Source organism: Medicago sativa, chromosome 1 (genome assembly GCF_051527215.1).
Source record: "Medicago sativa cultivar Bolivia chromosome 1, Bolivia_mono, whole genome shotgun sequence".
Classification (NCBI taxonomy): Eukaryota; Viridiplantae; Streptophyta; class Magnoliopsida; order Fabales; family Fabaceae; genus Medicago; species Medicago sativa.
Window position 1 is genome coordinate 68,436,845 of NC_140749.1, and position 144,179 is coordinate 68,581,023.

At 34.2% G+C, this 144,179-nt stretch overlaps 11 protein-coding genes, 4 long non-coding RNA genes and 6 pseudogenes across 24 annotated transcripts; 13 read left to right on the plus strand and 8 right to left on the minus strand.

Moving 5' to 3' along the window:
• Positions 1-699: 699 nt before the first annotated feature.
• On the minus strand, positions 700-6,258 carry LOC146956716 (uncharacterized). The gene is made up of 3 exons (XM_085731116.1): positions 5,638-6,258; positions 1,932-2,481; positions 700-1,145 (listed from the first exon to the last, which is right to left on the minus strand). Exons 2-3 carry the CDS (start codon positions 2,217-2,219, stop codon positions 720-722), a joined length of 714 nt encoding a protein of 237 aa, XP_085587242.1. The 5' UTR covers positions 2,220-2,481; positions 5,638-6,258; the 3' UTR covers positions 700-719.
• On the plus strand, positions 5,932-7,722 carry LOC146956717 (protein FAR-RED IMPAIRED RESPONSE 1-like; annotated as a pseudogene).
• A 1,626-nt stretch (positions 7,723-9,348) lies between these two features.
• Positions 9,349-11,004, minus strand: LOC146956718 (uncharacterized). The gene is made up of 2 exons (XR_015020718.1): positions 10,727-11,004; positions 9,349-9,836 (listed from the first exon to the last, which is right to left on the minus strand). It is a non-coding gene; the product is annotated as an uncharacterized LOC146956718 (long non-coding RNA).
• Positions 11,005-11,400: 396 nt separating this feature from the next.
• LOC146956719 (multiple organellar RNA editing factor 2, chloroplastic-like) lies at positions 11,401-18,094 on the plus strand. The gene is made up of 4 exons (XM_085731133.1): positions 11,401-11,859; positions 14,868-14,965; positions 15,057-15,122; positions 17,697-18,094. Exons 1-4 carry the CDS (start codon positions 11,474-11,476, stop codon positions 17,837-17,839), a joined length of 693 nt encoding a protein of 230 aa, XP_085587259.1. The 5' UTR covers positions 11,401-11,473; the 3' UTR covers positions 17,840-18,094.
• A 1,260-nt stretch (positions 18,095-19,354) lies between these two features.
• Positions 19,355-20,159, plus strand: LOC146956720 (22.7 kDa class IV heat shock protein-like). The gene has a single exon (XM_085731197.1). The coding sequence runs from the start codon at positions 19,421-19,423 to the stop codon at positions 20,012-20,014; it is 594 nt and encodes a 197-aa protein (XP_085587323.1). The 5' UTR covers positions 19,355-19,420; the 3' UTR covers positions 20,015-20,159.
• Positions 20,160-20,354: 195 nt separating this feature from the next.
• LOC146956721 (protein NPGR2-like) lies at positions 20,355-24,799 on the minus strand. 5 transcript variants are annotated; one of them, XM_085731180.1, is made up of 6 exons: positions 24,602-24,799; positions 23,582-23,851; positions 23,145-23,400; positions 21,697-22,904; positions 21,409-21,562; positions 20,355-20,788 (listed from the first exon to the last, which is right to left on the minus strand). In XM_085731180.1, exons 2-6 carry the CDS (start codon positions 23,840-23,842, stop codon positions 20,466-20,468), a joined length of 2,202 nt encoding a protein of 733 aa, XP_085587306.1. In that variant the 5' UTR covers positions 23,843-23,851; positions 24,602-24,799; the 3' UTR covers positions 20,355-20,465. The 5 variants fall into 5 exon arrangements, with proteins under 5 accessions (XP_085587306.1, XP_085587298.1, XP_085587288.1 ...); XM_085731172.1 differs by lacking the exon at positions 24,602-24,799 and adding an exon at positions 24,326-24,580; XM_085731162.1 differs by lacking the exon at positions 24,602-24,799 and adding an exon at positions 24,262-24,327.
• A 7,033-nt stretch (positions 24,800-31,832) lies between these two features.
• LOC146956722 (uncharacterized) lies at positions 31,833-33,774 on the minus strand. Of its 4 annotated transcripts, XM_085730728.1 has the most exons (3): positions 32,552-33,719; positions 32,366-32,503; positions 31,833-32,335 (listed from the first exon to the last, which is right to left on the minus strand). In XM_085730728.1, the coding sequence occupies exons 1-3, from the start codon at positions 33,417-33,419 to the stop codon at positions 32,007-32,009; spliced, it is 1,335 nt and encodes a 444-aa protein (XP_085586854.1). In that variant the 5' UTR covers positions 33,420-33,719; the 3' UTR covers positions 31,833-32,006. The 4 variants fall into 4 exon arrangements, with proteins under 4 accessions (XP_085586854.1, XP_085586834.1, XP_085586841.1 ...); XM_085730708.1 differs by adding an exon at positions 33,758-33,774 and having other exon boundaries at positions 31,833-33,643; XM_085730715.1 differs by having other exon boundaries at positions 32,366-33,717.
• Positions 33,775-39,366: 5,592 nt separating this feature from the next.
• On the plus strand, positions 39,367-39,848 carry LOC146956723 (uncharacterized). Its single transcript, XR_015020729.1, has 2 exons — positions 39,367-39,472; positions 39,548-39,848. It is a non-coding gene; the product is annotated as an uncharacterized LOC146956723 (long non-coding RNA).
• A 5,860-nt stretch (positions 39,849-45,708) lies between these two features.
• LOC146956724 (uncharacterized) lies at positions 45,709-47,949 on the minus strand. The gene is made up of 3 exons (XM_085749631.1): positions 47,190-47,949; positions 46,367-47,082; positions 45,709-45,870 (listed from the first exon to the last, which is right to left on the minus strand). The coding sequence occupies exons 1-3, from the start codon at positions 47,947-47,949 to the stop codon at positions 45,709-45,711; spliced, it is 1,638 nt and encodes a 545-aa protein (XP_085605757.1).
• Positions 47,950-48,922: 973 nt separating this feature from the next.
• Positions 48,923-55,572, minus strand: LOC146956725 (uncharacterized). Its single transcript, XR_015020641.1, has 2 exons — positions 54,818-55,572; positions 48,923-49,294 (listed from the first exon to the last, which is right to left on the minus strand). It is a non-coding gene; the product is annotated as an uncharacterized LOC146956725 (long non-coding RNA).
• Positions 55,573-55,905: 333 nt separating this feature from the next.
• On the plus strand, positions 55,906-56,463 carry LOC146956726 (uncharacterized). Its single transcript, XR_015020642.1, has 2 exons — positions 55,906-56,043; positions 56,157-56,463. It is a non-coding gene; the product is annotated as an uncharacterized LOC146956726 (long non-coding RNA).
• Positions 56,464-57,798: 1,335 nt separating this feature from the next.
• On the plus strand, positions 57,799-60,299 carry LOC146956727 (uncharacterized; annotated as a pseudogene).
• Positions 60,300-67,244: 6,945 nt separating this feature from the next.
• LOC146956728 (aconitate hydratase, cytoplasmic-like) lies at positions 67,245-73,135 on the plus strand (annotated as a pseudogene). The gene is made up of 20 exons (XR_015020643.1): positions 67,245-67,391; positions 67,507-67,611; positions 67,857-68,017; positions 68,126-68,218; positions 68,675-68,860; positions 68,943-69,104; positions 69,367-69,511; positions 69,609-69,751; positions 69,850-69,906; positions 69,992-70,071; positions 70,172-70,247; positions 70,346-70,531; positions 70,666-70,733; positions 70,827-70,945; positions 71,031-71,152; positions 71,521-71,619; positions 71,738-72,218; positions 72,341-72,439; positions 72,521-72,763; positions 72,858-73,135. The product of XR_015020643.1 is annotated as an aconitate hydratase, cytoplasmic-like (transcript).
• A 3,128-nt stretch (positions 73,136-76,263) lies between these two features.
• Positions 76,264-77,101, plus strand: LOC146956729 (uncharacterized). Its single transcript, XM_085731208.1, has one exon. The coding sequence runs from the start codon at positions 76,473-76,475 to the stop codon at positions 76,899-76,901; it is 429 nt and encodes a 142-aa protein (XP_085587334.1). The 5' UTR covers positions 76,264-76,472; the 3' UTR covers positions 76,902-77,101.
• Positions 77,102-81,697: 4,596 nt separating this feature from the next.
• Positions 81,698-88,628, minus strand: LOC146956730 (peroxisomal membrane protein PMP22-like; annotated as a pseudogene). The gene is made up of 7 exons (XR_015020748.1): positions 88,498-88,628; positions 88,307-88,405; positions 87,866-87,967; positions 84,943-85,018; positions 83,857-83,927; positions 83,674-83,758; positions 81,698-82,010 (listed from the first exon to the last, which is right to left on the minus strand). The product of XR_015020748.1 is annotated as a peroxisomal membrane protein PMP22-like (transcript).
• Positions 85,390-86,193, plus strand: LOC146956731 (uncharacterized). The gene has a single exon (XM_085731209.1). It carries the CDS (start codon positions 85,390-85,392, stop codon positions 86,191-86,193), a length of 804 nt encoding a protein of 267 aa, XP_085587335.1.
• On the plus strand, positions 86,334-87,721 carry LOC146956732 (uncharacterized). The gene has a single exon (XM_085731207.1). The coding sequence runs from the start codon at positions 86,586-86,588 to the stop codon at positions 87,387-87,389; it is 804 nt and encodes a 267-aa protein (XP_085587333.1). The 5' UTR covers positions 86,334-86,585; the 3' UTR covers positions 87,390-87,721.
• Positions 88,629-100,993: 12,365 nt separating the features above from the next.
• Positions 100,994-101,993, minus strand: LOC146956733 (cell number regulator 9-like). The gene is made up of 3 exons (XM_085721326.1): positions 101,918-101,993; positions 101,484-101,555; positions 100,994-101,352 (listed from the first exon to the last, which is right to left on the minus strand). The coding sequence occupies exons 1-3, from the start codon at positions 101,991-101,993 to the stop codon at positions 101,087-101,089; spliced, it is 414 nt and encodes a 137-aa protein (XP_085577452.1). The 3' UTR covers positions 100,994-101,086.
• Positions 101,994-110,790: 8,797 nt separating this feature from the next.
• LOC146956734 (agamous-like MADS-box protein AGL62) lies at positions 110,791-111,499 on the plus strand (annotated as a pseudogene).
• Positions 111,500-128,346: 16,847 nt separating this feature from the next.
• Positions 128,347-129,305, plus strand: LOC146956735 (agamous-like MADS-box protein AGL62 pseudogene; annotated as a pseudogene).
• A 9,383-nt stretch (positions 129,306-138,688) lies between these two features.
• On the plus strand, positions 138,689-140,614 carry LOC146956736 (cell division control protein 2 homolog D). The gene is made up of 7 exons (XM_085731210.1): positions 138,689-138,998; positions 139,088-139,229; positions 139,330-139,391; positions 139,483-139,594; positions 139,942-140,035; positions 140,143-140,351; positions 140,447-140,614. Exons 1-7 carry the CDS (start codon positions 138,760-138,762, stop codon positions 140,537-140,539), a joined length of 951 nt encoding a protein of 316 aa, XP_085587336.1. The 5' UTR covers positions 138,689-138,759; the 3' UTR covers positions 140,540-140,614.
• Positions 140,615-144,179: the final 3,565 nt, after the last annotated feature.

Genomic DNA, 144,179 nt, shown 5'->3' on the forward strand with positions numbered 1-144,179 from the left:
CTTTTTACGCTCAATTAAGTTGAGGGCTTGATGCCCTGGAATTGGTACCACATGCATTTGCATTATTGAGATGGTTTAAGATGATAAGAGTTGCATAGTCGAGTTGAAGTTGCATAGTCGAGTCAAAGTTGTCAAGTTGATTAAGTTGATTTATGAAGTTGATGTTGAAGAATGATTATAAAGTTGTTTATGATGATGCTATAATGCTACATGATTATTATTATGATATGTTGATGATGTTTATGATGATGCTATGATGTTACAGGATTATTATGATATTTCGATGATGTTTATGTTGTTAAATGTGATTGATGAATTATATGCTTAATATTGTTGTTTGTGAAATCTCACCCCTTCTGCTTGAAAATGTTGCTCTTCGTATGGGTAACTTGCAGGTAACCAAGATTAGTTGCGGTCGTGAGTGAACTCCTCACAAGTGTGTCTTAGGTGCTCTGATACGTAACGGGATGGGAATTTGTTATTGTTTTCTGTTCCTTACGTATTATTTAAGAAGTTTTCATGAATTATTATCGAACTAAGTTGCTTTGAGATTTTATGTTGAGACCCTTGTGCCAAAGACTATTTTAGATGATGAATAATTCCGCTGCAAATTATTAATTAATTGTTGATTGAATTTTGAAGGATAAATTATTATTTATTCCATTTATGATTTTTAAGAAGTGTAGCATTCCGTTTAAGTTGTTAAACTCTGATTTTTATTAAGAAATTTTTATGTTAGGAAAACGGGGTGTTACAAATTCATTCCTAACCTCAGCCCTAGCATCAGCATCTGACATGCCCAACAACCTGGTCATCAAATCAATCGAACGACCCCGATCCATTGCCTCGTCGTGGTCCAGCATGCGGTCGTGAATAGGAATGTGTAGGAGATTATGCACATCGTCCAAAGTGATCGTCATCTCCTCCACAGGTAGATAAAAACTACTGGTCACCGTGTGCCACCTCTCGCACATAGCGCGTATCATGGCATGGATCACAGTCGAATACTCGGTGTATATCAAATCATGTAGGCCAGACCCCTCCACAGGCTCCCAAAACCACCTCAAACCCGCCTCCGGTTTATCAAGCTCTTTCTTCCTTTTCCCTGCATTTATACTCTTGTAATCCGCTTCATCATACCACATCTGAAATTTAAATTAATTAAGACATTGTCACTATTTTAAATAATTAAAACACTTACGTTACATAATATTAAATAATTAAAACATTTACGCTACATAATATTAAATTATTAAATCACTTACGCTACATAATAATAAATAATTAAAACATTTACGCTACATTCTTTTAAATAATTAAAACAGTTACGCTAGATAATATTAAATAATTAAATCACTTACGCTACATAATATTAAATAATTAAAATATTTACACTACATTCTTTTAAATAATTAAAACAGTTACACTACATAATATTAAATAATTAAATCACTTACGCTATATAATATTAAATAATTAAAATATTACACTACATAATATTAAATAATTAAATCACTTACGCTACATAATATTAATTAATTAAAACATTTACGCTATATTCTTTTAAATAATTAAAACATTTACGCTACATAATATTAAATAATTAAATCACTTACGCTACATAATATTAAATAATTAAAACACTTACGCTACCTTCTTTTAAATAATTAAAACAGTTACGCTACATTCTTTTAAATAATCATTTTATAATATTAAATAATTAAAACACTTACGCTACCTTCTTTTAAATAATTAAAACAGTTACGCTACATTCTTTTAAATAATCATTTTAAAGTGTCTACGTGAGCTTAGCTCAAATGGTAAGGACAATGCATAATATATGCAAAGGTCCGGGGTTCGAATCCCGGACACCACCAAAAAAAAAATCATTTTAAAGCATTTAAAGAATTTTAAAAAATTTAAACACTTACATTATGATGGTTCACCCAAAGAGGGTTCGCCACGTGCTTCGCGTAGTCGGACAACAGTGACATGGTCTCAAGTCCTCCAGGAAAGGGAGGCCCTCCAACAGGATATGACGGTATCAACGGAACACGACGACATCGTCGCTGAGTCTGAGGCTCGAGCTCATCCTCAGGAACAACATTCTCTACCTCCAAATAATCCGTCACAACATCCTCTGGCACCCCCTCATCATCTGCCACCTCCTCATCCTCTGCCTCGTCCTGCGGCTGATAAAACATAGCATCCTCCTCCATCCGATCATACCAGCAAAACCCTCATCCGCATACCCGGCATAATCATGAGCTGGTGTCAGATCAACCACCTGGGTGGAGTAATCCGTCTGTGCATGTGAGCACTCTCCAACTATCCTCGGGTCCCTACGCTTCCGAGTCTTAGGGACATACGAGTTTTAGTCCTCCTTTTCTCTCCGAGCGCTAGCGGTACTCGCCGCTTTACCATTGTGCATCATATCCTCTCTAATAACCCGCTGCCGCTCATCCTCATCCCTAATCATATCTGTACAAAAGACATTTAAAAAAACATAAATACGTGGAACAATGGTTCTAATCTAATCTAACTTATGCATTCATCAAACCTAATCTAACTACATTATCACATTATGGTTATTCTACATTATGGTTATCATTATGCCAAATGTATGGAACAATGGTTCTAACCCTTACATTATCACAAATTAAACTTAAGCATATGACAAATTAAACTTAAGCACATTATGTCATTCATCAAACTTGCCAAAAAAGCAACAAAAAAAAAAAATACAAACAAACTTATAAACACCATAACATATATACATTACATAATTTAACATTTTTGCAAAAAAAAATACACAAAAAAACAAGATTCTCTCACTTAGGCATTTCATCAAACACCTTAAGTGCAATTCAAAATACTAGCACAATTAGTGTTATTTCAACATCAAATTCAACTACATTGTACCTACACTTACTCTAAACATCAATTCCAGCATCAACAATCCATCAAAGCATCTAAATCATGCATAATTTGCAATTTTCTAACCTAACCTAACCTAAAACTACCTAAAACTAACATTTTGCTCAAAATTATGAAAACCAACACCTTAAACAAACTACATTGCATGTAAATTCGAGCAAATTGAAGTTTGGGTGATTTTTGGTTATATTTTGAATGAAAGTTTGCATGTATGTAATGAGAAACTGGAGGTTTATGCGTTCTGTTAAGATACAGAATGCAACAGTAGTTAACTACCGCTGGCACCAACGGCAGCTAGCTGCCGGCGCTTTAACCAACGATTGTTAACTGCCGCTGGGGGTTATTTCGTCATTTACTTGTGTCAATAGGAAGTATTCAATGTCAAAAAAACAATTTTCTTATTTCAACCACTAAAATACCATTTAGGAAGACATTTACACCTCTAAAATTTACGAGTAAAAAAATAAAAAAGCTTTAATTTTGAATTACGTCCAACAAATAAGTCTTTATGTTAATTTGTTAATACTGAGTGAGGAAGATGTTATATCTCATCTCTTTTATATATATAATATTTTATTCATTTATAGATGATGTGGATTTAACCACACTCATACTTTTTTTTTTACTAAAAATAAATAATATTCATTCATGATTCATTCAAATTGATAGAGTATTGATACAATATAAATTCACTAAAAATAAAAATGATGAATGTTTTAATAAATTCACAACATTCGTCTACGTGAGCTTAGCTCAATTGATTTGAACAATGCATAATATATGCAAAGTCCGGGGTTCAAACCCTGACCACCAAAAAAAAAAAACTCACGACATTCATGTTAATATCATAATACAACAAAGTACAAAAGCATACAAATATGATTATGTTCAAGCCTTTGAAATAGTCATGTCTACGGATATGCAACGTTGACGATGTCAAAGTCATTGATTGGATATGCACTGGTTGAAGTTGGTCTACAATCTGAACCAAACAAACACTTCAAGAAGACAAAAAAAAACAATGTCGCACTAAGAAGACAAAATCACAAAAGAAAAAAACTAAATAGATGTGAAAATCATTTATTTAAATAAAAGGGAAAGAGAAAACCGATTAAGAGATGTGGTTTTAGGTAAAAAAAAAAAATTGACTCTAAATTACCTCTCTTTGATAGATGAAAGAGAAAAACTATGATTTTAACTAACGGCTCACAAGAGAGATAGACACGTTGTCCATCATAATAAATTTAAAATTCAAAACTTTAAAATAATCTAATATATTTTTTTATTACTATTTATAATATGAATAAAAAATTTTGGTGTGCCTGTTTTATATCGATAACAAAATATAAAGTAGATACATTTTTAGGTTGAATTTTTCTTTTCTTCCTTCAAAAAAAGGTTGAATTTTTCTTCTATTTTAACCCTTCATTTAAACTATTTTATCTTTTTATAATAATATTTAAATTATCAATTAAAAAACTAGTTAAATCTCATTAAAATATGAACAATCCACAACAATAGAAACAATATTAAACATTATAAAAAACTTATTTTAACCTATAATATAAAAAAATTGTATTATGGTGTAACATTTTTCTTTCAATGATAACCTAATTTAATTTTATTTCTCATTTAATTTTATCGTTCCTTGCCAATACCTCCTAAAATGTTCCGTGTAAATAAGGATACCAAAACTTTTACTTGGTTGTTCAAAACGTGGTTAGAATGTATGCATGGATGTGCTCCAAATGCAATAATCACCGATCAAGACAGAGCAATGAAAAAGGCAATTGAAATTGTCTTTCCGAATGCTCGTCACCGATGGTGCTTATGGCATTTAAAGAAAAAGATTCCTGAAAAGTTTGGTCGACACTCTTCGTATGAGTCTATCAAAATACTTTTGCATGATATTGTTTATGATTCTTTTACCAAAACTGATTTTATTACGTGGTGGGAAAATATGATTGAGTGTTACTGACAGGGCCGCAAGTGCACGGCTGTTTCGTTTTAGTATAAAAAGGGATGTCGTATCCACAGAGACCAATTTAACAAGTACCGAAGTTCGTTGTTACTGTGTTTATCTAAGGTGAAATCAAAATATTTAGGAATTTGCGCGGAATAAAATGAGTTTTAATTAATTAATAAATGAGTAGAGGCCAAAACGACGGTTACCGTCAACTTCCGTCACTCAAGCAAATTGTTGCGCCAATTAAATGGTAACGAGAGAATTAAAACTTCTTGTAGAATTTATCGAACAAGAGACAACGTTTGCTTTCGCAACACATTGTCGGAATTTTTAGACGCATAAAACACCTACTTTCGTAGCGTATAATCACAGGCCTAAAAATTCCTTTTTCTAAATTCAATAAACTCTTAATTAAAAGAAAAGAAATGCTTTCGCTTTAACCTTTTCGATTAAAAACTTGATATTTTTCTATGTCAGATATCGTTTTCGCTCTTTCGATGCGTAAACGATATCTCTGTGTCTCTACTTTCGTAGTAGACTTTTAACAATTGCAAAACAGAATTTTTCAAAACAATTTATTTAAATTCTCGTTGCACTAGAAGAAGCGCGAAATTTACATGAGTTTTGTCGGTACGACGGAACCTCGTTTCGGACTCAAATGAGACTACTCGCGCATAATTATATTAAGCATACAAACTATTAATTGATTCATGCTAAAAGGAAATGAATTATACCTGTAAAAATCTGGCCACTTTAATTGAGTATAAATTCCCTCGAACAATTCGATGCAGACTGTAAATGTAGAAACCGTGCTGCAAAACAATGGACTAAACAAACAAACAAATAATAACTGTAATAAGTTGGAAACTTTGTTAAAGAGACAGCCACGGCAGTAGCAATTCAAAGCGATTGGAATTGAAAGAGAAGAGCCACGCAGCAACAATATTTATATATATGGAATACAGTACACAATAAACTAGCTGAATTGGAAATCAATAATAGTAATAAAAGCAGCAGCTAATGAAACTATGGGACAAGGTCTAACTAGCCTCGCAGCAATATAGAAAATAAAGGAATGAAAATAACACTGCAATGAAAACTAACAAGAATTGGAATTGATCAAAAAAATTGTAAAAAGAGTTCTCAAGGTTGTGTGCTAGCGTGAATTCCAAACAAATAATTGAAGCAAATTGAAATCGAAAATCAATAACAAATCTGCACATCTAATTCTTATTCGAAACTGAATTTAAAAACAAGAGAAAACTAAATTAAGCTAAAGTGCAAAAGCTGTTTTTCTTCTTCTGAAATTGTAAAACTAAAAGCTTAAAACGTGATGCTGAAAACGTCCCCCCCTGCTTCTGATCAGCAGAGCCTCTTTTATAGCCTTGAATTTAAAACGTGATGATGTCATTAGCCATGGTAATGGGTTGGCCGTACTAGCCGAAATTGCTCTTTTCACCTCCTTTTTTAATTCTTTTATTTTTGACACCTTCGGTACCTGAAACACAAACATAATACCAGCAGTAACAGTGCAAAATACAAAATAATTGACCCTAAAATAAATAAAAATCAAACTATTTAGTAGTGTATTTTGCGTGTTATCAGTTACAAACTACAAGATAGTGAATGATTGAAAGGTATATTTGACGAACGACATTGTTGGGTTCCTGTATATGTTGAGAGACACATTTTGGGCTGGAATGTCAACCACACAACGAAGTGAAAGTATGAATTCATTTTTTGATGGATATGTAACCTCAAAACAACATTGAAGCAATTTGCTGAGCAATATGATAATGCATTGAAAGATAAAATTGAAAAGGAGAGCGTGGCTGATTTTGGTTGATTTAATACAGTTATTGCTTGTATAAGTCACTTTGGCTTTGAGTTCCAATTCCAAAAAGCATTTACCAACGCAAAATTCAAAGAATTCCAATTAGAAATTGCTTCTATGATGTATTGTCATGCATGTTTCAACAAATTGGAGGGTTTGGAATTAGTTTTTTCTGTTACAGAAAATAAGAAAGTATATGACAAGATGAAAGACATTGTGTTCATGGTGTTTTGCAATGAAGAAGACTTCAGGTTAAAATGCACGTGCTGCTTGTTTGAATTTAAAGGCATTTTATGTAGGCACATTCTTTGTGTGCTTAAGCTTAGAGGTAAAACAGATTCAGTCCCATCCAAATATATTTTGGCACGGTGGAGGAAGGATGTAAGGCGGAGACATACATATATTAAATGTGGTTTTGATAATTTGGCTGCAAAAACAGCGATGCAACGTGTTGATAAAGCTTGTGACGCCTTTTACGAAGTTGCTTCAACATGGATAAATAGTGAAGATGATTTATCAACAGTGATGAAAAGGATTAAAGACTTGAAAATTGAGTTAGTGTGTAAAGGCTCATCTCCTCGAATTATAGAAGAAGACACTCCAGCTCAAAACAAGGCAACTATTCTTGATCCTAAAATAACTCGAAGTAAAGGGCGTCCTTCTTCAAAAAGGAAGACTTCTATAGTTGATCAAATTGTGAAGAAGAGGCTTGCAAAAAAGGAAACTAAAAAATGCAACCAAAAAAGTAAAAAAATTCAAGGTCAAGAAGAGGTGATTATGAGATTTATAATATTTATTGATATTATAGATGTAAAAGTTGACATGTCTAATTTAAGATTTCTAATGGCAGGGCACATGCACATCAGTTCAAGAAATTGAATAGGAAGCATTTTACGGATCTCAAGTTGATGATGGAATTGGCACGCAAGAGAGCATTCAAGTAAATAAAGAACATACCAGTCACGCAAATCAGGTGCAAATATAAGATTCATTTTAAATGAATAATATTACACTGCATACTAAGAATCATGTTTTGGCTGTAAATATTTAAGTATGGACATTCATGAATGGCTGAATGGTTATATACTAGCATTTCTCTATTTAAATATAGTAGTATATATGTCTCATTTTAGTTTTTTTCATGGCAGGGGCTAAGACTGCCTGTAATTCAGAAAACTACAAATAAAGAGTTTCTTAGATATCAAATTAATGTGTGTTCTGGATCTCAAGTGTGAGATTAAACTTGGCATCAACTTCATAACTTGATTCAGCATGTAATTTTTAGGAAGTTCCCAAGTCATTTGAACCAAGCAATCAATTTGATCAATTGAAGTAGCCTGCGGACCTTGAAAGGAGAAGCTTCAAAGTTCCAATTCAAAAGTCAAAGTTTATTATGTTCAAACATGTGCGCATTAGCATCAAGAGATTTAAATTAAATTATTGCAAGGCATTTGTGTTTAGGAAGTTATACCTGTACCCCGACACATGTACTTTCACCCCTACAAATTTTTAAAAATTCCAATTTTACCCCTTTTATTATTTAATCTTTTATACATAAATTTTTCACCCTTAATTTCAACATCTCTTAATTCAGAATGAGTGCACCCCCACATGATATTTTTCCATGTATTTCCATTTTTTTCTTCACTATAAAAACGTTTCCGAAAATATTTTGGAACACTGGTATATACTTTTCCGAAAATAATTCGGAAAACTCATATATATATATATATATATATATATATGTTTCCGAAAATAATTCGGAATACTTGTATGCAGCTTTCCATGCTCAATAATTTCAATGTAGAAAATAAAGAACCGGAAACGTGTATCCTAGTTTTCCGGTGCATTTATTTTAATTTTTTTTTATTTCCAACTTGCTTAATACTAGAGCTTATATTCTTGATTCTTTTTTTTTAGACATTAAAGAAAATTCATTAATGAAAGTCTGGCAATAAATCAAAAGCCAAGACTGCAGAAATACAAGGTGGAGTCTCTTCGATCCATATTTGATCTAAATTATGAAGAGCATGTTTAGCTAAATAATGGGCAACCTGGTTGGCTTCACGCCTAACATGCAAAAAATTTAAACTACGAAAACAAACTTTGAAGCTAATGCAATCTCTAATAATACTAGAGCTTATATTCTTGATATTACTTGCCTGTATTACGTGTATACAGGAACACTAAGCACCTACCAAAACCACTCATAGCAAAGCTACAAACAGAAGCTATAAATTATAATATTGGTTGCTGCTAATAAAGGGAAAATACACAGGAGCAGCAACACAAATCCAAACAGCCTAACCAAAAAAGACACCCACTAGTACTAAATAACCCATCCCATCTAACAATGATACTAGCATATTCCAACACAATTCCAACCAGCCGCACACTTGCTTGGGCTAAACAGTTTAACAGCAAGTTTCAAGCTGAAACAGAAACCAACAACCTAAACAACTAGCAGCCTCTGTCAACAACAGCCAACCAAAAGCTTATATAAATATAGGTTCCTGCATATATAAATATTGATCACAGGCTTTGAAGCAACAACACGAGCACTCTATATCATATTACAATATTGCAAAGTCAATACTAGAATGTATAATCATGAACCAAAAGTCGATAATACAACGTTTAAAATAAACCAGAAGTCGATATTACAATGTATAACATAAACCAAAAGTTGATAATACCAAATTTAACATAAAGTAGAAGTCGATAATGCAATATATAATAAATAAACTAAGATAACTAATATAAAGGTCCACCGCGAGTCAGGTCTAATGCTTGATACAAATGCTCAAATTGGGATTCCTCTTTTGTGGCCCCGACCGCATCCAAGTAACCCTGTAGCTTAGAAGCAATCAAAGACATCCTCGGGTCAGAAGGTCCTGCATCATCAGGGACTCTATACGTTGGAACAGGGACTGGTCTATGCGGGTCCTCATTAGGTCATATCAAACGAGGATGTGATACTCTGTAGTACCACTCCATGTATGTAATTGTGACTTCATATGGATGACTCCGGTTGATCACGAACCACCTCACGATGCCGTGGTTCGTTTTGCCCTATACGTATAATCTTGCCACCTCGTCCTATGCACCGAACCAATAAATAAAAAAAGACATAGAATTAATAGAAAGACAAAGAATTAATAGAAAAAGAGACACAAGAATTAATGAAAAAGAGACAAAAGAATTAACACAGAAGCATCAACACAGCCGAACCAAAAAAAAAGCACACAACTAGCACTAAACAACCCACAAAGTTCATAAGTTATATGTTAAGATGAGAAGCACCTACTAAATAACATCTTAAAAAATTATCAGCCCATAAAGTTAGTATTTATGTGTTAAGATGTGAAGAAAGTTAGATAGACCTTACATCTTAGGCATAAGTATAGTTAGAAATGAAGTGGACTGATAAAATCAATGAGGAGGTCAAGAACAATGCTCCTTCATAAGCTAATGACATAGATCAATGGAAGAAACATTCAATTTGTAAAGTACCCTCACAAGTCAGTGTTGAACAAAAAGGCATTGATTTACGGTAACAATGTCATTGATTTATGGGCAGCTTTCATTCATTAAAACAGTTTGAGTCCAAAAAAAAGTAAGAACTTAAAAATGAAAAAAATAAAATTAAAAAATAAGTGCTTGAACCGGAAATCATCATGCAACCATTCCGGAAGAAATTCGAAACGATGACCGGAAAGCTTTGCATGCGTTTTCCGGAAAATCAACCGGAACGCTTCACATGCGTTTTCCAAAAATCAATGATTCGAAAATCGATTCTGGAAACAACTCATAACACGATTCCATGAAGGATTCCGGTAATCCACTACCCCGTAAAACCTTGACAAACCCACAAAACCTAAAACCTCAATCAATAATTCCGTTGAACCATTAAGAGAAAGAACAGAGAAAAAGGAAACGATTATGAGAACAATCAATAATTGATGATGATTTTGGCAAAGAAAGCTTACTGTTGTTTGCTGGGAGTGGAAGTTTACTTTTTTCCAGCCCGTTTTTTCCAGAACAGAAGGGGTGAAGGTGGGGTGAACGTCAAAGGGTGAAATGTGTTTAATTTTATATAAAGGGTAAATTTGGTAGTTTATGTAAAATGTTGGGGTAAAGGTATAATAGTAGGGGTGTGAGGCATAACTTCCTTGTGTTTAACAGGGCTGCAATTCCAAAATCAGCCACATCCATCAAAGCTAACAAAATCTAGCTCCAATGCAAATATCCTAAGCAATTCTATTATATTTTTATTATTATATGGGTCATGTTAACTTGTGCCCTTAGGGCACAAGTTAAGGAACTTAAAATAGAATTAAGTAATAAATTTTATGTTGAAAAGATAACTTTTGAAACTTTCAAGACATTGAATGCTCAATTTCCGAGAAAAAACTTCTACTTTTGGTTACTTAACCCCAAGGGCACAAGTTAACATTTCCCTTATTATATTTATCTAGTTTTTTTAATTCGAAAAATTGCAAAAACTGTAGCGCGTGGAAAATAGGCTTTTACACACCGTGTACGCCAACATGAATCCGTGCTAAATAGCAGTTCTGATATTAAAAATCACATAATATATCTGTACCAAAAAAAAAAAAAAAATCACATAATATATATATAGCCGCAGAGGTTAATCAAGTTTCACACAGTGAAGCACCAAAAACCCTAATCTCTTATAAACCCTAATTCCCATTTCGTTCTCCTTCAGATCCATCATGGCGACGAGAGCAATTGCATCCTCCTTCAAACGCCGCCTTTTCTCAACCACCACCACCTCTACCTACACCACCACCGTTGCCGGATCACTCTCCAAACCTTCATCTCTCACATCCCCTCGATTCATCATCCCAATGTTCCAATCACTCAATCCGGCAGCCCATTTCGGCGGAATTCACCGAGCCGGTTACTGCAACTACTCGCCGCTAGTACCGGGGTCCAACACCTCCTTCAGTGATCGTCCGCCTACTGAGATGGCTCCACTTTTCCCGGGTTGTGATTACAATCACTGGCTTATTATTATGGATAAGCCTGGTGGTGAAGGTGCTACCAAAGAGCAGATGATTGATTGTTACGTCAAAACCCTTGCAGAAATTCTTGGAAGGTATAACATTTTCTTACTGTTTGATTTGTTAAATTCTTAATTTTGTTATCGAAATTTATGAATTTTAATACACTCTTTGGATTTTTGCTTGTTGGGTCCTCTGGGTTGTGATAAAATTCCTTTTTTTGCTTGTTAAATCTTCTGGGTTGTGATAAAAATCCTTTTTTTGATTGTGGGATATTTTTCTGTAATTGAAATGGATGTTTTGAAACCTTAATTTTGTTTTTAGTTTTATGGGTTTTATTTTTTCTAAGTGATTTTTGGCTTTCTATTTTTGTTGTTTGATTCTATGTGATTTGTTTGATTCTATGTGATTCTATGTGATTTGGGAGATAACTTGATTTGATGGGTGTTATTGGTTTTAAGTATATAAGTTGATAAGTTGATTTGATACAAAACTTTTATGGTTTGGTGAGAGTGTTTTGAAGTGTGTTGAAGAATGGGGTGACATTCATTGAACTCATCTTGACTATTCATTCTTTAGGGTCTGTTCTCATGCCATAATGAAGTCTTTTAAGAGTTTAAGTTCTTATATGAAAACATGAATGGTTTTACAATATGTCTAGCTTTGGGAGTGGTGATATTCTGATGTATTATGTTTTTATTTAAAAATAAAATATTTCTTGCCTTATAAAGTATATTTACTTCTGTTGAAACAAATGGCTGTTATAAATTACATTATCTTCGACTATAATTTCAATACATATAAATTAATAGATGTAATTTCAATACAGCAGCTGAGATTAGTCCTTCTAGACTGCTTTCTACTTGTTTTGTTTCTGCCTCGGCTGGGATGGTTTTAGGGCTGTTTTGGGCGTGGCAGCAGGCTACTGTTACTGCAGTTCTGTTTCAGCCTGTTTTTTTTTTTTTTTTTTTGTATATTTGCCTTCCCGTTTAGCACATCTTGTGTCGGGTATGAGTATATATTATGTTGTTTCAAAAAATTAAGAGATGTGGTTGAGATCAAAGCGCGCAGCGATGTTGAAATAACTTTTAGATAATTCTTTTTGCAAAACTAAGAAATTTTAATGGTAACTAAGGTACATCTTGTGTTGTGTGATCTTTTAAACATGACCATACCCATGTATGCTTTATTTGTATGAATGATTGTTGAGTAAATGTGTATGCAAATTTTAAAATGGATACTTGTTGGTTGTTAATGTGCCCTTGTAAAAAAAAAAAAACCGACTTTATTCATAATTCCTTTGATTGGTTTTGATTGTTGACGATGTAAAATTTTACGCTATAAATGAATAATAGGTATTAAACTCTTAACTAAATACCAAACCTGAAGTTTTTGGGACCGTATCCTTGAATTTTGAGCGTAGCACATGCATATCCAAGTTCTACTTCAATTTCGTCCAATATTTCAAAATCTCATTTTAATATATGAATGCTTAGTAAGTAGAAATCAAAGACCCTTTGAACTTTCATGTCTGTCTTTCCTTAGATGAGTTATGTGATTATGTGACTTTGTTGTCTATGCCATTGCACATCATCTTCTACTAATGGAAATGACTGATATATGCACAACGTTAATTTGTATGCTTGTTATGATTCTGAAGTATATAAAAATTTGCTGGCTAAGTGTCCTTTAAAGAATACCTGAGTATTCTCAATTGTTTTAATAGGTGTAAAAAAAAATTATTATCATATATTCCTTGAACCTAGTTGCATTCTGTATTTAATCTAAGGGTATGAGTATTTGGGACCCATTGTTCTTAATGTAGTTGTTTGGAAAATATATTTAATTTAAGATTAGGTCAATTTTGAGGACAAAATTATTTAAGGGGGGGAGGATGTAACACCCCACATTACAATCTCTATAAATAATTTTGATAGGATTAATTCTTATTATTATTGTTTTTATTATTATAGAATGATACATATATGTTATTTACTAGACTTGGTGTTTAGTTGAATTATAGAAATAAGAAGGGGTGTATGAGAGGCTGGAGAGTACATCTAGTAATTAGGTTCATTAGACTCAAGCCCACCATAACTCATACTCACATTTAGATACAAAAATCAGAAAACACACAACACCCATTTCATTATCTTACTAGAAGAAGAAAATAAAAGAAAAGAGAGAGTTAGAGAGAGAGGGAGAGAAAATGAAAGAGAGAAAGTGAAAGGAAGAGGATTCAGAGAAATGGAATATGGTGGAGTGAGGAAAAAGAGAAGATCAATTAGGAGGATATCACAATTAAGAAGAAGAAGAAAGTAAAGAAATAGGAAGAAAAGAGGAGTACGGGAAAGAAGAAAAAATGAAGTTGTGAGACTGAGAGCCATCATCACCATTAATCATCATCATTATCCTCACTACTTCGAATTCAGAAAATCATCAAACTAGAGGTGGGTTTCCCCATCCCTTTCCTTCATGCATGTAGAAATTTCATGAATTGACATTTAGGGTTTTATTTGGGGAAAAAGGAATGTTAGGTTTTTATGAGATTGAGTAATAAGATCAGTGAGAGTAAAATTATATGAACATATATACCTCTTCTGATTCTACTGTGTTATATGATTTTGAAGGGAAATCTCTTGTGTTGATCTTGAATTGGGTGGATGATTTATCACTGATAAATAAGTTTTTAAATTGAAAGTTTAATTCCAAATTAAAATGATAAATGAACATGTAATGGACTGAATGTTGAGATTTGAGTGCAATTGATCATGTTAAGAATAGGAAATTGATGTTATCTCAGCCCCTAAGCTCACCACGGCTGTAGCCGTAGTGACTGCTAGTTAAAAAACTAAAGGAGTTAGCCTAGAGTGGTAAGATATTATGTGGATGTGAAGCAATAATTGGAAGAATTGATGTTTTGAAACCCTAATTTGGGTTTTTATGGGTGTAATTGTTTTTTTCTAAACGATTTGTTTTCTAGGCTGTGATTAAAATTTAATGTTTTTGTTTTGAAACCCTGATTTGGTTTTAGTTTGATATGTCTTATTGTTTTTAAGCGATTTTGATTTTTGTCTTTCTAAATTTGTTGTTTGGTTTTCAGTGAAGAGGAAGCTAAGAAGAAGATTTACAATGTGTCTTGTGAGAGGTACTTTGGATTTGGCTGTGAGCTTGACGAGGAGACTTCTAATAAGTTGGAAGGTATAAAGGATCCATTTCAATGAATTATATATATATTTTTTTATTTTACTGCTGCTTAATGTGTTTTGTATTGTTGTTTCTCTTTGAGTAGGGTTACCTGGAGTTCTGTTTGTCCTTCCTGATTCATATGTTGATCCTGAGTACCAGGACTACGGCGGTGAGGATTTAGTAGTTTTATATTTGAACTGTTTTTTTATCTTGCCTTTTTTAGCTGATAATAATGGTGATCTTTGATACTGATTTTTGTTTCTTGCTTTGAGGCCACCATTTTTGATGCAATGAATTGTGACATTTACCTGTTTATAAGAATAATCCTAGTAACAAGCTCTCTAACACAAACATCCCAACACACTCTTATTGGTTGAAATTCATATGGTTCCCACCAAATTATGTGGGACTCGTATCAATTTTAACAAATAAAAGAGAGTTGTTGGGATGTGTGTGTAGTGTTGGTAGCACTCCTCAACTAAGTAATAGAACATTTATAGAGCACTCTTAATTGTAAGCATAATCAAGGGGCATTGAGTGTGTTCAATGTTTTTACTATAGTTTGCATTGCAAGCACTGTTTCCTTCTTTCTGTTCTGTTTATATCTTCAGTCCATCTCAGCAAAGCTAATACCACTCAATGTCATTTGGGTAACCGCTAGCTTTGAATGCTAATGGACTAAAAAATCTTCTCTTTTCCTGATTTGTTGCTTAACATATCTATGGAGGTTCAGAACCACAGAATGAATTTCTGAAAAATCTTCTCTTAATAACATAGAATGTGTTTCTTGATAGTCCATCTTGGCAATGCTAGTAACTCTCGAAGTAATGTCTAGCGTTGAATGCTAATGGACTGATAGAGAATTCCCCTCCTCTTTATGTTCCTGCACACATTTATGGAGTTGCAGAATCATTGGAGTTGATACATAAATTAGTTAGCATAGAGTGTGTTCACTAGAAGTCCATCTTGGCAATGCTAGTAACTCTCTGAGTAATGTCTAGCTTTGAATGCTAATGGACTGATAGAGATTTCGCCTCCTCATGTTATGTTCCTTCACACGTTTATGGAGCTGCAGAATCATTGGAGTTGATACATAAATTAATTAGCATAGACTGTGTTCAGTGTTCACTAGAAGTCCATCTTGGCAATGCTAGTAACTCTCTTGAGTAATGTCTAGCTTTGAATGCTAATGGACTAATAGAGAATTTCCCCTCCTCTTACTGTTCCATCACACATTTATGGAGTTGCAGAATCTTTGGAGTTGAGACATAAATTAATTAGAGTGTGCTCAGTGTTCACTAGAAGTCCATCTTGGCAATGCTAGTAACTCTCTGAGTAATTTCTAGCTTTGAATGCTAATGGACTCAGAGATTTCGCCTCCTCATGTTCTGTTCCTTCACACGTTTATGGAGTTGCAGAATCATTGAAGTTGATACATAAATTAATTAGCATAGACTGTGTTCAGTGTTCACTAGAAGTCCATCTTGGCAATGCTAGTAACTCTCTGAGTAATGTCTAGCTTTGAATGCTAATGGACTAATAGAGATTTCGCCTCCTCATGTTCTGTTCCTTCATACGTTTACGGAGCTGCAGAATCATTGGAGTTGATACATAAATTAATTATAATAGAGTGTGTTAATAGAAGTCCATCTTGGCAATGCTAGTAACTCTCCGAGTAATGTCTAGCTTTGAATGCTAATGGACTCATAGAGATTTCGCCTCCTCATGTTCTGTTCCTTCACAGTTCACACGTTTATGGAGTTGCAGAATCATTGGAGTTGATACATAAATTAATTAGCATAGAATGTGTTCACTAGAAGTCCATCTTGACAATGCTAATAACTCTCCAAGTAACGTCGATCTTTAAATGCTAACGGACTGATATAGAATTCCCTTCTGTTCTTTTACACGTACGGAGTTGCAGAATCACTGGAGTTTATACAGAAAAAGTTACTTGGCATAGAATGTGTTATTGTTTGTATTCCATCTTAGTAAAGCGAATAACTTGAGTAATGTCTAGCTTTTAATGCTAATGGATTGACAGTGATAGATAATTTCCCTCCTCCTGTGTTTTTTTCAATCATATGGAGTTGCCGAATCATTGGAGTTGATACAAAAGTTACCTATCAGTTTGTTGTCCCAGAGTATTAGTGCATTCTGTTTTGGCGTTAAATCAGTTCTTATTATTTGAATTTAACATTTCAGTATTTGTTATATAACTATAACTATGATGCTATTTAATGACAATCGATGGTGGCTCATGTATTTTCATCTTTTCTATTTGGAACGTTTGGTGCAAAGAAGTCAAGTTTTATACTATTGTTCTTGTCCACCCTCGGTAGATTCCAGTTAATGTCATGATTTTCTGTGAATCCATCTCTCGGTTGTGTCTAGCTTCAAATGTTAGACTGACATGAATATCCCAATTATCAATAATTTACTTGCAGTCACACATTCAATCTTCTTCATGACAGTTTGTTTGTTTCATTTGTTTGTCATTTTAGTCTCTTTTCTTTATTATCTTTCATTTCCATTTGTTTATTAGGGCTGTTTTTGTTCTTTTAATTGTCATATTCATGCTTTTGACTCTCATAGAAGCACACTAAAGTTGATTAAGTTGGTTGTTAACAGAGTGTAAGGTCTAGTTCTAGTTATACAATATAAGGGAATGAATGCTTTTATTCTTGTTTACCCAAGCCCCCTATTTTCTTACAATAATTATCTCTTAATTATGTTGGTGCAGCTGAGCTATTTGTGAATGGAGAGATTGTCCAAAGATCACCTGAGAGACAGAGAAGGGTGGAGCCACAGGCACAAAGGGGAGACAGCAGACCAAGATATAATGATAGAACAAAGTATGTCCGACGCAGGGATAACCAGCGGTAAAGTGCTAGTTTAATAAGGAGAGGGACCTGATGTACATAATGTGGAAGTGGTGCATTATATGCCAACTTCCTTAATTCGTGCCTATGATATTCTGGTGGAGTGTTAACTGAATGTGTTTGTAGTTGGACCTTTATCAGGTTGATTCCTCTTTGTTATTGTTTTTATTCACAAGAATAGAATATTATATTTATCATGGACCTAAATTAATTAATTTAAAATCTAGAACAAAAGAAGAACCTGAGCATGCATGTTAAATGGTTGAAGTTGTCGTATTGTTGGCTATTACAATGCACAATTTGTTCACCGTAGTTGGTTGCCAGGGAGGTGAATGTTGGTTTCACATGAAAAGCTCTTTTCTCCACCAGCTTTCCTACCATCTCCATTGTAACTATTTCCCTCCCTATTCTTAGAATCAAACAGTTTATATGAGCCATTATGGAATAAGCATTACGAAGCATATTGTGTAATGGGGAATGAAAAGATTAATTTAATCCGAATGATTTGCTAGGCTTAACACATAAAATTTGTCCGAACAGAAATCTTTTCTTGTTCATTAGAAAAAAAGACTTACTTGCACTTTTGGTCCTCCAGTTTTACAATCTCGTGAAATTTTGGTCCCCTTTCATCCTAACTACAATTTGATGTAGTAGAAAGAAAAAATTTCAAGAAGCAAATGAACAGAGAAACAAGAGAATCACATCGATAGCAACAATGACATACGTGCCAAACACTATTGATTCTCATTTTTACAGCACATCTCATCTCATTAAGCACCTCTTTGTTCATTGCGTTAACGTTTCATTAAATTAAAAAGGGGCTGCGAATGTGAGATTTTTTTTTGTTTAAAGAGTTGTGTTTTATGCAAAAGAACATTCATATCATATTCATACGTTTTGAGAGAGAAAGAGATAGTGAGTAATTTGAATTATGTGATAGATACAACATGTTAATGATGTGAGGTAAAGAGAGATAGAGAAAATGAGATGTTGAATGAATGTTTGGTAGTTAAGGATCTCTAAATATCAAGAGGTTGGGCAATTTTTGATTCCATGCGGCCATTTTACGACACATTTAACATATCTATATGATGATATTTAGATTGAAGTATATGTAAAAAACCTATGCAGATAGTGCATATAAATCAAATTAAAATTTTATAATGATAATTTCTTGTAACTTACACATTTATTTGTGAACACTTGAAAACACCCAATTTCAGGACATTTTTATTTCAATTTCATGGGTTTTAATTTAACTATAATCTTATTTTCGGTGTTACCTTTTCTTAGTTGTTTTCGTTAGTTCAAATAAATAAATGTGGACCGTGTTAAATTATTTGTTTATTCATGTCTAAGTGAAAATTGGAGAGTACATGAAACTTGTATGTGGTACCAGCAACCAATTCTACTCAGTAATTTTGCATGAATTTCAACTCACATCAATCTTCTCACTCGTCTATCTAGCAGTTGCAACTGCCTATGAACCATTCCACATTACAACCTATCTATATATGCAACAAGACCAATAATTTTATTTCCACCAAATTGAGGAAACAAACACCAGTACATTAATATACTAGAAATGAGGCCACAACAACTCACCATGTTACTAGTAACATTTTTCTTGCTTATTCTTGCTTGTAGTTTTCCTACCAAAGCAAAATGGTCTCCATTATCATCCATGGATTCCCCAAACCCTCTCTTACTTGATCATTTCCCAGACCCATTTTGCGTCATGGAACAAATCTCCTTTGGAGTTGAGAAAGACCAACCAGCCATGACATTGTCACCGGTTAAAGTAGACTGGAAGGAAACTTCAGATGAACATGTTATAACGATGGATGTGCCGGGGTTGAGAAAAGATAAGATAAAGATAGAAGTGGTAGAGAACAGTGTGCTGAGAGTGATTGGAGAAAGGAAGAAAGAAGAGGAGAAACAAGGTGATCGTTGGCATAGAGCTGAAAGATCATATGGTGAAATTTGGAGACAGTTTAGATTGCCTGAAAATGCTGATTTGGATTCGGTTAAGGCCAAGTTGGAAAATGGTGTTCTTACTTTAACACTTCGTAAGTTGTCATATGATAAGATTAAAAGCACTAGACTTGTTAGCATTGAGGAGGAGAATGAGAAATCAAGCAAGTTTACCAATGACGGGGCTAATAACAATGAACTTTGAAATAGTTACTATGTGATTGTGATCAATATAGTTATCATAAAAAAAAAAGTTTTTAATTGTGTGTTTGTTTTGAATAAAGGGATATCACCTAAAGGTCTGTGTTGTTGGGAAGAAATTTTTATTCATAGTGTGCGCTTTATTTTTTGTAGGGGATAAACACCTAAAGGGTTTAGAAATCCCTTATGATAGACACTTTAGTTGGCTTTTGCGTGCTTTATATTTTTAGGTTTGAATTGAATACAAGATTGTTATTGAATATTGATGGTCTTCACTCTTTACGCTTTGAATTATGATATTATTTGTCATTTTGTTTTCATAAAATGATTCTTACAAAAATGAATATGAAACACTTGCCTTAGTACTTTCTCCTTTTACTATTTCATTTATCAAAAAAGGATTTAATATACCAACTTTACAAGCACACCAAAATAAAAGTAAAAATAAAAAGGTGTTATTGTCTAAAGGGTTCAATGGGAGATGATTCTTCAAGAAAAACAGCTGCTTCAAAGCATTCAGCAGCTTCCAATGCTGATGTTCCCAAATCAGCTTTGTAGAGAAGTCCAAGATTGTACCATGCAGATGAGTTTGTTGTGTCAAGCTTTAATGCATCAGTGAGAAGGCTTCTAACAATTGAAGATGATGATTGACCACCAAGTTTTCTCAGAACACAAGCTGTTGATATCAAACTTCCCACATGGTTTGGCTCAATATCTAATGCTTTTCTATATGATTTCAATGCTTCTTGATGAAGACCTCTTGCTTCATAAAGTAAACCTGCATAAACTTAACTTAATGATGAACTTTGCTACATGAAGAACACTGCATCTGAACATGTTAAGCTTCAATAAAATTAAGTTCATGTTTATGTCTGCGGCAACATCGCGACACGAGAAATAGTACATCACCATGCAACCAAACAGGTGCTAAGGTTGCTTTTTTTTTTTTTGCTGTGGTCAATTATGTTTTTTCTAACATTAAAATGCAGATTTTGTTAAGACAATTGCTTTTGGTATAAACTTATACAAAAATGTGGTGAAAGTTGTCTTGAAACACAATAAATGAATTTCATCCGCAGTTCCAATCATAGGGTTAGAGGCAAAATCTCCAAATTTTAGTTTCAAGTCAGAATCAATTCTGGAGTCGAGTTAATTCTACTCGAAAACATCAAAACATGTCAAAATAAATTCTAATACATATGAAATCAATTTCGCCTCCTCCAAAAGTGGAACCAAACCTACGCTACATTGTACACCATCATGTTTGTGATTTGTTTTGAGTATCAAGAACTTAGAGTCTATATACTCAGACAAATGGCAAGAGGAGAACTGAACTTATAAGGGTTGTTATTGAAAGTCAAGCTAGGGAGTAAAAAATTTAAGATAAACAGTATATACCTGTGGAGTGCAATCTAGAAGCGGAATAAGGATCAATAGCTTGAGATTTAGCAAGACAAACTTCGGCATCATGCCACCGTGACAAGGCTGTGTACACATTGGCTAAATCATGCCAAACTTCCATTTCTAGTCTTCTGTCGCGATTTCTCTTACACTGTACAAAAGAGAAATCAGAGAACTAATATAATCATACCTGTATTAAAACATAGATTTAAAATGAAGTTTCTCTAAGTTTCCTTTTCCGTTGGTACTTTGTGTTATTCAAGAATAGCAAGAAAAACTGTGTACCTTCATAACCTTATTTGCAGTTCCTAGATTTTTATTATGGACTTGAAGAATCGCAAGAAAAAAAGTGTATGTCTCAATAGCATTTTTTAATCTTCCTTGTGCAATCTGAATCTTAGCTTTAGTTCGCAACAATTCTCCTTGATCCCATTTTCCGCTTTGATCTAAAGCAGCATCAATAACTATCTCAGCATCTACAAACTTTTTTTGAGCCGATAAAATCCGCGCTAGTAGTTTATATCCGCTAATACTCGACCCACCTTCCAGCTTAATCAGTTTCTTTGCGTGATCATAAGCAACTCTCAACTTTCTATGCTCAGCATATTCAAGACAAAGATTAAGAACAATGTAAGGATCATTTTCCTTCATCAATTTCTCAGAAGCTTTTAAAGCACTAAATGCTTGAGATTGTATCAAAACTTTCTGTGATTCAGAAGTAACTGACTTCGATTTTGCTGACAGTAGAACACCTAGTAAACAATTTGCAATAGCTTCCATTTGATTACATTTTCCATGCATCTGAGAAATTGCCTTGCTTGAAAATTTGATTCCGTCTTCGACACAAACCTTGTTGTCTGCACAAATTTTTGAAGCTATTAACAATTCCTCCATGCAATCTGAGTATACCGAGTTCTCTCTATTTTTCAAAAAGTTCCTCAAAAGATCCAAAGCAACTATATGCTCGCCTTCACCGCAGTAACAAAGAGCGAGAGTGTAATATCTTTCTCTTCTCTCCATTGTTTCTGGAAGTAATTCCTCAACTTGTTGAGCTAGTGTCATGAATTCACCACAAACACTCAGAGCGAAAGAAAGGTGATGAATTATTGAACGATCGTTAGAATTTCTCAGCAGAATCAGAAGTAGAAGAACAGCCTCTTCTATGTTGTTTCTTGGCACAAACGAACCGTTCAACTGAGAGCGAAGTGGAGGAGAGTCCGCTTCGTAGCCGCTGTACAAAAGAAACAAAGCAAATTCCTTTTGTATTCTTGCAGTTGATTCAGTGTCAAGATTCCAATGATAAAGCAAGGCTTTCCTAAATGATAAGATAACATCTTGAGGTGAGCCTGCGAGGTTCCATAACTCCGGAAGCAGTTCTACAGCATTTGTTACTATCTCTTGTAATTTACAATCTGAAACAAAGTTTTCGGGCCAACCTTCTGGTAATGCAGATTCAACTGTGTCTAATATAGTTTTGCAAGATTGAGCAGCTTCTGCAGATTAATAATTTACAGTCACAATAAAAATCATGAAGTGCAAACCTAATTGTGTTGTAAACTATGCATTGTTCGCATCACATGATAGAAGAATCTTCACAGAAACTACAGTTTATGAAGCACTGTTACATGAACACCAGACATGACATTGATACTGACACGTCGACACAAGTAGTAATTAAGATGATGATTTCGTATATAGTTACTTAAGAATTAAGAAACAAGATAGAAAAGCACCTTGAAACCTTCCAAGAGTTTGCAATGATTTAGCCTTGAGAAAAACAGCTTCAAGAAGTAAACTAACAGCATGTATCGACATAGAAGGCACTGAATCGCGTTGTGGACTGCGTTTATTATTGGATTCACATTTGCTAGATATAGACATTTTCATCTTTGGAATGACAGCAGCAATATCTATTCCTTCAAATACATGAAGTGCAGCTTCAATGTTGCCTTTTTGATACTCAAGTCTTCCTAACAAGGCTCTAGCTTCCTATAAGGAAAAGTTCATCTAGCTTCATCTTATAATGAATAAGTTTCAAGTATTCATAAAAACACTTAAAATAGCTAAAAACACTTAATTAAACTGTTCATCCAAACATGGTCTAAGTACATGGGAGTTTCACAGCATAAAAAACATACAATAAAAGATGAAAGAAACATGTTTATCCAACCTCATAGTTCAAATAACCACTTTCACGCAGAGATGATTCTGCTTCTTCAATGTTACTATTATCCAACTTTGTATCATTTTCACCTGGACGAGATGAATAACCACTTGCTGATGCTGAATAGTCCCTAGTTGCAAGGGACTCTGATGAATAATTCAGTTCATCTACACTTAACTTCTCCCTTGAACACACACACTTTATCATCTTCCTTAATTCCCTTCTAATGCTAAACTTTTTCTTACTTATCAAACTCTTAGCTCTCATACTACTTTCCTGAAACATCATCAATAAAGCATGAAAACAAACACTTTAAGTTACATAATCTTGTTACACATACATGAAAACAACTTTAAAAAAACATGGACACTTTTTGTGCATATGCTTGTTTTGAATTACTTAACAAAATTCAAGGTTTAAACTATTTAGTCTATGTTTAGATTTACGGTGAATTAGGAAAAATCACGCTGACACTGATTTTCTGAGGCTCTAAAGTGTAACTTTTATCAAAATTACAGTGACCAACGGTAATTTTGACAATCTTACTATCAATACGAACATAACAAAACCAAATTAACTAACTCATAAAATTTGGCAAAAAATTCATCATTTACATACCAAAATTTCTGATCAACAAATTAAACAAAGAAATAAAAAATAAAAAATAAGAAGCTATAAAACTACACCTATATTATAGATACTGAATTCAATAGAGCCTGCTGTAAAAGGGAAAGAGAATGGTACACAAACCTAGAGTTAAACTTAAATGTTAGAAAACCCTTTTAATAGCAATATAGAAAGAAGAACAATGATTTCATCATAAGTTCATTACAACTCATAGAAGAAGTGGGAAGAAAAAAAGGTAACTTTTCAATCAATAACACTAAAGTATAGGCTGAGCCCACAAGACAAAATGAAATAAGCATGCAACTATCCTATTAAATTCACCCACAAATAAAGTGTAACAATGATTTTTTTCTCTTGTTAAGCAAAGAATCCAAAGCTGAAAATACTTTCTACAACAACCTTTTATTTGTCTGTTTTGGTAATTTTCAATGTTTTCATATGTGTTTGACTGGTTATTATGTTACAAGTTTTCAAACAATTTGTCACTGTAAGTCTGTAACAGTTATGTCATAGTGCATTAAATTATACATATCTAACTCCTGAAATCTGAAGTCTGAGGTTTGAATGTTCAACCAGAAGTGTAGAACACTGAAACATGACTTTGTTCAGAATTTTTGTCCTTTTACTTTTATTTAATTAATAATACTTTTGATAAATTAATAGCACCGTTATAGTCATTAGAAAAAAAATGAATTATTAAATTTAACACTATTATCAATTTTCTTAATTGATGTGAATTTTTCCTTGGATACTGCATATAAAATTAAACTTCGGTTAATTTGACTTTTTTTACTTGTAATTTTTTGTTGTTGTTGTTGTTAACCTTCCCGTTCATACGAGATAACGAGAAGGAGACTATGGTAATTTGAAGTTTGATCGAGAGATGAGTAAAACATACAAAAATTGTTCATCTAAAAATGGAACTCGACTTATTCTGAACAATATCGTTATTTAGTAAACCTCATTAATCAATTGAGCTTAATTGTTTGATTATTACATGCAGATTTGTCTTTTGTGTCTTATTGTCGATATCTATAACTTCAATTTTCTATGGAGCTTAGAGTTTTGAAGCATGTTTCACATGACCGGTCTAATGATTTTCTATATTACCCTTAAAAATATAAAAAAATTTCAATATTTAATGAGACCTAAAGCAAGATTAAGTATATGAGGCATTTTTTTTAAGAAGATATGAGACATTTTTTCTATCTGCATGGGATGTTTTTTGCTTAAAAAAACTAACGACAAATACATTTAGTATAATAATTTGCAATATTTGTAACCAATTTTTTTTTCTTTCAATATTCCCCTTAAAAAAATCAATATTCAATGAGACCTAAAACAAGATTAAATATGACGTATTTTTTTATCTACATGAGGCATTTTTTGCTTAGAAAAACTAATGACAAATATTTTTTTTTGCCGCTGAGCCTAAAATAAGAGCTTTGGTTGCCTTAACCATAAGAGCAATGATATTCTAACAACCAAAAATCAACAACTTTTGTGACAACCACCGATTTTCAAAGGAAAAGTAGATAGTAACACGGAAACCAAAGCAATAGAGAGAGAAAGTAAAAAGATAATGTGAGTATATGAGAGATAAAGTTGTCACATAGGTTGTCACAAAATGGTTGTTAGAATATCATTTCTCTAACCATAAAACAAACATGATGTTTCGAGATTTTTTTTTTAAAGAAAAAGAGTGTTCTGAAATCAATCTATTTAAGCTGTATGTATTCTTCACTATCCTGTTTAATTTTTATTAGAGATACATAGTTTAGTTACAAGGAGTACTAGTCCTATTAGTATATATAGGTGTAACCTCCCCATAAGTGGGTTAACTTTCTCACATTGTAATTTTCATTTTCCATCAATAGAAAGAATTTCATAAGCTTTTCTCTCCTTCATCAATGGATGCCATGTTTCATAACATGGTATCAGAGCAAATTTGGTATCCTCCTTGAAGGATTTTCCGCTGCATTTTTCTCGAGAAAATTATTTTCTCAGCTTTGTTCCATTTTCCTTTTCCGTTCTTCCTTTCTTATTCCTTTTTTCTTTTCCTTTCTTTTCTGAATCAGTTTCCTCTGCGTCCTGTTCTTGCTTTTTCGTTTTTTTTTCTGCTATTCAGTCCTTCATCCTTCAATCTTCAAATTCGGTTACGATTTCTTGATCGAAATCCTGTTCTCATTCAATTTCATAATTGATCTGTGTTCGTTTTCGTCATTTTCCCCCAAATCCTAGGGTTTCGAAATTTCTTGATCAATTTCAACTTCGATTTCACGTGCGATTCGTATGTCTTGTTCGAATTCTCCATCGATTGCAATTTCCTGTTTCTGAATATCGCGATTTCGCAATTTGATTTTTCATGTTCTTGCGATCGCGACTCTGTTTACATCGCATTCCATTACAGTTTGTGGTTTTGCTTCAGTTTGCAATTCGGTCTTGATTTTCGATCCGATCGTCCTTGATTCGATTTGAATCTGCTTTCGCACGTGTATGTATGTTGTTTGAAGGATTTCTTTGAATCTGGATTTGCTTCATGCTTCTGTTATTTCTTGCACAAGCTGTTCAGAAGCTGTTTTTTGTGTTCAGAAGCTGTTTGGTTCAGAAGCTGTTTGGTTCAGAAGCTGTTTGGTTCAGAATCTGTTTGGTTCAGAATCTGTTTGGTTCAGAAGCTGTTTGGTTCAGAATCTGTTTGATTCAGAAGCTGTTTGGTTCAGAAGCTGCTTTGGTTACCTAGTAAGAATCAATTGCACTGTTCATTGTTTTTCAAACTCAAATTGGTAAACTTTCCCACTTTGAGGGGAACTATTAGTACTCATTCATCATCTTTGGATATTGACTTTGAGACTTTCGATATTGTTTTTTGAGATGGTTCTGAGGCTCACTTTTCAAATTCATTGTTTGAGGGCATTAGAGATTCATAAAACAAGATATTCTGATTCTATACAATTCTTGAGCACATTGTTGAATGTTGCTCTTAGTTGTTGTTTGTTGATTGAATATGATTTAGATGCTTGCTTCTGGCTTTCTTCATTAGTAGTTTTGTGGATGCACAATTCTGCTAGTTTTTGGCAGATTGTCTTTACCACTTGGCTCCCTTCCTTTTATGAGCTCTACATGGCACTTTCATGCCATTGGTTTTGTATTTGGTGAGGTTTATGATTTTGGCTCAGTTTTGGATTGTTGGAAGATTCTTGGATTGATTACTTTTCCTCGGTTTCTTTGTCCTGGATCGTTATTTGGAGTGCTTCATTATTGGAAGCATTGGTTTTGGCCTATGGTTTGAATGCATCAACATGGTTTTGTTTTCTATGATTTGAAGACACATCACATGGCTATGCATCTCTATTGGCTTGCTTTTGGTTTTTCTTGTCTCGGCTTGGCATAGGAGGGCATCACTTTTATCTTTGGAAGCTTGGTCTTGTTGCTTCATGGTACTTTTGGTGTGAAGTTTGTTCAACATATGACCTCCTTCCATTGTTGACTATGGCTCTTCCTTGCATTTGGTTTTTCTTGTCTCGGCTCGGCATTGGAAGGGCGTCACTTTTATCTTTGGAACCGTGGTCTTGTATATGACCTCCTTCCATTGTAGACTATGGCTCTTCCTTGCACTTCTTTTTGGATATCATCATTGTTTTTTGGATATCCTTGTATTTCTTGTCTTGTGCTTCTATCTTGAGTGATTGAACACTCTTGATGGTTAAGCGTTGTGCCTTAATTGGCTTTGTTGATATTGGCTTCTACCGGATGGTGGTTAAGCGTTGCTTTGATGCTCCTTCCTTCAATTGGTTCAACCTTGAGTTGTGGTTGGTTCTTGTTGGATGAGTACTTGTTTGATATTTTTCTTAGCCGATGTATTTCCGGCATCTTTCGTTGTATTTTCTCATTTCAAGTTGGATGTGTTTTTGAACACCTTCCAACTTGAGGGGGACTATTAGAGATACATAGTTTAGTTACAAGGAGTACTAGTCCTATTAGTATATATAGGTGTAACCTCCCCATAAGTGGGTTAACTTTCTCACATTGTAATTTTCATTTTCCATCAATAGAAAGAATTTCATAAGCTTTTCTCTCCTTCATCAATGAATGCCATGTTTCATAACAATTTTTGAATATGAAGGGTTTTAGAAATAAATTTTGGGCAAATAAGAGGGACGATTGATAACTCATCTCCTTGAACAAAGATGATTTTTTTATTAAAACTTCTCTACACAAAAAAAAATGGTCAAATCATATATTGTCTGCTAAGATAACGTGGAATGATTTGACTATCAACTGTATCACAATTAGTTGATGCAAAATCGACTAACAAACGAATCAGTAGTCGATTGACGGTTGAGCATGACTACCAAGTCTAAATGAACTTGGAGGCTATTATAGGCTTTATTGGAAGTATTTGATTATCAACTGCATCAAAATAATTGACATTGGAATCAATTGATGTCGAATCGGCTAACAACCGAATCAACTGTTGACTGATGGCTAAACGTGGCTACCAAGTCTAGATAAAAATTTTTTTAGACTCGATTTTTTATCTCAACTTGTTTTGCCTTTGTTAAATCGACTCGTAAACTCTAAGCAAACACTACAGGATAAGACATAACAATACTGGAGAGAGACTATTTTTTATGTTGAAAAATAAAAAAGGGTAGTTTTGATATTTTTATTACTTTGTACTATGGAGAAAAAAGTTATCCCACAGTATAATAAGAGACAAGAATTTTTGTTTTTATTCAATCCATTAGCATCTGTTTTGTCTAATTCCATGATCAAAACTCTAAATCAAACGAAATATAAAAGTTGTCCAATTTAATCATTTACTTTTTGACGAGTGTCTCATATAAAATAGTGAGAGTAGCTTACTAAAAAAGAAACATAGTGTTGGACTAAGTCAAGCATCAAATAAGAACAAAAAATTTAGACCAAGTCAAATTCGCAATGAATAGAAAATAAAATCATTTTCGCACAAATGACTTTTTATAATTCTCACTTAGAAAATTTGAGACACTATATATATGGTAACTTTTAGGGTACACAAATTGTTAAACTTGTGTACCCATACACAAACACTCCTTTAACCTTCAATTTATCATTTGAAAATTTAATGGTTAAGATGTAATGATGGCATTGACAACCTCACTCATAGGAATACTCCTCTTTGGTCTATAAAATTGTTGGCGGTGTATTTTTAGGATCCATTTGTTTTTTTTTTCATTTGTTTATCAAATAAAAAACATATTTAAATATAAATAATATAAAAATAAAATATATACCCAAGAGTTTACATGATATGATAACAACTCTCTAGCAATTTAATCAAATGTCTTGACTTTTAATCGAGTCTTAAAAATGCAGCAGGGGTATTAAATCTCTTGAGGATAATTGATTTTTTTTTTAAAGAACAATAAAATAGTATTTTTTTTGGTTAAGAAAGAACAATCAAATATATAAATATAAATAACGGTTCTTTTTGTGAGTATTTTCTTTTTACTTTTTTTTTTAATTTTTAATATTTTTTTCTCAACCTTTATTGGACATTGTGTGTACGGATAAACCTACGATCTCTCAGATTCAATTTTGTATGATTTTTCTATCACTTTTCTCATATTCAACTTTGCTAATCTAGTTTCTTTTAATGAATGTAAGAAATTTTTATTAAATGATTAACAACAGGTCAAGAAAAGAGTAAAAAGGAAGGAAAAAAAGACAATATACATTTAAAATTATTCGTTACGTTCACGCTCTTAATGATAAAAATGGCCAAATTAGTTGACGAGAAAAGATAGGCCAAATTATTAGTATATTATGTTTTTTTAAAAGAAAGGTTTACATTACAATATAATAATTTTATTAATAAATAAATGCATTCCATTCCCAAAAATACATTTTCTTCAAGACTCATTTTAGAAACACTTTTTGTACATGTAGACCATCACTAGACCATCACTACATCCAAACCATTCAATTTTCAATTGATACATCAAAGGTTAAATGTATGTTTGTGCATGGGTACACAAATTTAACAATTTGTGCACCCTAAAAGTCACCCTATATATATATATATATATATATATATATATATATATATATATATATATATATATATATATATATATATATATATATATATGGGGTTTGCTAGAACACACCCACTAGTTTATATGTGGGAGTGTTTTAGCAAGCTACACCTTAAGGTGTATTTAACTACTTTTTAGTTATAACTTGCTAAAACACACCTTCTAAAAAATAAGTGGGTGTATCCTAGCAAATGCCTATAGGAATTGCTAACATACACCCACTTATTTTTTAGAAGGTGTGTTTTAGCAACATTCACCTTAAGGTGTATTTAGTTATATCTTTAGGATACACATGTGGGTGTATCCCACTTATTTAGTTATATCTTTCCTAAAACACACCTTAATAAAAACTAGTGGGTGTATCCTAGCAAACCCATATATATATATATATATATATATATATATATATATATATATATATATATATATATATATATAAAACTTTTGAAGTATATAATACAAAATTTACAACAGATAACATCAGTAAACCATATCACGTAAAAAGTAAAAACTCACATGTTAGGGACTTTATTTTAAGAGTCAACTTAATTTATGAATGTACTCTATCACTGTATATTTTTTTTTAAGGATCTATCACGTATATTTGTAGACATTGTGAATTTTATGTTTTTAGTGAATGCTATATGAAATTCTTTATGCTTTTAGTGAATGCTACATGAAATTCATGTGTTGAATTTGAAGGATTTTATTTATGCCTTATTATATAGACTTTGAGTGTTCCACTTAGCGAAAAAAAAAGAACATCGTAGACTTCATCAATTTTATCTTAAAAATTAATATTTCTACTTCTTCATTTTATTTTACTACAGTGCTCTTCTTATGTTAAATTTAAATACAAAAAAACTAATTCTTGATAAATAGTGATCTGAAGACATAGTGCTCTTCTTCATTTTATTTTAGCATAAGTTGTCTTGATACATAGTGATTAATGAAGAAACTATTGGAAAAAGAAAGTACCTAATATATTGTAAAGTAATAAAGAATGAATTAAGAGTGACAGAAATAGAGACAATATTTCCTATAAAAAGAAGAAATTAAGACAAATATATGTAATAAACTTTGTTAACAAAATTAGTAAACATATTTTAAATAATAATACTTTTTTTTCTTCAGTCAGCTTATATAATGCAGGACTGATAGACTGGTATGCTTGTCAGTGGTATATTTGGAAATCAAAGTTCAAAAAAAAAAGGATGGACATTTTTAGTGCTTATATCATGTGTTGTTCCCTGAACCTTGTAGTCTTGTACATCTTATGTTGAACCTTGTACATCTTATGTTTAGTTTGATGTTTTAATGATACCTTTTGCCGTTCTAAAGTCACACACATGAGTAGTTGTGATCTCCTGATATTGTCAAACGGTTTACACATTCTCACTATATGAAGATTAAACTTGTATAATTATCAATCAAAGCGATGAAAAAGATTGACGTTAGTTGTAAAGTTTGTAAATGAGTCTTCTGATGTTAATATTCAAGATAATAAAAAAAAGAGTAAATAAATATAACTGATTCTTTCACTCAATATATTAGAGAAAATTTCATATATTAATATGATAAGCAACATTGTTAAATAATAACATTTTTAATTCCGCTCGTACAAACATTTCTTATATATAGCACCGGTTCATAAAAAATGCAAGTTCAGTAGAAATGATAATTATTCTATAAAGTTTAATTTAAGCCAATATTAACGTCGATGCTCAGTGGTGTCCAATTCCACCGCCTCCACCTCCTCCGCCACCGCCACCAAACCCTCCACCAAAACCACCTCCTTCTCCTCCACCAAGACCTCCTCCAAAGCCACCACCTTTGCCGAACCCTCCACCAATACCACCACCAGAACCTCCTCCAGCACCACCACCAAAACCTCCACCTTTGCCAAATCCACCTCCAATGCCGCCACCAGAACCACCACCTCCTCCAACACCACCGCCAAAACCTCCACCTGAACCACCCCCAATACCTCCACCAAAACCTTTTCCGATCCCACCACCAATTCCAGTACCAGAACCGCCTCCAAAACCACCACCTCCACCAGAACCACCTCCAACACCACCACCTCCACCAGAACCTCCTCCAATACCACCACCTAAACCTCCACCTTTACCGATTCCACCTCCAATGCCACCACCTTTTCCAAAGCCTCCACCTTTGCCAATCCCACCTCCAACACCACCACCTTTTCCAAATCCTCCACCTTTTCCAATGCCACCTCCAACACCACCACCTTTTCCAAAGCCTCCGCCACCACCAAGTCCTCCACCTTTTCCAATGCCACCTCCAACACCACCACCTTTTCCAAAGCCTCCGCCACCACCAAGTCCTCCACCTTTGCCAATTCCACCACCAACACCACCACCTTTTCCAAAGCCTCCACCACCACCAAGACCTCCACCTTTTCCGATTCCACCTCCAATGCCACCACCTTTTCCAAAGCCTCCACCACCTCCAAGACCTCCACCTTTGCCAATTCCACCTCCAACACCACCGCCCTTTCCAAAACCTCCACCACCACCTTTACCTATACCACCTCCAAGGCCACCGCCCTTTCCAAAGCCACCACCTGACCCTCCTCCAACACCACCACCTTTGCCAATTCCACCACCACCTCCGAACCCCCCACCTTTGCCAATGCCCCCACCATGACCACCTCCAAGTCCTCCACCCTTTCCGAAGCCGCCACCATGACCACCTCCAAGTCCTCCACCTTTTCCAAATCCACCACCTCCACCAGCCCCCCCACCTTTTCCTATCCCACCACCAAGTCCGCCACCTTTACCAATCCCACCTCCAATCCCATGCCCTCCTCCGGCACCTCCACCGCCACCAAACCCTCCTCCACCTCCAATTCCATGTCCGCCGCCTGCACCACCACCAAACCCTCCTCCACCTCCTGCACCACCACCAAATCCTCCTCCTCCACCAAAACCACCACCGCCGCCACCACCAGCTCCTCCTCCACCACCAAACCCACCTCCAAACCCACCTCCCTTGCCAAACCCGACAAGGTTTTTCTCATCTTCATTCTTTACATTCCTTGCAACCACATTGGCCACGAAAACATGTACACAAAACAATAACAATAAAGCTACTTTCTTATTCCCTAGCAACATCTTTACTATATCCAATCACTCACACTTTCTATTTGATATCTATCCTGGTTGGTGTAGTATGCATAAGCTAACATGAGGCTTTTATAACCCGGAAGAGGATATATGTTATACTACTATGTTGGCCCCTCTATCACTTTAATTGGTTTCAACTACTAACAATAGCAGGTCGTAGCATTTAATGCATGCTCACTGTTTTTCCTCAATAATCACCGTGTTCGTTGCACCTGTTTTTCACACAAAAGGAGAAAAGTTAAACTTCTAATTTCTAAACCTTTGTTTGTACAACTTGATCAAGCTGACACACACTGACACAAAAGTGACAATTTTGTTCTTGGTACCTCTCATCATGTCGAAACTTCTTTTCATTTACCAAACTTGTATCACAAATGTCAAATAGGACATAACTGTTAGAGCAACGTAACTTCAATGACGGTGCAGTTTGTTTTCCATTGATATCATGTGTACTTAATAAGATATACACGACGGTGTTTGAATGAAAAAGCATCCCGTACATGTTTCTTTAATAAGATATACATAATTATACTCCCTCCCGGAATAACCGACCCATTTTCTAAAAAAAATTGTCCCAAAATAACTTATCCATTTCAATTTTCAATACAACTTTCATCATTCCCAATACAATATAACACTAAATAATACTACTTTTATCATTCCCAATACAATATATTCCATTTTCCCCTTTATTTATACATTTTTCTTAATATGTGTGAAAAACAAAATTGTGTCAATTAAATTGGGACGGAGGTAGTATAAGTTATGTGCATATAATTTCATCATTCAAAAAATTATTGTCCGTGTTTTATGATTTAATCAAATATATAAAAGCATCCCGTACATGATTTAATGCATGTTAAGTTTTGTAAATCGCACTATCGATAACTATTATGTAATCAAAGCTAATTATTAATTTGGTTAAGTACTTGTATATTATTCGCAAGTTATATTTATTTTTAGAGTTTAATTTAGATGCTTTATGCCTCTTCAAACAGATTTAGATGCAATATGTGTAAAATAACTTAATACCAACATTAAAAAAATTCAGGATATTGCCACACATATCTAATTTTTATTTTTGTGTTAACACTCGTTATTGTAAAAGAATGAATCCCTGATAATTTTGAGTTTGGTCGAAAGGTGAGTAAAGTATAATCACATATATCTACATTGTAAGGAGGGAATATAATAGAAATAGCTATTATTTTTCTGATTTGTTATGTAATTTAAGTCGTTTTCTTTGTAAAAACTTGATGTACATGGGGTTTGAGTACTCCTTGCTCAATCCGTCTCCCTAAAATGCGTCATTTTATTGAAGAGTAATATTTAATAACTATCAAATAATTATAAGAAAAAATCATTCTTTAGATTCATCCTTATTGTATCTATCTAAAAATATTTTTTTCCTATCACAGTGACTAGAGGGAATATAAATATAACTAGTGTAAAATGAAGGCATTATCATTCGACGTGTAAATCTTTCCAAACAGTTTACTATCACGCTTGTGGGCTTCTTGTTTTCACAATTGAAAAGTGTTTTCAGACAAGATTTTATGGGTACGACGGAATCATTGATGTTGTATTGTATATTTTAGTTTATTTTTGGACAAGATTTTAATATAGATCTGGCATTATGTGGTATAAATTAAAACCGATTTAGGCAATAGTATACAAGAGTAATATCATAGGATAATAGACCCAACTCAGTAATGCCTAAAAATTAAACGTTATAGAGATTCATCAAAGTTTAGAAAGAAAGCTGTCACTTTAATTTGGTGAGCCATTTGCATGTGCTTGGTAGATGAAAATTTAATGTCCTATGAATTTTGTTTTCTTTTCTTTCTTCAAATTCAAATCTGAGGCTGGCATCCAGATCCTATAGCACGTTAAATAACAGGAGAGGATAATGGAAGAGAGGTCCAAATTATTAACCTTGCTTTCAATTTAATTTATTTTATATACACACCCAAGGATATTATGTTAATACTAGCAGAAACACAATAGTTGATTTTTTTTATTGTTCTCAATTGTATATCTATATTATTGAGTTTGGTTATAAATTTTATATCATATATCACACTTAAATAATTTTGATAAATTAGAAATAGAAAATGGTGCCCTCGAAAAAAAAGAATAAAATGGTAAACAAAGTAAGTTTAATTTAAATAAATGGCATAATTGAAAAAAGCATTACACCAAAACTATATGCATCCTCTTTAGATATATGTATAGACTAACTCATCATACTTTTTTCTTTGAATATATATATATATATATATATATATATATATATATATATATATATATATATATATATATATATATATATATATATATATATATAACCTACGAAATTTTATTTCTATGTATACATTAGGATCAATCCAATTTTCGTTGGAGACCATGTGTGTACATCCTTATCAAAAATTAATGCATTAAATTAACATTGTCTAATATGTAAGACCATCCACAATGCAACACCCCGTTTGGGTGTTTAAATGAGTCTCAACTGTACACGTCATTCGTTTTATAATTAATATTTAATAAGCACCTAATCTCTCTAACCCATCACTTCAAAATAATTATTAATTGGGTCCCAGTAATAACTCAATATCATTAAATTTTAACAGTAATTTCTATACTAATTCATAATTATATAATTTTAAAATATTGAAGTAATTTAATTATAAAAAAAGGAAAAAATAAAGTAATTAAATACACGATTTTTTTAGGAGTAATTAAAAACAAAGAATTTTTTTTTGAGGGAGTAATTTAAAATATTGAGGTAATTAAATACAAAAATTATCAACTGCTAATTGTGTAAAATTTCCAACGGCTATATGCTATAAGCAAATTCAAATTCAACTATTATTTGCAACTATTATATAATTTATTTTTTAATATCAAAATAATACAATAATTGAATATAGTGAAAAAATATAATTAATTGAACATGTGGGACCCATGAGTAATAGGGGAGAGAGGGTGCCTATAAAAACATTCATCCTTATAAACACCATATTTATTGATGTCACAATGAGGTGCCTATTTAAAATGATGTTAAATAGGGGAAGGACTTCCTATTGTAGATGGTCTAATATATAATGCCTATTGTCTAGTATCCACCCAATATATGGGTACCATTTAGATTATTATTATTTTTTAAGATTAATTTTGGTCTAGTATGTAATATATCTTCAAACCGTATAAAACAATATCAAGGAGTTATATGCTTTATTTATTTTTGTGACAAAACCTATTTGCTATATGCATAATTGTGCACGCATTTAACTTTTTTTTTCTTCCTATCACTCTCAAATAAAAAATTGGCTTTTTTCTTTTGCCTTTCAATTCAACCTATCTATTAGTATGTGTTTATCTTTCCCATAGGCATGGATATTTTTTTGAAGGACCCATAGGCATTGGATATGAAAAGCAAAAATTAAATGTACAACTTGTTTTCGAAAGCAAATGTAAAACTCATCAATCAACATTAAATGGGCTATTAGCAACAAAAAATAAACATTAAATGGGCAACCCGTAAATGAGTTAATTTTACAGCTTAAATTTCGTTTTCAAATCTCCCAATATATTGATCAAGTTGTTTTGACTTCCAAGCATTGAATCAAACACGAGTTGGCCATTTAGAGTAAACGTTAATTTGTGTTGATACCACATATTACTATATGAAAGCAACCAAAGCTTCTCAAGTCCTAATGATATAATTGGCCAAACGTTTGTGTGGATACTACATAATAATAATTCAAGCTACAAGTTAGAATGATTTCTGAATACAAAATCAATTCTAAAAAAAAAAAAAAAAAATTTAGAATGAATTTAATTTTAAAGTCAATTGTGACTCCTTTCAAAGTAAAACCAAACATACACAAACACTTAAAATTTAGGAAAAAGTGCCTATGCATCACAATTAAAGGATCGTTTAGCATTTTGCATTTGCAGCAATTTTTAATAGTATGATTATTCAAATTGAATATTTGATGGAACTTCATAACCGTGAGCTAGTGATCTTTTCTTAAAACTCAACGAGTTTGTGAAGGAGTTCTAAATTTGTTAAGGAGTACTTAGTCTCAACATGTGATATTACATTTTGCAAATAGAGAAAACTTGAATGTGAGAAGAAAATTCACATTGTGTACGCGGCAAATTTTCTAACAGAAATTAACCACCGTAAAAATATTACTAGAGTAATAATTGGTATAATTCCCTTAAAAAATGGTATAATGAGAAAAAAATATTAGGACAAATGCTACCACACTGCATGATAAATCGAGGTGACCAAGTTTTCTTTTATTTAAGAGGAAAAAAAAGATATATTTTAAACAAAATAATCAAAGCACGTGCTAAGATTGAAAGATATAAAAGTCTAAATAATAATAATAAAAGTACTTAAATATAATGACACCAACAACTCACGGGATTTCTAATATAATCACAACCGGTTGCAATTTGCTCAACGATACAAGCAAAAGATTTACAACGCTCAAACACATAAGTAAGAGACTTCCAAATGTTTTATCACAACTGAAAAGACTTCTAATGTTTACAAATAAACAAATATGTTCTTACACTTGATATATATTTAGAGGTGTAAACAATAAAAAACTGAACATACTCTTAAACTTAGAATTTCTAAAATACAAACTTTGATAAGAAATTAGTTAGTATTTTATGCGCTTTTTTATTTGACAGAGTAAGGACACAATTAAAAATAGCATAGTCTTGCTATTATTCTTCAAGTCTTCAACTCCTTATATAGGCACGGATTAGAGAGACATTGGAGAAGAGTGTCAGCGCATTAAGAGTCGTTGAGAAGCTTCAAATCAAGGTAGTTGGATAATTGCCTGATATGAATAATACCATTGATTAGACATTCGAAATTTCTTTGCTGAAACTGGAATTATCCGTTCATTCTCGTTGTCCCTGAAGTTCTTTGTTTGTTTATACACGTGATCAGAAGAAGACAAACTGTATTATCAGAGTCTTGATAGAGACAACTAAAGAAAAGGACAAATTTGACGTGGCTTCTAGGTCCCTCAGGATTTTCTGTACTTCAGAGTCTGGAGGTCTTCAAAGTCTGATGCAGATCTTCAGCTTCTAAGTGACTTCCTTTCTTCTGATACAAGACGTTGATTTTTTGGTTAACCTTTCATCAGATCTTCTATCAAAGTCTTTTAGCTTCTCTTTGTGCTTCTGATGCTCTTATACACGTTCAAACCTTTTTAAAATTTAATCTATGATCCTCCAAGCTTGAACATATGCTCTTATACACGTTCAAACCTTTTTAAAATTTAATCTATGGTCCTCCACGCTTGAACATATAGTAACATATCCAATTGTTCTTTAATATTTTGTTATCATCAAACAAATCAATTTTGTTCCAACAAAACATATAAAAAAATCACCTAAAATATTGTAAAATGACTCATAAAAAACCATGAGATACTGTTACAACAAGATGTCTCCATACACAGACAAACAAATGAGGTTGTCCATAACTTAACGAAGGGAGCACAATGACAGCTAGTTTCCATATATAGTTGAATATATGTATCAAAAAAAAATTACCATACATTGTCAGCTAGTTTCCACAACTTAAGCAATGAAATGCTGAAATCATTTCTATTAATTTTTTTCCATGGTTCAAAAAGAAAATTTTCCTTTTATTCCCATGAAAGGTTAAAAATTAAAAAGTTAGGAGTAATTAAAGGTTAAAAAAATTCCCTTTACTATCAAGAAATGTTTAAAAAATCCCTTACTATCATGTGACCTCCTTATTAGTTGTGCTTAAAGGACAAACAATAAAAAAAAAGATCTAATAATGATTATTATTTTGAAAATGGCTTTTACAACTTTATGAGTGCTAAGAATTATTTAATTATTTGTATAAAAAGAATGAACTTTGCACACTATAAATATATCAAAGAATATTATAGGTTTTACGTTGAAAAATATGTCTGCAATTATCAAATTTATTTATGCTATGAGTTTAATTCTTTTTATTGCAAATGAACATTATCGTAAGATATTCTTTCATACACAACCATTTATCATGTTTTAGTAATGTTATTTTATTATCTTTGAATTTTAAACAGGTGAACTTATATGTAAAACTGATGACAATTGTCCAAGTAATGGAAGCAACAAATATTTTATTCATAAGTGTATTGATTACAGGTGTCAATGGATTCCTCTTTGATTCTTTGAGTATCACATCTGGGAGAGTACAATAACATACTCGAGACTCGAGAGTTATTATAATTTCAAAGTCCTCAATTTTAATTTTATGTCACATATAGAAATATTATATGTGTGTTCCACGAGTTTCAGATGAATATGTCTTTAGAGTTTTGTTTTTAACCAAACAAATATTTTAATAAACATATTTTTATGTAATTTTATCGATTCATTTTGATTGTATTTCAATATTATGATGATATAAATACATTTAATATTGATTTATATAAGTAAAAAAAAATATACTCCAAGGATAAATATATATTTCATGGATAAATAGAAGATGGTGACAAGAAGATAGTGACAATATAAATATACAATACATGATAAAAATTGTATATTTATTTCGATATGTTTTGTATGATGCTTGATACGATTAGACCTAGGAAGATGATTTGTTGGTTGAGATCCGCTATGAAAAGAGGTTGAGATGGTGTACTTGCATATGCTCCAACAACCAAGTCAATAAGTAAGGGGTTCAAGAGAGAATGCGGGTATATTATGGATAAAAAGCGTCATACCTGACCTAAGGCTAATCATGAGTATATATTGTGTATAAGTAGTGTTTTAGATGACAAGCCCTCACTTGGACAGTTGTCCCATAGAGGGACGGGAGTGATCATCAGTGTGGTCCGTAGCATAGGATCCAGAATGAATGGTCATGATCTATTGGTCTATACCATAATCCAGTGGGATTTTGAGTGTGTCCATTGTATGGTGTCACCTGCTTCTGAGGCTCGGGTTAGACCTGAACCTAGTCGAAATGGGCCTTAGGTCAGTCCGAAACAGTTCCCCCCAGCTATAAGCTGAGTGAGTTAGACTGTAGCTTGATAGAAGTCTCCAAGGGGACCCGTCTTTAAGGACAATGGCACTGTCACACTGTAGATTAAGACTTCAAAGGGTCTCTCAAGAATAAAACCAAATACCTCTTTTGGTCCTTTACGTTTGACAAAATTATCGGATTAGACATTAGTCTTATCGATTTTTAAGCTTTAAAAAGGTCATTTAAGTTAATTTAATAGAACATTACCTTTTTAAGGATCTATTTTTTTTAACGACAAATTTTATTAAACAATCGTATCCTGCTTAAGACGAACTTTGACCGGTGAAATAGAGAATACAAACTAAAGACGCCTTATAAAGGCGGAACACCCAAAATAAACACCCAACCCTAAAAAACACCCTTGAGGACAAACCCACCAAAACACTTCACCACCTAAAACCAACTACTAAACGAAAACAAACACCGTAAAAACGGTATCCACCACCATCCATCGTCACTACTCAACCCCAAAGAACACCCCTCAAAATAAATCTCTCAGTCCTCAAGACCAAAGCTGAGCCACATTTGAAAAGCTCTTAACGGAATGATCATACAGCTACCACCACTTCTCAACCTCCTATCCACCGAAAGAGCATCATAAAAAGCCCAAAAAGCAACTTGAGCCAAAGAACTGACTCCCGATCTCGAATCAAAAGTTATCGGCCCACCAGTCTTTAGGATCAAATCAGCAGGACACCCCTCACCCCCGGTACACCAGAGAAACACCATAACAAGTCAAACAAGATTGCATCTAGACACCGACTTCCGATCTCGAATCAAAAGTAACCGGCTCATCGAAAGACATGATATACGATGGTGCAAGCAACAAACAAATCAAAGGAAAAGGCTCAACACAATGGGACACACACCCTCCAAACACCCAAAACACCTTAAACAACCCAAAAAAACGCAAACAAGAGCTAGTGACGACGAACAAGGACCCGTGTAACAAAGGCTGCTTCCAAAAGAAATCATCCTAACAAACACTGGTCTCTAAACCTAAACAACACCTGCCACCCCCTTAGAAAGCTCCCGTCTGCAAACCGTTCCGACACACCCATCCAAACCTCACCAAGACAGCCCCACGAACCCCCACTCAAAGCCACCAACACCACCTCAAATATCGAACACATAGTGGACCCCGGAGGAGATCTGCCACCAAATCAATCATAATATGAATTTAGTTTTCTTTTCTTTCTTCAAATTCAAATCTGAGGCTGGCATCCAGATCCTATAACACGTTAAGTTAAATAACAGGAGAGGATAATGGAAGAGAGGTCCAAATTGTTAACCTCACTTTCAATTTAATTTATTTTATATACACACCCAAGGATATTATGTTAATACTAGCAGAAAGTCAATAGTTTGATTTTTTTATTAGCAGAAAGACAATAGTTTGATTTTTTTATTGTTCTTAATTGTATATCTATATTATTGTATATTTGGTCATAAATTTTATATCATATATCGCACTTAAATAATTTTGAAAAATTAGAAAGATAAAATGGTCTCCTAAAAAAAAGAATAAAAAGGTAAGCGCAATAAGTTTAAATGAATGACATAATTGAAAAAAGTATTACACACAAACCATATGCATCCTATTTTTTATTTTTTTTGGTACAAAAGAGGGCCAAAGGCCCACTATATGCATCCTCTTTAGATATATGTATAGACTAACTCATCATACTTTTTTCTTTGAAAATATACGTATCGTACAAAATTTTGTGAAGAAGCCAAAAAGACAATTAAATAAATTCTAGAGAAAAAAGCGGCCTAGTTAAGTACAAGATGTGCCTAACTAGGAGACAATACAAAGTATCAAAAGACAAAAAGCAAAACAAAAAAACTACTGCAGCCAAATTAATGCATTACAAGGTGGAGACGGAGAAAAAAACGACCAAGTTAAGTACAAGATGTGCCTAATCAGGAGACAGTACAAAGTATCAAAAGACAAAAAGTAAAACAAAAAAACTACTGCAGCCAAATTAATGCATTACAAGGTGGAGACGGAGAAAAAAGCGACCAAGTTAAGTACAAGATGTGCCTAATCAGGAGACAGTACAAAGTATCAAAAGACAAAAAGTAAAACAAAAAAACTACTGCAGCCTAATTACTGCATTACAAGGTGGAGTAACCAAGACAAACTAATGGTTTAGTCCACCATGTATGAAATTCGACAAAATTAAAGTATGAGGCTTATAAATCTTAAGCCACCACCATGAAAGAAATTTCATCCTAACAAATACAATTTCTCGCCAACCAAATAGTTTGAAGCATAGGTGCAGATGTCCTTTCGAAAAAGATGGTTGCCACCAAACCATGAAACATGCATGGTAATTTCAGATGGAAGCGCAGTGAAAATCCCTAGCCACCTTAAAATATTTTATTTCTATGTACACAAGGGTCAATCCATTTTTTGTCGGAGACCATGTGTGTACATCCTTATAAAAATTATTCACCTATACTATAATTAACTCAACTTTCTAGTAAATTGTGCATTTATTTATTAGATTTTTTTTTAAGGAAGATTAATTTTGGTCTTGTGTGTAATAATATATATCTTCAAACCGTATAAAACAATATCAAGTAGCTATATGCATAATGGCTTTTTGCTATATGCATAATTGTGCACGCATTTAACTTATTTTTCTTCATATCACTCTCAAATAAAAAATTGGCTTTTCTCTTTTGCCTTTCAATTCAACCTATCTTTAGCGGTATAGTATGTGTTTATCATTCCCGTAGGCATGGATATTTTTTTGAAGGACCCATAGGCATTGGATATGAAAAGCAAAAATTAAATGTACAACTTGTTTTCGAAAGCAAATGTAAAACTCATCAATCAACATTAAATGGGATATCAGCAACAAAAAATAAACATTAAATGGGCAACCCGTAAATGAGTTAATTTTACAGCATAAATTTCGTTTTCAAATTTCCCTATACTGATCAAGTTGTTTTGACTTCCAAGCATTGAATCAAACACGACTACACGAGTGTTAGAACAATCACTATGTTCTTTGCGCAGCAAAAGTGCTTATGAAGAATAAGCTGTTTTATGTGCAAGATGAAACTAACAGAATTATTTGTAAAACTGAAAGAGAGAAAACTAATGGAAATTTTTTATTGATTCACACACATTCTCTAATATTTACAACATATGAGTGAGTATATATACAACTAGACGTTGTAACAAACTCCTCTAACAAACTAACTCCCTTGGTTAACAAGCTAACCAAAGTTTGTTACTAGACCCAGCTTCTGAACACATCAGAAGCTACACATCAGAAGCTAAACATCAGAAGCTAGCTGATGTTCAGAGGCTGCACTTCAGAAGCTGCTGTTCAGAAGCTACACTTCAGAAACTGAACAACAGTTATTGATTAATATCCTAATACTCCCCCATAATCATAACTGCTGAATATTAAAAACACCTAATTTCTTCCTCAAGAATTCAAATCTGTCAAGCTTCACTGCTTTTGTAAAACCATCAACAATTTGCAGTTCTGTGGGGCAGTAGTGCAGCTCAATCATTCCATTAGTCACCTGCTCCCTAATGAAATGGAATCTGGTCTCAATGTGTTTACTCCTGCCATGTGAGATTGGATTCTTAGCAAGACTTATAGCTGATTTGTTATCAATCTTTAGTGTTAAAGGCTTCATCACTTCACACTTAAGTTCCTTCATCACTGAATCCAGCCAAAGTGCTTGACAAGTAGCAAAGGTTCCAGCTATGTACTCTGCTTCACATGATGAGAGTGCAGTGACTGGTTGCTTCTTGGTGCACCATGAGATTGCAGCACCATTGAATTTGAACACATAGCCTGAAGTGCTCCTCCTATCAGTCAGATCCCCACACCAATCACTATCAGAGTATCCTATGAGCTCATTCACTTTGCTTTGAGCTTCATAAGGAAATAACAGACCAAAATCTATGGTGCCCTTTATGTATCTGAGAATCCTCTTTGCTGCTATCAGATGAGATTTCCTTGGATCATGCATGAACCTGCTGATCACACTCACTGAGTAGCATATGTCTGGCCTGCTATTACACAGATACCTCAGAGATCCCACAATTTGCCTGAACATTGTGGAATTTACTTTCTCTTCTTCAATGCATTCATCAAGCTTTGAGTTTGTTTCTGATGGATTTGAAACTGTATTGCAATCTTTCATTTCAAATTTATCAAGCAATTCACCAATGTATTTTTTTTTGATACATCACTATCCCAGTTTTCAATTTCACAAATTCCATTCCTAAAAAGAATAAAAGTTCACCCAGATCAGTGATTTCAAACTCCTGCTTCAGTCTCTTCTTAACCTTATCAATCTCTGATGTTGAGCTACCGGTGATGAGTAAGTCATCAACATACAGACAAATTATAACAGTTCCTCCATCAGAAAGTTTCTGAACATAAACACCAAACTCAACTAAACACTTTTCAAAGCCTATCTGGGTTAAAACGTGGTCAATCTTCTTGTTTCATGCTCTAGGAGCCTGTTTTAATCCATATAGTGCTTTGTGCAGTTTATACACCATATTTTCTTTCCCAGCAATTTCAAAACCTGGTGGTTGTGATACATACACTATCTCTTCCAGTGGGCCATTTAGAAATGCTGACTTTACATCTAAATGTTAGAGTGACCACTCATTCTTACAAGCAATAACAGTGACTAACCTCACAGTTTCAATTCTAGCAACTGGAGCAAACACTTCATTATAGTCTATGCCTTGCTTCTGAAGAAAACCTCTAGCCACCAATCTTGCTTTGTGCTTAGAGACTTGTCCATCAGGGTTCAACTTCACTTTGAATACCCATTTGACATCAATTTTCTTTTTCTTGTCTGGCAAGTCAACTAGCTCCCAGGTTTGATTCTTCTCAATTGACTGCAGTTCTTCGACCATAACTCTTTTCCATAAGTCTTCAAAGCTTCTTTATAATTAACTGGTTCAACATCTGCTAATAATGCAAAGTGAATGAAATCACCTTCACCATTCACTGCATTATTAGAGGTTACTTCACAATCAGTCAATCTAGCAGGTGGATTTCTGTTCCTTTGAGGTCTTGCTGGTGCTATGATTTCCTCTTGATCATCTGCAGTCACTTCATGATCATCTTCACCTTCTGATTCATCACTTGAATCAGGGTATATGTAGCTTTGTTGGATTTCACTGTTGTACTCAGGTTCATTTTCTCATTTCCACTTCTCAGCTTCATTCACTATCACATCTCTGCTGAAATAGACCTTCTGATTCACAGGATTGTACAGTTTGTATGCACCAGTAGGATGATACCCTATGAGTATCATAATTTCACTTTTATCTTCTAGCTTGCTTCTTCTAGCATCTGGTACATGCTTATAACACAAGGAACCAAACACTTTTAAGTGTTTAACACTGGGCTTCCTTCCACACCAAGCTTCTTCTGGCACCTTCAGATTTAACTTCTTAGTGGGACACTTGTTTAGAATGTAAGCAGCAGTAGTTACTGCTTCACCCCAAAACTTGTGTGGCAAATTCTTCTACTTAAGCATGCTTCTGGTCATGTTTAGCAGAGTCCTGTTTCGTCTTTCTGCCAGTCCATTATGCTGAGGAGTATATGGAGCAGTTACTTCATGAACAATTCCTTAACTTGTGCAGAAAGCTTCAAAATCCTTTGAGGTATACTCACCTCCACCATCTGTCCTCAAAATCTTAATAGATTTATCACTTTCCTTTTCTACTAAGACTTTGAATTTTTTGAATGTTTCCAAAGCTTCACTCTTAAGCTTGCTTAATAGTAAGCAGCCAAATCATTCTTGTGAATTCATCAATAAAGGTAATGAAATACTTACTACCACCAAGAGTAGGTACCTCAAATGGGCCACAGATATCTGAATGAACAACTTGCAGTGCTTCACTTGCTCTTTTAGGTGCATCAGATACAAAGGGTAATCTACTTTGCTTGCTCTTTACACATATTTCACATATGGATTTCTTGGCATTGAATTTTGGCAAACCATTCACTAACTCTTTAGAACTCAATTCACTAAGGCTTCTAAAGTTTAGGTGCCCATACCTCAAATGCCACAATGCTTCAGCATCTTCAATGACAGTTGCAGACATACACATCATCCTGTTGCTTGATATGTTGCATCTATAGGTTCTGTTCTTTGACAAAGTAGATTTTAATACCAGATTCTTCTTTGGATCAAACAGTTTCAAGGATTCACCCTCCATTGAAACTGAGAATCCTTTCCCCACTAATTGACCTATGCTCATCAGATTACACTTCATATCTGGGACATAGAACACATCTTCAATTATGACTTTACCACCAAAATTGCTCCTCATCACTATGTTACCACTCCCTTCTGATGCAAGCTTTCTATTGTCAGCCAATTTGATACTAGTTTTCTTGCTAGCATTAAAATTAGTTAACCACTCTCTATGAGCTGTCATATGATTAGAACACCCAGAGTCAAGGTACCACTCTTCACCTTTCATCCTATCTTCACATGTGGCAGCCATTAACAACACTGCATCAGGGTCACCTCCATAAGCAATATTGGCTTCTTCAGTATTCTGATCTTTCTTGAACCAACACTCATCAGCAAAATGTCCAAACTTGTCACAATTATAACACTGAACCTTACTCTTATCAAAATCCTTTTTTTGTTCTGATTTTTCCCAAAACCTTCTCTATTAGAAGACTCAGTTTTGTTATCAGCCTTGGATTTTGAATTGTTGGACCAGTTTGATTTACCCTTCCCTTTCTTGGAATTCTTGTGATTTCCTTCTTTCTTTGTTGTTTGAGCTTGAAGAGCTTGCTGAACTGATCTTTCAGAACTTCTATCAATTACCAGCAGTTCATGTGCTTCTAGAGAACTCTGCAATTCTTCAATCTTCATAGTTTTCACATCCTTTGCTTCTTGCATTGCTACTACTATGAAGTCAAACTTTTGGCTTAAAGATCTCAGCACCTTTTCAACTACCATCTGATCAGAAATGTTTTCACCATAGTTCTTCATCAAATTCACGATTTCAATCATCTTTGAGAAATAATCACTCACCTTCTGGTCTTCTTCCATCTGCATCATTTCATACTTCCTTCTATATGATTGCAGCTTGACCTGTTTCACTTTTTCTCCCCCATTGTGATAATTCTCAAGAATATCACATGCTTCTTTTGATCTTGTTGCTTTGGCTATCTTCTCAAAGTGCTGATTATCAACATTCTGTTGAATGTAGAACAGAGCCTTGCAATCTTTCTTCTTGTTTTCTCTGAATGCAGCTCTCTGCACATCAGTAGCATTTGCAGGAGGTTCTTCAAACCCATTCTGAACAAGATCACTCACATCTTGCGCGCCAAACAACGATCTCATCAAAGCGCTCCATCGTTCCCAATTCTTGCCATCAAGAATCAAGATATTTGATCCAAAACCGTTTGTGTTCATCTTGCTAAATCTCAGAAAAACAGAGAAATCAATACACACACCTCACTCTTTGGTTCCCGATGATGATTCCCCTCACTTTCACTCGTGTTTCCCAAGATTCAACCAGGCTCTGGATGCCAATTGTTAGAATAATCACTATGTTCTTTGCGCAGCAAAAGTGCTTATGAAGAATAAGTTGTTTTATGTGCAAGATGAAACTAACATAATTATTTGTAAAACTGAAAGAGAGAAAACTAATGGAAATTTTTTATTGATTCATACACATTCTCTAATATTTACAACATATGAGTGAGTATATATACAACTAGACGTTGTAACAAACTCCTCTAACAAACTAACTCCCTTGGTTAACAAGCTAACCAAAGTTTGTTACTAGACCCAGCTTCTGAACACACCAGAAGCTACACATCAGAAGCTATCTGATGTTCAGAGGCTGCACTTCAGAAGCTGCTGTTCAGAAGCTGCACTTCAGAAACTGAACAACAGTTATTGATTAATATCCTTATAACGAGTTGGCCATTTAGAACAAACGTTAATTTGTGTGGATACCACATATTACTATATGAAAGCAACCAAACCTTCTCTAGTCCTAAATCCTAATGATATATTGGCCAAACGTTTGTGAAGGAGTTCTAAATTTGTTAAGGAGCACTTAGTCTCAACATGTGATATTACTTTTTGTAAATAGAGAAAACTTGAATGTGAGAAGAAAATTCACATTGTGAGCGCGGCAAATTTTCTAACAGAAATTAACCACCGTAAAAATATTACTAGAGTAATAATTGGTATAATTCCCTAAAAAAAATGGTACAATGAGATTTTTTTTTTTAGGACAAATGCTACCACACTGCATGATAAAAGGAGCCTACCTGCCAACGATATTGGTAAATCGAGGTCACCAAGTTTTCTTTTATTTAAGAGGGAAAAAAAGATATATTTTAAGCAAAATGATCAAAGCGCGTGCTAAAATTGAAAGATATAAAAGTCTAAAAAATAAAAATACTTAAACCAACAACTCAAAGGGATTTCCACGATAATCACAAATTGTTACAATTTGTTCACCGACACAAGCAAGAGACTTGTAATGCTCAAACACACAAGCAAGAGACTTCTAAATGTCCAATCACAACTTAAAGATACTTCTAAAACAAATATGTCCTTACACTTGATATACATTTAGAGGTGTAAACAAATACAAAACTGAAGAGACTCTTAAACTTAGAATTTCTAAGATACAAACTTTGATAAGAAATTTTTAAGTGATCTATGCGCTTTTTTATTTGACAGAGTAAGGTCACAATTAAAAAGAGTAGAGTCTTGTTATCATTTTTCAAGTCTTCAGTTCCTTATGTTGCGGATTCGTTGTGAAAACCACACCAATAAAAACTTGATGTGTGGAGCAAATTAATACCAAGCAATCAATTGAAGCGGATGACAAAAATAAAACAAACAAAATAAAACAGCAAGAGAGGAGAGAGAGAGAGAGAGAGAGAACATGAGAATCTGTTTACCCAGTTCGGTCTAATGATGACCTACTCTGGGGGAGAGAGCAGCTCTCCGTTCCACTATAATGATATGAGTTTCTTTACAAAGAGATGTCAGAGGGTTACAAGAATCAGTCTTCAAACCTAATTCTACCCAAAGTCCCAGCCTCTTCCCGTGACCAAGAGACTCAATCCTAATAGTGCTTTGTTCAAGGTGAATCGAAAACAAACCCAACCCTAGTGTTGTTGCCAAGAGAATTCTCTATAAACCCTAGTTTTTTTATGTTGGCTTCTAAACCCTGTTTTCTACTCTACGTTTCATCTGATACAAGGTTTATATTTATAGTAAAAGTAACCCTTAAAATATGGAACAAATCTGCACTGAAAAATACGTTTTCTTTATTTCCTTCAGCGTACCATCGTGCCACGTTACGATTCCATCGTGGCACGATTTTTCCAGTGCTTGCATCAGGATCTGCTTTCAACCCATCGTGGCACGTTGCTTCCAATCGTGGCACGTTGGTCTCCATCGTGGCACGTTGCTTCTGATCGTGGCACGTTGCTCCTGATTTCTGAACCTGATTTTAAGTTAACTCTTACAATTCTCCACCTTGACTTCAAATCAGTGATGATGCCAATTTAACCATCAATCACCTTGCTGCTCTCTCCAACCTTCATCTATTCTTCAATGAAGTTAATCAAGTCCAAGCAATGCTTGAATCTTGATCTTGGTAATGATTTGGTGAACATGTCTGCTGGATTTTCTTCCGATGCCACTTTCTCCACCATGATCTCCTTTGTCTCAATCATGTCTCTAACAAAGTGCAAACGAATGTCAATGTGTTTTGTTCTTTCATGATAGACCTGATGATTTGCCAAATGAATGGCACTTTGGCTATCACAATGTATCTTCACACACCCTTGACTAATCCCCATTTCTCCAATCATACCTTTCAACCATATGGCTTCCTTGACCCCTTCAACAAGGGCTATGTACTCTGCTTGAGTTGTTGAAAGAGCTACAACTGATTGTTGATTTGCCTTCCAAGTTACCGCTGTACCGAACAAAGTAAACACAAAACCTGATAGAGATTTTCTAGTGTCTACATTACCTGCATAGTCCGCATCCACATATCCTTCCAAAGCATCCCTTCCTGGTTGTGACCTTGTATACTTCAGACCACCTTTCAAAGTCCCATTCAAATATCTCAGAACCCACTTCAAAGCTTGCCAGTGTACTTGACCCGGATTTCCCATAAACCGACTTATCACACTTATTGCATAGGATAAGTCCGGTCTACTACAAACCATACCATACATGATGCTTCCAACCCCACTTGCATAGGGAGTACCCTCCATCTTGCTTTTCTCTTCATCGGATTGAGGACACTGCTTTATTGACAACTTTGTGTGATGACCAAGAGGAGTGCCAACGACTTTAGAATCTTTCATTCTGAACCGCTCCACCACTTTCCTCAAGTAACCTTGCTGAGATAAGAATAGCTCACCTTTGTTTCGGTCCCTTATGATATCCATACCAAGTATCCTCTTTGCATTACCAAGATCCTTCATCTCAAATTCATCATTCAATCTTTTCTTGAGCTTCTGAATCTCTTGCATGTCAGAACTTGCCATAAGAATATCATCTACATAAAGGAGAAGGTAGAAAATGACTTTCTCATTCCTCCTCATCATGTAAACACAACTATCATAGTTGCTTCTCACAAAACCAGCCTTTATAAGGAACTCATCAAACCGACGATACCACTGCCTTGGACTTTGCTTCAACCCATACAAAGATTTCTTCAACAAACACACTTTTGTATTATCTTCTATGAAACCTTCTGGTTGTTGCATATAGATAGTTTCTTCCAACTCTCCATGTAGAAATGCGGTCTTCACATCCATTTGTTCTAACTCAAGATCATACATGTTAACAATCGCCATAAGTACCCTTATAGAACAATGTTTTACCACCGGTGAAAAGATTTCATTGTAATCAATCCCTTCCACCTGAGTAAAACCCTTTGCTACAAGTCTTGCCTTATACCTTGGTGCTTCGACCCCTGGTATACCTTCTTTCTTCTTAAACACCCACTTGCTTCCCACTACCCTTTGATTCTTAGGTAATGAAACAAGTTTCCAAGTCTGGTTCTTTTCCAATGAAAGTATTTCCTCATTTGCCCTCAGCCAGTCCTTGCTTTCATTGCTTTCTAATGCTTCCCTGAAGTTCTTTGGTTCCGAGTCTTGCAATTCTTCAGCTGCATTCAAAGCATAAGATATGAGGTCAGCATAACCGTATCTAACAGGTGGATTAATTTGTCTCCTTATCCTATCTCTTGCTAGCTGATAGTCAGGATCAATTGTTTCTTGGCCTTCACTCTCATCAGGTACTGGAGTCTGATCCTCCCCTTCCCTTTCATCAGTGGTAGGCTCCACCTCAAACTGAATTTTCTCTACCCCCGTTTCTGAGCTTGTATCCAGGTCTTTGCACTTCATCCCCATACGGGTCTCATCAAAAGTAACATCCCTGCTTATAATAAATTTTGATCCTCCAGGTTCCATCTTCCACAGTCTGTAACCTTTCACACCTTCAGGATAACCCATGAAAATACACTTCACAGCTCTAGCATCAAGTTTGTCCTGTCTCACATGAGCAAATGCTAAAGCTCCGAAAAATTTCAAATTAGAGTAGTCTGCCGGTCTCCCACTCCAAACCTCCATAGGTGTCTTGAAATCTATCCCTGTTGATGGACATCTGTTAATCAAATATGCTGCAGTACTAACAGCTTCTCCCCAGAAACTCTTGGACAATCCAGCTCCCAACAGCATACACCTCACACGCTCCAACAAGGTCCTGTTCATTCTTTCAGCAAGACCATTCTGTTGAGGTGTGTATGCCACGGTTCTATGCCTCTTTATACCTCTTTTCCTGCAAAACTCATTAAACTGCTCTGAAACAAACTCCAGGCCATTGTCAGTTCTCAACACTTTCAGTTTAGTTCCAATCTGATTTTCTACAAGTGTATGCCATTCTTTAAATTTTTCAAAGGCGTCACTTTTATTCTTCAGAACGTAAACCCATACCCTTCTAGAAAAATCATCAATAATAGACATGAAATATGAACCTCCCCCATGAGTTTTAACTGATGCTGGACCCCAAAGGTCCGAATGAACATACTCAAAAGGTCTACTAGATTTATGCACACCCACCCCAAACTTCACCTTGTGTTGTTTGCCTAATGTGCAATTATCACAGAAATCTAGTTTGTTCAATTTTTCATTCCCTAGCAAACCTTGTTTAGCTAGCTCAACTAAACCCCTCTCACTGACATGACCTAACCTCAAATGCCACAGTTTAGTTATGTCCAGAGTGTCTACACTAGCAACCGATGCATGACCTATAACAGTGGAACCATCTAAAATATATAAACCATGTATTTTAGACCCTTTAGCTATAACTAATGCACCATGAGAAATTCTCATCATACCATGTTCAATTCTAGTACAATATCCTAGACCATCAAACATGCTTATAGATATTAAATTTCTCTTAAGTTCAGGAATATACCTCACATCCTTCAAAAGGAAATCACGGTCATCAAACATTTTGAGACGGATAGTACCCATACCTTGAATTTTGCAAGCCTTATTATTACCAAGGCGAACGACTCCACCTTCTTTCAGCTCCAAAGTTTCAAAGTACTCCTTTCTCGGACAGATGTGATAAGAGCATCCAGAGTCCAAGACCCAGCCCTTTTCAGGTTCCCAACTTATCACAGTTAGTGCTCCAGCACTCTCATAACCTTCCTCTTCACTTGCAATCTGAACGGATGGATTACCACTTCCATTTCCCTTTCTCTCCGGACAATCCTTCTTGAAGTGACCATAGTTGTGACAAATAAAACATTTGTACTTTGTTTTATTATCACCACCCTTTGACCTAGACTTTGACCTGGAATTCTTGCCTTTCCCCTTTCCTCTGTTTTCACTTCTCCCCCTTGAGACATTCAAGCCTTCTCCACTATCATCAACCTTTAACTCCTTGAACTTGGTCAACTCTTTGGTTCTCAAAGCTGCTTGAACTTCCTCCAAAGTGATAGTGCCCTCTTTGCCATAAAGCATAGTATCCTTGAAATTCTCAAAGGACTTAGGTAAAGCACACAGTAGGTGTAAGGCTTTATCCTCATCATCCAGGTTTACATCTATGTTCGCCAAATCATCAATAATCTTATTGAATTCCGTCAGTTGCTCCATTATAGGTTTTGACTCCACCATTCGATAAAAGTAGAGTTGTTGTTTCAGACATTGTCTATGTGCCAAGGACTTGGTCATGTACAATGAATCAAGTTTATTCCACATAGACACACTAGTAGTCTCCCTTGCTACCTCTCTCAACACCTTATCACCAAGACACAGAATGATAGCACTGACCGCTTTATCATTCATCTCCGTCTTCTCTACAGGTGTCAGATGCGCAGGCATCTGTGCTTCTCCCTTCAATGCTTCAACACACTTTTGTTGAATTAGAATAGCCCTCATCTTTACCTTCCACAACCCGAAGTCGTTACTACCGGTAAACTTTTCAATATCCCACTTCGAACCCATGATACCTGGTTATTGATTTGACCTTGGCCCCACGGTGGGCGCCAATTGTTGCGGATTCGTTGTGAAAACCACACCAATAAAAACTTGATGTGTGGAGCAAATTAATACCAAGCAATCAATTGAAGCGGATGACAAAAATAAAACAAACAAAATAAAACAGCAAGAGAGGAGAGAGAGAGAGAGAACACGAGAATCTGTTTACCCAGTTCGGTCTAATGATGACCTACTCTGGGGGAGAGAGCAGCTCTCCGTTCCACTATAATGATATGAGTTTCTTTACAAAGAGATGTCAGAGGGTTACAAGAATCAGTCTTCAAACCTAATTCTGCCCAAAGTTCCAGCCTCTTCCCGTGACCAAGAGACTCAATCCTAATAGTGCTTTGTTCAAGGTGAATCGAAAACAAACCCAACCCTAGTGTTGTTGCCAAGAGAATTCTCTATAAACCCTAGTTTTTTATGTTGGCTTCTAAACCCTGTTTTCTACTCTACGTTTCATCTGATACAAGGTTTATATTTATAGTAAAAGTAACCCTTAAAATATGGAACAAATCTGCACTGAAAAATACGTTTTCTTTATTTCCTTCAGCGTACCATCGTGCCACGTTACGATTCCATCGTGGCACGATTTTTCCAGTGCTTGCATCAGGATCTGCTTTCAACCCATCGTGGCACGTTGCTTCCAATCGTGGCATGTTGTTCTCCATCGTGGCACGTTGCTTCTGATCGTGGCACGTTGCTCCTGATTTCTGAACCTGATTTTAAGTTAACTCTTACACCTTATACATTCAAAGATTAGAGAGACATTGGAGAAGAGTGTCAACGCATTAAGAATAGTTAAGAAACTTCAAATCAAAGAAGTTGGGTCATTGTCTGATATGGATAATGCCATTGATTATACATTCATAATTTTTTTGCTGAAACTAGAATTATCCGTTCATTCACTTTGTCCTTGAAGTCCTTTGTTTGTTTATACACAAGGTCAGAAGAAGATAAATTGTATTATCAGAGTCTTGATAGAGACAACTACAAAAAAGGACAAAATTGATGTGGCTTCTAGGTCCCTCAGGATCTTCTGTACTTCAGAGTCTAGAGGTCTTCAAAGTATGATGTAGATCTTCAGCTTCTGAGTTGATTCCTTTCTTCTGATCCAATGCGTTGACTTCTGGTTTACCTTTCATCAGATCTTCTACCAATTGTCTTTTATATTCTCTTTGTGCTTCTGATGCTTTTATACATGTTCATACCTTTTTAAAATTTAATTTATGGTCCTGCACACCTGAACATATATTAGCATATCTAATTGTTCTTTAATACCTTGTTATCATCCAAATTCTAGAGGAATTCTACAAGCCAATTTTGTTCCAACAAAACATCTAAAAAATCACCTAAAATATTGTAAAATGACTCGTAAACGACCCTGAAATACTGTTATGACAGGGTGTCACTATGCGGATACAAATAAATGAGGTTGCCCATATTTAGCGAAGGGGAACACATTATCTGATAGTTTCCATCTATTGGTGGATATATATAAAAAAGTTACCATAAATTGTCAACTAGTTTCCACAACTTAAGCAGTGAAATGCTGGAATCATTTTTATTAAACTTTTTTTTTTTACCATGGTCCAAAAAGAAAATTTTCCTTTTATTCCCATGAAAGGTTAAAAATTAAAAAGTTAAATTAAAGGTTAAAAAGATTCCCTTTACTATCAGGAAATGTTTAAAAAATTCCTTACTATCATGTGACCTCCTACCTGCGCTAAAAGGACAAACAATACAAAAAGAGATATTTAACAATGATTATAATTTTGAAAATGGCTTTTTACAACTTTATGAGTGCTAAGAATTATTTAATTATTTGTATAAAAGGAATGAACTTTATACACTATAAATATATCAAAGAATATTCTATGTTTTACGTTGAAAAATATGTCTGCAAATGCAATTATCAAATTTATTTATGCAATGAGTTTAATTCTTTACATTGCAAATGAACATTATCGTAAGATATTCTTTCATCCTTTTTCCATAATTTTCTTCTTCACTTCCTAGTTCGTACACAACCATTTATCATGTTTTAGTAATGTTATTTTATTATCTTTGAAATTTAAACAGGTGAACTTATATGTAAAACTGATGACAATTGTCCAAGACGTGGAACCAACAAATATTTTATTCATAAGTGTATTGATTACAGGTGTCAATGGATTCCTCGTTGATTCTTTGAGTATCACATCTGGAAGAGTACAATAACATACTGGAGAATTATTATAATTTCAAAGTCCACAATTTTAATTTTATGTCACATATAGAAATATTATACGTGTGTTCCACGAGTTTCACATGAATATGTCTTTTGAGTTTTGTTTTTAACCAAATAAATATTTTAATAAATATATTTTTATGTAATTTTATTGATTCATTTTGATTGCATTTGAATATTATGATGATATAAATATATTTAATATTGATTTATATAAGTCAAAAGAAATATATTAAAAAGAATTAAAATATATATTTCATGGATAAATAGAAGATAGTGACAATAAATATATAATACATGATAAAAACTGTGTATTTATTTCAATATGTTTTGTATGATGCTTGATAGGGTTAGACCTAGGAAGATGATTTGTCAGGTGAGATCCGCTGCGAAATGATATTGAAATGGTGTACTTGCATGTGCTCTAACAACCAAGTCAGTAAGGGGTTCAAGAGAGAATGCGGCTATATTATGTATGAAAATTGTCATACCTGGCCAGGGCTAATCATGAGTATATATTGTGTATACGTAGGGTTTTAGATGACTAGCCTTCTCCTGGACAGCTGTCCCAAAGAGGGACGAGAGTGATCATCGGGGTGGTCCGTAGCATAGGATCCAGAATGAATGGTCATGATCCAGTGGGGTTTAGATCATGTCCATTGTATGTTGTCGTTTGCTTCTGTGGCTCGGGTGGGACCTGAACCTAGTTGAATTGGGCCTTAGGCCAGTCCAAAACAGTTTCCCCCAAGCTATAAGCTGAGTGAGTCAGTCTGTAGCTTGATAGAAGTCTCCAAGAGGCTGTCTTTAAGGACAATAGCACTGCCATACTTTGTAGATTTGGACTTCAGAGGGTGTCAAGGAAAAGATCAAATACATCTTTGGGTCCTTTACGTTTGACAAAAATATCAGATTAGACATTAATCTTATCGATTTTTAAATTTTAAAAAGGTCATTTAAATTAATTTAATACAACATTACTTTTTTAAGGATCTATTTGAAACTTAAAAACTTCAAATAAGTGCATTAAATTAACATTTTAAAAGATCTATTTGAAACTTAAAAATAAAAACTTAAAAGTTCAGAATTTGATGAACAATAATAGTTCCCTCGACCTCTACGTTTGATGAAGTGCTGGTCTGAATTTGATGGTTATGCTGCTTTTGTCCGTGAAAATTTAAACTCTTTTAATTTGGATGGGTGGGGCGGCCATGTCTTGAAATTGAAGCTCAGAATGATTAAATCTTGTCTCAAGGAGTGGCATGAAAAACATTCAAAGAACATTGAAGGTAAGATATCAGATGTAAAAAATAGACTTTCTTCCCTTGACATTAAAGGGGAAGAAGAAGAGCTGGTGGAGGAAGAGGCTAGGAGATTCGTGAGTTGTTTGTTGAATTGCATGCTATGTCACGCGTTCATACTAGTATGAATTGGCAAAAGGCGAGGATGAATTGGTTACGAGAAGGTGATGCAAATTCAAAATTCTTTCATAATATGATGTCAAAAAGACAACGTCGGAATTCTTTACATGTCATTAATGTAGATGGGGTGCGTGTGGAAGGGGTTCAGAATATTAGGATGGCTGTTCAAAATCATTTTGCAAGTAATTACCGTTCTCGTGTTGTTGAGCGCCCAGATGTTCACGGTCTAAATTTCAGAAAATTGTCTTTTGCTCAGGCATGTCAATTGGTGCGACCTTTTTCGTTGGATGAGGTTAAACAGGCGGTTTGGGACTGTGATAGTTATAAGAGTCCTGGACCTGATGGTATTCATATGGTTTCATTAAAGATTTTTGGCATGAACTGAAAGATGATTTTTTGAGGTTTTTTGTGGAATTCCATCGAAATGGGAAGTTGACAAAGGGAGTAAATTCGACGTTTATTGCTTTGATTCCGAAGGTGGATAGTCCCCAAAGGCTAGCTGATTTTCGACCAATTTCCTTGGTTGGGTGTATGTACAAAGTGCTGGCAAAGGTCCTTGCTAATCGCCTCCGTGGTGTTTTGGATTTTGTGGTGTCGGATGCTCAGTCTGCCTTTGTTCGGGGTAAGCAAATTCTTGATGGCATTCTCATTGCTAATGAGGTAGTTGATGAGGCTAAACGCATGAACAGGGAACTATTATTGTTTAAGGTTGATTTTGAAAAGGCCTACGATTCTATTGATCTCAATTATTTACACTCAGTGATGTTGAATATGAACTTCCCAACACTTTGGAGAAAATGGATTATGGAGTGTGTTGGAACAGCTTCAGCTGCCGTCCTTGTTAATGGGTGTCCGACGGAGGAGTTTCCTATCTAGAGGGGGCTTCGCCAAGGGGATCGTCTCTCGCTATTTTTATTCTTATTGGCGGCGGAAGGTTTCGATGCTCTGATGAAGGCTTCTGTGACTAATCATATTTTTCAACCGTATGGTGTGGGTTCTCAACAGGATGTCAGGTTGTCTCATCTCCAATTTGCTGATGATACGCTAATTATGGGTGATAAAAGCTGGTTGAATGTGCGTACAATTCGGGCTGTGTTGCTAATTTTTGAGGAAGTTTCGGGTTTGAAGGTTAATTTCAATAAAAGCATGCTGACGGGTGTTAATATTTCCACATCTTGGCTATCAGAAGCGGCTGCAGTTTTAAATTGTAGAACTGGTTTAATTCCTTTTGTGTATTTGGGGTTGCCTATTGGAGGTGATAGTGGGAAACTTAGTTTTTGGAAACCAGTGGTGGATCGTATTTCTGCTAGATTGTCGTCTTGGAATAATAAGTACTTATCTTTTGGTGGCCGCCTGGTTCTTCTGAAGTCTGTCCTGTCCTCTCTCCCGGTTTACTTTCTTTCCTTCTTCAAGGCACCTACAGATATAATTTCCTCTATCGAATCTATTTTTAAACAATTTTTTTGGGGTGGGTGTGAGGTCTCTAAAAAAATTGCTTGGATTAAATGGGATTCTGTGTGTTTACCTGTGATTAGTGGCGGTTTGGGGGTTCGGAGGTTAAGGGAATTTAATTTGTCGTTATTAGGGAAGTGGTGTTGGAGGATGATGGTCGATAAGGATGGGTTGTGGTATCGTGTTCTAAAGGCTAGGTATGGGGAGGTAGGTGGTCGGATAAAGGAAGGGGGTAGCAATTCCTCTAGGTGGTGGAGGTCGATTTGCAATGTGAGGGAGGGAAGTGGGTTGGTTGTAGGCCGGTGGTTTGAGGATAATATTTGGCGGGTGGTAGGTAACGGTCGTAACACTTTCTTTTGGACAGATAACTGGCTGGGTGGAGTTCCCTTAAAACTTCAGTTCAGTCGCCTTTATGACTTATCTGTGCATAAGGAGTGTTCAGTGGAGGATATGGCGAGAGCGGGGTGGGAGGATGGAGGCCTTGGGTGGGTGTGGAGGCGTCGTTTGTTAGCTTGGGAGGAGGAGAGTGTGAGGGAGTGTGCAGGGTTGTTAAATAACATTGTTTTGCAGGAAAATATCCAGGACTAGTGGCGGTGGTTGCTTGATCTGATTCACGGATATACGGTTAAGGGGACTTATCGCTTCCTAACCACTTCAGATGAGTACATAGCTGATGCCGCAGGACTTGATGTGTGGCATAAATTGGTTCCTTCGAAAGTTTCTTTGTTTGCTTGGCGTCTACTTCAAGATAGAATACCGACAAAGTCAAATTTGGTGCATCGTCATGTTATTCAATCAACTGACAACTTTTGTATAGGCGGCTGCGGTTCTTCTGAAACGTCGGATCATCTCTTCATTACGTGCGATATTTTTGGGAGAACATGGTATCTTATTTGTTTGTGGCTTGGTATCCCTTGTGTTTTTCCAGGTTCGATGAAGGATCACTTCTCTCAATTTATTCATTTGGCGGGTATGCCGCGGCTTTCCCATTTTTATTTAAAGATTATTTGGCTGGCTTGTGTTTGGGCAATATGGAAGGAGAGAAATAACAGTGTCTTCAATAATGCGGTTATTGATCCTCTTAGTATTGTTGAAAAAGTGAAGCTGAATTCTTTTTTGGGTTAATTATGTTTCTAGTCCCTATAAAATAGCGACCTTGTAAGTTTAGTCCCTACTTAATTTTAATAGCATTTTTAGTCCCTATAAAAAAAATTTACTTATAATTTTAGTCCCTGCTAAAACAAAGTTTGATTAATTATCCTTAAACTCTTAAATTTTTGAACGATTTTTTTGAGACAAGATTAGAACACTATGAAAGGTTCGTTTACTAAAATTTAGAATTTTCTGACATGAAATGAATTAAATATGAATTTTTTAAAACGACAAAAGTTAAAGATAAAAAGTAATAAAATCTGAATGTAGAAATCAAATTTTGCGATAATTTTTTGCGGACGAACTTTTAGTAATGTTCTAAACATGTCTGCAAAAAATTGTTCAAAAATTTAAGAGTTTAAGCATAAATTAAACAAATTTGAATTGAGTAGGGACTAATACTCAGTGCAGAAAAACAAAATTAGGGACCAAAAATGCTATTAAAATTAAGTAGGGACTAAACTTACAAGGTCGCTATTTTATAGGGACTAAAAACATAATTAACCCTTCTTTTTTATGGCTTTCGTCAAATGTTGTTTCTCTTCCGTTTGGTTATCACGATTGGTGGAGATATCCACTACCTTGTATGGGTATCATGTAATTGTTTTAGTTTTTTTCCTTCGGTGCAGGCATCGTTGGTAGGTGCCTGTTGATTGTATCAGACTTCGGTGGATTCACCACTTTAGCACACCTTGTGCGGGGTGAAACACTACTTTATTGAGCAATATATCCCATTTTGATTTGTTCAAAAAAAAAACTTAAAAGACCTATTTGAAACTTAAAAATTTTAAAGACTAATCCATTATTTTTGTCAAACTTAAAGAAGAAAAAAAAGATAATTAACCCGATAAAAATATAGAAAATTAAACATATGGTTAACTACAAACACCCCAAAGTAAAAGTACAAAACCAAACTAAAACTGATACGGGTAACAAGAGAGGAACAAACAAAATTCTACTATAATTCTACTACAAACACCCCAAAGTATATCCTCAATATTTTTTTCACTTCCAAACTCCAATAGGCAATAGATTGCCCCTTCTTGACAGCTGATCATGCAGTACTGGTCACATAATAGTTCAAACACATATATCTTTAGTTCACAAAATAAATAAACTGTAAAACTACATTAAACTGGCAGTGAGATTAAAAGTTCATTCTACATTAATTCAAGTGCCATAATAGTTTAAGGTACATAATTTTAAGGTATCTATTTTTTTTTTCAAAAATAATTTAAGTGTGTGTATACATATAATCTATCGAGTCACTTCATCAATCAAACGAGTCAAATTATATATAGTTCTAGTTCAACTCATTTAGTTAATTGAATTAATTTTTAACTTAATTTAACTCATTTGGTGCATGAGTCTAGTTCAATAAATTAATTATCGAGTAAAATTTACAATTGAGTTGGATCAGTTCACATGATCAACACTAAATTACTTAATATTAAGGACTGCAACTGTGTGTGGGAAATTTTGTAGCGACTATCACATTTTTATGGGACCATCAATAACTTTTAGAAATTTTGTAGGCTTAAGTACCTCCTTCCTCATCTAGTTTTTAACACTCAAAGCAAGAAACACAAAATTAGTTGAATGTTAAAAACTAGTTGAGGAAGAAACACAACACGTGTGAATTGTGTTTTCAATGAGTAAGTAAATTAATCACAACCATTAAACTTAATCCAAGAGTTTTTATTCAATCCTCTCATCTCTTATAATAAAAGCTCCTCTCACTATGTATGTATGTATGTGAGACTATGATTATCCTTGAAGTTTTAGTTTCATCGCATATATCAACATGTAATTCTATTTTATTTTATTTTTACATTTGGCAGCACTCTGCCTTAGATATCTTTATTTTAATATTTGTCTACTAAAAAAACTAACAACTACTGAACTCGTCGAGATCCTATGTTATTTATGAGTTAAGATTCTCTCTATTTAATATCATCTCCATTTCTTTCATTTGGAGAGATAGAGACACAATGAAATTTGAAAAAAAATAATAGTGGTAGGACCCACCTAATGATAGGGCCCACAATCTACTTTTTGTATCTATCTCTCACCAAATGACATTTTTCATTTATTTTAAGCAAATGGAGAAGATCCTATCTCTTTATTTAAAAGTCAAAAGTAAGTTTGCAGGTGCACAAAAACAAGAATCACAATAACGGTAACAAGAACAAAAAGCTAGAGACTCCATTGGGTGTTTGTTTTTGGTTTAAGATTTACATTCTTGGGAAAGTGTGTTTGTTCAAATGAATGAGTGTTTAAGTGTGTGAGTGACCAATTGTCCAATTTTAAATTTCTAGTAGATGCTACTTCATTTTTTTTATAAGAAGGCAAACTAGCCCACCGGAATTAGCATTAGAGAGAATCAAACTGGACACCTTGAGAGGAGCACGTTCCAAGGTCCCAGCTAACACAACTAGGCCAACACAAACTACCACATATTCTTCTACAACAACTTCCTAACTATCATTCCTACAAACAGTTTGTAATCGTCATTCTTGGTAACGGTTTGTAACTAGCGTTCGACAACAAACAATATTTAAATACTGTTTGGGGTGTTTTTGGAAGTTTAAGGTGCTTGTGAGTAATTCCTAGGTCCCAAAAAAGCAATTTTCCCATGGCAATAGAGTTGACCCAAACCCAATTGTTGAAATTGGATGATCAATATTTGAGACCAAAAAAAAAAAAAAACACTGCAGCTTCAGCTTGTTGCCAACTTAATTACCTCAATCTCAGGTGTATCTTTTGAGTTATACACAATTATTAAAAAAATGATTATAAGTGTTGATTTTAATGGTAAGACGTGTTTCATTTATCAAAACACGTTTTTTATTTATTAATAAAAGGCCAAAAACACCATAGATTAAAAAAAAAAGCACCCATTCGAAGCACAATTGTCATACCCTAATTTTGGACCTAAAAATACTTGCTCGGAATATCTTTTATCTCTGATATGTGTCTTTGACCTTTGAGAGATTGCCAATCTGCTATTGTTTACTCTGATATTTTACTCTGCTGTATTCGTATATTTCTACTGTCTGTGTTTGAAAATATTTTCAAATGTTATTTTGTCTGTGTCTTCCTGCATTTCAAACCATCCAAAAGGTTTTCTTGCATTCCCAATTGCCTTTGGTTAACTGCATTTTTTACTTCAATGTTATTTGCAAAAACTCATGAAAAAGGGTATTTTAGTCATTTTCTGCATTCAAACTCATTTTAGTCCATGTAAATTGTCTCTGAGTCTTTCCAGTTAGTTTTCATAAATCTTGTTTTAATTCAATGTTAAAATACCATTCAAAAATCGCATTTGAGTCATTTTGGGTCAATTTAGTCCCTAGGGGCATTTTGGTCATTTCACCCAAAATTTTGACAGAGAGGTATTTTAAAATACCTCATTTTGTAATTGTTTCATTTTAGTCCTTTTGTTGATTTTATTTCTTTGGTTTCACTTTACGTTTATTCCAAATTACTTTGTTAAAACCAATTTTATTAATTTTTTGCATTTTAGTCCTCAAGTTTTAATAATTGCATTTTTAAGCCCATTTCTTCATTTGCAGATTAGTCCTTCAGCTTTCTTATTTTGCAGAAAGGTCCTCAAGTCCAATAAATCCAAAGCCGAGTCACTCAAGTCCAGGGATAGGTGGTGCACTCCTATTGGCTCAAAAAATCACAGTTGTCCTATAAATACCGTCCATCTCATCACATGTGTCAAAGGGAGAACCCATTAATCACACGCCACATCACAAACACTTCCCATTTTTCTCTCTCCATTCGGTTAAGATCAAAACCCAGAGAAACACCAAGAACGTGAAGAACAATCCAAAACCCTAAAATTCCAGAATGCAAATTCAAGATCAAATGCAACGAATTCGTGATGATTCTCAGTGATTCATTGAAGAATCTTCATCATCGAATCATCTTCTCTGCAATTCAAGTGTGAATCCACCACTGTTAGTGGCGAACTCAAGCACGATCACAGAAAATAATCAGAGAAGAAGAAGAAGAGGGATCGAAGGTGAAGGATCTAACCAGAGAAGAAGAAGAGGAGGAATCACCGATTTATTTTCGGCTCAAGCACTTACCAGAAGAATTTGAAGTTTTCATAAGGATCTTTCGATTCAAATCTCCGATAAAAATCAGGTAATCACAAAGAACCTCTTTATTTTCATCGCAAAAGCTCAAGGAAGGTCCGTGAGAACAAATAAACGGTGAATCGAAGCAGATAAACGAGCCTCAGAACTTGTTCTTTCGAAAAACTTTGAAAAAGATTGAAAAGATTTGAAACTGAATTTCCAGATGTAGATCTACAACGTTTCACCATTTATTTTCCAGTTTTGAGTTCATATTTGTGTTCGTATTGAGAAAATAAGTGGTTTAGGGTTTAGAATTAAGAAGATCGGAGTTGTTTGAGGTGGTGCCGGAAACTGGAAATCACGACGGAGAGGATGAAGATTCCGGCGGATCTATGAAGATCCCGGCCGATCTTCATCTTCCCCGACCGTTTCTTTCCAGAAACCGGCGAAGGGGAGAGAACCGGTGAGAAGAGAGAAGTGAGAGCTTCTCTCACTAGAATATGTTAGAGAGAGAAAAAGAAGAGAAAAGTGAGGAGACCGGTGTGGAGAGGGTTTTATAAACCTCTCCTTCGCCTCTCAACCGTTAGATCTAGGTTGGAGTGGATCCGGATCAATCCAATGGCTAAGAGCTTTCCCTGTGATCCGGATCCATTAGGCTTGGGCTTGGGCTTGGTCTTGTACTGGATCTCGTTGCCTTCTCTGTTTTCTTGCTATTTACACTCTGTGTCTTGCTTTTTACACCTCCTGCCATGCCTAAAATCTTTTTAAAATTCTACAAAAATTCATGAATGATTCTTGTAAATTTTGTGGCCCTTTTTTGTGGAAATTTTGTACTGGAAAACTGATAAAAAATGATGTGATATTTCCTTTGCTCATTTGTGAAATTTCATGTTAAAATCTTGTGAAAATTTGCATAATCTTGAGTCCAATTCTTGATATATGTTTGTGACTTGTGATGAGTGAATTTGTGTTGAAATTACTACTGCTTTGGCGTGTTTTACTGAATGTGAATGCGTTGTGGTTAGTTACTTGTTTTACAAGTCTTATTTGTGAATAATAAATAAAGGATATGTCCAATTTCTTCCTAAAAATGCTTATTATGACACCTTTCTCCGATCCTCTTTGCAAAACCTGAATGTATGCCTTTGAAAATGTATTGGACTGTGAGGATTATAAGTCATGTGAACTTGGCATTTTGTGGTATGATTTTTAGGCATATTTTTACTTTGATCTTGCTTGGTTTTATGATGATTTTCTTACTTTTGTTATAGTAATTTTACTTGCTTTATCTCTTGTTATTATATCATGTGCCACTAACCCTTTTGTTTCATGTTTCATGTGCCACATAAGCATCTCATACTCCACCCTTTTCTACACCTTAATTTCTCGCACTCTATCTCTTTACGGTTCATTTTTGGTGCAAGATTAAGTTCTCGCAAGGATAAGTAGTGTGTATCTAGGCCAATGATGTAAAAGGACAATGGACAATAACTATGTACACCGACACATGCACGGACACATGCACCCACATCACGTGTATGGTATATGTATGCTTTAGATGTATGGCTAGGAAATTTGAAACTTAGGCAAAAAACTTCATTTTTCCAAAAAAATGTGAACAATCTCACTTGAAAATCTTTTCTCAAAAAATAGGAGTCAAAATTCCTCCCTTTTCCCTTTTATTTTCTTAAGCAAGAACTTCAATGAATTTTAATCATACTTAGATTTTTTTTTGCAAAATAACTAATCACACCTCACATTTTCCAAACTCTTATGCCCTTGAGGCCTCTCCTTTCCTTTCTTCAAAACTCCATTTTCAAAATTAAAATTCAACCAATGAAAACAAAAACCCTTTTTGGAAATGAACTACGATTGGTTTTGATCCCTTAAAAAGGTACGTAGGCAAGGAGCCAATACTCCTCCAAATCAAATAAAACAAAAATCCAAACACATTCTTCTCCCTCCAATTCTTAACCTAGCAAACCTTTAAGTGTAAATAACGTTTTTCAACGAATAGCATATAAAAGTAAAGCGTTAGGTGTAGAAAGTAAAGACGGTTCCTATAGGATACTATAGTCGTTATGGGTGCCTAACACCTTCCTATAACGAAAACAACTCCCGAACCTCGTTTCTCAAGGGTTTTCTCCTCATTTTTCCCTTCCCAAGAAAAAATGAAGATATCAAAGGTTAAAAAGGTCCAAGCTTAATCAATGCTTGACACCCGAAAACCAAGATAAAACAACAATGTGTGCCTAAAAGGAGCAAAAATCGTATACGTTACGAACAAGTTAAAGATAGAACCCCAAAAGATTATTATTAATTGTAGTTAGTGTAGTAGTTAGAAGATTAAAATGCAATAAATAAGGTATGTTAATGGGAAAAAATAATAAATATTATATTGATGTTATAAAAAGAACAAATAATTTAAAACAAAAAATGGTAAATATGACACCTTATTTGAGACAAACACCTAAAAAAAACTAGTGAATGAGTCGTGATAGTTGTACGGACATTTATGACAACTTTTGTGATAATATTCTTTTTATCTTATTGGTTAAACACAATAGAGAAAGAAAAAAAGAGAGAAAATTATCAAAAAAATTATCTTTGTAGATACACGGTTTCTCTTGGTCAAGAAAAGCATATGCCTCAACGAAACATGGAAGGAACGTGCGTGTACCCTTTATAGGGTCTCTATTTTGGATTGCAGCAAGGTGTCTAGTAAAGAACCATGAATTCATTTATTTAAAGACACCATTAATTTTTTTTTTTTTGTTGAGAAAAAGACACCATTAATTATTACTCAAACATTTTCATACTTCATTGTAATATTATAAAATAAAAAAAACTTTGTAATGTATATCTTTCTCACCAACCATGACAAATATTATAGGAAATTCAATCTATGAAAGCCTTTTCCTTTAATAGTTACTCGCTGTTGAGTTAAGTTTGTATAGAAAGATGGCTACATTGAGTATGATCACTATACTATACTACATTGCATACTTTTTTTTCTCATTATGTTTCTGAAACTTAAATTTAATCCATTAATTTACTAACCAGTTTAATTATTATATCCACTTTTTTAGCTTCTGAACATGTGTTCAAAGGAATATTGACTGGTCTTCCCAAGCCTGGAGGTGGTGAATATGGAAAGTTTTTTAGTTTGCCTTCACTCAATGATTCTAGAATTGGTATGAACTATGAACTCATACATGAATTAATGAATTATTTTTGGATTTATTTCATATATACTGTTAGTGTAATTTTTTTTTTTTTTTTTGCATGTAATTACGTCTATCATAACGTTAGATCATTAAAAATGTTCGACTTTTATCATAACTACTTCTAAAGTCGATATAAATATATGATTGGTTGTGATTTGTTAAAACTTCGCATTGTATCGAAATTAAACTCATTGTTTATTTGGCATTTTAAGAGAGGCTGCCATACTCCATAAGGATACTTGTAGAATCTGCCATACGTAATTGTGACAACTTCAAAGTGACTCAGAATGATGTTGAAAATATTATTGATTGGGAGAACACATCTCAAAACCAAACTGAAATTCCTTTCATGCCTGCTCGTGTTCTGCTGCAGGTTTGTACCATTTTCATGACTTGTTTGTTGGTCTTTTTTGTTTGAAATTCTAGAATATTTGTGTTTGGTTTTTTAGTACTTAGAGGTTAATTTGGTTGTGTTAACAAGGATGCTACTGGAGTTCCTGCTCTTGTTGATTTGGCTTCTATGAGGGATGCCATGAAGAATCTTGGTGGTGATCCTAACAAGATTAGCCCTTTGGTTCGTAACCAACTTATCAACCTTTTTGCTGTATATTGTGTTTTTTCTTCATGTTCTTGTGGTAAATGTATTGAAATTTTTTAGGTTAATTATTGATTTAGTTTCCAGAAATGTAGGAAAAGACGTTGTTTTTGGTTTGGAAGAGCCTAAGGGCGAAACTCGCACACTAAGTGTTGAGAAGTGGAAAATTGCGGGTTCAAACCCACATCCCAGAATATCAAATGTCTTATAGCTACTAACCGAGCTGTATTCACATGAAATAAGAATGGACAATTTAGTCCATTAAATCTTCGATAACATTATTTGAGACTAATTGACAGACTCAAAAGGACTAATGTTTTTCAAAATATTATTTTGAAATTTCGTTAATTTTGAGAAAAGCTTGGTGAAGTCTCCTATGGTTACTATGATCAATTGTTGGAATTATGTTGAAAATTGTGGAGTTACTGCATGTAGGTTCCAGTGGAACTTGTTATAGATCATTCAGTTCAGGTTGATGTAGCAAGATCAAATAATGCAGTACAAGCCAATGTAGAATTTGAGTTCCAAAGGAATAAAGAAAGATTTGGTTTCCTTAAATGGGGTTCACTTGCTTTCGATAACACGCTTGTTGTTCCTCCCGGATCTGGAATAGTCCACCAGGTAGACACCAATGCTTACAATGAAAATCTTGCTCATAAACTTGTAAATGGACTTATACTATGACATTGTATTGAATTTGTAGGTAAATCTAGAATACCTTGGAAGAGTAGTTTTTAACAAAGATGGCATTCTCTACCCTGACAGTGTGATCGGTACGGACTCCCACACACCAATGATTGATGGGTTGGGAATTGCTGGATGGGGAGTTGGGGGGATTGAAGCAGAGGCAGCCATGCTTGGCCAGGTAAAGTATGTTATAAAATGTTTAGGGCATGTTTAAATTAGATTATTTGAGTTTATCCACTAACATAAACCCTTGCGAGCTGTTTGGGAGAGCTTATAATATGTCCATTAGTTATCTTCAGGATATTTCCATAAACTGTTTAAGATAGCGTATGAAAACTACTTATAGATAATACTAAAACAATATGACTGTTTAATAAACCCTTCCTTCTAGTTTTGGTAATCATAAGGCATTGAGATTCTTTTCTAGTTTTGAATGACAGCCAATGAGTATGATATTGCCTGGTGTTGTTGGATTCAAACTGTTTGGGAAATTGCATGATGTTGTCACAGCTACTGATTTGGTTTTAACTGTGACTCAAATGTTGAGGAAGCATGGTGTTGTTGGCATGTTCATTGAATTTTACGGTAAGTTAGCTTATGATGAGACTGCATAGGATAGATTCTATTAACAACTTTCACAACATCTGCACAAATGAGTGAGCCTATTCAAATATATCTTAAGGTGAAGGCGTTGGTGAACTGTCGTTACCTGATAGGGCTACGATTGCAAACATGTGTCCAGAATATGGGGCAACAATGGCATTCTTCCCTGTAGATGATGTCACATTGGAATATCTTAGATTGACCGGAAGAAGTGAAGAGACAGTGAGACAATCTTTCTCTTACATTTTTCATCGAAAATCGTTTTCTTTTCTTTTCACATTCATAGAATTTATTATTTAATCATGTTTACTTGCTTACAGGTTTCAATGATAAAATCATATTTATATGCAAATAGATTGTTCAATGATTGTAACAAGGTAACGTCAATTTTCGATAAAAAGTACTGTATGATAATGATGGAAGTTGTGGATCTAACGTAATGTAGACTTCTCTGTCATCCAGGCTCACCATGAGAGAGTATACACATCTTATTTGCAGTTAGACTTGGGAGAAGTTAAATCCTGTGTTTCAGGTCCCAAAAGGTATAATAACCGACGAATAGACATAGTTTAACGCTTGTATTCCTTTATATTACTGCATTGTCTCTTTCTCGTCTCGTTACACTTCTATACTTTCTGAAAGGCCTCATGATCGAGTTCCTTTGAAAGACATGAAGGCAGATTGGCATGCTTGTCTTGAAAACAAAGTTGGAATCAAGGTGACCTGGAGCTTATAATGTGCTACCGTGCTGTTTATTTTTGCATATGTTAAACTGATTTTTCTCTTAGTTTTTCATATTATTAATTTTTTTAGCAGGGATTTGGGATATCAATAGGAGAAAAAGATAAAGAGGTGAAGTTTTCTTTCCAAGGACATCATGCTAACCTTAAGCATGGAAGTGTTGTCATTGCAGCCATTACAAGTTGTACTAATACATCAAACCCTAGTGTAATGCTTGGTGCTGGTCTTGTTGCAAAGAAAGCCTGTGAACTAGGTTTGGAGGTTAGTCTCAAATCTCAACACATAAATGTAAACTCAATGAAATTTGGCTGCAAACCCTCGATTCGGATTGACTAGATAGTCTAACTATAACATCAATCATTTTGATATGTTGTTTCCATGTGATTTTATACCAGGTCAAGCCATGGATTAAAACAAGTCTTGCTCCTGGCTCAAAGGTAGCTACCGAATATTTAATCCAGAGGTTTTTGATATACCTACTCATTTGTCTTTTCATTTCAGGTGCTTCACATTTATTTATTTTTTAAGCAACATACCTTGCTTATTTTTTATTTAGTGGCCTACAAAAATATCTAAATCGGCTAGGCTTTCACACGGTTGGCTATGGTTGCACAACCTGTATTGGAAATTCAGGAGAACTCGATAACTCGGTGGCATCTGCAATTTCAGAAAATGGTACACATTTAGATAATACAGATATTTCATTTTATATCTTAATCACCACTACCCTGATTCATTCTTCTTTTTCCAACCTTTGCAGAGATTATTGCTGCATCTGTTCTTTCTGGAAATCGAAATTTTGAAGGTCGTGTTCATCCGTTAACAAGAGCAAACTACCTTGCTTCTCCGCCATTAGTTGTTGCCTATGCCCTTTCCGGCACGGTTTGTCTATATTCTTATGCTTCCATGATATAACAGTTAACTTTTGAATGTGATTTGAAAACATGTTGAATGAGTAAGACATTTTTTTTTCTCTCTCTTGAAATGTACAAAAAAAAGTACAACAAGTAGCAACTAGATTTAGTCTTGAAGCAGTCATGAATTTTTTCAAAGGAGTTTGAGAATAAGGTCCAGAGTTCAAACCTTGACTACAAACATAACATATCATTACTACCATTTATCTGTAAAAAAAACTTGCTAACTATACCAGTTTCAGTTTTCCTGAATCATTTCAATGATTTTTGAATCTTCGACACTTTTAAATCCATGCTTAATTTTAAATTTTAGCTTAAGGACAATTTACATTTCAGGTTGACATCAACTTCTATGAAGAGCCCATAGGAAGAGGAAAGAATGGAAGGGATGTGTACCTGAAAGATATCTGGCCAAGTAATGAAGAGGCCTCAAAGGTAGGGAAAAAAAAACAGGATATTTAAGCTATGAGATCAATGTAATATTGTTAATTTAGTCTGAATATCATCTAATAATTAGATTTTGACATGTATATTTCTTGTTACGCGCATATAGGCTCTTCAAACTTATGTATTGCCTGACATGTTCAAGAGCATTTATGAGACTATTACAAAGGGAAATCCTATGTGGGATAGGCTTTCAGTTCCTGCTTCAACTCTCTATTCATGGGATCCAAAATCCACCTACATTCATGAGCCTCCTTATTTTAAGAATATGACGATGAAGCCACCTGGTCTTCATAGGATAAAGGATTGTTATTGCTTGCTCAAGTTTGGAGAAGGTGTTACCACAGATCAGATTTCTCCTCCAGGGAGTATCCACAAGGATAGCCCTGCTGCAAAATACTTGATTGAGCATGGTGTAGATCACAAAGACTTCAATTCTTATGGAAGTCGTCGCGGAAATCATGAAGTTATGGTAAGAGGCACATTTGCCCATATCCGCCTTGTGAACAAACTTATGAATGGAGAAGTGGGTCCAAAAACAAGTTCACATTCCAACAGGAGAAAAAATGACAGTGTATGATGCAGCAATGGTTAGTATTAATGTTTAACACTTGGATAAGCATTATGATAATTCACTTTTTACCAATGTTATTTAACTCTTAAGTCTCATGTGGAAATAAATACTTATAAAGACCACGTTTATAACTTATAGAGGTATAAGGAAGCTGATCAGGACACCATTATCTTGGCCGGGGCAGATTATGGAACTGGAAGCTCTCGAGATTGGGCTGCGAAGGGTCCTCTCCTACTTGTAAGCTCACACTCAGATGTTCAATCAGATTTCACCATCTTATCTATATTGATCAAACGTTAGTACGTAATAACTATACAGGGGGTGAAAGCAGTGATTGCTAAGAGCTTTGAGAGAATTCATCGCAGTAATCTTGTTGGGATGTGGATCATTCCTCTTCGCTTCAAGCCTGATGATGATGGAGAAACACTACAATTGACAGGTCACGAGCGTTTCACGGTGGATCTTCCAGAAAAAGTTAACGACATAGAACCTGGTCAATATGTTGATGTCACCACAGACAGTGGCAAATCTTTTACATGCAAGCTTTGCCTTGAAACAAGGGTACTTTGATAGGAGTTATATTATATATTATATCCTGAACAAGATATATAAGATTGATTTACACAATTGCTTCACTTTGTTACTCAATTTACAGGTGGAGTTGGCATATACTGAACATGGTGGTATACTTCCTTATGTTATCCGCAACTTGATTAAGCAATGATATTTTGTTTTTCCTTTCCTAGTGAGATTACTGAGGTATACTTGTGCATGTATGGATACATGCATGTGTGATGTATGTACACAATAAATTCCATTTTAGATTGTTTATACACATATGTAGCCCTTGTTCACGCTGTAACATACACATGCTTGAAGTTTCTCACTTCAGACATTTCTATGAATTCATAATGAATAGATGATAGCTTAATATATAGAATGTATGGTAACTGATATTGAGGCATTCACTAACATGCTACTAGATGATAGCTATGTAAAACTCACAAATATGTTAGTACACTAAATCCAGAAGATCAATTTATTGGAAATTTTTGCTGTCAAAAAAAGGAATTTATTGGAAATCTTACACATTTTGAAACTCATTATGATATGATAGTATTTTTTAATATGTTTGATATGCAGACGAAGTGGCAAGCAACACCTAAAAATTAATACTCACAGCCGTCAACAACTTGACAATATCGACATTGCTAGTTAAACTAGGACACAATTCTTTCTAATTGATTGAAAAGTCAATCCCGGCAACAATAATAATAATAAAAGAGCATAAAAGAAATAAAATGAAACTAGGACACAAGAATTTTTAAGATGAGAAACTCCTTTTCATATTGGAAGGGTAAAAATTTTTTAAGATGAGAAACTCCTTTTCATATTGGAAGGGTAAAAACTAATATCTAGTCCATAAAATCTTTCACTATTTAAATGACTTAATTATACTTTTCCACCCCTATCTCAATTGTACACTTTTAATCCTTTAATTATTTTTGAGCAATTTTGGTCATTATATTTACACATTTCTCATTCTGCACTTTCTCACTAATCTTTATCCAATTTTATGTTGAATTGACCATTTTTATTGAAAGTTTAGGTGACTTGGTGCATGGATGTATACCAGAGTTAGAGGATGTCTCATGACTTATAGATGATAGATATTGTGTTTTTTTGAACGATTTATCACTAAATTAAATACATTAACCATTTTAGTTCAGTTATTTGGTCAAAACAAATTTTTAAAAAAGTTATTTTCTTTGTATCATAAGTTCAAGAGATTCAAATATGTCAAATGGTTTTAGTCAAAATTTTGCAGCAAATACATTTCACAAATGTTAATAAGTAATTGTTATTGACTCATTTTTCCGAATTTTAACCCAAAATCATCAACTTTTTAACTTTATATTACTAAATATTATTTTTACTTTATATTAATGATAATAAAAATACATTTATTTGTGTGAAATGATAAAATGAAGTAAATAGGCGATTACCCATTGAAATTGTAAGTTTCGTCAGATATCCCCCCCCCCCCCCCCCCCCCCCCCCCCCCCCCGAAATTAACAAAACTTCAATTACCCTCTGAAATTGCACAACGTTAATAATTTACCCTCTTCGTCAAATTCTTCTGTTAGTCAACCTCACGTTTTGCAAATACCCCCCTGAAGTTTTGCACTTATGTGCAAAATGCCCCATGAAGTTGAAAATTTATATATTTTTTTCTTATCCTTAAAAGAGACTGCAGTATCGCTGAATTGTGTAGCATATTAGCTAAGTTTTGACGGTATACAACCATATATGTTCCCTGAAACGATCAAACATTAACCATGTATTATAGTCTAATGATATGAAAGTCAGCATAGCAAAGTACATTCACACATGTCAGATGGAAAACTAATGCATGACATACATAATGAAACACATAAGAGCATCTCCAATGGGGGGTCCTTACTTAACAAGGACCACTCCCCGTTAAGGACCCTCCATTAGAGGAAGAAAAAATGAGTCCCCGTTAAGGAACGGGCAACTATATAAGGACCCTCTCTCTCCTGGGTAACTAACGGGTCCCACGTTTAAAAAAGTAATAAAATGTGTACTATTTGGTCCCACTTGCATAAAGGAGTAATAAAATGTGTACTACTTGGTCCCACTTGTAAAAAGGAGTAATTGGTAAATTATTTTTGTTTAATGATGTAAAGATAGTGGGACATATTTAAGTACTTTTCATTGGAGTCCTTATTAGTGTATTGCCATTGGAGTCATTGAGTCCTTAATAGGTACTTTTATTAAAAAATTATAAATAAGTGATGTGTCACGTGGGGTCCATTTAAGGAGTCCTTGTTAGGGAACTACCATTGTGGATGCTCTAAATGACATATGATTGACATAACCAAGATGTCAAAATATATGGCTTTGTTATTGCTAATTTTAACCACACTAAAAATTTCCACTTCCTTTATATTGCGAGCACTGCACACTCTACACCAACACACTTCTCTCGCTTTCAAGAAAAAAATACATAAACTTGTTACTTCTCTAACTTTATAAAAGATCTTGAAGGAATCATGGTCTTCTTCCCTCGTTAGGATTCAAAGGAATGATAATAATATTATATTATGTATATTTCATTATGTTTTTTAAAGAGAATAAAAAAAACATGATAGCCACCATCCTTTTGATCTCTAAAGGGGTGAAGGACAACTTGAAAAAGAAAAAACAACATCTGATGTTGGAACAAAGAAATACTTTTAAGTTTGTTTTGTAAATAGTCTTGAGTTTTGAACATTATTGTAGGGTTTACCCAATATTGCCAATTTGTTCTACCATACTGCCAATATATGGTTGTATACCGTCAAAACTTAGCTAATATGCTCCACAATTTAGTGATAATGTAGTCACTTTTAAGGATAAGAAAAAAATGTATAAATTTTCAACTTTAGGGGGCATTTTGCACATAAGTGCAAAACATGAGGGGATATTTGCAAAACATCCTGTTGACTAACAGAAGAATTTGACGGAAGTGGTAAATTGATTAACTTTGTGCAATTTCAGGGGGTAATTGAAGTTTTGTTAATTTCAGAGGGTAATTGAATTAACGAAACTTACAATTTCAGAGGTAATTGCCTATTTACTCGATAAAATGCGACCTTAATTAAAGGGAAAGAAACTAGACTTCTGTAAGAGGAAAGGAAAAAAAGAAACCGTACATAAGCAATGAGTGTCACAAAAGTTATATAGTGAAAACTGAGGGACAAATACGTAAAAAGAAGTCAGAAGAATAAATACATCATAACACCCTTTTTCTTCTCCACAATATTCCTTTCCCTTCTCCATTTTTCATTCATTTCCTCTAATCTTTCTCCCTCTTCTCTTCATTTCCCAATCCCAATCTCTCTCTAAACCCTATCACACCCCTCTCTCTCTCCGCCGCACACGGCAGCTACCTCCGTCCCCTTCCTTCTCATACAGATTCTCCTTCTCCCTAATCTAAATCTTCTATACCCTATTATCCACCACCCCAAACCACATCTATCATTTTTCTTCTTCCAATTTTCTCTATCTCATTTTTATAATTATTTATTAATATTAAATTTAGTCGCTTTCATTATCTTCAACAGTTGTTTTTAATTTATTTATTTACAAATATGTCCGAACCCATTTGTTGTGGTCCCGGCTTTTGATTTTCCCATTCCTCGTATTTCACTATTTTACGGTTTTACCCTTCATTAAAAAAAAATCAAGAAACAACTTCAAACCCATGATGATGAGTCAGAGTCACAATCCTCACAATTCTCGTAGGATGTTGCCACCTGGCAGCAATACGAGAAAGCGCAAACATTCTGAAGCTGATAAGCTGGATAAGCCGATACCTTCCAACCGGCTTCTAGCTGGCTATCTTGCTCATGAGTTTTTGACCAAAGGGACTCTACTTGGACAGAAGTTTGATCATCGTAATCTAAACCGGACCGAAACTGATTTTGACTCTGTCGTTGGCTCAGCTGAACAGCAACGACAGAGTCAATTTTACTCGGGAGCTAAAGCCTCGGATGAAGAGTTGGGGCGAGCTGGAGTGAGAAAGGAGCATGAGACTTATGGTGAGGTGGCAAACATTGTGAAGACGGATGGGACCCACATAAAGGGAATTGTGAACCCCACACAGCTCTCTAGGTGGATTCACAAATCATGATAGTTTTCAGCCAAAAATTCTATGCATTCAAATAACTATGGTCGTTGGTTCATATTGTATTAAAAATCTAAACGGTTTAAGATTGATCCAATGACTAGAGTTATCTCATCTCTGAATGCATGAAAAGTTGAGGTAGGGAAATCCCTTTTGTGAATTAATATGTAAGATTTTGCAGGTGATGATGACGTGGACTTGAGGGACATATGTATGTTGAAAAGGTTAGTTTGGAGTTGGTACGTTACTTACGTGGTTGGCCATGTATGAATGTTATTTACATCATCCTCATCGATGGCTTTTATGATTATTGCTACATTTCTTTTTTGGTTGGACCATAGTTATCTTGTATTTGTACTTTTGATTATTATTGCTAAAATTTGAATACAATTGCTGAACATTACATGCATATTGATCCGTTGAAAATTCCTAGTGTTTAAATTACACCTTGCGTTTCAATTTGATTGAAATTCACTTTGGTTTATAAAATTGTGTATGACATGATATAACAATCACTAGTACTATAGGGTGGCATTAATCTTACGATGTGTTAATACATTAATGGTTACGTCTAACGGTTTACTGAGGCAAAATATTTGATAAGATGAAGAACTTGTAGCAAAATATTTTTGACAAGATGAAGAACTTATAGCAAAATATTGTTTAACAAAAATAATGTGAGTAATTTAGACACACTCAGCTTGTCATAGATTGTAGAAGGGATTCAAGAGATTTATAAAGAGATCAGATAACATGTTTGAGGAGGTAATTGAATGAAGTTTGAATAGGCAGTTGACTTGTAATTTTCCACAAACTATGTGATAATCATTTTTTGTGTTTTGCTCTCTCATGGAATGTGGGATTAGAGGGGAATGTGTCTTATGGGTTGATAAAGCACATGATGCTACAATGAGTGAATATGCATTTTCATTTTTGAATTTGAACAGATTGTTCAGTTTCATCCTCAAATTGTTTTTTTTTTTGTTACAAAAAAGTTTAGGTGGGTTCGGCTCCGGTCACCACCAGGGTCAGGGCACGCCTCCGGGCCCAAAGGGCACTTATTGTTACAAAAAAGTTTAGGTGGGTTCGGCTCCGGTCACCACCAGGGTCAGGGCACGCCTCCGGGCCCAAAGGGCACTTATAGAAGTACTTACAGATCACCCACCAACACTGCCCTCACATCGGCAGAGGGAATCGAACACACAACCTTCTGCAAGGAAGTGACCCGTTCCTTACCAACTGAGCTAACGTGTGTTGGTTCATCCTCAAATTGTTTGAAATAGATAAAACGTCTCTGAATTTTACAACCGTCGATTAATTTTTTCCCTCCGTCAAATTAGATCGTAACAGTGATGACGTGTCACGTTAAGCGTTGACGTAGATTGCCAACTCATATGCCGTATATTCAAGGACGAAATTGATAGTAAATTTTGATTTTTTTTTGGGACTTTTTTAAGAATTAAAGTCATTACAAATTGTTACATTGCCGAATTGATCACTAAATTATGCATTAAAAATCAAGATGGTCCGTGAATTATGTCATTCACTATCAAATCGATCCATGAATTATTTATCTTAACTATCAAACTGATGCATGATATTGTGAAATAAATGCGAACAACTAAAATAATGTGTTTAACTGTTAATTTAACAAAAATGGGGCTATAAGGACGATTTAAATTTACCACGAAGGAAATAGAAATTTTTGCCACAACCGATGGATCTGTGAAATAAAGTTTAGTTACCTCAGTTACTGTTCTTTTCATTAGGACTCCTTAAAAATTTGAAAGCGAGGTTAAGAAAAACACTTTGAAAAATGATGTTATTGTAATTGGATTTTCATCTAACATATATAAGACCAGGAGCCTTTTAAATTTGCATATACATTGCATGGAAACTGGAAAGTATTCATCAATGCATTTAAATGATTAATATAATACAATTTTATCTTTGAAGGTGAGAAAAACACAAGAATGGGGGTTGAATTGTGTTTTGAAAAATTCTTCGTTTCTCCTGAACTGAACACACTGGTCAGAAGCTAAGTGAGACAGCTTCTGAAGTGATAATCAGAATCTGAACGCAGCGGATAAAAAACAGAGAGAGAGAGAAGAAGAAGAAGGACACAAAGCAATTATACTGGTTCCTTCCACAATCCGGAAGTAGTCCAGTCCCCCTTGCACTTCCAAGGAGATTTCACTAGAATGTAATATCTGATTACAATTGCTCAAGCACACAGCAAGAGATTTCCTTTGCTCAAGCACACTTTGCAAGAGTCTTCCTATGCCCAAGAACACAATCAAGAGACTTCTATGCTCAAGCACAACTGCAAGAGACTTCTAGACAAACAAAATTACACAAAAAATGTTTGAAGTTGAACACTTGATATACAATCAGAGGTGCTCACAATACAAATCAGATACAGACTCTAAGACTTAAGAATTTCTAAGATGAGACTTTAAAAACAGAAATTCTAAGTGAATGCAGAACAATTTCAGCAGAGGTTTGGCACTAGTAAAAATGTTGAGAGTCTTTTCGTTCAGCATTGCCAAATCTCTAAGTCTTCACTCCTTTATATAGAGGTGTGAAAGAGACGTTGTGAAATTGCCAGCACATCAAAAGAGTCGTTGTTGAAGCTTGATCTTTCACCAATGATCTTTTGCCTGATTTGGTTGTTGTCCTATGAAGAACCAATTTGAAATCCATTCCCATTGTGAAGGAACATCTTTGCAGGCGTAGCCGTATTCTGGAGCTGTTTTCTTTTCTTGTAGCGTGGACACAAAACAGAGTAGTGGAGAAGGTGGTTGTACAGTTCGTACATAGTACAATGTCAACGCTTTTTGAAGATAAGCTTCCAATGCCTTCAAATCTTCATCAAAATGACCGTTGCAAAATTCCACTAGTCTTCTGCAGTGTTTTCGAATCCAATAGACAGCTTTTGGAGTGTTGATCCTTGAATCTTCAGCTTGTGGTGATAATCAGCTTCTGATGAGCTTCAGCTTCTGATGAAGTCGCTTCTGAACTACCCGCTTCTGATGAACTTCAGCTTCTGATGACGTCATCATTCTTCAGGAGCACTTTGTCTTCAGGAGCACTTTTAGTCTTCAGGAGCACTTCTCTTCAGACGCTTTAAAGCTTCCTTTTCTTGATTCCTTAGCTCTTTTTTTGTTCTTCAGAACCTTTATATGATGTAAATTTTTAACTATGGTCTTGTACACTTGAACAAATATTAGCTAGTCCAATTTACAATTTTTAATACCTTGTTATCATCAAAACTCTTTAAGGTTCATTGTTAAACTCTTTAAGGTTCACTAGGACTGAAACAGAGAGAATTTGAAGTGGTTTTCCACACTTTTGCACGAAGACCTTGGAAGTTACGTTGAACGTAGATGAAACTTCATTTCAAACATGCAAAGCTAATAAATAACAGTTACATACATTTTATTTTAGTCTTTAACATTTATTTGACAATAGCATGGATCGGTTTGATAATCAAGATAAATAATACGTGAATTGATTTGATAGTGAGTGACATAATTCAAGGACAATCAAGATTTTTAAAGAATAATTCAGACATCGGAGTTGGCAATCCACATCAGTGCTTAACGTCACACGTCATCGCCGTTAACGGTGAGACTTGACGGAGTGACGAAATTGATGGACGTTTGTAAAATTGAGGACGAAATTGAACGAGTTGTGCAAATTTAAGGATGAAAATGTCTATTCACTCGATATATAATTTCCTTACCATGTCCCACCAAATGATCCTTTAGAGTGTGTTTGAATGTAGTAATTAGAAATTTTAGAGAAATTAGAGTTTTGGCAATTCAAATGTTTTAATTGAATTCCCTTTCTTTTAGTTTTCTTTAGATAGAATCATAAAATTCTTCAATGATAAATTTTGTGGGACTGTTTTTATAAAGTTTAAAAGTTTTGAGACAAAAGTATAGAGATATCATGAAAATTGATTTAAAATGAAGTTTAAAAGAAAGCGTACTTCTGAAAAATACTCTTACAACTCACTTTTTGCAACAGATATATCTCTATATAAAGAACTTCATTTGAACTAATGAAGTTGAAGACTATTCACAAGAAGTAGCATAAGAAAGAATAAAAAAATTTAATGGAGATATCTCAAATTTCAATGTTAAATCCATGATCTCAAAATGAAATGATGGAATCTCTGAGGAGAGCTATTAGATACTCATACTATTGTACATCATTCAAGTTAAACTCTTAGGTCGTTTTGTATCATCTTCATATACAAACTCACAATTGTATGTATCACTCAGAAGGGTGCATGATTTGTATTGAAGAAAAAGGTCTCGAGAGACAGCTCCTTAACAAGGCTGGTGCCAGAATTTATTGAGAAGACTAAAGAGGAAGAGAAAAATATACTTGAAATGTTTGAAAGGTTGTCTAAAATTTGGAGTTCCTCAACGAATCAATTGCGAGAAATCTTTTAGTTAACGAGAAGGTGCAGTAAGAGATAGTTTAAAGAGGCAGAGAAAGAATACTTACATTGCTCGAAGAGGCAGAGTAAAAAATATTTATAGTTTAGTGAATTATGTTTTCACCTGGATTGAAGCAAATCTCTCTAAAAAATGAAGGACACGATGTAGCAACAGTTGCTGCGAATTAGTATAAAAATTTATGTGCGTGTTTTCTTCTTCCCTTCACTCCTTTAATTTATGTGATTTGATTGAATGTATATGTAAAAACGTTTTACACTTTCGATGTATTTTTCTTTAGAAGATCCTCAAAATAACATGTTAGATGAAATTTGCAGTTGAACCAACTTTAAATAATCTGTGAAAGGGGCACATGCATTAACATTATCCATGACATAATTTGATAACACTGAGAAGTAACTTAACCATTCATTTATCACTGTTGAGCCAATTAAATTCCAAAGACCAACCAAGTCATAGAGAAAATTATGAAAAGTAAGAATAATCCAACTCCAATATGGCCAACAAATTATCATGAATGATCCCCTATAATTAACAAAAATGGGAGATTTTGATTTTCCATCCCAAAAGTGTGAAGACTATTCTGTCCTAGGCCTTCTTGATAGCAACTGATGATGACCTTGCTTTCAGATTCAGAAAGATTGCCCTGATGCAAGAAAGTAAATCAAAAGTCCATTAACTGCTAAATAATTCATACTGCACATGTTTCCCATCAAGAAAGCTTACTAACATGCATCGTACTATTAGTCAGGTAATAAATTCATTAAAGAAACTTTTAATTCAGTTTTCATACAGAAAAAAGTTTGGTAGAATTGGTCACATGTTATTATTCCTTTACTGCACAATATCAATTATTAAAAATTATATTGAGAAATAGTATCAGTTAATATTTATTGTTTAATTGCAATCCTATTATAAATATATCCTAGTGTGATATAATTTAGAAACAGAAATAAAAAAATTTCAATATGGTATCACCAGCAAGGTTCATTGAAGTTTTCACCATCAGGAGCGGTATCTCCAAATCTATGGAGTCCTGTATTCACAAGTTCAGAATCCCAATCATGTGTTCACACGCACCACCTTTTTCCATCTGTGATTTTTAAAAGCTCAGCCCTAGCAGTTGCACGTCATCGCGCATGAAGCCATATTTCTGGCCACTGTTTCTTGCACCGGCATTGCCTCCATCTCTTCCAGGGTCTACCCTCAGTTTACCAATTTGTAACTTGTGGAAAACTGTTTTAGTGGTTACAGTCCTGAGATGCAAGTTACAATCGTGTTGTGCATTTGTCTTCCACATCTTGGTTATAGTCTTGGGTATGCTGGTTCTATTTTTTGTTTGTCATGCCTCTTTTTCTCACTAATGGATTAAATCATGGTGAATTCTTTTCCCACTGGCGATCATTGAGGTGGTGACTCTTTTCTCACATATCAATCATATATTCATACTAGTGGTGCCTTCTCTTCCTACTAACAATCATTCTTAGAGTGACTCTCATCCACAGATAAATCATATTAGTCGGGTCCTCTCTTACCGTCGACAATCACCCGATGGTGACTTATGTTGGTTATGACTAACACTAGACACACACTAGCCTAGCGTTGTCAAACTTGTTTCAAGTTTTATGTGAAAATGCATTATTATAGGGAAAAGATGGAAGTACACCTAGTAGAGAATGAAATATCCTCCAAAATATTGAAACTAGATACATTACAGAATGATCACTTAATGACTAATGCCAGTACTTGACAAAAGTCAAGAGGGAATATCACGATGAGCCACGGACAATGATCATAAATCAGTACAACTATACACGATTTGGCTTTGCAGAAATGAATATTATTTTGAGTATGATGGAATAGTCTCGGTATTGCTAATGCATATTATGTATAACCAGAGAACCACCTTATGGTGCAATTAAAATTCAAATTGAGGGAAATGAGAACAAGAGAAAATGTTTCCACATTGCATCTTCACAATTTTTACTTAATCAAGGAATACGTAGACAGCCAAAGCAATCTTAGTGGCCTAATGATGTACATATGTACTGACAACATCACAATATAGTTGAAAGCCGGACCCAATATAAAAGGATCAACATTATTTTCTTCAGTCTAAAAGATTTCCTTTATAAGAAATATGACATTACTCAAAAGAACCTTTTGTAATTTATAGTGCATGCCTATACTCACAGTACTATCAACCAACCAATGATGCTTAATCGTTATTTTGGAACAATTAAGAGATGAAATGAAAACATCATTGAAGAGTAATAATTAATAAAAAGTTGAAAGATACAAGAACTCACCAGCATGAACCAACAAAGCTGTGAAATAAAACACGGAACTGCAAGGCATATACTGGTAATTCACCCAACCAACGATAGGCCAAAACTGCATGTTCAAAAAACTAATTAGTTACGCCTTCCAAAAACTAACTATTCAAATTGTTCCATTGGCCAAACAGAAGAAGATTTATGACATTGTCATACCTTCCACGCCGTCAACTGGACAGTAGGATAGTCGTTTTTGACTTTGTTCATGACTATATTCCAAGGTCTTCCTGCAAACCAACCTCACACTTTAATTATGAAGCACTATGCAGTGAAGGAGAATTATTTAGTATATTTCATTTGAAAATTGTTTTTATTAAGTGGCATATGTATAATGTATTATCAATAAGCTGGAATTGTTTCATGAGGCTATTTTGTGAATAAAAATCAGAGAAATATGAAGCGTGCTTTCCAAAAAGCTTAAACTTCATCTATCATTCAATGCATCTCTTTGATTAAACTATGCAAGAGAGGTAAGAAACTTACACACACAATTTGTTTCTGCGTTTTATCTTTTCTAGACCCTTCACTATTTCAGTTTGGTTCAAGTTATCATTGTGAAGATTTCTAGAGTTTTCAGTTTTTCTTACGAATGAGAACTAGTACTTTCTTCTAGATTGTAACACAAGCAAGCATAAGTAGTTCCTTTTATTGCTTTCCTCCGGGAATTAAATTCAATGTTAAGTTTAAATTGAACAGAACAATTTAAGAAAGTAAGGACTTGGCTGTTAGACCCTTCATATACTTGTAAGGTAAGATTGATACATGAATCGTTTGACCTTTTATTCTATAAATGTTTTCTAATTTGTTGTTCGCAATATCATATTAAGGCTATGTTTGATAAAAATGAAAAGTTTTGCACCGAAATTTGGGATAGAAGGTCTAGATTTTCTAATGCAACAAATTGTCGATCAAAGACACCATATTGACTTGTAAATAATGATTATTGTAAACTTAGGGTTACATATTGACCTATAAACATTGATAATTTTGAACTTCGGATTACATATACATACTTCAAATGCAACATAATAGTACCAGAACCAAAGTTAGGAATTAAGCAGAAAGAAGAAACAATTAATACTAAATATTAGAGGAATGTCAATTCTGTTTTCTTGGTAGAGAGGTGGGTTACACAACACAAGAGGCACTCAATTATAACTTTACAAGTTACAACAAAATCTGACATTAATCTTTATTCATTTACATATATGATAAGAATTTTAACAATGAGAATTATCATACCTTCAATAATCAAGCCATAATACATCATGAACAAAAAGTTGTTCCATGGAGAACTAGTTATTTGCTCAAGGATCACCTAGTAATATGTTAGTAATAGGACTCCTAAGGGCAGAAGTTATAGATACTAGTGGTTTATTTAATAATATTATAAATAAGTAACTGTTACTTGTCTGCAGTAATTGCTGTCTACTAGACTTCTATGTAACAGCTATAGGACTTAGTATTATAAATAAGATGCAGAGGAAAAGAAAGGCATTCAGGGATTGGGATAAAGGATAGGTAGGGAGAGACCAAGCTCTCGAATTCTTGGAGGGGAGAGAACCAAGACTCTCGAATTTCTTGGGATTATATTGTACAATTACTATTAGTTTATATTTTGATATCAGTTACTATCACTGGTATCAGAGCAGTTCTGATCCAAGGAAAGAAATTCACAGTAGGGGGGAAATGGACATGCCACAATTTGACGGCAGCGGTGACGCTTATTGGTGGTTGATTTGTATTGAGAAACATTTTGATGTCGTGGGAACACAGGAGGGTGAGAAGTTGCTGGAGGCGGTGAAAGCCTTGCGAAACCGTGCTCTCGTATGGTGGCAGTGGTGGAGTCGATGCCATCCACATGCGAGTTGGCGAGCGTTTCACGTTGCATTCATTTGGCATTTTAAGCCAGAGTATAGAGACCTTCTACCTATATCGGATGAAGAAGAGGAATCTGGATTGGAATGGGAGTCGTCGACGCCTCACACATTCAGCCTTCAATCAGAAGAAACTGATCAAGGAAATTCTGAACTCATTCAGACAGCAGAAGAGGAAAAGGTAGAGAATGCAGAAGAAATGGATGCAGAAAATTCCTCCATGAATGTCATCATTGTGGAAAAGCAACAAGAGACCAAAACAGATCTGTGCAAATTTCTTGGTATTGACAGACTCTTTTATGAACATGGTATGAGTAGTGTGTTCGAATCGAGGGCGAAATTGCCTAGAAAAATTATCGGAGAGGGATGGGTTTCACTCGAGTTTGGCGGCCTACCTCCACCGTTGCCAAAGCCGCCAGATCCAGATGTGTTTGTGGTGAAGAGTGGATTATCCTCTGGTTTGATCGAACTGGCACTATGCCTATTGCTGCCGAAAATTCCTCCCCAAAAGAGAGTGTCTGATGCATGCATTAATTATCATGTTTCACACCTTGCACTGTCACTCTACTTCAAGTTATGGGACCCTGGTGGACAGTTATGTTATCCTTCACCTTGAGGACAAGGTGAGTCTTTAGGGGGGGAGTATTGTTAGTAATAGGACTCCTAAGGGCAGAAGTTATAGATACTAGTGGTTTATTTAATAATATTATAAATAAGTAACTGTTACTTGTCTGCAGTAATTGCTGTCTACTAGACTTCTATGTAACAGCTATAGGACTTAGTATTATAAATAAGATGCAGAGGAAAAGAAAGGCATTCAGGGATTGGGATAAAGGATAGGTAGGGAGAGACCAAGCTCTCGAATTCTTGGAGGGGAGAGAACCAAGACTCTTGAATTTCTTGGGATTATATTGTACAATTACTATTAGTTTATATTTTGATATCAGTTACTATCACTGGTATCAGAGCAGTTCTGATCCAGGGAAAGAAATTCACAGTAGGGGGGAAATGGACATGCCACAATTTGACGGCAGCGGTGACGCTTATTGGTGGTTGATTTGTATTGAGAAACATTTTGATGTCGTGGGAACACAGGAGGGTGAGAAGTTGCTGGAGGCGGTGAAAGCCTTGCGAAACCGTGCTCTCGTATGGTGGCAGTGGTGGAGTCGATGCCATCCACATGCGAGTTGGCGAGCGTTTCACGTTGCATTCATTTGGCATTTTAAGCCAGAGTATAGAGACCTTCTACCTATATCGGATGAAGAAGAGGAATCTGGATTGGAATGGGAGTCGTCGACGCCTCACACATTCAGCCTTCAATCAGAAGAAACTGATCAAGGAAATTCTGAACTCATTCAGACAGCAGAAGAGGAAAAGGTAGAGAATGCAGAAGAAATGGATGCAGAAAATTCCTCCATGAATGTCATCATTGTGGAAAAGCAACAAGAGACCAAAACAGATCTGTGCAAATTTCTTGGTATTGACAGACTCTTTTATGAACATGGTATGAGTAGTGTGTTCGAATCGAGGGCGAAATTGCCTAGAAAAATTATCGGAGAGGGATGGGTTTCACTCGAGTTTGGCGGCCTACCTCCACCGTTGCCAAAGCCGCCAGATCCAGATGTGTTTGTGGTGAAGAGTGGATTATCCTCTGGTTTGATCGAACTGGCACTATGCCTATTGCTGCCGAAAATTCCTCCCCAAAAGAGAGTGTCTGATGCATGCATTAATTATCATGTTTCACACCTTGCACTGTCACTCTACTTCAAGTTATGGGACCCTGGTGGACAGTTATGTTATCCTTCACCTTGAGGACAAGGTGAGTCTTTAGGGGGGAGTATTGTTAGTAATAGGACTCCTAAGGGCAGAAGTTATAGATACTAGTGGTTTATTTAATAATATTATAAATAAGTAACTGTTACTTGTCTGCAGTAATTGCTGTCTACTAGACTTCTATGTAACAGCTATAGGACTTAGTATTATAAATAAGATGCAGAGGAAAAGAAAGGCATTCAGGGATTGGGATAAAGGATAGGTAGGGAGAGACCAAGCTCTCGAATTCTTGGAGGGGAGAGAACCAAGACTCTCGAATTTCTTGGGATTATATTGTACAATTACTATTAGTTTATATTTTGATATCAGTTACTATCATAATACGACATTTCAGTCATAAGAGTTTTACATTAAACAGATACCAGGGCCAAGGAAAACATAGAACCTAACACAACACAGTATTATGCCCATAAATTAAGACAAAGTTCGCACAATAAAACAAGTTAACTATATACCTTCTTAGCAACAGTTTCATTGCCTTTCTTCCCCTTGAAAAGTTTATCCATCAATAAATGGAGATAATGTCCAAAGGGTCCTGCATAGGCGAAACCATATAGCTGCAAAATAATTTGATTTTAAATTTCCACAGACCTTCAAAATTCAACTACCACCAAATCAACCTATAATAACTTCTACTTCATCTATGACATAGTAAGCAATAAACATGTTTTTAGATTATTTTTTTATCTTTAAAAAATTGATCATTGATTGAAAGTTTTGTAGCACCGACACTTTTGATTGTAGGCATGTTCGGTGTTGGACACGACAATAACATATAAAATTATTGATGGTGTTACCAACCTGTCAGTGTCATTGTCGTGTCCGGTGTATACGTGTAGGTGTTTCATAGATTGAAAGTAATGAAATTGTAAAGAAGAAACAATTAAGTAATATACCATGAAAAGAAGAATCCTTCTGAACTGAAGCTTCTTAGCACCAGAAAGCTTCTGTGCAACAGCATCACTAAAACCAGCTAGAACTGATGAAGTAATAGCCTAACATAACAAAACACACACAAGTTTGTATTTTTCAACAACAATATAAAAGTCTCTTAGAAATGAAAATGAGAAAAATAGTAAAATGAAACCTTGGTTCTGAGAGGATGAAGCTTAAGCTGAAGGAGATATTTGTTCCAAGCATCGTTGACTTTGTCAGACATGGCGATTGATCAACCTTGGTCTGTCTCCGCTAGTCCGCTATTGTTTTTTTGTTGCTGTTATTAACAATTGATTAAAACAAAGTATATATAATAAACAATATAAAACTGGTGTGAGAAGTGGAATGCATGGAAGAGGTTAGGTGGCAAAAAATGAGAGAGAAAAAAAACCTTAGATGAGAATCATGACTCGTCACCTTAAATAAATTAATGTATGTTAACGTGTTCACCAGAAATTTCTTTGTAATAATTAATGATAGTACGTGCATATCAATTTCAATAAAGAAAACAATCAGAAAGGATCGATGGTGAAGGAATGTTATTACTTTCTTCCTAACGAAGTTGCATGTGTTTATGGGAATTTGTCAATGAAGAAATTTGTATGGGAATATTAATTAATATAGAAATTGTGGTCACATGTGATTGCAATGGATACAAACATATAGGTAGGATTCGACGAGTGGATGAAATTCATATGGGAATATAGAAATTGTAGATGTGAAATCCGTGATAAAATTGAAAGTTACTCGTTTGAATACACATACATATCAAAATACATATTATTTAATTATTTAAAAATGCACCTCATTTAAAACTTGACAACATTCATTGATACACATACATATTGATATATAAGTTAAAATGTAGACCCATATAAAAATTAAAAAAATTAGGTACTCGTGTTGATATATAAGAAAAAATGTATTGATATATTAGTAAACATATAGACACGTCTATAAATAAAAAAATTATATACCAATATGGATATATGAGTAAAAAGATAGACACGTGCATAATTTTAAAAAATATGGATACATGCATTGATATATGAGAAAAAAAATATAGAAACATGTATAAATTAAAAAAAATAAAAAATAGGTACTCTTGTTGATATATGAGTAAAAATATAGACACGTGTGTAAATAAATAAAAAATAGGTATCCATATTGATATATGAGTAAAAAAATTGACACGGGTATAAAAAAAGTTAGGTATCCATAATGATATATGAATAAAAATATAAACACGTGTATAAATAAAAAATAAAATAGGTACCCGTGTTGATATACAAGTAATAATATTAAAAGATATAATTGAAGATGAAGATGAATATGAAATTTAAAAATACAAAATTTTGAAATTGGCTACCTATGTGCAATCATGATGGTTAAATCTACCGATCTTATTAAATTTTGAATCTGGGTAGCCATGGATGTAAAATTGTATATTTTGTAATTTCAATTTTACCTTTTTAACCAATAAATTGAAAAATTATGCATTTATAATTAATGGGAGCCTAATATGCACCCTCTAAAAAGAGGTCCAACCATGGTCCTCATAGTTCTACCCCCTGTGTACCAGGTAATGTAACCGGTTGGTATAATAATAAATAATAAAGTTAATATAAAAAATATTGACCATTTGCTTGTTACAAGAAATGCCCCTTTATTGGTTGGTGTCTGTATCTTCATTCTCCATGGTTACTATTCCTTTATCATTCCTCAACGGGTATTTTTTTTTTGAAGAAACAAAAATGTCTCAACAGGTAATTTTAATTTGGACCATTTGAAGTATTGGTCCAACTTAGACCACTTTCTTTTACAATTAGATTAAATCAATCCATCAAGTTTTATCATGGTTTACCCACACCAAATCTCCTTTCCTATTTCTCCCATTGCTCTTTCTCTCTCCCAATGAATAAGAATTTAGAACTAAAACAAACAAAAAACAAAAAAATTGGCCGAGGAGGAGTTGCTTCATGTTTTCTTAGATGGAGGGATAACATAGATGTTAGTTGAAGAAAGTTGAATAATGAAGTGTATTAATCAAAGTGTAGCCTTGGTTGGATGGCCTTAGAATGCGTTTGCTTCATTATCTTTATTCCACCATTTTTCCTTATTTCTTTTTTTGTTTCTTTTGATTTTTTTCCTTACATTCTTTTCATGTATTGTATATAATAATATAAAGGAACAATTTTTTCTTTTTAATTTCCCAAAACCGTGTTTTTATTTTGAAATTGGATGCCCAAATAGTAGTTTTGCAATAAGATTGAATATCCACTTCTCATTTCAAACAGTTAAATTAATTAAGAAAAACTGATTTATTTTATTTTTAATATTTTGTGGTTTTATTCCGGTTTGTATTAGTTTCTCTATCCTTTAAATCTTTCAAGAATATCCAAAATTTCTTCTATTCGATTTTTCTTTTATTTTCATTAATGAAGCACAAAGGTAAAGGTTAGATGAACAAATTTACAAATTAGGTGTTATTCATTTTTGTTTTTATTTATGTTGTTTGTGTTGTTGCAATAAAAGAAAGAATGAAAGGGAAGAAGAAACCCACAACATGAAAATGGAACAACATAAAAAGTGAACATTGACATCTGATTCTTTGAGAGAGGGAAAAGAGATCCAAAGTAATTTAGTGTTGACAGAACATGATAAGTTTAGGAATTTTGCTCTTTACTCAACAAAAATTGCTCACTCCCAACTGAAAAGACGAAAATACCCCTACGCATGTTAACTCACGCTACTGTTAATTTTGTGTGAGTTAACTCACGCTATTGAAAAACTCAACGTGAGTTAACTCACGTTAATTACAGGTATGCGTGAGTTAACTCAAGTTTATAGCAGACAAGAGTTCCTGCATTTAATGCAATGCAGTCAAGTCATAAATGACCCGTAACCTTGACACATTCATAACTGAACCGAATTACACCAATTTAACAACATAATCTCATAATCGCATGGAAACAATCCAAATTACATAAATTCGTTGTTTATCACACAATCACAGTAGCGTGACTTAAGTCACGCTAGTGTTAACTTTCTGCGTGAGTTAACTCACACAACCCATACAACTAGTGTGAGTTAACTCACGCTAAGCCCTATCATCTACCTCAAAAAATGACGAACCAACCAGAAAAACCAGCAAAAACTGATGAGTTTTGATGATACATCACTTGTTCTTTGATGCATGATGAGGGTAGAAACTTTGCTTCCTGACGATTTGCAATGATTTGGAATGAAGGTTTTGACCCAAAAAAATCGCACTTTTTGGGTTTTTGGAGGTGGAGGGAAAGAAAAATGGAGCTGTGAATATGGACTGCTGGGTTTTGTTCGAAAACAGTACTCAACGTGAGTTAACTCACGCAGCGTGACATAACTCACGCAGGGGCAAAATGGTCTTTTCAGTTGAGAGCGAGCAATTTTTGTTGGATAAATAGCATAATTCTAAGTTTAGTGAACTGTTACAATCTAATGGTAAAAAAAAGTGGTCTAAATTGGACCAATACTTCAAGTGGTCCAAACTAAATGCACCCTCCCTCAACGCACAAAGATTTTTAATGTTATGTTAGAGATCTTAAAGTTGTATTATTCACGGTTATGAGAACCAGTTTCTACAAAGATATATAAACTTTACACTACTCCTTCCCAAGTAGCACTTTTTCTACTGCATTCATTACTTTACTCTTTCCAAATTTAAAGCTTGACGGAAAGTGAATTGAATTTGCTAGTTTCCTTCTGACATGTTTGAAACAGTTTACAACTTGTTTGATTTAAGAACTCAGAAGTTTTTACCATATATGATTTAAGAAGTTCTCGGCAGAAATCAAAGGACGAATATATATTGTATTATACTTCATTTTTTAGAGTAAGGTCGGTGATCGGAACGGGAATGAACAACGGTGGAAAAACTGATTTTTTTTTTTTCCTTTCTTTTCTTCAATTTTCAAGGAGGGTGGAGGCATTGAATTAATGTATAATGTGTTGTATATCATTTATTGATTAATTAAGAGTTATTAAACATATAAACAAGTTTATCAAAACTAAGAAGGATACTTTTGTCAAAAAAAAAAACTAAGAAGGATACTTACAGGGGATTACATCGAAGATGACATACTAGGTGGAGAAGAAGCGGACGACAATGAGCAGAATGAAAAGAAAAAAAAAGTTAAACAATTTGAAATAGGCTATATATAGCTGGTTAAGTTGGAGGTCCATGTTTGGACCATTTAAAAAGTGGTCCATATTAGGGGCACCATAATTAATTAGTGGTTGGTAATTTTAATGATCTATAATCTAATGTAATAAATATATTAAAAGTATTATTTTTTCACAATAATTTTTATGAATAAACCTTTTTTAAAAAATATTTTCATAAATATACATATGCTGACGTATTCCCTTAAGAAAAAATATATTGATAAACATCATATTAATATATGAGTAAAAATATCGTTTGTAATATTATTAATACTTACTTCAATAATCATTTTTAAATATATATTTTTCTAGAGAATATTGAGGATAGTTTAATAAAATAGGTCCCCGTCTGGATATATTAATGAAATTATTTTTACTCATAAATTGCAAATAAAATAGGTCCCGTATTGATAAATATACATTAAGAATATTGATGGTGAAGAAATGTTGTTACTTTCTTCCTAACGAAGTTGCATGTTTATGGGAAATTGTCAATGACAGAATTTGTATGGGAATATTAATATAGAAATTGTGGATGTGAAATCCATGATGAAATTGAAAGTTACTCATTTTTTTTACACAAACAAAACGATATTCATTCGTTGAAATGGATAGAATACATCAGAGTCAATATCGCTGAAAACGTAAAGGGTGAATCTGCGAACAAACTCACATCACCCAAGTTAATAGCATACAACGGCAAAATATCTACAAATAATATGATAAAATCTAAATTACCAGAATACTCATGCTTCCGGATCTGCAACGTTGACGTCCACATCATTGATTGAATCTCTGTGATTGACTGAAGCTGGTGTTTCAATATGAACTAAACAAACACCGCAACAAGACGCGAAATCAAACAACGCCACACAAGACGACAGACAACACAACGCCGCACTCAGACGACGAAATCACGAAAAAATACAAAAGAAAACACTTGATATATGTGATAATCATTTATTTAGATCAAAAAAGGGAAAAAAAGATGCAAAGGGATGATTCTAGATCAAAAATGACCTAAAATCACCCCCTTCTCAATGAGTGGAAGAGAAAGAAAAATTAGAGAGAAGTTGGAGTTTCTCTCAATAAAAAACTAGGGCCTGCTGCAAAGTTACTCATTTGAATACACTTACATCAAAATACATATTATTTAATTATTTAAAAATATATGTTATTTAATAACACATGGATGAGATGATAAAGATTTATTTTTATCTAAAATGTGAAATCTATTACAAATATATTCAATAACACGGGGATGAGATGTAAAGATTTTTTTTAGTTTAAGTAGAGGTCATGAATTTTAATAATGTAGTAGTGTTAAGTATCTTGAGTTCTAATAGCATTATTACTTAATTTGATCACTAATCAATTAAGGTTCGCATAAATAGCTAATAAAATTATTACGATATTTTCCCACATAATTGTTAATAATATAGATACAAAATAGAGAAAGAGAGAACGGTAACAATAAAAACGGCTACGGTTTCATAGAATAACAATGTCATCGTTACAAAAGACTATAAGAGAATATATATAATATAACCTAATGGACTCTAACTTACTAATATAAAGGTCCAATAGATTAAGTCCAATACTTTATTATTCAACAATAATGATATTGAAATATAATTAAATAATAAATATTCCAATAATTAATCCATACAATTACACGTAGAGGATACCGAATTCACAAAAAAAAAAAAATGAGTATGTCCAAATACTATGCCAAAATAATTGTGACCAGTAAATACTTCCTCTGTTGTCTCAATCCCATTATGTAAAACTTTATAAAATTCACCTTAACGTCAAAAAAAAAAAGAAGATAAAATTCACCTTATAAATCATGAGAAAATGTGTTTATAAGTGCAAATAGTCTTCACCTTATAAATCAATTTCACATTATTGAGTTACATCCAACTAAAATTTTAAGATGTAATTCTAGCTATCCAAGATTTGTTTGCACACTTGTTACCACTATCATGTCATTCAAATCACGCTCCAGATAATAATGGAGAATTGAGTTATAGGGTTGAGTAATACTTGATTGAACCCAAATTATAAGAGAGATAATAATGGAGAATGTTGACTTGTCATCTATTTATTAGCCAACTTGCAATTTTTTCAGTGAGAAAATTACAAATTCTACCAGAGTCGGCCCTAGACATAGATCGGGGATGCGACGGTCTAGGACCCATGCCGGTAGGGGGCAAAAAAAAAATTATTGTTGGGGATGTATATAGAAATATTTGGTTTATGGGAGGTATATATAGCAAAATTCACGGAAAAGGTCCCAAATATTGACATGATGAAGGGCTGGACTGAAGCATGTTAATGTTTTTGTCCCTCTGACGCGATTTGCTATATATACTCTCGTATAGCAGAAAGATTTTTATATGCACCTCTAAAAAAAATTTGGTTGTTTTTAATAATGTGTCAAGAAAATTATTATCGAAAAAATTGGTGATATTTTTTTGGGACCTTTGTTCCTAATAATGTGTCTCACTAATATTAAAAATATTGGAGATATTTATTATCCAAGAAATTTGGATAATTTTGTAACAAAACAAATTGTATTTTAGCTGAAAAATGAGCTTACTAGAGAAATCAATCTTTTTTTTTTTTGGTACAACTAGAGAAATCAATCTTAATCTTGTCTTTCAAAGGTTCCAAAAAATTAAATTATATCAATATAGTAATGTCAACTTTCTTGAATTGATTGAAAGGATTGCATAATTGAATTTGATAATGCAAAATCATGTGAGACGCATTCATGATCATGAAACCGATGTGAGACGCATCTAGGATCATGTGGCCCACCATCTTTTTTTTTGTTGTAATTTTTTTTTGTCAATAACTGCATTTAACATACGATGTTTTAGGGTGTCAGCATAGCTGAGATATCAACTGTCAAAATTAATGTGTGTCACATCAATTTCAATGAGGTAATTTCTTATAAGTTATTAAGTGTGCAAAAATTCACCATTGAAGGTACATTTTTAACAATAGTCTAACATTGATTTTGTATCATCATAATGAACTTGTTAGATATACTTATAACATATAAAAAGAGGAATGATGTACTTCTAGCATACAAAAGAGTTTTTGTATCTATGATTCCTCTAAAAAGTCTAACATTAATATTGTATCATATATTATTGTTGTTATGAGTTTAACATTGGAGAATTTTCCATCCAAACTTTTACTTTTTTGGTGTTATAATTCTTAGGTGCTAACATTTTAGTCTCTATTTTTCATGTGCTAAAATTTCAGTCAACTTCACATGTGTTATTATTCTCTACTTCTACGGTATATTATTTTGTTTTGGTGTCTATGAAATATTTGATTTTCAGACGTTGCCTAAAAAAATATTTATTCAGTAGTGAAAAGCTGAAGAAAAAAAACGAAATGAAGAGTTAATAAAATCACAACAATGAACTAAAAAAATTTATGATGTATTATGTAAGGGGCCCTTTCCTCATATTATGACTAAGGCGCGTAAAACTCTAGGAATGACCCTAAACTCTACTTTTGCAATATTACAACAAAATATTTTAGGCAAAATTACACTTGTCGTTCTTTAAATTAATTTCATATAATATAACTAACGGTTTTGTCATTTATCTATTTTCCACGTCCTTTTGGTCCGTTTGTATATGAATTTTCAAATATCAAATCTAAAATTTATATGAAAACATGAGTGAAAGACCATAGATTTGAACACTAGATGCATAGGTTTAAAAATCGGACCGATAATCCTGAAGTCCTAGCTCAATTGGAAAAATGCCGAATTTGTTAGGCCGGATGTCATGATCGGGGTTCGAACCCTGGTACCTCCACTTGTGTGTGTGAGTTTATAATGACTTTGCCATTTCGTCTATCCACAAAAAAAAAAAATCGGACCGATAATCGAATCGGTTAGGGTACTGGGTCAGTGGGTCATTGGTCGAACCATTGGGTCCGGTTTTTAAAACTATGACTAGAAGTTTATATCGAAATAAAACCATAAATTTGAATCTTAAAAATCCATATACCAATTGATAAAAAAAAAAGACCAAAATGACGTTAAAAAAATATAAAGGATGACAAGAGTAATTTTACCAATATTTTATTAGCCAGCTTGTAATTTTTAAAAGGAAAATTACAAACCCTCTAACACAATTTTGCACTAGAAGAATTGTAAACCCTAAGAAAGGGGGTATATATTAATGCGTTTTCTAAAGGGGATATATATAACAAAAATTGTAAAGAGGGCCCAATCCTCTACCACGCTTTAGCCCAGTAACCCTTAACCCTTTTTATTTTACAACTCAATAGAATTTCATTTTCACATCCCCGAACCCAGTTCTTTCATTTTCACACCCCTTAACATTTCATTGGTCCAAGCGTAAAACTTAGAAGTAAAAGGTAAAACACATAAGTAACAACACGTAAACAGCAAAATATCTACTCCTTCCAAGAGGCTTAATTTGTTTTATATTTTGACGATGCTTTTTGGTGTTTCAAATATAAGTGAACCCGAATTTGTAGTTAGATTGCATAATATAATAATATGACTTTCATCATGAAAGTTTCATACTTGGGACATCAAATTTGGTTTTCTGTGATTTTTTATAAGTAACATCAAATGATAAATGATTTTCATGTTATTGGGTATGAATGAAGTGTATTTTATTTAGTTTTGTTGGGTTTGGTTCGACCCCCCAATTTTTTTGTTTTGTTATTCTTTTTTATTAATAATAATATATATAGGACAATGTATATTTGACACACAATGTTTTGGGGTGTCAGCATAGCTGAGATTTCAAAACATTGTATTATGGTGACTTGGGATGCAACATAGCTCAGATGTCAATCGCCATGATTAACACATGTTTCATTTATCATTTATATAAAAAAAAAATTATGGTATATTATATGAGGGGGCCCTTTTATCAAACTTTACCTAAGACCTATAAAGTACTAGAAACGGCATTGTATCCCAGGTAATAACTCATAATCAAATTGAGCACAATTTGTGCCAAATTCGGATAAATTTACAAAGAAATTTCTAGTTTTAATTAGCTAGGAAACAAACTAGCATTTTATACTTTTCTAGTAATCACCTTTTTTTGTTTGTAACCATTTATTTCACATGGAAACCATGCTATTCTTTTGAATATTTGAATATTTGATTCCGTTGTACAATCAATAATGTGATATACGCTACCATTTAATATATAAATCTTCCTCTATATTGTTTGAAGAATTCTGCTCTTCTCCCAACAAAAAACGCTCCCTCCCAACTGAACTGACCAAAATACTTCTGCGTGAGTTAACTCACGCGGGGTTATACACCTACGTGACTTAACTCACACAGGAGTATTTTGACAAAACATGATAAAACCCAGGAAAACCAATTCTTCTACAAATTGCAAATTGATAGATTCATCTCTTCTGTGACGACTATCTATAGATTCATCTCTTCTGTGGTCAGTAACATAACCCTTATTTTCTGGCTCATCAACATCAATTGCAACTTCATCTGTTGTGGCCGAAAAAGATTTCTTGTGATAATTCCTCTGATGCCTTGCTTTAAGGACCCGAGTCAATACTTGAACTATGTTCCTCATCGAAGGACGCTTCCTACGAGAACGGTTGATGCATTTGTATGCAATTGCTGCCACTTCATTCAGCTCTTGGAAATCATATTTTCCTTCAAGCTTTGAATCAACAATCTCCTCCCAACAAACTTTTCCCTCAGAGTTAATTGTTGCCTAATCATCCATCAATCAATAACATTCATAAGAATCGATTTGCAATTTGAGGGAGAATTGGTTTGCCAAAAATTGCTACATGAGTTAAGTCACGCAAGTGTATAACCCCGCGTGAGTTAACTCACGCAGCGTGAGATAAATCACGCAGATTTAACACTAGCGTGAGTTAACTCAAGCAATGGTAATTTTGATATTTCAGTTGGGAATGAGCAAAAGGTGTTGGGAGAAGAGCAGAATTCTTGTTTGAAAGCTCCCAATGTAGGACTATTTTTACATTACTGCAAGAGCTTAAATTACAGGATCTATAATATCTATTCTATATTATATTATATTATATATATATATATATATATATATATATATATATATATATATATATATATGAGATATTCTTGCATGAACTCTTACCTAAGAGATTATTCTTACACCCAACCAATAAAAATATGACACATGTTATTAACTTTTAAAAAAAATGTGATTTTAATTAAGGAAATGGAAACATAAATGGTGGTGGGTGGTTTTTGTTGGTTAAAGAAAGTGGAAAAAGGAGAGAGAAATATTAAAAATAATGAGAAAAAATTATGATATTAATTATTTTTATTATTTTAATGAGATGTTTGATTTTAATTGGTTGGGTGTAAGAATGATCTCTTAGGTAAGAGTTCATGTAATATGTCCCTGGTGTGATACGGCTGTTGAGGATGATTGGCATGCTTTTGTGGGTTGTCTGGTAGCGCGTGAGAGTTGGTATTGAGCAGGACTATCGATTGTGCTGCAAACGCGAGTTGGAAATGAGAGCAGTTTGGCAAATTTTATTTTTGACATATGTTGTTCAGAAAGTCGAGACATTGTTGGTCGGGTGGCTTTACTTCTTTGGCAAATTTGGGCTGCACGCAATGATGTCATTTGGAATGATGCTCATCATACTTCAACAAGCATTGGAAGGACAACACTAGACACATGACAACAATGGCAAGAGATTCATAAACAACCCTCACCACCGGTTGTGCAACACGTGCAGAATAGAGTGCCAGGCAACAACTCAGTTTGGGAGAAACCGCGCGAGACGTGGTTGAAGTGCAATGTGGATGCTGCGTTCCATGTCGGTAACCATCTTACATCTTTTGCGTGTTGTGTTAGAGACTCTCGTAGAGACTCTCGTGGGCAATTTATTCGGGCTCAAACAAAATGGCAGCGGGCAAATATGACAGTGTTGGAAGGGGAGGCAATAGCCTTACTCGATGCCATTCACTTTGCTGATGTGAACAGATGGGACCGGGTTGTCTTCGAGTCCGACTCAGCTACTCTAGTGCAAGCTCTATCGTCTCCGAGCCATGGTGATTCGGAATTCTATGCTATTGTTTCTAGTATTATTTATCAGTTAACTTTACATTCCAACTTCGAGGTGAAGTTTGTTAGGAGACAAGCGAACATGGTTGCTCACACTTTAGCTAGGGCGGCCTGTTCTTGGGCTAGTCACCGTATTTTTAATTCTTATCCTTCTTGTATTGAACATTGGTTGATTAATGATAATAGTTAACTTTGCTTTGGTCAAAAAAAAAGAAAACACCCCCTTTCAACTCTTTTAGGTTGGTTTTTTCTCTTTTCAAAAATGTCCTCAATTTTGAATACAAATAACAAATGTAACTAATAAATAAGTATAAATTTAAATATTAAAAAAAATGTAACAAACACGATATGAATATATATATATATATATATATATATGATTTTTTTCACTTTTTTCTTCAATTTATCATTTAAAAAGTGTAACAAACTATATGAGCATATTTATACTTACTTTTTCATTATCTCAATTATACCTTTAAACAACTTTTTCTATAATAAAAGTCGTTGTTGGTGTCATTGAAATAAATAATCATGATTAATTTGGTTTGTTATAACTTGAAAGCAACAAACATTTATATTTTTAGTTTTAATCCAAATCAAAATTTCATAAAAAAAACACCGTTAATAATTTTCAAACAATAGCGCAATAAAAAGAACGGAAAGACGGGCATGTGAGTACTCGTCTTTTCGCTAGTAATAATAAAGTTATGCGCTCTAAACTTTCAATATGGAAGTGGAACTATATTTATCTTCTTTTTTAAAAAAATTAAAAAAATAGTGAACCAACTATGTATCAACATATTCAATACTTTATTAGCAGCATATTTCGTACCAGAATTCGTACCACGTTCTAAAGAGAATTGCTGGTTACAGCGAATAGCAACCTCGTGAAAATTTCATTAGTCCTTATTTTACTAAATATCCGTCCTAAATTACATCCATGCCACCCCTTGTTTTCCGGCCAAAAAACAATTGTATTGGCTAAATGATTTATCGTGATGTACTCGGGATAAATAGCAATGCTGTTAACTTATTTAATTTGAGTTGTTTATATAAATACATATACTGTAATCTCCAACAATTTGCTTTATATTAAATTATGTTAAAATTTGGACATAATTCAAAGGTTTGGTGAATGAAACAGGGTTATCAAAGAGTTCAGCTAGCACGTGACATGATTTACCCCTTTTTTTTCACAAACAAATACTATGATATATCCCTCATACATATATAAATTCAGGCAATACATGAACCAATAAGATTACTCATCACACTTTAATTTCTAAATGACAGTATAATGTAATAAATACATAGAAAAAAGGCACTGTTAATTAATACTACTGCTGCAAATTATATAGATGTAACATGACTATGACAGAAATTGATCAACTCTAAATTGATGCATGCATTATAGTTGCAGATGGATCAGCGAAACATGGTGGGAGGCATACGAGGAGGAGCATTAGGTGGTCCAATCCAACCTTTGGAAGGGTTAAACCCTCTTGCTTTAAGTTCAGCATGTTCTTGGCATAAGGCACATGCATCACAACAGAAATGAACACAACAATCACAACAAGGTTCAGCCGGTAATCCATACTTTGCTCTCAGTTTCTCTCTGTAAAGACATGAGTACAGCCAGTGACATGTAATGGTCATCAGTAAACCGTATACACATCCTTGCATAGCACAAGCTGCATTCATTAATTATTCAAAACCATCAAAAAGATTAATAAACATGTACTTAATTAGAAATATTATCATAAATCAAAGTATACATGTTTTGAGCATATAGCAAAATAGGTATTTAATGTTGTGTACTTACAACTACGTCCTTCATCCACAACTTCTGCAATTTGGCCAAATGTGATGCATGGTAAACAACATGTTATCAAACCTGCAATATTTTATATATCAATTACATATTAATCATAATAAACATATAATATAATTCAATAGCCAATGATATTCAATGTAAAAGGATTTGAGATTAATTGGTTTTTCTTAATAATGATGATTTGATTCGAAATACTCTATTTATTTGCCCTAGAAAGGTGTAGTCCAGTAGTAGGGGTTGAGATGATGAAGAAGTATTAAGACGAGGCCCAGATCACGATTGATCTCAATCTCTGGCTTTGCTACTAACAAATTTTTTTTCTCCCCATGATAAATTAACCCCTAAAATTGACATATAAAAAAAAAAAAATTGAAAGAGACATATATAAAAATTGTCTAGCTATATATATATATATATCTTACATGTTCCCGGGTTTTCTCCACAACCACATAATTTAGCTGACCATTTAGGTGGGGAAGAACGACCAAAGATGTTCATGTTATAACTACTTATTTAGTTGTTAGCAGAAAACTTCATTTGAAGCAATAGAAACAATGTATATATATCTCAAAGAAGAAGATTAATTTACTCGTTTAATTTGTGTTATCTATATAAATACAAATACTGTATTCCAAAACAATTTCCATTGGAAACATCGGATATATATCAATTATATTTGAAGTGGTTGCTAAGACTTAGGACTACTTCAATTCAAACATTGGAATTCCAAGTGGATTTTATATCATAATCGTTTATCTTTTTGCTTCAAGAATATCAATGCCGTCTGATTAATCACGACTTAATTACTAATTAATTGATTTTAGCCGTCTTCATAATTTTCTATTCTTTAGACTGTTATCCTTTTGCTTGAGTATCTTTTTAATTTTTCTTTTTTCTTGATTTTCTCTCACACCAATATTTTTTTATATCCAGAAAAGGTTAGCGGTGCAGTTTGTTGTCCACTTGTCTTCTGTAATTTTCTATAACCAATACTAAGTCATTGTTTCAATATTGAAGTTGAATTCATCATAAGTATCTGAATTTGAACCATAGAACAATTTTACAATGCCCTAATTTGTTGAGTTGTTAATCCATAAAGTGAATAAAAGCAAGTTAGAATTGGATAAGCTTTGCTTTAGAAAATTATTTAGTTGGTTAAGCTAGTTTCTTAACTAACAAGTAACAAGTTACCATATAAATAAGTTGTACAATTCACCATTCATTAACTAATGAAAATATTGTTACAACAAACTCTTATTTCTCTCTTATCTTCATCATCTCTCAAATTCATCATCATTCTATATATATCATTTCTTTCTCTTTGACTTCTTGCAATATGCAAGAAATGTGTGATGAGCAAACAGTTGGCATCAAGAGCTTTGGGTTCTGATTTTGGGAAACATGAGATGTTAGTGAGAGTGTGTGATTTCATAATTTCTTGTTACAAAATAAAGAGGAAGAGGAGATTACTTGTGATGCAAGTAAGCTCACAAATGAGGAAGAAGAAGTTACTTGAGGATCAAGTAACTTGAATATGCCAGCTGGACTTTCTGTTATGGCAGTTAGATGAGTAGCATTAGTATATGATTAGTGTATGATAACTACAATAGACTCTCATTAGTCTATAAATAAGTGTATACACTTTGTATCATTTGATTTGATTCATTAATAAAGTTTTTCACTTTCATTTCATTTTCTCTCTCTCGAGTTTCTTGTTATGGTATCAGGAGCCTTCTCTTTGGGGAAGGTGGTTACGATTCAGTTACGCACCGTTTCCGCCATGGATGCGTGTTTCTGAAGCTTTTTCAAGTTTTTTTTCTTTTTTCTTCTTTCTTCTCGTTGAAGATCCTTTCTTTTTCGTATCTCTTTTCTCATCTTTGTGTTGATTCCTGAATCGTTCAGATTTTGATTTTCTTTCAATCAATCATGGTTCGAAATCAAGATCCAACACAAGATTATTCTTCACCTTACTATGTTCATCCCAGTGATGGACCTCATTCAGTTGCAATCAAGCCTCAATTGAACACGTCCAATTATCAAGCTTGGGCGCGTGCTATGCGCAGAGGTCTTGGTGGCAAGAACAAGTATCAGTTTGTAGATGGAACAATTCCTCCTCCTACTGATAATGATTTGAATTTTTCTGCATGGGAACGTTGCAACAATCTTATCCACTCATGGATCATGAACTCTGTTTCTGATAGTATTGCACAGAGCATTGTGTATATTGATAACGTTTCTGACGTTTGGAATGAGTTGAAAGAACGTTTTAGCAAAGCTGATCGCATTCGTGTTTGGAAGCTCAAATCTGAGATCAACAATCTCAAACAAGGTACTGGTTCTGTTAATGACTATTACACTGAATTGAAATCTCTTTGGGAAGAGTATGATAGTCATAGACCTACACCTTCATGTGTTTGCCCTATGAGATGTGTGTGTGCTTCCATGCGAAATGTTAAAGAATTTAGGCATGAGGATCAAGTGATTCAGTTTTTGAGTGGCCTTAATGAAGTTTTTTCCATTGTTCGTACTCAAATTCTGCTTATGGATCCATTACCTCCTCTCAGCAAAGTTTACTCTTTAGTGGCTCAAGAAGAAAGTCATGAAGGTATTGATGCTATTGATGATAGTAAAGTCTTGGTTAATGCTGTTGAAACCAAGAAATCTTATGGTAGAGGCAAGGGATCCATTTCTCAGGGAGGGAAAAGTGGTAGACAATGTAGCTTTTGTGGTAAATCAGGTCACACTATTGAGACCTGTTACAGAAAGCATGGCTATCCTCCCAACTATGGTAATGGTAGATTCAACTCTAATGCAAATTCTGTGCAATCTGAAGATCCTGATGAAAGTTGTAAAGGATCTACTGAGACTGCTTCTGGTTCATTGCCTGCATTTACTAAAGAACAGTATGACAGCATTCTTGCCTTAATTCAATCCTCTAAGGTTGCATCTCCTCAGTCTTTGGTAAACCAGGTCAGCACTTCAGCTTCAATTGGTCATACACCAGTTGAAGCATCTACTTCAGGTAATGCTTATTGTTCCCTACCTGTTGCACATTGCCTGGCCTGTGTTAAATCTAACTCCTGGATATTAGATTCAGGAGCAAGTGATCATATTTGCTCTTCTTTGAACTGGTTTACTACATATTATAACATTGAGCCTACCAATGTTAAACTTCCTAATAATACTATTGTTGTCACTAATATAGCAGGCACCATCAGTCTCACACCTCATTTAGTTTTACATAGAGTTCTATATCTCAAAGATTTTTCTTTTAATTTGATTTCAGTGTCCAAACTATGTTCCAGTTCAAATTGCACTTTACATTTCTTTGACAAATATTGTGAATTGCAGGATATGACTTCTCAAAGGAAGATTGGTTTGGCTGATCTATGTGAAGGATTGTACAAACTAAACCTTGAAGCTAGCATGTCAAGAGTCATGTCTGTTTCAGTTGCTGATCCCAATATCATTCCTTCTTCAGCTCTTTGGCACTATAGGCTAGGGCATTTATCTCATTCTAGATTAGCTATTATGAATAAGCAGTTTCCTTTCCTGCAAACTGATCCCAACTTAGTGTGTGAAACTTGTCATTTTGCTAAGCAAAAGAAACTTCCCTTTTGTATCAGTACCAAAAGAGCAATCAATAAAATGGATATTTTGCATTTTGACATTTGGGGTCCTCTTTCTATTAAATCCATTCATGGTCATAGTTATTTTCTTACTGTTGTGGATGATTATAGTAGATTTGTATGGATCATCTTATTGAAATCAAAATCAGAAGTTCAATTACAAGTTCAAAACTTTATACTTTTTGCAGAAAATCAATTTGATTGCAAGGTTAAAACTGTCAGAAGTGACAATGGTCCTGAGTTTGATTTACAACAATTTTATGCTTCAAAAGGAATTTTACATCAAAAATCTTGTGTTGAAACTCCCCAACAAAATGGGAGGGTTGAGAGAAAACACCAGCACATATTGAATGTTGGAAGAGCGCTTCTTTTTCAATCAAAACTTCCTAAAAAATTTTGGTCTTATGCTCTTGTGCATGCCACTTACATCATAAATAGAGTTTCTTCATCCATTTTAAAGGATAAATCTCCTTATCAACTTCTTTTTGATCAAAACCCTGATTTTGATAGTTTTAAAGTTTTTGGTTCATTGTGTTTTGCTTCTACTCTTTGTTCTCACAGAACTAAGCTTGCTTCTAGAGCAAGAAAGAGTGTTTTTCTTGGATATAAGACTGGTGTCAAGGGTTTTGTTCTCTTTGACTTACAGTCTAAGCAACTTTTCATTTCCAGAAATGTCGTTTTTTATGAGTATGTTTTGCCTTATAAAACTGCTTCTGATCCTATTTCTGCTTCTGATGCTACTTCTGCTTCTGATCCTATTTCTGCTTCTGATCGTACTTCTGCTTCTGATCCTACTTCCGCTTCTGATCCTACTTCTGCTTCTGATCCTCCTTCTGCTTCTGATAATTTTCCTGCGTCTGTCCCACGTGTAGCGTATCATAATCAGGATTCTTTCTCTGATTCTCTTCCCATTCCTCCTATCAATCATAATGATTCTTCCTCTCCTATTATAAACCCTCCTATACCTAATTTACCTGATCCTATAGATGATGTTGAACCTGTTATTAGAAGGTCTGAAAGAGTCAAAAATGTCCCTGTTAAGCTTCAAGACTATGTTTGTAACTCTTTCACAGATCAACCATCTTCATCTTCTTCAGGTAGTTTATATCCTTTGTCCAATTTTACTTCTTCTCATTTTCTTTCTCCTTCACAATCACATTTTACTCTTTCTGTTACTTCCCACACTGAGCCCAAATCATTTGAAGAGGCTATGCAATCTGAGTACTGGGTTGAGGCAATGAATGCTGAGATTCTGGCTTTAGTAAAGAATGGTACATGGACATTAGTTGATTCTCCTCCCAAAGTCAAACCTATAGGGAACAAATGGGTGTTCAAAATCAAGTATCATTCTGATGGCACTATTGAAAGGTACAAAGCCAGATTGGTTGCTAAAGGGTATAGTCAAATTGAAGGTCTTGACTATTTTGAAACCTTTTCACCAGTAGCAAAGATCACCACTGTTAGAATGCTTCTTGCTTTGGCCTCCATCAATGATTGGTTCTTGCACCAGCTTGATGTGAACAATGCTTTTCTTCATGGTGACCTCCATGAAGATGTGTATATGCAGATCCCACAGGGTGTTCATACTTCCAAACCAAATCAAGTCTGCAAGTTAAATAAATCTCTTTATGGTTTGAAGCAGGCCAGCAGGTCCTGGTATGAAAAGTTAACCTTGTTTCTCACTCAGCAAGGATATACTCAAGCTTCTGCAGATCACACTCTTTTTGTGAATGATTCTAATGATTCATTCACTGCCCTGCTCATTTATGTTGATGATATCATCTTAACTGGAAATTCTTTGCCAGAAATCACTAGAGTCAAGCTTTTACTTGATGCATCTTTCAAAATCAAGGATTTAGGTCAACTGAAATACTTTCTTGGTCTTGAGGTCGCTTATTCCAAAACTGGTATTTCTGTTTCTCAGAGGAAATATTGTTTAGACTTGCTCAATGACTCTGGTTTATTAGGTTCTAAACCTGTTTCCACACCTATGGATCCTTCTATCAAGCTGCACCATGATGGGGGGCAACCCTATGAAGATATCTACTCATATAGAAGGCTTGTAGGCAGATTAATATACTTGACAAACACAAGACCAGACATTTGTTTTGTGGTTCAACAACTTAGTCAATTTCTGTCTGCACCAACCAAAACTCATTACAATGCAGCATGTAGGGTGATTAGATACTTGAAGAATTCACCAGGCAAAGGTTTATTTTTTTCTAAGTCATCACACATACAGCTTTTAGGCTTCACAGATGCAGACTGGGCAGGATGTGTTGACACAAGAAGATCCATAACAGGCTTATGCTTCTTCCTTGGTTCCTCTCTTATATCATGGCGCACCAAAAAGCAAAGCACAGTGTCTAGATCTTCAAGTGAAGCTGAATACAGAGCACTTTCAGCTGCAGCTTGTGAAATGCAGTGGCTGATTTACCTTCTCAAGGATTTAAGGATTCACAACACTAAGCTTTCTGTATTGTATTGTGATAACAGAAGTGCTTTACATATTGCAGCCAATCCAGTGTTTCATGAAAGAACTAAACATCTGGAGATAGATTGTCACTTTGTAAGAGAGAAGGTACAAAATGGAACTATGAAGCTTCTCCCAGTTTCAAGTGCTGAACAAGCAGCAGACTTCTTCACCAAACCACTGCATCCTAAGCCTTTCATTACTCTATTGTCCAAGCTTGGCATGGTAGATATATACCAAGCTCCAGCTTGTGGGAGGCTGTTACAAAATAAAGAGGAAGAGGAGATTACTTGTGATGCAAGTAAGCTCACAAATGAGGAAGAAGAAGTTACTTGAGGATCAAGTAACTTGAATATGCCAGCTGGACTTTCTGTTATGGCAGTTAGATGAGTAGCATTAGTATATGATTAGTGTATGATAACTACAATAGACTCTCATTAGTCTATAAATAAGTGTATACACTTTGTATCATTTGATTTGATTCATTAATAAAGTTTTTCACTTTCATTTCATTTTCTCTCTCTCGAGTTTCTTGTTATTTCTTGCAAAGTAATCATGAATAGGAATGTTGGCTTTCCACAAATCTATTGATTCTTTGTGGGAGAAATTGGAAACGTAGAACAATAAGTGTTGGAGATTGTCAAGAATGCCTACGAAAATTTGACTGCGAATCCTATAGAGGTGCAAAGAAGAAAGATTGCAAAACTCTCTTTTTTATTCAGTAGAATGTGGCAACAAATCACTTTGAAAAGATTTCAAAGGTAACAAGGTCAAAGGAGATAGGGATATCTTGGACAAATATTATGATGGTAATGAGAAAGTAAATCGAATGAAGCTTCAATCTTTGAGAAGGAAGTATGAATTAATGTCGAGGGAAGAAGATCAGAGAGTCAATGATTACTTCTCAAAGCTACTTGCAATGAGATCTTTGACCTCTAAATTTGATTTCGTAGTAGTAGCTATTTAAGAACCAAAAGATGTTAGAGCAATGAAAATTGAAGAACATCAATCATCTCTGAAAGCACGTGAGTTGCTTGTGATTGAAAGAGGGACAAAGAGGTATGTGCAACAAGAATCCCTAGCACAAATCACCAAAAAAGATGTTTGCCCCTTATAATATTAACGGTTTTTGGTTTACCTCATTGTAAGAAAAAAAAATAAGATTACAACCCTGTAATTTGAATATTCTTTGGTTTTGGACCTTCTTAGCATCAAATTTCTAAATTTAAGATACTTTTTTTTTTTTTTACGTTAAATTTAAGATACTTTTGTCCCATGTAATTTGAGAAAATTTTGATTTATCCCCTGTCATATCATCGATATTGTACAGTCAAAATTCACAAAGGATAATCGATGTTAGAGGTTAAAAAATGACACATACAACACCACATATTTAAAAAATGAGGCAAGGCATAAAAAAAAAGTACAAATAAATATAAAAAATAGTGATCTCCTAAAATTAACTTTTACTCTTCTACCGTGCATTATCATCATCAATAACCTAATCTTTGGCTTTTGATCATTTTGTCATTGGAATGTCACATGATTTCGACAATAATTTTTCCTTTTAAAAAAATTTATTTTATCCTGATTCCCATGTTTTTTAGAGGAAATGATATTTGAACAACTATTTTTAAACAACTTTTGTGACAACGCTCTCTATCATATTTTCATTGTACTTTCATTCTCTTTCTTCCTTTCTATCTCTATTGTTATTGTTCAATAAGAAAAGAGGAAAAAAATATCACAAAAGTTGTTTAAAATTTGTTTTACAAACATCATTCCTCTTTTTCTAGAGCTTGATTTCCATGTTATCATTAGGAGAAGTTTTGTTTTTAGTAGTAGTAGTAGTAGTAGTAGTAGTAGTAATAATAATAATAATAATAATAATAATAATAATAATAATAATAATAATAATAATAATAATAATAATAATAAAAAAATTGAAAGAATAATAATAACTTTTTAGTTCCCATACATATATCATATTTCGGTTTTTTTTTTACCAAAACAAAGTTAATTATTATCATTAATCAACCAATGTTCAATACAAGAAGGATAAGAATAAAAAATACGTTGACTAGCCTAAGAACAGGCCGCCCTAGATTTTGGTTTTAGTCTTAATTTTCTTCAAACAATGGTCCTCAAAATGATTTATGCAAGTATTTTTTATTTTGCATAAATAATAATCTTACCTTTTATTCCTCAAAAAAATAATTTTACCTTTTAAAAAAGAAAAAAATATAATCCCATCATTTATTTTTTTGGTCAATATAATCCCGATTTCTACTTACCTTTTGACTCTGCTTTTTTTTTTTTTTTAAGGGGACCTTTGGACTCTGCTTTGATTTTAAAAATTAAATAGTTTACATTCATTTGTCAGAAATTTCATAAAAACTATATAATATTTTCCATGACCGTGAAACAATTTGATTCTATAATCTTAACTAATTATTTTAAAATCTCTGATAATTAATATTTATTCTATCACTTTGTATATTTATATACACCCTCCGGTCACTATTATAAGCAAAATTTTGTATTTTAGATTCATTCATTAAATGATGTATGTGGTCTATAATAAAGACCATATACACATTAATTGAATGAATCTAAAATACAAAGTTTTGCTTAAATTAGTGACCGGAGGATGTAGGTTTTTACATAAGTAAAAAAAATGACAGAGTACAAGGATACTCCAATCAATCATGACCGGAAAAAATCAAGTTCAGTCGCATGGACATTTTAATTATGAGGGTCTACTAGATAATTTTTTTTTGATACAATCATCGTTCTTTATATGGTACCACACTCTCTTGTTGTTTTTTAATTAAATAAATTAATTTCAAAATAATTATTGCAAATTTCTAGATTTATCCGAGTACAATTTATCTATCAAGTATTGAATAAGCTAAGATATATTGAAATTGGCAAAAGAACGTCATCATTAACATTGAATCATCTTCCATATAAGCTATGTAAAAAGATATTTTATGAGAATCTCTCAATCAAGTAAAAATATTTTAATGTAAGAAAAAAGTAGCATTTTGAAAAAGAACCACGTCTCAAAAAATATACTCAAAATTTGTCTATAAAATGACCCCTTCACACCCAACTTCAATGTACCGTTTCTTAATCTTAAGAACAAACACATTCAGCCACTTTTTCTTCTCTATCTTTTTGTGCTTCAATCATGTCGAGCGGAAAGAAAAGTCAAGGTCGCCAAAAAATTGAGATGAAAAAAATGAGCAACGAGAGCAACTTGCAAGTGACTTTCTCGAAGCGTCGTAGTGGCCTCTTCAAGAAAGCTAGCGAGCTTTGCGCCCTTTGTGGTGCATATATTGCTCTCATTGTATTCTCACCTAGTGAGAAGGTGTTTTCATTTGGTCACCCAAATGTTGATACAGTCATAGGTCGCTATCTCTCTCAGGTACCACCTCAAAACAATGGCACCATGCAATTCATTGAGGCTTATTGTAGCGCCAAATTGCGCAAGCTTAATGCTATGCTGACTCAAATCAACGATGCACATCGAAAAGAAGCATGATAATGAGCTGAGCGATTTGCGCAAGAAGAATGAGGCTCAGTTTTGGTGGGCGTGTCCCATTGAAGGGATGAATAGGGTCCAACTTCAATTATTGAAAAAGGCTTTGTTGGATCTTAAGAACCGTATTGCACAACATGGTGGTATGGTTGTAAGTCAGGGGACTCCTACCTAAACCCTTCCATTTTTTGTTGGCAATGGTTCGTCCTCTAACATACCCATCGAGCACCAGCCAAATCATCAACAAGCTTCAATCTTCCCAACTGAATATTTTCATAACCCTATGTTGCAACCTCATTTGTTTGGTTTCAACAATATGGGAGGAGATGGTGGACATGGGCCCTCCGGATTCTATTGATCCAGACCCATAAATTCACCTTATGATGCTCTTATTAATTTATTTCATATTTTTATGTTTGATGTTATTTTAAGTTAATTTCAATTAAAGCACACATGCTTAACTAGTTTCATATGTATGTCACTTGGTTAGGACTGCATCATAATGATGTTGTATTATATATAATTCGAATAAAGAGCATCTTATTTATTTATATATCCATATCTCTCTTAAATTTTCATTAATCGTTTTAAATTCAATGAATCCATTTCATTCTTTCCTCGTTTTTCAATCATCTAGTTGAAAGTTTTAAAATTAGGATCAAGTGTAAAAAAGGTGGGCGAGAGGAGAACGATGAAAACTTGTGATAAAATCAATTTAAAGTTTTTGGATAATTTACACTTTGTTGTTGTTTTTTATTGATTTTATCCATTATAGATAATCATGTTCAAAATGTGTTGGACATTAAATACGTGTATCTCTACGAGAAACATGTTGTGGGAATCTAACGACTTTCACTAGACTAAACCTATACTGGTATTGGATATTTTACATTGAATTGTCACATTAGGATTTAGGAGGATGTGTGAAATTAAAGATTCTACTTCATTGCTAAAGAATTCATTGTTTCTTTCTGACAGAGGTTTGTCACATACGTGTGATAGAGGAATTTAACCGATACTATGACAACGATGTGTGAATTTCACCATTCTTAAAGAGCCTAATTTTATTGTAAATTCTCATAGATTTTTGTGGTTTTTTTCTTTCTGATTTATGCGGTTTGTGTCCCTTAATCTAATTTTTTATTCATAAAAAACGACTTCAATATGCGCATATGTACAATTTAGGTCATTTTGTTAATTAGATCAATGTGAGAGATTTATGGTTAAAAAATCTATTCCAATTTAGAAGACAATCAATCTATATATACATAAACAACACCAATGCAATTTAGGTTTAACACATATACAAATTAACTGTGTGCTAGCCTCATGTGCAACTGTCAGTTAGTTATATTTTTGACTAATTCATCTTTATAAAGATGATTATTATGATTTTTTTGAGCAACAGACAATTATGTTTTTTTACTTTACTAATTTTTTTTACTAAGTATTTATTATTTAAATTATTTAATAACTTTTATAGAATATTAAATAAACAAATGTACTATTAGATAATTTCAAAAAAAAATTTACTATTAGATAATGTTATACTGTGTCATTATTCATGTTAAATGAAATCGAAAAACTAACAACATAAATTTATACCCCTAAAAAAACAAAAATTAATAGAAAACTGGTTTCTATGGCTAGATTGGATAATAAAGTAGATATATGCTACCTATGATTAGATCTATTGGGCCAGGTAGATATATTTTAAATTATTTTTCAGCACATTGATTTTAGGTAAAAGGAACTTAATTTATATTATATGAGAAGAAAATACAAAGAAGGAGAAGGACTAGACCAAAACCTTCTCAAAAAAAGAAAAATTTGTAGCTTGGGGAGCCAAGCCTATCTCTAATATACAACTCATTCTAAAAAATTGGGACAGAATGCCAAATAATGAAATCATGCAAATTCAATCCCACATGTGCTAACCTATCAGCACATTGATTATCTTCTGTAAATATTTGGAAAACTATCAAATTCATGCATGTCGATAACATCATGCAATTTTCCCATCTATTCCTTGCACTACAAGGAATTGTGGCATCAAATTTGAAAGCTAGAACTACAAGCTAGGGAGGAGTTTGTCTGAATACAAAGAGTGTTCCATAGATTGTGATAGGTTATCTCAATGGCTCTCATTGCACCAACTTGTTCAGCAATGAAAGCATTTCCACTCCATATGCTCTCAGTAAAGCATGAAATAAATTTTGCTTCACTATTTTAATTGCTAAGTTACCACCAAAAAATTTCTTGTCAGGAAAGTTTATTTCTTCAGATGCCAAACCAATGCAGTCTCTAACATGTCTCCCTCTAATAAAGCATCTTCGCTCCTCTAAGATAATTGAGGGAAGTATCTAAGATAATCTATCTGCTAGGATCTTTAAAATGACTTTAAATTTAAATATAGCCATAGCAATGGGTCAATACTGCTCAATTGTATCTACATTTGCATGTTTTAGGAAGCAATATAAGAGTATTTGCGTTGAAGTTGGGAAGGATCCATTCAGTAGTAAAAAACTCCAAAACAACATTAATCATATCTTGCTTAATGATTCTCCAATAAGTTTGATAAAAATAGGCTCCAAAGCCATCTCGACCTTGTGCTCCATATTTTTTTAAGTCAAACACTTCATTTTTATTTATTTCCTAAGCATATGGAAGCATAGTGAGCATAGTGTTGACTGCATCATCAATGCAATTTGGAATAACTTCTTCTACAAGTAATTGTTCCTGCACAAAATGGTTAGTAGAAAAAAAAGTTTTTATAATAGTTAACAATGTGTCATATAACTTCAGGTGGCCTCCTTACCAAATGTACATGTCCAGCTTGAAGGTTAGTCTGGTTAGATTCGGGAATAACTTTAGGTTGAGAATAAGGAGTAGGAGATACATGTTGCATATGAATTGTATGAACTTGTCGTGGTCCTATCGAGGTAATAGTCGACTAGCTTTGATTAATAATGCTTGCCTGATATTGGGTCCCTTGTACTCCTTGTGGAGGTATGGTCACTGAATTGTCATCAAAATTGGCTCGCACAACCTACAAATCCTTTTCTTGTTCCATACTATTGAGACTCTTTCCAAACCAAGGTGCATAAGCTAATTGTAGTCTTTATATAGGGAATTGAATTTTTCATTGGTAAGGATTGTATTGTCCCACCAAGAATGCCAAATTTATTAATGGAAGCATGAAATTAGTCAAGGTCGGCTGAGTTTACTCAACTATGATTAACTTTGCTTCAAACGATTGGTGTTGAGGAAGGAATGTTGTCCCTCATGTGTGAGTTTCCTAACTTCTCCATAAGAGTGTTTGGTATAGTTGTTTGGGGTTTTTTAGGTACATTAAGAATGCATAAAATTAAATATAAAGGGAGAAAAATGTGAAAATAGCTTGTTTGATTGATTGGATGTGTCTAATTGCATAATATTGTCTAAGTGCTTATATAAAAAATTAAGCCTATTATCCAAAAGACGTGGCCTACATTAACGTGCCTTTGCTCGATTGATTTCACGGGTAGTGTGTGATAACGCTCATGTTAATGAGATTATGGTGCCCCACGTCCAACACTAGTTTCCCCTTCTTGGCGTGAGCCACTGATGATGTCATTAGAGAGCAACTCCATGGACATAATGTCTTCTCTCTCATTCCATAATGTGGCTAGTTGTGATAAAAATAGTGAAAGTGGGTATATCACGTCATTTTCTAGTCTAACTATATTTTGACTAAGTTTTGAGGTTTTGAAGACCCGTGTTCTAAGTTAGTGGTCTCGAAAAAGAATCATCTCCCTCACTCGACTGCTCTAGATCTGCTTAACTTTCACTCATATTGGAGGCTTCCTCACCTAATATCTCATTCATCTATTTGTCGAGATCAACTAACAAGATGATTATTTTAGGTGTAAACAATATCATAACTAAAAGAGGATCAAGAAAGTATCATTAATTTAACTAGTACATGCTAGATTATTGCATCTTTTGAAATCCGACATAACTGCAATTTTTGGGATTAATAAATTTTTGGTCTCTATAAATTTCTCAAATTTTGTGTTTAGTTCTTCTGAAAAATTTCAGTATGTTTTGGTCCCCAAGATGTTTTTCACTATGACTTTTTCCGTATGCTTAAGTCAACTCATTTGTACTCTTCACATATTTTTAATGACTTTTTACAGATATGTTTATAATATTATAACAATATCTCATAAAAATTAAGATTTTTTAACAAAACATAAATTTTTCTAAATGCTAAAAAAATAAAAGTCCATATTTAAAACATAGATTTTTATAACGTAATAAACATGACTGCAAAAATTAATTCAAAATTTTGAAGGATATACATGAGTTTGATTAAAAGCAGTGACCAAAGTCGTAACGAAAAACATTTTGTGGACTAAATTTTTTTAACTTTTTTTAAATGAAGTAAAAACAAAATTTGAGATACGAACCTTTCTTATCACAATGTAGCTCCGGCGAATAGGTGGCGCGATCGAATCATTTGATTTTGCGTCGTCACCCTCTTCAAACACTAGATCCTCCAGTGGGTTTTGCGGTGGTGGCCATTGCAGTGCCGATGGTTTTTGTGTGGTTGTTTGTCAAAGCGTTTGTGTGTGCTACACCACAAAACGCGTATGTTCTGGTTTTTGGTTTAGTTTTTTCTGGCGCCGCCTTGTGGTGACTAGAGTGGCTCAATCTAAGATATGTTTGTTGGTTTCGCGGTTGTGGTTTGTTCCCAGTGGTGGTTCCTCGTTCCAGATCTATTCATGATTAAATGGGTTTCTAAAAAATCCGGTTTCGATCTGGGTCATCTCAGTTTCGATCCGGATCTGGTCTCTTAAAATCACTGTTGGCTCCGCCGCGGTGGTTAGGTTCTGGTCTGGTTCCGAGTTCTTCCTGTTCGACGTTGTTGGGGTCAATTCGTGGTCGTAATGTTGGTCTCAAAAGAGCGTTTCTCAATTTCATACCACTTTTGTGTTGTTATCGTGTGTATCACCCGTTAGGGTTTGTTTCGGTGGTTTGGAACCCTCATGATTGTATTGCGTCCAAGATCATGGATGTGCTTCATAGCAGGTCTTCCAGGCTAGAAATGGTCATGCACTTGTTGTCCGTTGTTGTTGTGAATGGTAGGTGCGGGTGTTACCTTGTTGGCGGTGCTCATGGTGCTCAAACTCGTCGATTGATCATCCCTCGATATGGTCTTCAATTGGTTTTTAGTTGCTTTCTATTGGATTTGGCTAGAAATGGTCGTGAAGCTTTCTGTCGCAGCATAGTGGGTTATAGGCCTGGGGTTCTGTATCCGTGTTGGCAGTATAATCTCTGACCTTCATGAAGTTTGGCTCTATATAACTTGGATGAGGTTTCAAAATCCTCATCACTCTACCTGATGTTGGATTGTTTGGCTCGAAAGAGACGATATGCTTGTTGTTGTCGCAAGGAGTTGAGTTGTTGGTTGTTGGTTCTTGGATCCATTCCGTGATGACGGTTTGCCCATACACCGCATGTTAGACATTCACCAGTGTTATTTTTATTTCTTTGTATCACCTAATTGGGATACACTATGTTTGGATTGACTGGGTTAAGTTTATGTCCCCCCAGTTTTTTTTTTTTGTATTTCTTTTTTCTAATTTTTAATAATATATGTGCACCTGACATAAATTGGAATCTGCAAGACATTTCATGTAACACCCACACTAGACGTATCTAGAAAGTCTAGCATGTGCGTTAGTTTAGTACTGGATACATTAAAATTTATAACATAAAAACTTCGTATGAATATATTATACAACAAAACGCGTTCGTACATTATCAATACAATTCATCTTTTCTAAAGTATCATAAATACGTCCTTGAAATCCATAATCATCACGCTGCGAGTACGAACGAGCTCTTGCTGAAATATCCATCCGGCTACTACCTTGATGTCCAACCTGTTTATCTGCAACAAATAAGGATTGGGATGAGACATAATGTCTCAGTGAGTTCCCCTAAATCCTAGGCTACAGGTAACCTCAGGGGAAACCTACGGTCACCACGTGTCTACAATACAACCTGACGGTTGATTATACGTGTGTGGTTATGCTTTCCTAGACGGTAGTGCATGCTAGACCCGTCATAGGTTCATCTTACTTGTCATAGGCCTTGCTAATATCATACGTGTCATGGCGGTCGAGGGGAATCTAAAACCGCATTGCCAAGAATACGCTCTACGTATCAAGGCCTAGGCATAACATAATCATGACACGATCCTAAATCGGACGATTAGGGGAAACCTAAGATCGTCAGCGGTATTATCTTCTTTCTTGTTCTATACCTAACTTGTACTTGTCTAATAGCATCTCGTGCTCTTGTTCTTTAACATAATCGTACATGAGTTCATTCATACATAATCATGATCATACATAATCGCATGTAAGTTTATTCATTATGTTAGCGTTGAACAAACATTCTTTATCTTGATTCATTTTACGGAGAGCCCCGGGTGGAGTAACCCCAAGTACAATCCAAACATGACCGATGAAAACCTAGCTAAGGCACATCAGACTCCCTCGGTGTCGTGCGGGTCCCTTACGGCTTGAATCGTTCCCCTTGGAGAACCTCTCGTATCCCCCTGATGTGGATAACATGAGACACGAACACCTACATCTTGATTACTCAGTGACATGCGGGTCCCTTGCAGCTTGAACCGTTCCCATCATGAGAACCCCTTGTATCCCCCTGGCGTGGATAGCAACAGACATGCCACCTACACTATATAAGTCATGGTCTTGTCGTTCATGAAGGTTAAATCTATTCATGCTTGCTTGTTTACCTCGGAACCTTGATCGATCCGATTAGCGGTAAACTCATACTTGTTCATTCTTAATCATAGTGGAGAGATTAACTAATCAATCCACGGCTTAACATGCTTGTTATATCATTCTTGATCATATGCGAAGAGAATATACTTTGCGTCTTATCCTACATAGGATTCTTGCTTAACTTTCTAGTTCTCGACAAGCTATGTAAAGGCTCTATAATCTTTCCCTTGCTTAATAAATAACTTGCTACCCCAATTCATATCGTATCATGTTATTCTCTCGTGTACCAAGCATCACTAAGCATGTTAAATACTTGCTTCATTCTTGAGAAAACTCTTTTAAAATATCATCATATAGGACCTTGGTTTGAGGGGTTTACTTTTATAAAAGGCTACTCGAAGAAAACTGTACCGAAAGACGACAAAAGGGCCTGAAACGAGCAAACAGTGTGCTGCCGCACTGTCTACTCGCGAGGCGAGTAAACTTACTCGCGAGGCGAGTACACTTACTCGCTGTGGCGAGTTACGAGCGAGCAGGACCCCCTGTTCTGTTGCCAAGCTCGCCTAGCGAGCTATCTGCTCGCTGTGGCGAGTTATGACAGTCCAACACTTGTAAAAATGGTGTTTTTGACCCAAAAACCTCAAAACCAAGTGTCCCTAAGCATACTTGAACATATTTGATCATAGAATACTTGGAAAACACTCATATGGCAAGTATTAACATGTTTAGTAAGCATGCCAAGAAAAGGGGCGACTAATCTCATACATAAACTCTAGAATTTTCACGTTATCCTTACAAGACATGTATATATAATCCCAAGGGTGGGTAACTATCTAGGAACTCACCTAATCATGATGTGAACTTGATTCCCAAGCTTCCAAGCCCAAGCAACCAAAACCCTAGCTTGATTCACTTGCCTTCTTAGCTCATGCCATTCCAATCTTCATACTCTTCTTGCAAACCAAGACACCTTGATCCTTGCTTGCTCATCTCCATTCCAACTCAAAGTTTCCTTCATTAAAACCCTAACCTAAAGAAAATCTCTTTGTGAGGAAAAGTAGTGAAATCAATCCATTCCAAACTTCATGTTACTTCCTTGATCATGTTGAGACCATAACATGTACAAGCTCAAGCTTCAAACATAACCTTCACTCAACACCAATCAAACCCTAACTTCTTGAATCCATTCTTGAAAGGTTAAATAGAGAAACCAAACTTAAACCAAGCTTCCTCAAGCTTAAGAGATCACAAGGGAACATAGTTTAAAAGCTTACCATGATAGGATGAAATTTTAGGAAAGATTGGTGGAGAAGAAGAGAGAGTAGCGTGAGAGAAGAGAAGAGAGAAGGAGGAGAAATCTTTGCCAACCTAGAGAGAGAAAGGATAAGGGAAAATGCGACATTTTTCACCAAAATCATATAAATATCCTTTTCCGTGAAATTACAATTATGCCCTTATCTCAAGTGTGTTAAATCCGACACTGATACTTTATCCGTATTAAGCTGACATCTCATGATAAATATTTCCGTCAAACTTTCTTTCCGAAATATTAATCCTCTGGCATGATCGACTGGTAATATTCTGATACTGACAGGCGGGATATTACATTCTACCCCTCTTAAAGAAATTTCGTCCTCGAAATTTAGAAATCATCTACTAATCACTGTGACTAAAACTTGCCTTCTTCGGTTTCAGTTAAATAAAGTCTGATCAAAACCACTTAAAGAGTTCGAAGCATACCTTCCTCATCAAACATGTAACTCATCCTCTTTCTTAATCCGCATATAATCGAATATTTCTCAAAATCACAGGACTACCTTAGAACATAGTGATCGAACTTACCTCTGCTACATGAGGACTGGTTGTCCCAGATCCATAACTTATCCTCTTAGTATTAACTACTCATATAAGTAACCTTTCATTAACTGGAACATTCAGGATTTGCCTTTTAACTGGAGTCCTACCGGAAACCAGGTTTGCCCTGCAGTGCTTACTTGCATCTAAAATATCTTATCATGCATACATAATCTTTCTCACCGCACCTTGCGACTTATGCTTCTTACTTATGTTATTCATCTTGATGATTCTACACATCTCTTATTTCTTATCATAATCTTAAGAAGCCTTTCTATCTCTTTATCATTTTCTTGCACCCGAAATCATGGGTAACTCACATATCTTGACTTAAAGAAGCGAAATCAATTACGCCGGTTCACCTAACAACTTATTAACTAGTTTGCGGTTTACATGCTCTTAAAACTTTCCACTAAGTTCAATTGCACTTGCATTGAACACTCTTAACACAATTCCGAGCATCCCGTATGATATTGGTATCATACAGACATTGGCGTTTCTTCTCAAAACCTTATCTTCCATAGTATTCACATACTTGCAAGTACCCCTTCTTGTTAGTTAATAACGATACTCGTTCTAGCATTTTGTTTCAAGAAATTTCTAAACATCAGTACATAGGTTCTTGGAACGAGTAGATACATGACTAAAACAAAATCATTTAAAAACCGAAACTGTAATGGTACTGCAGAACCACGGAACGAGTCTCTATATTTGAAAAAGAAGGTTTTACAACTCGCCCCAAACTTGTCTATAACAAGTTGGTCCTGTAGTCTGTACGTCTTAAGTGAGCTTACTCGCTTACGACGTATCTTATCAATTCCAACAAAGTAGAGTTTCATGTTTTTAAAATAAACATCGTTCCCAAGTTCCTTAATACCAATCTTAACTTTAAAAGTTATAAAATCATGGCTTAACATTATTCTAGCAAGTATCGTTATCACCTATCAAGTATGGCATACAAGGGTATGAATCTCATTGCACAAATCTCAAGAGTTACATCTCCTTTCGTGATACATGCTTGAACTTAAAAGGTGGATTCTTCCCTTCTTAACTGATATACATACCTCAGACAAGCATTACTGCTTAACATAAACCATAGAAGATCCTTGACCCACTTGACGTTAACTTGTTCCCCTTCTCCAGGAACACTAAACTTGAATCTTCAAGATATCTTACTCGGATATTGCTCGAGTGTTACTACAATAATCCATGTTCCATGGTTACCGATTAACTCCTGTTGCGCTACTCTGATTCCCACCGATTGGCTTTAACCAATACGCTACTCCGTTAGAGCGAATAAAACTTCACATTCCTGTTCACCACTTGTTTACTATCTTCTTGAACTATTCTCAAGATCTTCCTTGTTGCAACCAACATCACAATCTTACACTTATTTTACCACTGCTTGCAAGATCAAACTCACGGCAAACTTACCGTATACTCATAATACTTCACTTGGGGATACAGCTTACGTTCTTACTGGTTGGGTTTACCTCCTGATATACATTTCATACTTAAACTTGTTTCCGAGCAATCTCGAATTCCCATGACAGACTCATCTTGCACTTGAACATACATTCCTTAAACATATAACCTTGTACCTTTGCATTCTCGCATACTATATTTTGCTTAATCACACCAATGCTTGCTCGTTGATTTCTCTTTTAAAGAAAACTTCATAAATTAGCACAAAGGTCATTGACGTTGATGATTTTCCACTATAAGTATATGTATATACACTGAATCTAGGCTCCAGTCGTTACCCTAAATTCATAGAACGAGTTGATAACACATATGTTACATCATATCTTGGTTCTAGTGAGTTTAGCCCACTCTACGCGAGTCGTAACAGACCGGTACCTACAAAATTTCATTTTAATTTCAAAAATGTCAACTTCAATCACCCATATGCGTATATCTTTCTAAACTCAGATAAACTTTGTGATTCAACATCCTAACGAGCCTTAGCAAGTCAATCAAGCAAAACATAGGTTCGAGGGGTACTCATAACTCCGCAAAAACTAAGAACCTTGTGATTCATGTAACTCTTCACCACTTAACTTCTTTTCTTCATGTCTTTACATCTGTGACGTCCATTCTAAATACCCGAACCTCTAAACTCTTAGTCTAAGTTCCTTCTTGACTCTTGACGCATTAACTTCCAAGGTTGCCTTAAACCGAATCGATTTCGTTAATGATTTCCCATGCCTTTTTCCTTTGGAAACCTTAGGATGTGATATGCATTCTTTACTTGATGTCAGAAAAGGTTTTTTGTCGCACAAAAGATTGGGAAGACAACTCTCCAATAGTCACTGTAGACCCTAGAGGCGAACTGATAGTTTTCGGAAAAACAGAAAATTTTGCCCCATGTTCGTTATTGGCGAGTTTCTTCATCTCAATTTTTCGGAAATATTCTTTGCGTGAAAATTCTTATTCTCAAGTATCCAATGCACATCATTCATTCCTAACATCATGAAATATTCTATACCGTATGCATGGCAAACATCAACCTATTTCGATACAATTTTCGGCACGTCAGAAATTAATGCTTAGTCCTGATAACATAAAACTTTCACTACAAGTAGCTTTCCTCATTACGTTGCCACTTAACGCAACTTCCCGAACACTAGAACCTTGTCCACTCTGAGTATACAAGTCCATAACTTCAATCACATAACGCTATTCCTGAGAGTCTGCTAATTCCGTCAACATACGTCGATTTCTTTATATCTTGTAGCCTTGCACTTGCGTTCCAGAATACATTTCCTTTCCATACAATAAACCCGTTCCAACAACATCTCTTACCGAAGCTTTCGGTCATTCTTATATATATATATATATATATATCCAACTTCTTCACTTACGGGTACACGAAGTATCATAACATTTTACCCGACATTGTCGGAACATTCCTTCTTATCACTGCCTTACATTCCCGTAGGATTCACACTTCTACTACTTGGTTCACCGGCCACCTTTTAGCACGATCAAATTTCTGAGTTCACACCTTTCAGTGCATCTTCATCACAAACTTCGTTCCTCACGAGTCCTATTCAGCTCTCAGGCATCCGTTCTAATCGTCGGATGTTAAATTGAGTTGATCTGCCTCAACTAACAACCACAACTAGAACATTTAACCGGAACCTAATGGCCCCACTACCTTAGTTGTAACTTAATGACCCAAGGCACGATCTGAGTCAACCTGCTCTGATACCAAATGTAACACCCACACTAGACGTATCTAGCAAGTCTAGCATGTGCGTTAGTTTAGTACTGGATACATTAAAATTTACAACATAAAAACTTCGTATGAATATATTATACAACAAAACCATAGTTGTCAAAGCGGAAACGCGGCGCGGCGCGGCCACCCCAAAAATTGACGCGGCGCGGTAAGCGGGCGCGACGCGGGCGCTTTTACATGACGCGGACACTAAAACTAAATATTATATTATTAATTAAGGACTAAAAAAGTATGAAAAAAATATATTTAGTATTAATATAGATGAGAAAATTTTATTTTGCATTCACATTTAGACTTCATCTTGATCATATTAATTCCTAGATCTCTAGATCTCTAATCAATCTTTCACTTCTTCCCTTTCTTCTTCATTTTGACTGTAAAAAAAAAGGATGATTAACAGAGAACAGAGATGAGATTCTGTGGTTTCTGATGAGATTTTTTTGTTGACCCGCTTTTTGCCCGCGTTGACCCGCTTTTTGCCCGCGTTGACCCGCTTTTGTTCCGCTTTTGCCTAACGCGCGACTCGGTCGCGTTCTGAAGCGCTAGGCTGTTTTCAGCCGCGATCGCGCCGCGTTAGACCGCTATTGACAACATAGAACAAAACGCGTTCGTACATTATCAATACAATTCATCTTTTCTAAAGTATCATAAATACGTCCTTGAAATCCATAATCATCACGCTGCGAGTAGGAACGAGCTCTTGCTGAAATATCCATCCGGCTACTACCTAGATGTCCAACCTGTTTATCTGCAACAAATAAGGATTGGGATGAGACATAATGTGTCAGTGAGTTCCCCTAAATCCTAGGCTACAGGTAACCTCAGGGGAAACCTACGGTCACCACGTGTCTACAATACAACCTGACGGTTGATTATACGTGTGTGGTTATGCTTTCCTAGACGGTAGTGCATGCTAGACCCGTCATAGGTTCATCTTACTTGTCATAGGCCTTGCTAATATCATACGTGTCATGGAGATCGAGGGGAATCTAAAACCGCATTGCCAAGAATACGCTCTACGTATCAAGGCCTAGGCATAACATAATCATGACACGATCCTAAACCGGACGATTAGGGGAAACCTAAGATCGTCAGCGGTATTATCTTCTTTCTTGTTCTATACCTAACTTGTACTTGTCTAATAGCATCTCGTGCTCTTGTTCTTTAACACAATCGTACATGAGTTCAATCATACATAATCATGATCATACATAATCACATGTAAGTTTATTCATTATGTTAGTGTTGAACAAACATTCTTTATCTTGATTCATTTTACGGAGAGCCCCGGGTGGAGTAACCCCGAGTACAATCCAAACATGACCGATGAAAACCTAGCTAAGGCACATCAGACTCCCTCGGTGACGTGCGGGTCCCTTACGGCTTGAATCGTTCCCCTTGGAGAACCTCTCGTATCCCCCTGATGTGGATAACAAGAGACACAAACACCTACATCTTGATTACTAAGTGACATGCGGGTCCCTTGCGGCTTGAACCGTTCCCATCATGTGAACCCCTTGTATCCCCCTAGCGTTGATAGCCAGAGACATGCCACCTACATTATATAAGTCATGGTCTTGTCATTCATGAAGGTTAAACCTATTCATGCTTGCTTGTTTACCTCGGAACCTTGATCGATCCGATTAACGGTAAACTCATACTTGTTCATTCTTAATCATAGTGGAGAGATTAACTAATCAATCCACGGCTTAACATGCTTGCTATATCATTCTTGATCATATGCGAAGAGAATATACTTCACGTCTTATAATACATAGGATTCTTGCTTAACTTTCTAGTTCTTGAAAAGCTATGTCAAGGCTCTATAATCTTTCCCTTGCTTAATAAATAACTTGCTACCCCAATTCATATCGTATCATGTTATTCTCTCGTGTACCAAGCATCACTAAGCATGTTAAATACTTGCTTTATTCTTGAGAAAACTCTTTTAAAAGATCATCATATAGGACCTTGGTTTGAGGGGTTTACTTTTATAAAAGGCTACTCGAAGAAAACTGTACCGAAAGACGACAAAAGGGCCTGAAACGAGCAAACAGTGTGCTGCTGCACTGTCTACTCTCGAGGCGAGTAAACTTACTCACGAGACGAGTACACTTACTCGCTGTGGCGAGTTGGAGGCGAGCAGGACCCCCTGTTCTTTTGCCTAGCTCGCCAAGCGAGCTATCTGCTCGTTGTGGCGAGTTATGACAGTCCAGCACTTGTAAAAAAGGTGTTTTTGACCCAAAAACCTCAAAACCAAGTGTCCCTAAGCATACTTGAACATATTTGATCATAGAATACTTGGAAAACACTCATATGGCAAGTATTAACATGTTTAGTAAGGATGGCAAGAAAAGGGGCAACTAATCTCATACATAAACTCTAGAATTTTCACGTTATCCTTACAAGACATATATATATAATCCCAAGGGTGGGTAACTATCTAGGAACTCACCTAATCATGATGTGAACTTGATTCCCAAGCTTCCAAGCCCAAGCAACCAAAACCCTAGCTTGATTCACTTGCCTTCTTAGCTCATGCCATTCCAATCTTCATACTCTTCTTGCAAACCAAGACACCTTGATCCTTTGTTGCTCATCTCCATTCCAACTCAAAGTTTCCTTCATCAAAACCCTAACCTTAAGAAAATCTCTTTGTGAGGAAAAGTAGTGAAATCAATCCATTCCAAACTCATGTTACTTCCTTGATCATGTTGAGACCATAACATGTACAAGCTCAAGCTTCAAACATAACCTTCACTCAACACCAATCAAACCCTAACTTCTTGAATCCATTCTTGAAAGGAGAAATAGAGAAACCAAACTTAAACCAAGCTTCCTCAAGCTTAAGAGATCACAAGGGAACATAGTTTAAAAGCTTACCATGATAGGATGAAATTTTAGGAAAGATTGGTGGAGAAGAAGAGAGAGTGACGTGAGAGAAGAGAAGAGAGAAGGAGGAGAAATCTTTGCCAACCTAGAGAGAGAAAGGATAAGGGAAAATGAGATATTTTTCACCAAAATCATATAAATATCCTTTTCCGTGAAATTACAATTATGCCCTTATCTAAAGTGTGTTAAATCTGACACTGATACTTTATCCGTATTAAGCTGACATCTCATGATAAATATTTTCGTCAAACTTTCTTTCCGAAATATTAATCCTGTGGCACGATCGACTGGTAATATTCCGATACTGACAGGCGGGATATTACATTTCAACTTTCGGACTATTTTCTATTCCTTTTTTATGTCTTTGGACTCTTACCTTATTAAAAAAAAACAAATAGCACATATAAGAAATAAATAAGAGTAAGAGTAAATTACACTCCCCTCCCCTAAAAGAAGCATGAATTACACTCCCCTACCCTCTTATGTTAAAATATACAATTTTCTCCCTTGAAAAGTAAAATTTATACTCACTTCCCTTATAAGATGCTTGAATTACAACCCCCTCCCTTAATAATTAAATATCCACTACACTTTAATCTATTTGACATATACTATTTTTTATTCTATCCATTTCATTTTGAAAAATTATCCACTTATACTTCTAAAAATTTATTAATTAGGTGAAGAAATGACACAAACAACACCATATATTTAAAAAATATATGGCTATAAGCACTGAAATGTTTAATTTTTTTGAGTAAATTACACTCTCCTCTTCTCAAATATGCTTGAATTAGACTTCTATCCTCTCTTATGTTAAAATATACATTTTCCTCCCCTCTTATTCAAAATATAATAGAAAACAATTCACTCCCCTTCCATGAAAAAAGTTTGAATTACATTCCCCTCCTCTCTCATTAAAGTAAGAAAAATACATGGAGAAGATGGAGAATTTACAAAAAATGTAGTTTTTAAACAAAATTTTATCGCAATCAAATGATTTTTCCATTACATAACAAATTATTTATACATTTATATTATAATTTTACTAATTATTATTAGAATAATCAATAAATTGTCGTTATTTCATTTTTATTTTATATACAAGCAAACCAAAATACGTCGAGTTGATAAATAATTTCATTATATTTTTTTTTGATGGAAAATAATTTCATTATATGCTTTCACAATACTTTGTAGATAAACCAATGTACCAATAATTTCCATTAATAATAATAATAATAATAATAATAATAATAATAATAATAATAATAATAATAATAATAAGAACAACAACAACAACAACAACAACAACAACAACAACAACAACAACAACAACAATAATAATAATAATAAAGCTTAAATAAATTTGTACTTCCTATAAATATATTATATTTCGTTTTCAGTCCCTCTAATAATTTTCTTCAAACAATGGTCCTTCAAACATTTTCTGTCAGAATTTTTATCTCTGTTTTTTAGACAACTCTAGTGTACTCTTAAAATCTTTACTCTTCTACAATTCATTATCATCAATAACCTAATCGCAACATTTTTGTGGGTGTTGTTTTCTTTTTGTCCTTCAAATCTCATGTGTATATGAATAATAATTTTACATTTTTAAAAAAGGAAAAAAATAATAATTGTGATTTTTATGTTACCTTTCGACTCTGCTACGATATTAAAAAATAAATTATTTGTATTCATTTTTTATAAAATTCATAATAACTATATAATATTTTCCACAAAGTGAAACTTTTTAATTTTATAATCTTTTTTTTGAAGGAATTTAATTTTATAATATTAAATAATTATATTAAATGTCTGATAATTAATTTTGTCAAAAAAATATATGATAATTAATGTTTATTCTATCACTTTGTATATTTGATATTGGTTTTTATGATAAGTAAAAAAATGACAAAGAGTGCGATGAATACTCCAACCATGTTCTAAAAAGAATCCAGATGCATTGCACATTTTAATTGTATGAGGAACTGCTAGATTGTTTCTAGAGGACACAATTACTATTCTTTATTTATACTGTACCACAAACTCTTGTTATTTTTAAAATTAATTTAATATGAAAACAATTATTACAAATTCCAAGAATTATCCAAGTGCAGTTTATCTAACAAGTGTTGAATGAGATAAGATATATACAAATTGGCAAAAGAACGCCATTTTAACATTGAATTTCTTTCAACAAAAAAAAAATTTATTAACCCTTTTTAAAATAAAAAAAAAACATTGAATAACCTACCATATAAGCAAAAGGTAGAATTTTGAATCACCACAAAAAGAAAAAAAGATAGAATTTTGAAAAAGATCCACGTGTTAAAAATATAGTCATGAATTTTGTCTATAAAACGATCCCTCCACACCCAATTTCAATGTGCCATTTCTTAGTCCTAGGAACAAAAACACACACACACCTTTTTCTTCTCTCTTTTTGTGCTTCAATCATGTCGAGTGGAAAGAAAGGTCAAGGTCGCAAAAAAATTGAGATGAAAAAAATGAGCAATGAGAGCAATTTGCAAGTGACTTTCTCGAAGCGTCGTAGTGGACTCTTCAAGAAAGCGAGCGAGCTTTGCACCCTTTGTGGTGCATATATTGCTCTCATTGTATTCTCACCTAGTGATAAGGTGTTTTCATTTGGCTACCCAGATGTTTATACGGTCATAGACCGTTATCTCTCTCAGGTCCCACTCCAAAACAATGGGATCTTGCAATTCATTGAGGCTCACCGCAGCGCCAAATTGCGCGAGCTTAATGCTATGTTAACTCAAATCAACGATGCACTAGGCATCGAAAAGAAGCGCAAGAATGAGCTGATCGATTTATGCAAGAAGAATGAGGCTCAGTTTTGGTGGGCTTGTCCCATTGAAGGGATGGATAAGGTCCAACTTCAATTATTGAAAAATGCTTTGTTGGATCTTAAGAAACGAATTGCAGAACATGTTGGTATGGTTGTAAGTCAGGGGACTCCTACCCAAACCCTTCCGTTTTTTGTTGGCAATGGTTCGTCCTCTACCATTCCTATCGAGCACCAGCCAAATCATCAAGAAGCTTCAATTTTCCCGCCTGGATTTTGTCAGAACCCTATGTTGCAACCTCATTTGTTTGGTTTCAACAATATAGGAGGAGATGGTGGACATGGTCCCTCTGGATTCTATTGATCCAAGCCCATAGATCCATCTAAAGACGCTCTTATTAGTTTATTTTATATTTTTATGTTTCGTGTTATTTTAAGTTAATTTCAATTAAAGCACACAGGCTTAACTAGTTTCATATGTATGTAACTTGGTTAGGACTGAATCATCATAATCGTGTTGTATTATCAATTATTTGAATAAAGAGCGTCATATTTATTTATATATCCATATCTCTCTTAAATTTTCATTAATCGTTTTAAGTTCATTGAATTCATTTCATTCCTTCATCGTTTTTCAATCATCTAGTTGGAAGTTTTAAAATTACGATCAAATGTAAAAAAAAAGGTGGGCGGGAGGAGAATGATGAAGACTTGTGATAAAATCAATTTAAAGTTTTTGGATAATTTACAATTTGGTTTTTTTTCATTGATTCTATCCATTATAGATAATCATGTTCAAAGTGTGTTAGACACTAAATTTGTGTCTCTCTACATGCCAATGTATTATGGGAATTTAACCACTTCCATTAGACTCAACCCTTATTGGTATTAGATATTGGGTTAATAATGTTTTACCCCCCTGTAATATAGGTCATTTCGGGTTTACCCCCTGTAAAATATTTTTTTTGATTTATCCCCCTGTAAAATATATTTTTTTAAGAATACCCCTAATAAGCCATACAAAAACGAGTTTTTATTTTTTTTTTACAAAAATTTTGGTTTTTGTATGGCCTATTAGGGGGGTATTCTGGAAAAAAAAACTTTTACAGGGGGTAAATCAAAAAAATATTTTACAGGGGGTAAACCTGGAAATGGCCTATATTACAGGGGCGTAAAACACCACTAACCCTTAGATATTTTACATTTAATTATCACATTATAATGATGTGTGAAATTAAAGATTATAACTCATTGCTAAAGACTTCACTGTTTCTTTCTGACTGAGGTTTGTCACAGAGGTGTGATAGAGGAATTTAACTTACATTATGAAAATGATGTGTGATTTCACCATTGTTAAAAGAGCCTAATTTTATTGTAAATTCTCATAGATTTTTGTAGGTTTTTTTTTTCTTTCTGATTTTTATGTGGTGTGTGTCCCTTAAAATAAATTTATATTCATAAAAAACGACTTCAATATAAATATATGTACAATCTAGATCATTTTGTTGATTAGATCAATGCAAGAGAGTTATGGGTAAAAAATCTATCCCGGTTTAGAAGACAATCAATCTATACATACGCAACACCGATACAATTTAGGTTTCACACAAATACAAATTAACTGTGTGCTAGCCTTGTCGGTTAATTATATTTTTGTCTAATTCTCTTTATAAAGATAATTATGATTTTTTTAGCAAAAGATAATTATGTTTTTTACTAAAAAAAATTTATTTAAATTTTTTAATTTTTTTTAATCAAAAGAACGATTAGATAAAATAAAAAGAAAGAGATACAAAGACTGTGCGATATTAGACCTGACCCGGGTAAAGCACAAAAGGGGATACGACGATATAAAAAAAACATAGTGGATCAACCATAATCTATCTTAACAAAAATTCACTAGTCACTAGCGCAACACAGCGAACCCGCGTACGGGAACGGAACCAAGTTACAAAAAAATATTCGAAAAGTAAACATTTGCGAAGATCAATTAGGGTATAATTTAGGCGAATGGATCGATTGCCAACACGGTATCCAAATCCAATTGCCAACAACTCCCTGAACCAAGCAGCAAGCATAAAAGCTCTTTTGAGCACGAAGTACCAGAGTGTAGGCATACAAGACGACTTGAAACCTGCAGATCTCACCGAATCTGAAAAAATCCGAGAGTCAAAGAAGTCAAGCCACCAAACACAAGTTTCAAACATTCGCGTAAGAACTCAGATCGAAGGATGAGTCCAATACGTCAGTAATCATACCCTTTCGGGTCAGAACCATACCCTTTTGGGTTTTGAAACCAACCCACGTCAAAAAGGTCAAAAGTATTCAGCCACCCAATCTTTGATTGCGAACATAAACGAGAAAAAACGTACCAGAAGTTGCTGACGAACATCCTGTTGCACACAAACACCAGTACGCCGCCGGCTACCCAAACAAAAACAAACCACCAAGCGGCAACACAGAAACACCACCAGCAGCCCACCACCAGGACGAAACAAAAACATTTATAAAATATTAAATAAACAAATTACTATTAGATTTTTTTTAGGGATACTATTAGATAATTGATATTATGCCATTAATCATGTTAAATTAAATGGGAAAAATAACATTATGAAAAAAAAGGGAAAAATAACAACATAAACTAATAGAAAAATGTTGGCTATGACTGGATTGGATAAATAAAATGAGGAATGGTATTTGAACAACCATTTTATAGAACAACTTGTGGGGCAACCAAAATATACAAATAAATGTCGGTCTTGGCACAAAAACCAAAACAATAGAGAGGGAAAATGAGAACTTGATATGTGTATGAGAAAGCCACTGAAGGGTAAGATATACCCTTGAACCTCACATATAATATTTGATCATAAAATGCATTATTAATCATATAAACTTCAAGGTGTTACTTCATCTTTAATCCAAAACATGTATAGATCATCATATACATAAATAGTCGCATCGAAAATAACATCTCAAACTCTATAAAGTCATAATCTCAGATTTTAAGATACATCAACATAGTGAACTCAATCATTCCTTAAACATAAAACAACATATAAAGATAAAATCTCCGACACCTAAATCAAAGTCTACTAGCTAAGACTCCAAAATCATAAAGGTGAGTAGGCGCTAGCCGTTCTAGGATACTCACGTCGACTAAGAATCCTCAACCAACACGTCTACACCACGAGGATGTAGGCGATCAAAAAGCCACTGAAGGGTAAGATATACGTTCAACATAAAGAAGATACAAATGCATGCATAATATTAGGATTCACAAATACTCGCAATACTATAATTACATGCATTCTCATTCAATAAATTAAATATATATAAAAATTCTCAAATCATCAACATAAGATATAACGAGCCTTCACATTGCCACTTCATCACCAAATTGAATATATATATATATATATATATATATATATATATATATATATATATAATTCATACTTCATCACCATCACCAATTATCACATGAACACACATAGTTATGAACACATTTTCAAATAGATTCACATAATCAAATCACGACTCTCACATAGACTCAGATGTATGTGATGTTCTAGTTTAACTCTATATGCATGTCATACCAAGTTTAAGATGTCGGAGTTATATTACCGAGTGATCCCCCGTTTTTAAAAAATTGGATAATCGGAGGTATTTTATCTATTAATCCACCCATCATCAAATATTCGTTATTAAATAGGACTGACCATGATGCATGGATACAAGTATAGAGTCGACAATGCACGACCTCATATAGTTCATGTTACATGATCACATCATCATATAGAATAACAACACACCAACACACCAAGCATTGTCAAATAAATACATCCATACACAAACAAATTATTTCATCATCAACATTTATTCTCGTCAATAATTCAACATCATCTTAATATTCACATCATTATGTTTATCACACCAACATCATTTTAATCATCAATAAAACAACATCACTTCATTTAGCCAATTTGCATCTTAGCCAACTCGCCACTTACACTTACTTAATCAATATTTCATTCACCTATCATTAACCAATTCGACCATTATTCATCACTTTAACAATATCGTATAACCAATTACAAGCTAACATGTTATATAATTCATCATTTCACAAAGTCCGTCTATTTCACACATTTCACATAGGTTAAGTCTACCTCCATCATAAGCTAGGTTAATTACTCCTACACATCCAATTTATACTCCTATTAATCAAGTTTAGGAATTTGGGACTTACTCACATGCATTGGATACCTCAAAAAGTCAAAAATGAGTTTTCCCTACACAGGATGGGCGCACGATCGTGCTCCCTAGGTGCGAGCCACACACACGGTCCGTGCCACAGGGGCGCACTCGTGCGTGTTCTGCAAGACAGGAAAACTGGATTTTTCTGTTTTTCGCAGGAAATACCGTTTTCAACACCATTTTTCGATCCAATTCACAGCAAATTCGTCCTAAATCATCAATCCAATGTTATCTGAACACATACACATTAATTTCACCTTAACCAACTTATCTCCACTTAATTTTGTCATCATTTAACATAATTATCATTTGTTCCAACTTATCACTCCAAAAACTCATTTTTCAAATGATAACTCACACCCAAACATAGTAACAACAACAACAACATAATTTCACCACTTACATTATACCTTATGTCATAATAAGAAGATAAAACATAAATTTAACATCATTCATCAAAGACTTCATGAATTTCATTCCATTAAGCTAAAAACTCTTAAACACCAACTTATCATAATCAAACATGGATTCTCATGCAACAACAACATGATTTTACAATTTTTCGCATGCTCGAAATAACCACAATAATTGGAGCACGAAATTAAACTTAATTCAACAACACATCCATGAAAGTATAAAATCACACATAATCCACAACCACACAATTGCTCATAAGTTCTAGATAACGAAAGTAACTTTCTCTCTCACCTCTTAATCCAATAAGCTAGCGTCCTAAACTTTAATCTACCTCTTCACTTTAGTCCTTCAAGCTTTCTCCTCTTTCTCCCTTTAGATCTCCTTTCTCTTCTCACTTGCTCTATTTGCTCTATTGCCTCTATTTCTGAACTTATCAAATGATTTCTTAACCCCTAAATTGTAAAGACTATCACTTTTATATATCCACATCAATTGGGTTTGGTTCACTTAACTCTTATTGGGCTTAGAGATTATTCTTACTCATAAAAATAACACTACATATTTAATTCACCTAACCCCCCTTACTATTTACTTCTATTATGTTAATTCCTCAAAGTTACTACAACCTCATTAAATAATCCTCCACTTCTAAATTACTAAAATGTTCTTCACCATCAAATAACAAAAATACCCTTAATTCCTGATGACACTAGGTCATACATTACTTTTATCTCAGTTTTTATGTAATTATAGTTGAGTTTAGGTGTTTTTGGCGTGAGTTTGAATCTAGAAAAGAACAATTTTGATGCTTGAAGGAAACAAGAAATCGTACTCCAATTCCTGGCATCGTAGTCCAATTTATGCTGAAGTTTGAAGAATTTTGATACGTAAAAAATCGGGCTACGATGAGAGCTCATCGTGCTCCGATTTGAGGAGCGTCTGACCAATGATTGCGCAGTTAATGAGAAATCAGGCTCCGATTTAAGGCATCAGGCTCCGATTTTGGCGAGCCCAGAATTTTATTATAAAAAGGAAATGCTTTTCTGAAGCAAAGGGTCGAGATTTTGGGGAAAGAAATTGACTTTTGGAGCAGGAGATCTGGAGAGAAGGTTGGAGACCATCAAAACTCATATCCAGTTACCAATTTCATGTAGTGAATCCTTCTTTCATATTAGTTATTTATGCTTTAGCCATGAGTAGCTAGATCCTTTGTGATTAGGTCAAGAGATGATTCTGTTCTAGTTCATGTTTATGTAACCTGTAACTCTTAATCTTTATGAATTTCAATCTAGTTTATTCAGCATATTTTGTTCTTAATGCTTTTATGATTCTGACCCATATGACTACTGACACTAGCGTGTATCTCGGAAATATTTATGCTGTTCTTTCTAACGGACAATCTAGGGATAGAGCGTTGTTAGGTTGTGATAATTGAATTAACGGACTTAAAACCTTTGATGATTATAGGTTCACCTAAGGGATTAGGGAATTATAATCAGCAAAGAGGGCTTAGGATCAAGGGATTAACCTAAACTATTTTGTTAATTTGTCGTTAACTTTATAGCGTTCGTAGGCTTAAGAAACAGGTTGCTAATATGAGCGATGAGCAGATGAATCGAATGACCTAGTCACCTCTCCATATCATTTCTCAAACCAATTTTACTTGAACCATTTTATTTTAACTTGCAAATCAAACCAATTGCCTCAGTGCACCCCCCATTTTACAAACATCCTTTATAATAACGTTACTACCGAGTAGAAGTTGAAACAGTCGATGTGGATACGAATCTTATAAATTTTATTACTTCGATATAAGTTAGTACACTTGCTAATTTTCTATCAATTCCTCATTCTTTAATAAAAACCAATTATCCCAACAATTCAAACACATCAAACAAACAATAAATAATTAAACAATTAAAATAATAATAACCTAAAAATCGGAATGTTACATGTTGCACAACATACTCCATAACAATAGTGAAACCATGCACAACAACCCATAAATCAATCTCTGTGATCCTAAAAAAATGCCACAATCTGCATGTGCACCAATCAAGGATTCTTTTGTATTCACCTTAATTCATTATAGAAACGGAGCCTACCAAGTTGCTAACACGATATCTCAGAAACGTTGATGATGCGCAAAAACAAGAAAACTATCCAATAAGCTTACATCAGATGCACAGGGCAAGAAGTGACCATTGGAGATGTTGACACTCATTGCCACTGTTCACACAATTTTCGCCTTCGTCGCATGTAGCTAAATTTTATAAGAGATACATCTCACAATATTTCTAGCCAAACAAATAGTTTGCATGGTATAGAGGATATTGGCCACGTAAATATCACAAATATGCGAGCTACAATGGAGAGGAATGCAAGAGAACAACCTTGAAACCGAAGTCAAGTCAAGAACATAGTTCATCTTGACACCCAACCACATCCAAATTTCAACAACAAAATGACACGTGAGAAACAAGTGATTAGAAGTCTTCTCATTCGACATGCACAAAACACAAACCGAGACCACAATGCAACCTCTTGATCTTAAATTTTTATTCGTTGGCATTTTACGGTGCATAAGACGCAAAAAAAAAAAGAGTATGATGGAGAAATAAAAGGCCTGGAAATAATAGAGGCATAAGCAAGTATCAGAGATAAAGGATGTAAAAACTAAAAAACAAGCTTTGCAATTAAATTATCGTCTGAAGTATTCAATCAAACTAGTTTGTCAGGCAGCAGTGGGGATTTCCCAATGACCCAAAACAATAGCTCAAGAAGGGGTGAAGGTTAGGTCTGGATGAATAAAAGAAGGGATATTCAAAATTTCCACCAACAGAGTGTTAGTGTAAGCCTTAGAGGGAAATTATTTATAAGAACATGATACTTGTATCGAATATTTATTTATTAAATAAAGGCATTTATTTATTATGTTATATGTTAAAACTTAAAATAATAAAGTCCCTAAAATAATTAGTTCATTTTGGTTAGTCTTGGCTCACTGCTAAGCTATCTTTGCTTAAAAAAAATATTAGTTTGTTTAATAGAACATTAAATGTAATTTAATCGTGAGACCCCATTAAACTTAAGGACATTATTCATAGTAAAACATAAGTAATCATTAGTGTGAAATGGGATAATATTAAAGCAAAAATATGATTATATGACTAGATTGATGATCGCGTCTCACAAATCATTGATAAGTAGTTATCAAGTCATCACATATATATAAATATTAAGGGTAATATTTATATTAGATTAACCAACCATGAGAATGTTACATAGAACTTTATGTAAAAGTCATAAGTCAATCTTATAGTGATAAGTGGTGTATTCCACTCTTCGACCTGAAACACTATGTACCCTAGATGTTGGAGTCAAATATTTTGTTGTCGTACAAACATCGTCCGTAACAGGATGACTATAAAGTCGGTTGATGGAAACATGACGACTCATGTTGAGGGACACGGGTGACCTAACTAGAATTTGCCCATCCTACATAATATGAGAAATGTTTAAAGGCCAATGTTGAACTTGAAAAAGGATATTTTGACTCCAAGAATAACTCTTTTGAGTTACTCCAAATCTCATCCCTCCATTTTATTTTAATCCAACGATATGCTAGTTAACTATTAAAACATTTCACATGGTCAAGCAATATTCAAACAATCCCCCTGATGAAAACAATTTGGGTCTTCTTCCTCCCCATATCACGTTATTAAGAAACATAGATTTGACTCTAACAATAGATTGATGGATTAGTTCAATTCATTGGTACTAATTTTGGTTTTTTCTTTATCGTTAATTTTTTCAGATCTTTGTTTTTGAATGTTACCTCTAGACTCGCTTCAAATTTTGATGTACAGTATTCCCATACCTATCGCCATCCACCTCATCCCACCAATTAAACCAAAATTTTGTACAAGCAATCAAATCTGAGAATTCTATGTCATTCAAAGAAAAAGAGAATGAAATTATTGGAATCAAAAGGACATTGGGAAAAATCATTGGATTTATATGGTATTAAAATTGATCTCTATGGGAATACAATCACATAAAATAAAGACCAGTAAGACATAGAATTGAAGGATTGTGCAATTTTGTTCATGATTATTGATAATTAAAGTGGATAATTTGAGAACATGTTGGGAGGATTGAGGAAGAAAAGTAACAATGTATTTTTTTTCTTCTAGCGAAGCCATACAAGGGAATGAGAGAGAGGAATAGAATCATGCTTGATCATGTGAGATGATTTAACGATTAATTAACATCGTTGGATTAAAATAAAATGGAGGGATGCAATTTCGAGTAACTCAAATAAATTAGAGTCAATATATTCCTCCTTTTATATATAGTGCTAGCCTTTTTACTAAAGTAGCGATGTCGGTTTAATAAGCCACTATTTGGGATCTGGCCTATAGCCACCCCTTGAATATGACCATACAATTCTTTTAGGGATAAATATATTTTTTGTCACATTAAATACATCAACTTTTATTTTTAGTCTCTCTAGCAATTTTCTTCTAACTTTGACCCCTATAAATTTCTGTTACCAATTATAGTCTCTACTTTTTTTTATGAAAGTTCATATCACATGTTCCAAGTAGCTTTCTTTTTTGACCCCTATAATTTATTATTATTTTTTTTAGTAACCAAAAAAAAATTATTTTTTAACCCCTTCAACAAAATAATTTATTTTTAATCTTTATAAATAATTAATCTATAATATCAAATTAAAGATTAAATTTAAATATTTTTTTTGAAGGAGTTAAATTTAAATATTTAATACTTAACTTATCAAATTAATAATATTTTAACGTCTTCACTCTTCACAATGATATGTCATAAAAAAAAGTCACTTGCAACATGCAACATGAACTTGTAAAAGCATAAAGATTAAAACAAATTACATACAATTTCGAGAACCGAATTTCAATTTTTTTTTAGAAGGACTTGAAATCAAAATTTAAAATATTTACAGAGTTTAAAAACATACTTAACTTTCTTTTATAATGGTGGTTAAATTGTGTCCATGTCTAATCTAACTATAATATTAATAATAGATAATAGATGGTGTAAGTAGCAAAAATCTAAAATAAAATTGAGACTTATATTGATAACTAATTTTGCAGCCCAAAGTATGAAAGAAGCATCTAATCTTAAGAGAGCGGAATTTGAAATTCAAAGGTAAGTATCCGTTGCACAACGATAATAAAATTTCTCTTCATATAAATAATCAAATCTCTGTAAGAATTTCACTTCATCTTCATTTCTTCAACAAAAACCCCTTTTCAGACCAAACCCTAACCCTAATTTCCTCGATCGATTCAATCATGGAGAAACCCGGTGAAACAATCGCAGTAGTGTTATCGGCGAAGGAAGCATTCGAGAAGCTCGAGAAAGTTGGAGAAGGAACGTACGGGAAGGTTTACAGAGCAAGAGAGAAAGCAACTGGGAAAATTGTTGCGTTGAAGAAGACTCGTCTTCATGAAGATGATGAAGGTGTTCCTCCTACTACGCTTCGTGAGGTTTCGATTTTGAGAATGCTCTCTCGTGATCCACATGTTGTTAGGTAAGTTAGCCCTAAATTGCTTTCAATTTCAGTTTCAATTTCAATTGGATTTGAAATTAGGTTGATTTTGTGAATTTTGTTGGTGTTAGGTTGTTGGATGTGAAACAAGGGCAGAACAAAGAAGGGAAAACTGTGTTGTATTTGGTTTTTGAGTATATGGATACTGATCTGAAGAAATTCATTCGGAGTTTTCGTCAAACTGGGCAAAATATTCCACCCCCAACCATCAAAGTATGTTAATTTCTTTTCAGATCTACAAATTATTTGATTATTGTTGTTAGTTTTTTTTTTTGCAATTAATTAATTAATGATTTTATGGATTTGATTTTAGGGTTTGATGTATCAACTTTGCAAGGGTGTTGCTTTCTGCCATGGTCATGGAATTTTGCACAGGTATATTTCATTTATTTTGTTAAAGGATAGATTGACTCATAGATTAGTTAGTAGTACATTAAGATTTAAGATTTGACCTTTATTACTGAAGGGATTTGAAGCCTCACAATCTCTTGATGGACCGTAAAACAATGATGCTCAAAATTGCTGATCTTGGACTTGCTAGAGCTTTTACTGTGCCACTTAAGAAGTACACTCATGAGGTAACTGAGTTATATATTATTGAGTTTGATTCCAGAGCTTTGATGAGATAGTTTTTATGTACTTTCTTCAAAATTAATTAACATATTCGGGTATCATGAAAATAGACAAGTATGTGTTATAGGATGATGTATTGTATGTGTTGTGTTTTACTGTGTTAGGATTGTTAAGCTACATATAAGATGACTTGAAATTAGCCTATGCCTAGGTTATGGTCTGAGATTGGGTTGTGACAATGTTGATGTTAAAGAGAGATAAATTTTTAGATTTTGCCCCCTTGTTGGTTTTGCATTCAGGGTGTCATGATCCTCAATTGTGGCTGATTGCTTTACTTTTGTGTCAATTTCAGATACTAACCCTGTGGTATAGAGCACCTGAAGTCCTTTTGGGGGCTACCCATTACTCAATGGCTGTGGATATGTGGTCTGTTGCCTGCATTTTCGGTAAGGATATATTTTGTTCAACCAAGTAAAGGGCTATTTCTTAGTACTTGTTTGTTTATCTTACAGCAGGGTTTTTTTTAATCTGATTTTTCATCTGGTTATTATAGCTGAACTTGTTACCAAGACAGCACTATTTCCTGGTGATTCTGAGCTGCAACAACTCCTCCATATATTCAGGCTGTTGGGGACTCCTAATGAAGATGTATGGCCAGGTGTTAGTAAACTAATGAACTGGCATGAGTACCCTCAGTGGGGTCCTCAAAGTCTTTCAAAGGCTGTTCCCGGTTTGGAAGAGGCTGGAGTGGATTTACTCTCTGTAAGTTAGCCCCCTTGATTACTTAACATTTTCTATTAACTGGTGTCCTTTTTCTATTTTAATAATGTTCTTTTTCTTCACTATTTTGTTTTCAGCAAATGCTGCAATATGAACCTTCCAAGCGGCTATCTGCAAAGAAAGCTATGGAACACCCTTACTTTGATGACCTGGACAAGACCCATCTTTAGGTTCCAAATGTTGTTTTGGATTTAGGAATTCTTATCATGCTTCTCTCGAGCGCATATCCAAATGTTGTTTTGGATTTACTCTCTGTAAGTTAGCCCCCTTGATTACTTAACATTTTCTATTAACTGGTGTCCTTTTTCTATTTTAATAATGTTCTTTTTCTTCACTATTTTGTTTTCAGCAAATGCTGCAATATGAACCTTCCAAGCGGCTATCTGCAAAGAAAGCTATGGAACACCCTTACTTTGATGACCTGGACAAGACCCATCTTTAGGTTCCAAATGTTGTTTTGGATTTAGGAATTCTTATCATGCTTCTCTCGAGCGCATATCCTAGTCTGTTATAGGATGATTAACATTTCCCGTCTTATTTTTTTTTGTATTCGATAAAGTTGTGGATTGTAAGGATTTGGATTTGGATCAATTTAAAACTCTTTAGTACTGAAAAAGAGTGTATGATTTGTATTCATATAAAAGTTGCAGTACTGTTATTGTTACCTATAATGAATAATTGGTTCTACCTGACTTGAAATATCAGTTGTCATAGGTAATAATTTAAATGATTTTATTTCACATTTGTTTTTTCAGGGAGACAGGTTGAGAGAACCAAATCTGTGTTCCATAGTTTTCATTAGATGTTTTGGTAGACGTAGAGTAGAAGTAAAAATTGATTAGTAGTAAAATTTGCTTTCACCGTAATTGGGAGGAAATTGAAAATGTGGATTTCAAATGTCTTTTTGCAACTCAAAATAGTTTAAATTGCTCCCATCTTCTTTCTTCATTACCACCCATATACCTGCAAGTGTTTTTAGTTAGTTAAGAATCAAATGTATCTCTCAACGGAATATTGCTGTCACGAATTCTACTATATAACGTTGCAGGATATTGCTGCTGTCTTTGTTGTGAGATGGGATAATGTTTGACATGAACATATATACCTCAAGTCCAAATTAATAACCACTTCAAATATAATCGACAACTGATGGTTCCAATGGAAATTGTTGTTGAGTATTTCACAGTATTTGTATATTTATCTAAACAACACAAATTAAGTGAGTTAACCAACATAGTGTAGCATGCTGCTCAAAAATAAAAAAATAAAACTGCGGCAATGGCAAAACATGTATCCTTAGTGGTGAGATGGGATAATGCTTGACATGAACATATACATGTTTCTAGCTGAAACATGCATGACTCGACTTCTATCATGGTTAAAGATGGCTACAATTTGTTTACCTAAAAAAACGTAATTCATATTAACTTTTTTATTTTTTATATGATTTTGAAATTTTCAAGTCAAGGAGAGATTTTCAAGTCTTCATTGGTTATGAAATTGGATTCCTAGCAAACACTGTTTGATAGGTTGGAGATGTTGTGGCTTGTGTGTTTGGAAGTGTGTCGCCTTCATCGATCTCAAATTCTAGTTTGATTTCAATGTGAGTTCATTGAAGCTACCAATTAGAGGTTTTACACGGCCGGTAACACTTAGATTACTCGTAAAAGTAGAAACCTCGAATATGATCAACTCTGGTCGAGAAAATTTAAGTGGGAAAAAAGAACAAAGTGATGATTCACACTTTCTATGATGTTCATGTAATGTATGCTTCCTTTCACACTTCCAGCCCAACACAGGCACGATACATGCATACTGTTGAATTGTTTGCATCAAAATTTTTCAAAATTTGACTTAAATGTCGTTTTTATTTAAAGTGTAAAAACCCCCAAAATATTGAAATATATCCCTCTCACAAAATAGTTCTTCCTTTCTCTCCTCTCCCATCCATCTCATCAATTAAGAGTTCTCTTCTCCTTATAATTTAAAGGAATATGTAACTTAGTACAATAGTACAATAGTCTCTGAATTTGTTATGCGTCATTCAGTTTCATCACTTTGTTAACTTTAAATGTTACTAATAATGATGTGTGACGTTAAACAATGATGCAACCGTCTATGTGTAATTCAAATCACCTTTATGATGGATTTATAGGGAACGATTTAAAATATTGAAGTATTTGATTGAAATTATGTGTATGTTTGAAATCTTTAGTCAATACTCAATTGTTTTGACTTGGTAGATGTGTTTAAGACTTAAAGTCGGTTGTGTAATGTTTACAATTTAAGCTCTTGTTATTTGGACATGATTTGTAACCCACGTGAACTCACACATCAACGTTTAACATTGTACGTCATCATGAGTAACACATTAAATTGACGGATGGGTATAAACTTACTAATGCAAAACAAATTCAAGGACTATTGTGCTATTTCAAAAAATTATTGAACTAAAATGAAATATGATTATAAATTGGGTCATGCTAACAAATGTCTTCTTTAAGTTTTATGCTAAAAAAACACTTCTTAAACTTTAGAAGAATTTACTACACAATTTACAAAATATTATTACTATATTTGAATTTTTAACTAGTGCCCTTTTCACCAAATTGTCTATTTACTCCATTTTTTTTGTTTTGTATGGAGAAAACAATTTAGCAGTGACTTGGATTTCAACTCCATTGAGCTCTAAAAATTGAAAAGTAGTTGAAAACTTTGAATGGATTGTTGCTGCAAACCTTTGCATTTGTGGAAATGATAACCCAATCAAAGTATCAAACACACAGAGTGGTTGCCAAAATTATAAGTTAAGATAAAATTGTACAAATCTAATTCAATAATAGCAATTCCCAATATTATTATTATTGGTCCTCATTTCTTAATATTTTTTCAGTGCTCTGCAGTGGACAACATGGCAATGTCCCGTTAATGTGATTCTATTTCATCAACTTTCGAAACAAATAAAAAACCTATACCTTGAATGGAGCAGATAAAAAATGAAATATGTATTATCTGATGCCAGATTTTCAGTTGCATGCTTTTTGCGTCAACATTACATATTTATAAAGTTGTTGATAATTGCATCACCAACCAATTTCTAATCGGATCGTTGGAGGATGAACTTTCTATATATAGACTGATGTTTTAAATGAAGTAATGTTTATAAAGGAAATTACTTGCCTTTTCAATTGAATCTATGGAGGGACTTTTTGAGCTATCATGTTATTGGTACGATCTCTCAAAAAAAAATGTTATTGGTACGAAATTTTCACCATTGTTCGTTAGAAAATCTGTGAAGCACATAAAGAGAATTATCCCCTTCCAACCACGTTTTTTATACGCAAGAGCTTGAGGGAGCGAATTAGTCTTTGGTCCAGGGGCGGAACTAGACTTTCAATACTAGTGGGGCAAATTTTTTTAGTAAAATAATTAAATAATATTAAATTAATTTAATAAGTTATATTAAATATAGTTTTAGCAACCAAAATTACAAAGAAAATAATCTACCTTCCATTTGTTGAAAATGAACTAAAATCATATCATTACTAGTTGTTCTAAGAGCATCTCTTTCTATATGGGTTACAAGAGATGACAAAAGCTCTAGCAGGATACCTGTGCATACGGACGAGTGAGCGTGTTGCGCTCTTTTTTTTGGAAGCAAGTCGCAATTGCATATAAATTATAAAAGCAAAAGTCTATGTATTGATATATGAAAAAAAATATAGACATGTGTAAAAAAAAAAACCGGTCCCCATATTCATATATAAGTTAAAATATAAACACATGTATAAATTAAAAAAAAAATATAGG

Coding starts and splice junctions, on each gene's coding strand:
- LOC146956716 (XM_085731116.1), bottom strand. CDS start 2,219: ATGGAGGAGGATGCTATGTTTTATCAGCCGCAGGACGAGGCAGAGGAT. Junction 1,146..1,931: donor TTTGGGTGAACCATCATAAT/GTAAGTGTTTAA, acceptor TTTAAATTTCAG/ATGTGGTATGATGAAGCGGA.
- LOC146956719 (XM_085731133.1), top strand. CDS start 11,474: ATGGCGACGAGAGCAATTGCATCCTCCTTCAAACGCCGCCTTTTCTCA. Junction 14,966..15,056: donor GACTTCTAATAAGTTGGAAG/GTATAAAGGATC, acceptor CTCTTTGAGTAG/GGTTACCTGGAGTTCTGTTT. Junction 15,123..17,696: donor TGAGTACCAGGACTACGGCG/GTGAGGATTTAG, acceptor ATGTTGGTGCAG/CTGAGCTATTTGTGAATGGA.
- LOC146956720 (XM_085731197.1), top strand. CDS start 19,421: ATGAGGCCACAACAACTCACCATGTTACTAGTAACATTTTTCTTGCTT.
- LOC146956721 (XM_085731153.1), bottom strand. CDS start 23,863: ATGATGTTTCAGGAAAGTAGTATGAGAGCTAAGAGTTTGATAAGTAAG. Junction 22,905..23,144: donor AACTCTTGGAAGGTTTCAAG/GTGCTTTTCTAT, acceptor ATTAATCTGCAG/AAGCTGCTCAATCTTGCAAA. Junction 21,563..21,696: donor CTGCAAATAAGGTTATGAAG/GTACACAGTTTT, acceptor TCTTTTGTACAG/TGTAAGAGAAATCGCGACAG.
- LOC146956722 (XM_085730708.1), bottom strand. CDS start 33,419: ATGTTGCTAGGGAATAAGAAAGTAGCTTTATTGTTATTGTTTTGTGTA.
- LOC146956724 (XM_085749631.1), bottom strand. CDS start 47,949: ATGAACACAAACGGTTTTGGATCAAATATCTTGATTCTTGATGGCAAG. Junction 47,083..47,189: donor TGAGTCTTCTAATAGAGAAG/GTTTTGGGAAAA, acceptor GGTTCAAGAAAG/ATCAGAATACTGAAGAAGCC. Junction 45,871..46,366: donor ATATCTGTGGCCCATTTGAG/GTACCTACTCTT, acceptor TTGTGTTATAAG/CATGTACCAGATGCTAGAAG.
- LOC146956729 (XM_085731208.1), top strand. CDS start 76,473: ATGATGATGAGTCAGAGTCACAATCCTCACAATTCTCGTAGGATGTTG.
- LOC146956731 (XM_085731209.1), top strand. CDS start 85,390: ATGGACATGCCACAATTTGACGGCAGCGGTGACGCTTATTGGTGGTTG.
- LOC146956732 (XM_085731207.1), top strand. CDS start 86,586: ATGGACATGCCACAATTTGACGGCAGCGGTGACGCTTATTGGTGGTTG.
- LOC146956733 (XM_085721326.1), bottom strand. CDS start 101,993: ATGAACATCTTTGGTCGTTCTTCCCCACCTAAATGGTCAGCTAAATTA. Junction 101,556..101,917: donor TGGAGAAAACCCGGGAACAT/GTAAGATATATA, acceptor AAAATATTGCAG/GTTTGATAACATGTTGTTTA. Junction 101,353..101,483: donor TGTGGATGAAGGACGTAGTT/GTAAGTACACAA, acceptor TAATGAATGCAG/CTTGTGCTATGCAAGGATGT.
- LOC146956736 (XM_085731210.1), top strand. CDS start 138,760: ATGGAGAAACCCGGTGAAACAATCGCAGTAGTGTTATCGGCGAAGGAA. Junction 139,392..139,482: donor GGTCATGGAATTTTGCACAG/GTATATTTCATT, acceptor TTATTACTGAAG/GGATTTGAAGCCTCACAATC. Junction 140,352..140,446: donor CTGGAGTGGATTTACTCTCT/GTAAGTTAGCCC, acceptor TTTTGTTTTCAG/CAAATGCTGCAATATGAACC.